This window comes from Lepisma saccharinum, chromosome 29 (assembly GCF_977018435.1).
Source record: "Lepisma saccharinum chromosome 29, izLepSacc3.1, whole genome shotgun sequence".
Classification (NCBI taxonomy): Eukaryota; Metazoa; Arthropoda; class Insecta; order Zygentoma; family Lepismatidae; genus Lepisma; species Lepisma saccharinum.
This window is the reverse complement of record NC_139257.1, coordinates 33,340,145-33,454,767: the sequence shown is the minus strand read 5'-3', so window position 1 is coordinate 33,454,767 and position 114,623 is coordinate 33,340,145. Positions and strand designations below refer to the sequence as shown.

The following is a 114,623-nucleotide window of genomic DNA, read 5'->3' as shown; positions in this document are numbered from 1 at the left end:
TGTTGAGTAGCAAGAACCCTGGAGGCGCTTGCTACCTGGTTGTTGAGAAGGAGCGACCGCGGCTTCACTCAACATAAAATTCTCTCGCTGCCTGCGGTCAACTGTCGTCTGCAAGTCTGTGGTAGTCTGCTTTGCAACATGGCGCGGCGGAACTCAGATGCGTGGAGTGAAAAGTATATACTTGCAAGTTTGATTATGTAGCTCAAGTGCACCTCTAGGTCGCGCATCCGATAGATTTAAATAGTAATAACTATTTCGCCACTATATTCTCGGAGAATGAGTCATCTGTCAACGGATAATTATGCACCTGGCTTCACCTGAGGTACATTTAAAAATTCCAACCGAATAACGCAGTTAAAAAAAGTAATGAACCCAAGTAATGAACATTAAGTTTTTTTGGCAAAACGGGTGAGCATGCTCTTGCAAACAAATGTCCATCTTGAAGTCGAGAGCACCTTTTATATCGCTACCTAAGTTCAGGATTGGAGTTCCGGTATAAACATGGATGTTATTTGATTGATTTAATTCATTTTACTTTGCATTTTTGCCACTTTTGGCTAATCGCGAAGATGAGGATGAGTGATGATATGGTGAAGGAACACTCACAAGGAACAGCATGCCCAGGTCGGGATTCGAATTGGACCCCTGGCGTCGTAGCGCGATGTGTTAATCACTCCGGGATGTTATTTGTGAATGTCGAGTACGTGTCCAGCTTCTTTTTGCAAGAAAAATTGGCAACAAGTATCGAGGCTATTTCCTATGTGAAATATATACTTTTTAAGGAAGCGTGATATCAAGAAATGCATCGTTTAGGAAGTGTGATATTTGAAAATTCATTGGAAGGAGGGTGGTATTAAAAGTGAAAAAAAAGTAAAGTGCTCCCCTGTGCTTAGCACCACGCCATGTATTTTTAAAATATTGATTTCTTTTAACGGACAACCAACTGAAATTGAAGTCTAATAATATTAGCATTGGTACTTTCTTTCATATCCAGAACACTCAACATGAACATCAACACATGGTAACTAGACATTTCTATAATCTGCCAAGCTAAGAATAAAAAAACTCAAAAAATGAGCAAAATAGGTTTGGCTTGGATTTTATTGAAACTAAATTTAGGAAATCATAAAACGATCACAGTTCCATGCCTTCCTAAATTTTATTTAAAGACAAATTGTATTCAGCTCATTTTTTGAAATGAAATTTAGGCTTCTTGGCTTAGGAAGACAGTACTGATATTTGTATCTTCACCAGGAATAATTCATTGGTTATTCTTGATGAAGCGGTTTTCTTAAGACATTGGCAAAATAAGTTAGATTAAATATTCCAAGGTTTGGAAGTGGATTCCTTGAACTTGTCAGTGTCACCAGCTCGTAAAGCTTGAAAATGTATATTGAATTCAAAATGTTGATATCTGATTAAATTCTCTGCATCATATGTCACCAGGAAAGACTAAAAAAACTTATTTGTCATTCTTCTCCATACAGTATGTGTGTGCAATTAATTTGCATGTCAAGTTTTTACTAATTGTCTATGTAACACAAGCCGTTGGATATGAAAGGGGATTTTTCTGTACTTGTCCTATTTGGGTGGGATGATGTTTCTGCTCATGTGTCATTGAAACAAAACGGCGCACCACATTAAGTACATAAACATTTCTTTCATACAGTAAATCAGTAAATGGTTCTACCAACCATTTTCATTTTTCCTGGAGATGTAAGTGATCGATTGATTGCATTTATTTATTTTGCTTTTCTGCCACATTTAACTAATCACGAAAGTGAGGATGAGAAATGATATGATGAAATCGATGAAGGTACATTCACAAAGAACACCCAAGCAGGGATTCAAACCTGGAACCCTTGGGAATGTAGCACACTGTACTAACCACTCTACCATGGAGGTTGGCTGGAGATGTAAATTTAGAAATTATAAGTATCAGTATTTTACTTGAGCAGTGATTTGGTTTCTCTCATCAGTCTCACAGGTAAGACGTAATATGTGTTTGCCAATATACTGAAAATCTGTTAAAAATTACCTATGATCGAAGTACGATGCACTGCAAAACCACGAGTCCCAGGTAAGTCCAGGCTATTATTTCTGTTTATCTTCAATATTTTGTTTGTAAATATTATGACACACAGGTCATGGAAAAAGATACCTCAGGTGCAACAAATCATTGAATTTTACTGCAAATATTTATTTGGTCAGGTGAAATTAGTAATTGATAGATAGAGATTATATTTACACACTTTCTCATGAATTTGCCAAGTTTTGTTTTTCCAAATCTCAATTTGGAATAACTCTGTTCTTTTGCCAAAAACCAGCGTTAACTTATATTTACATCAAACTAATGTAATTGCTCATAGACAGTGGCGGCGATTGGGTTCCAAAACTGGGAGGGCAGACAGTATATTTCCCTTTGTAGATAAGGTTTAGCATAGTGCGGGGGCAAACGTGGCAAAAAGGTGGGTTGTAACAGCCCCCCTCCAATCGCCGCCACTGTCACAGAGCAAAGAAAAGCTTATACAATTGTGGTAGTACACCTGTTTTTTGTACTTCCTACTTTTCTTACTTTGTGTAGTGCTCGGATATTTTACACAACTGAAAGAAAGGGGACAAGAGTTCCAGCATGCATATTGCTGTATGGACTTTTTTTTATCGGAAAATTCTTAGAATTATATTTGTGCAAATCTTGTTCCAGTAGCGGTTGTATGGCTACACTTGACGCTGAAAAAAATTTAGGCTCTTTGCGGGAGCGATAAATTAAAATATTCGATGGGCATCTTTATTTTTAATTGACATATTTCCATGTTTTACGTAATATAATAGTGGTTACAGCATTAAGAAAGCACAAATAACAGATTCCCCCCTCGAATTATCGCCCGAAGTAAAACAAACTCCTAAACTGGACTAATTTTAATCCCTTCTCCCGTAAAAATTCCCAAACAGCAGCAAAATTCCTTTTACTCAAAATTTGATAGTTATCATAATTACGTTTTTCTTTTAAATGCGCTGCATTGACAATTTTTCTTTTATTATTGAGCAACATATTTAAGTCCGTATGTTATTTGCATTGCCGAACAGACTTAAACTTTGCGAATTTCAATCTCTCAAGTACCAACGTTTTGGTAAGTACTTTCTCGTTATGGACGTCTGTGCGTAGCTACCCGCGTTGCTATGGCAACCGATGTAGTTCGGTACCTAGTCGGCGGCGGCAGCACACGTCTCTTTTCCTGTTCCTGATTGGTCGGTTCGTTTTAAAATTTCTGACGTCATCTTAAGCCGTCTGCTAAAATGTTTCCATTGTAGGGATAGGGAGTTATTTCTCTCCCCTAATCTTATTCTCTTTGGTAGTACGGTTATCACTTTTCCCGCCAGGTGTCAGGTCGAACTTCACCCACCGCGCTCTGGGGCGCAGGCGCATCGCACGGAAGCAGAAGGCAGACGCCAAACAAACATGACATTGGGCGCCTCCAGGATCACTCAGCAACCCAACATTGTTGAGTAGCAAGAACCCTGGAGGCGCTTGCTACCTGGTTGTTGAGAAGGAGCGACCGCGGCTTCACTCAACATAAAATTCTCTCGCTGCCTGCGGTCAACTGTCGTCTGCAAGTCTGTGGTAGTCTGCTTTGCAACATGGCGCGGCGGAACTCAGATGCGTGGAGTGAAAAGTATATACTTGCAAGTTTGATTATGTAGCTCAAGTGCACCTCTAGGTCGCGCATCCGATAGATTTAAATAGTAATAACTATTTCGCCACTATATTCTCGGAGAATGAGTCATCTGTCAACGGATAATTATGCACCTGGCTTCACCTGAGGTACATTTAAAAATTCCAACCGAATAACGCAGTTAAAAAAAGTAATGAACCCAAGTAATGAACATTAAGTTTTTTTGGCAAAACGGGTGAGCATGCTCTTGCAAACAAATGTCCATCTTGAAGTCGAGAGCACCTTTTATATCGCTACCTAAGTTCAGGATTGGAGTTCCGGTATAAACATGGATGTTATTTGATTGATTTAATTCATTTTACTTTGCATTTTTGCCACTTTTGGCTAATCGCGAAGATGAGGATGAGTGATGATATGGTGAAGGAACACTCACAAGGAACAGCATGCCCAGGTCGGGATTCGAATTGGACCCCTGGCGTCGTAGCGCGATGTGTTAATCACTCCGGGATGTTATTTGTGAATGTCGAGTACGTGTCCAGCTTCTTTTTGCAAGAAAAATTGGCAACAAGTATCGAGGCTATTTCCTATGTGAAATATATACTTTTTAAGGAAGCGTGATATCAAGAAATGCATCGTTTAGGAAGTGTGATATTTGAAAATTCATTGGAAGGAGGGTGGTATTAAAAGTGAAAAAAAAGTAAAGTGCTCCCCTGTGCTTAGCACCACGCCATGAAGGCGTATAGGGGGTATGGGGGGCAACGCCCCACACTTTATTGATCCGGTCGTGGTTGGGGTGATGTGATCAGCATCACGTACCTGATCGCCTTTACCCCCCAGGGTTTCCCCCAGGTACCCATATTATTCGACGCTGGGTGAGCGCCGGGGCCGCTTCCAACGTTAGAAAAGTTCCCGGATTTGAACCGGCCGGGGATCGAACCCGGGACCTTTAGCATGGTAGTCAGACGCGTTACCGACTTTTTTTTTATTTTTTTATTTTTTAAAGGAAATACCCCCTACACGGAGGTATCCCCCACCATTCACACTTTTTCTCACTTTTACACTTTTCAATTCTTACATTTTTCTTTGTTTCTTATCAACTGGACGAACACAAATACCCATGCCTTACCCGGGACTCGAACCCAGAACCCCTGGCGTTGTAGCGCGCTCTGCTAACCACTTCGCCACGGAGGTCGACAACTGAGCCACCGCGGTGGTATTACAATAACTTAAACGATGATCATGCAAAGTTAATCACCAATACAACTAAACATATTGTGGCATATTCATGTATAAACGCCAGTTCGTACCTGTTTATTTATATTGCTTTGATTTACATTTTCTTTTGCAGCTACGAAAGCATAATCAGTAATTCATAATTTAAACTATATCAAACATTATTGCGTGAAAACAACGTGATTTCTTATGGACACAACATCGTTATACAATTTTGCACACATTTTGCAACTTATACTCACTTTTTAACATTTCTGTTCGTAAGCCGACCTCCGTGGCTACCACGCCAGGGTCACAGGTTTGAATCCCAGCCTGGGCGTTCTTTGTGAGTGTCCTTTCATCAATTTCATCATATCATCACTCGTCCTCATCTTCGCGATTAGCCAAAAGTGGCAGAAAAGCGACGATAAAAAACAAAATTACTGTTCTTAAATCATATTTATTATTGTCCTATTAACAATGGCAGATTGATTGATTTGTTTTATTTTACTTCGCTTTCGTGATAGTTTTGGTTAATTTGCAAAGATGGGAATGAGTGATGATGATATGATGAAATTGATGAAAGGACACTCACAAACATTCATGCCCACCACGGGGGCCTATTAACAATGGTAGGAAACTATTTAAGGAATAATGATCTCATTTAAAAGCACATTCTAGAAATTAATCTTTCTTTCACTTATAGTGTAGCGTATGTTATAAGTGTTTTAACAAAGGTTTACAACCAATAAGGTCACACGCACACAAAAAAAGCAGAGTATTTTGTCGAACTTGCGCTCCTATACGAAAATAATCTTTAATTTAAACATACTTATATATCGTTAAATAAAATTAGCCACAACCTTTCTACACTCAATGTCACTCCCCCATGGCCATTACGTATTATTTTGGTCGGAGAAAGAAAATTGTAACCACAGAGAATCTGTTGTAGCTAACCAAAGTTCTCAAATCAGGAATATCAAATTTCCCCCCAATTGTATCTCTAGTCACAGATCTAGATCTACTCATGCTTTACTTCGAGATTAACCACATTTGGAAAATAGCATCCGATATGTATGTCATCATTCATTCATAATCCATGAATAGTGGCACTGTATTCAACAGCCCAATACGTCCTGCCATTTTCGCTGCAGACGCCACAAGGCAACGCAATGCGATTTTCGATTGTTATCGGCTGGAACGTCGCTACTTCTCAACTCTGCATCCAGGAAAGGCCATAAAACTGTGTGACGTAGCAGGTCAACATTTGCTACCATGTTGAGCGATCCTGGAGGCGCCCAATGATTTCCAGCTATTTACTACTCATATTAAAAATGTAACACGCTATTTCATCATTTACAATTTTTCTGCATTCAGTATTATCGATAAAATGTTAAATTATAACTGAGTTTTACATCCTCTAATCAGTAAATGTTGTCTGTACAAAGTGAAAGTTAGAATATGGCTGCCAAGCGCAGCGTCACAGCGAGTTCAAGCGTGCATCTGTCGCTCCTCTCTGCTCTCCCCTCCGACTCCACGTCTGCCGCGAATTCGGACAACGGAGGTTGGCTGAGTCCCCGGATGGAACGGTGCTCTAGGTGACATCTGCTGCCGATTCGGACGCGGCCATGGAAGACCCCAAATTTCTGTTTTTTTCTCTCTTTGGAAATACTTTGGATTGTGTACAGCGTTAATGGGTGCTCGTTCGGCGGCGCAGATCGTATGCGCAGTTGTCCGTGGATGCATTACGTCATCATCGAGAAGCTCGGCGCGGAAAAGGCTGGTTCCTTATGCAAATATTGAGATATTTGACAACGAATATCTTCTAAAATATAGTAGCAGGGGAAAAGTTACAATTTTTACTGTTAAGATTCATCCTTTCTAATCAATTTATCACAAAGTTGATTTAAATATGTAAAATGGTTTTCAAGAAATCGTGTTACGAAAGAACCCCTGTTTTGTTCTCTCCAGGCTTCCAATGTAAGGGAGTTTTAACTTAAGCGCCTTGGATTTCTTCTTGCTGTATGTCTTGAAATAAGATTATTTTGTTCTTGTCAACTGAAATCATGCCTAAATGCTATGGAAAGCTGTAAAAACTATTATCAGAAAACTAACGGAAGAAATCTAAAATATCACAGCTTGATTGATATAAAAATGCGGGATTGCCCTTTTTTGTGAAAAAGGCATTGTGCGGCAGAACTTTTTAATATTGTATGTAAATGTAAGGGTTTAATAAACGTGACTGCTCCCTAGGCACGTATCCAAGGGGGGCTTAGGGGGCTCGAGCCCCCGAAAGTTTTCAGTTTACACTAGATAAAATGAGATTTTTTGTTTCTTGTGGTGTCAAATAAAATAATGAGACGTTAATTTAAGGAGAGAAATAATTATCAAGGCAAGACGGATAATATTCTATAACCCTGTTATTGGTAACAGCTCGTATCCAAGGTGGGAATCAGGGGGCTCAAGCCCCCCTTCAGAAAATGTTCAGTTTACGCTAGATAAAATTAGGTTTTTGGCTTCTTGGATAATATGGTGATAATTTGAGAGAGATAATTATCTAGGCAAGACGGAGAATGTTCTATAAGCCTGTTATTGTTAATAGCGCGCGTATCCAGGTGGCTCGAGGCCCTACCCGCTCCCCAAGGAAATTTTTCAGTTTACACTGATAAAATTAGGTTTTTGAATAATGTGACGATAATTTAAGGAAAGAAATAATTATCGAGACAAGACGGAGAATGTTCTATAACCCTATTATTGTTAATGGCACGTATCCAAGGTGGGGATCAGGGGTTTGAGCCCTCCCCCTCCTTTAGGAAATTGTTTTGTGTACACTAGATAGGAAAGGAATTCCTGGATACGTGCCTGCTGCTTCCCGTAAAATATCACTGCACTCTCCATTTTTCTCTTCTGTCTTTTCTTTGGCGCCGTCAATAGCTTCAACACGTTGTTTTATATATATATATATTTGTCACATATTTGTTTTAATTAGTATTCTGCTCGTTCCGCCACCTGAACGCAGCAGCTAGGGTTCAAAGGGGAATGCAGTTACACCGGAAGAAGGCTCGGAAATGGCAGGCTTCAGAAGTTAACTCATCCAAATTAAACTAAACAGGTATGTGTTCTCTCTAAATTTAAATCATAGTTCACAAATAATTTGATTAAAAGTTTTAAAAGTATCTGTTTTATTTAATAGCGTATTAATTGGTGCATTCTTCTCCAGCATAGCTATAGGCAGTGACCACACTACAGGGGGGGGCAGGAACGCCCCCTATTCTCGTTCGACAATTTCTCTCTCTCTCTCTCTCTCTCTCTCTCTCTCTCTCTCTCTCTCTCTGCCCCCAGTAAAACGACAAAAATAAATAAATGAATGAATGCTCTCTTAGCCAAAATATGCATTTTTGTGTCGTATGTAACGGAATAATAAACATGATTGCCCCGGGAAAATATGATTTACCCCTCCATCTTTACTATTGCGCCGTCACTAGCTGCAACATATTTTGATTTATTTTGTTCCCACATATTTATTTTAATTTTAGTATTGTGAATCATATTCCACTGTGTTACCTCACGCAGCCAGCCCCCCCTCCCCCTCGCCACACACACACGTACGATTTCAGTTGTAAGTTTTAGACTAAGCTTGTCAAATGTCCACTTATATCTTTGTATTCTTGAGCCATTTAAAATCATTTCGCCCCATCTTCTGGACGATGTTTTCCCACTTGAAGCCCTTTGCAGATCTAGATCCGGGGCTATAGCCTTCCCAAGCCACCGTCACCTCCAAATACTCTCTTGGCCTCATGAAAGAAAAATATATGTATTTATACGAAATATTAATTTGACTTGGAAGTTTCTTTTTTCGAACAGGAATAAGTTTTAAATTTTAATAGCTTATAAATTTACACTAGCAATTTTTAGAAAAGGTTTTGCGTAACCCTAAAAGTACATTTAGAGACTGCAAGGTCAACTCCCGATATTTCAGATAGGTATATTAATAATTTTCATCACAACGTCTAGTAATAATTATTTGTTACTTCAATAACCTCCTCGCAAATGTTTCTCGTATATTAAAACATAGATGCCATATGATTGCCATTTTCTGTTTATTTCCTGGTAATGCTGACCTCCGTGGCGAAGTGGTTAGCACAACGCTTTACGATGCCAAGGGCCCCCAGGTTCGAATCCCCGCCCGGGCCCGGGTCTACTTGCCTTTCACCAATTTCATCATATCATCACGCATCCTCATCTTTGCGATTAGCCATATGTAACAGATAAGCGAAGTAAAATAAACTAAGTCTATTAATCAATTATTTTTTAAAACTCTTTAATTCTTCTATAGCATGCCACGTTTTTGTTAAAATTATATTACTATTTGTAAAATTACGAAATTCTAAAGGCAACTTTCTTTGTAGCGCATCGTTCAGAAAGTTTCAGGAATATGGATTTTCGAAATACATTTTTTCACATGTACTTTGCCCCCTTTTAAAAGTAGCGCATTTTCAATTATGTTACTAATCATTAAAAGCATGCCTCAATACCATCTTGGAGGATGACAATTAATATTTTCCCCATCCTAAAAGTAATAATATACTTTCGCTCTCTGAATCTCCCATATAAATGCTAGGGGCCGTCTGCTTGAGCCGAGCTCACTCCCTCTCTGGTGACGTCACGCGTTCGTGCAAGATCGGCAATCTTCGGATGGCTTTACCTAATCTCTATCTACCTTGAATGTTCCTGAAGTGACAGCATTTATGTTAGCCCGTTCTTTTACAGAGAATGTTTTTTTTTAATACATATATTATATACTCTAAAAGTGATAGAAACTATAAAGTGCCCAGTAATGCTTAGCCAGAAGACATTTTTAATGTACATACCATGTAGACAAAGATTGAAATTAACATTAATAATATTTTTCGGGGGGGATGATAGTAGTGGCAACAGTGGGTGGAAAGAAGGCGGGGCGTCGTCTTGTGATCAGCAGACACTCAGATAGAAGTGCAAGATAAATTTATGTAACATATAAGTGTTAAGTGGTTATAAGTTGAAGTGTTTGTTGACCTTCAACCTTGTTAAGTCACCATGAAGCGGAAGTAATTTTCGTACTGATAAAAAGTGACGTGTTCTCTAACACACAGTTCCCATTATTTATGGTAAAGGAAGGTTGTTAATTTAACGTAAAAGGATCTACGATCTGTATAGGTGTTCATTTCTTGAAGAAATTCTTAGCATTGCATTAGCATCCAGTCATGTTGGACAAAATCGCCAGAAATATTCTCCACAGCGTAGCTACAGGAGAAGTAAGTATTAATTTACATACAGTGTGTTGTATAACTAGGGTGACCAGACACATGCGTTCAAAAAAGAGGACAGAGCATGGGGGGAAAAGGAGGACAAGGTCATAAAAAAGAGGACACCACAACAAATGGCAACTCCCCCCCCCCGCATTTTCCGTTACTCATAATTTAATCAATTAATAAATCTCACAGATACTTCTCAGATGATTATTTTCAATAACTTCCTCTTACTTTTAAGCAAAGAATATTCAAATCTCAAATCTAATCTATTATTTAACACATGACAATCATAACTAACAATATCTATAATATTCAGCAGAGAATTTTGCTCCTTTTCCAATTCTTGGATATTAGAATGAAATATCCCCATAAGTGAAAACAAATAGGTACTATTATCGTATGGGTGAAACACCTACGAATCATATATTTCGGACTTCTTTACATTGCTAACGTGTTGCGGAACATTTCTTAAGGCGAAATAATGCATTTCTAACTAAGATAATGTTTATTTTCTCTATTTACGAGTACTTACTGTTACTTGTTGTTTCGAATCTGTAACACATTATGGCCGTGATAGCATACTGGTTTTGGGGGCGTTCTGAGTGTGTTTTGTCGATTTATGCAGTGGTGCAACCTCGTTCACCGGAAAATATCTACTTTCGTGCCCCTATTTGAAATTATGCTAATACGTCGCATTTACGTGTAGAACTTGTAAAATAACCTTGCGATTTACCACTTTCATTGTCCATACACAGCAATTCGGAACCATCTTTCTTTCACAGTTCGGAACCATCTTTCTTTCGCAATTCGTTAATGCTCTTCCTTTACGCACAACACTCTTGCAACCTTGAATATTGACGTCAGACGAGGAATGCCTACGTGGTTAGGTTAGGTTCCATTAGCATAGATACAAAGAAAAATTATTATTTTCGCTAAGAGACGCGTTAGCTTGTATTGCTTAACATGAAAAAGATCTTTCCTGTGACGTCAGAACACAATGTTGCTACAGTGTTGTGCGATAAGTGACACCCATCCAGCATAGCTATAGGCAGTGACCACACTACAGGGGGCAGCAGGAACGCCCCCTATTCTCGTTCGACAATTTCTCTCTCTCTCTCTCTCTCTCTCTCTCTCTCTCTCTCTGCCCCCAGTAAAACGACAAAAATAAATAAATGAATGAATGCTCTTTTAGCCAAAATATGCATTTTTGTGTCGTATGTAACGGAATAATAAACATGATTGCCCCGGGAAAATATGATTTACCCCTCCATCTTTACTATTGCGCCGTCACTAGCTGCAACATATTTTGATTTATTTTGTTCCCACATATTTATTTTAATTTTAGTATTGTGAATCATATTCCACTGTGTTACCTCACGCAGCCAGCCCCCCTCCCCCTCGCCACACACACACGTACGATTTCAGTTGTAAGTTTTAGACTAAGCTTGTCAAATGTCCACTTATATCTTTGTATTCTTGAGCCATTTAAAATCATTTCGCCCCATCTTCTGGACGATGTTTTCCCACTTGAAGCCCTTTGCAGATCTAGATCCGGGGCTATAGCCTTCCCAAGCCACCGTCACCTCCAAATACTCTCTTGGCCTCATGAAAGAAAAATATATGTATTTATACGAAATATTAATTTGACTTGGAAGTTTCTTTTTTCGAACAGGAATAAGTTTTAAATTTTAATAGCTTATAAATTTACACTAGCAATTTTTAGTAAAGGTTTTGCGTAACCCTAAAAGTACATTTAGAGACTGCAAGGTCAACTCCCGATATTTCAGATAGGTATATTAATAATTTTCATCACAACGTCTAGTAATAATTATTTGTTACTTCAATAACCTCCTCGCAAATGTTTCTCGTATATTAAAACATAGATGCCATATGATTGCCATTTTCTGTTTATTTCCTGGTAATGCTGACCTCCGTGGCGAAGTGGTTAGCACAACGCTTTACGATGCCAAGGGCCCCCAGGTTCGAATCCCCGCCCGGGCCCGGGTCTACTTGCCTTTCACCAATTTCATCATATCATCACGCATCCTCATCTTTGCGATTAGCCATATGTAACAGATAAGCGAAGTAAAATAAACTAAGTCTATTAATCAATTATTTTTTAAAACTCTTTAATTCTTCTATAGCATGCCACGTTTTTGTTAAAATTATATTACTATTTGTAAAATTACGAAATTCTAAAGGCAACTTTCTTTGTAGCGCATCGTTCAGAAAGTTTCAGGAATATGGATTTTCGAAATACATTTTTTCACATGTACTTTGCCCCCTTTTAAAAGTAGCGCATTTTCAATTATGTTACTAATCATTAAAAGCATGCCTCAATACCATCTTGGAGGATGACAATTAATATTTTCCCCATCCTAAAAGTAATAATATACTTTCGCTCTCTGAATCTCCCATATAAATGCTAGGGGCCGTCTGCTTGAGCCGAGCTCACTCCCTCTCTGGTGACGTCACGCGTTCGTGCAAGATCGGCAATCTTCGGATGGCTTTACCTAATCTCTATCTACCTTGAATGTTCCTGAAGTGACAGCATTTATGTTAGCCCGTTCTTTTACAGAGAATGTTTTTTTTTAATACATATATTATATACTCTAAAAGTGATAGAAACTATAAAGTGCCCAGTAATGCTTAGCCAGAAGACATTTTTAATGTACATACCATGTAGACAAAGATTGAAATTAACATTAATAATATTTTTCGGGGGGGATGATAGTAGTGGCAACAGTGGGTGGAAAGAAGGCGGGGCGTCGTCTTGTGATCAGCAGACACTCAGATAGAAGTGCAAGATAAATTTATGTAACATATAAGTGTTAAGTGGTTATAAGTTGAAGTGTTTGTTGACCTTCAACCTTGTTAAGTCACCATGAAGCGGAAGTAATTTTCGTACTGATAAAAAGTGACGTGTTCTCTAACACACAGTTCCCATTATTTATGGTAAAGGAAGGTTGTTAATTTAACGTAAAAGGATCTACGATCTGTATAGGTGTTCATTTCTTGAAGAAATTCTTAGCATTGCATTAGCATCCAGTCATGTTGGACAAAATCGCCAGAAATATTCTCCACAGCGTAGCTACAGGAGAAGTAAGTATTAATTTACATACAGTGTGTTGTATAACTAGGGTGACCAGACACATGCGTTCAAAAAAGAGGACAGAGCATGGGGGGAAAAGGAGGACAAGGTCATAAAAAAGAGGACACCACAACAAATGGCAACTCCCCCCCCCCCCGCATTTTCCGTTACTCATAATTTAATCAATTAATAAATCTCACAGATACTTCTCAGATGATTATTTTCAATAACTTCCTCTTACTTTTAAGCAAAGAATATTCAAATCTCAAATCTAATCTATTATTTAACACATGACAATCATAACTAACAATATCTATAATATTCAGCAGAGAATTTTGCTCCTTTTCCAATTCTTGGATATTAGAATGAAATATCCCCATAAGTGAAAACAAATAGGTACTATTATCGTATGGGTGAAACACCTACGAATCATATATTTCGGACTTCTTTACATTGCTAACGTGTTGCGGAACATTTCTTAAGGCGAAATAATGCATTTCTAACTAAGATAATGTTTATTTTCTCTATTTACGAGTACTTACTGTTACTTGTTGTTTCGAATCTGTAACACATTATGGCCGTGATAGCATACTGGTTTTGGGGGCGTTCTGAGTGTGTTTTGTCGATTTATGCAGTGGTGCAACCTCGTTCACCGGAAAATATCTACTTTCGTGCCCCTATTTGAAATTATGCTAATACGTCGCATTTACGTGTAGAACTTGTAAAATAACCTTGCGATTTACCACTTTCATTGTCCATACACAGCAATTCGGAACCATCTTTCTTTCACAGTTCGGAACCATCTTTCTTTCGCAATTCGTTAATGCTCTTCCTTTACGCACAACACTCTTGCAACCTTGAATATTGACGTCAGACGAGGAATGCCTACGTGGTTAGGTTAGGTTCCATTAGCATAGATACAAAGAAAAATTATTATTTTCGCTAAGAGACGCGTTAGCTTGTATTGCTTAACATGAAAAAGATCTTTCCTGTGACGTCAGAACACAATGTTGCTACAGTGTTGTGCGATAAGTGACACCCATCCAGCATAGCTATAGGCAGTGACCACACTACAGGGGGCAGCAGGAACGCCCCCTATTCTCGTTCGACAATTTCTCTCTCTCTCTCTCTCTCTCTCTCTCTCTCTCTGCCCCCAGTAAAACGACAAAAATAAATAAATGAATGAATGCTCTTTTAGCCAAAATATGCATTTTTGTGTCGTATGTAACGGAATAATAAACATGATTGCCCCGGGAAAATATGATTTACCCCTCCATCTTTACTATTGCGCCGTCACTAGCTGCAACATATTTTGATTTATTTTGTTCCCACATATTTATTTTAATTTTAGTATTGTGAATCATATTCCACTGTGTTACCTCACGCAGCCAGCCCCCCCTCCCCCTCGCCACACACACACGTACGATTTCAGTTGTAAGTTTTAGACTAAGCTTGTCAAATGTCCACTTATATCTTTGTATTCTTGAGCCATTTAAAATCATTTCGCCCCATCTTCTGGACGATGTTTTCCCACTTGAAGCCCTTTGCAGATCTAGATCCGGGGCTATAGCCTTCCCAAGCCACCGTCACCTCCAAATACTCTCTTGGCCTCATGAAAGAAAAATATATGTATTTATACGAAATATTAATTTGACTTGGAAGTTTCTTTTTTCGAACAGGAATAAGTTTTAAATTTTAATAGCTTATAAATTTACACTAGCAATTTTTAGTAAAGGTTTTGCGTAACCCTAAAAGTACATTTAGAGACTGCAAGGTCAACTCCCGATATTTCAGATAGGTATATTAATAATTTTCATCACAACGTCTAGTAATAATTATTTGTTACTTCAATAACCTCCTCGCAAATGTTTCTCGTATATTAAAACATAGATGCCATATGATTGCCATTTTCTGTTTATTTCCTGGTAATGCTGACCTCCGTGGCGAAGTGGTTAGCACAACGCTTTACGATGCCAAGGGCCCCCAGGTTCGAATCCCCGCCCGGGCCCGGGTCTACTTGCCTTTCACCAATTTCATCATATCATCACGCATCCTCATCTTTGCGATTAGCCATATGTAACAGATAAGCGAAGTAAAATAAACTAAGTCTATTAATCAATTATTTTTTAAAACTCTTTAATTCTTCTATAGCATGCCACGTTTTTGTTAAAATTATATTACTATTTGTAAAATTACGAAATTCTAAAGGCAACTTTCTTTGTAGCGCATCGTTCAGAAAGTTTCAGGAATATGGATTTTCGAAATACATTTTTTCACATGTACTTTGCCCCCTTTTAAAAGTAGCGCATTTTCAATTATGTTACTAATCATTAAAAGCATGCCTCAATACCATCTTGGAGGATGACAATTAATATTTTCCCCATCCTAAAAGTAATAATATACTTTCGCTCTCTGAATCTCCCATATAAATGCTAGGGGCCGTCTGCTTGAGCCGAGCTCACTCCCTCTCTGGTGACGTCACGCGTTCGTGCAAGATCGGCAATCTTCGGATGGCTTTACCTAATCTCTATCTACCTTGAATGTTCCTGAAGTGACAGCATTTATGTTAGCCCGTTCTTTTACAGAGAATGTTTTTATTAATACATATATTATATACTCTAAAAGTGATAGAAACTATAAAGTGCCCAGTAATGCTTAGCCAGAAGACATTTTTAATGTACATACCATGTAGACAAAGATTGAAATTAACATTAATAATATTTTTCGGGGGGGATGATAGTAGTGGCAACAGTGGGTGGAAAGAAGGCGGGGCGTCGTCTTGTGATCAGCAGACACTCAGATAGAAGTGCAAGATAAATTTATGTAACATATAAGTGTTAAGTGGTTATAAGTTGAAGTGTTTGTTGACCTTCAACCTTGTTAAGTCACCATGAAGCGGAAGTAATTTTCGTACTGATAAAAAGTGACGTGTTCTCTAACACACAGTTCCCATTATTTATGGTAAAGGAAGGTTGTTAATTTAACGTAAAAGGATCTACGATCTGTATAGGTGTTCATTTCTTGAAGAAATTCTTAGCATTGCATTAGCATCCAGTCATGTTGGACAAAATCGCCAGAAATATTCTCCACAGCGTAGCTACAGGAGAAGTAAGTATTAATTTACATACAGTGTGTTGTATAACTAGGGTGACCAGACACATGCGTTCAAAAAAGAGGACAGAGCATGGGGGGAAAAGGAGGACAAGGTCATAAAAAAGAGGACACCACAACAAATGGCAACTCCCCCCCCCCCGCATTTTCCGTTACTCATAATTTAATCAATTAATAAATCTCACAGATACTTCTCAGATGATTATTTTCAATAACTTCCTCTTACTTTTAAGCAAAGAATATTCAAATCTCAAATCTAATCTATTATTTAACACATGACAATCATAACTAACAATATCTATAATATTCAGCAGAGAATTTTGCTCCTTTTCCAATTCTTGGATATTAGAATGAAATATCCCCATAAGTGAAAACAAATAGGTACTATTATCGTATGGGTGAAACACCTACGAATCATATATTTCGGACTTCTTTACATTGCTAACGTGTTGCGGAACATTTCTTAAGGCGAAATAATGCATTTCTAACTAAGATAATGTTTATTTTCTCTATTTACGAGTACTTACTGTTACTTGTTGTTTCGAATCTGTAACACATTATGGCCGTGATAGCATACTGGTTTTGGGGGCGTTCTGAGTGTGTTTTGTCGATTTATGCAGTGGTGCAACCTCGTTCACCGGAAAATATCTACTTTCGTGCCCCTATTTGAAATTATGCTAATACGTCGCATTTACGTGTAGAACTTGTAAAATAACCTTGCGATTTACCACTTTCATTGTCCATACACAGCAATTCGGAACCATCTTTCTTTCACAGTTCGGAACCATCTTTCTTTCGCAATTCGTTAATGCTCTTCCTTTACGCACAACACTCTTGCAACCTTGAATATTGACGTCAGACGAGGAATGCCTACGTGGTTAGGTTAGGTTCCATTAGCATAGATACAAAGAAAAATTATTATTTTCGCTAAGAGACGCGTTAGCTTGTATTGCTTAACATGAAAAAGATCTTTCCTGTGACGTCAGAACACAATGTTGCTACAGTGTTGTGCGATAAGTGACACCCATTCGGGTCGGAGCCATCTTTCTTTCGTAATTCGTTAATTCTCTTCCTTTACGCACAACAATCTTGCAACCTTGAATATTGATGTCAGACGAGGAATGCCTACGTGGTTAGGTTAGGCCTGTTAGGTTAGGTTCCATTAGCATAAATGCAAACAAAAATTGTAAAAACAGCTCTCTCCTGTGACGTCCGAACACAATGTTGCTACAATGTTGTGCGATAAGTGACACCCATTCGGGAAAAATGGCTTGTTCCGAACTCGACAGGTGGTTCTAGTGAAAAAACAGCGAGGCTGAAACACTGGCTACGGGGTTGCATCGTCTTAACACACGGAACATTGCACTCTCATGCAAAAAGCAAATGGCGGGAGCAGAAACAGCGTGTCGGACAGAGATTTTCGCAGAAAACAAAACGCATTCACATTAAAATGGATCAAATCTACATTCAGGAACTTCCAAAACGCTCAAGAAAATGATTTCCGTAAGTACTTTCTCCTGTAAATTTGAAGGAATCCGTTTTACCCATACGATAATGTTACCAGGACAAGAAATTCGACTTGAATGCCGCTAACATTAGTAGCACTCTTTCAACAGCAGGGGAAAGTAACAGTCACCTTACACTTTACCTCATATTCGTTTCTTCATCCTTTAAAAGCTGGTCGTCCTCTTCTTGTAATCAAGGTGGAGGTACATAGTGGTTCAAATTCCAATTCAGTGGTTCAGTCCCAATTAGCCTTACTGTGCATAAAGTGGACTTAAAACACAAAATTTATCTATCAATCAATTTAAAAGCTGGATATTTTCTTGAAATTACACATAGTAAATATTACTTAATAATCAAAATTATCAATATGCGTTTCTATATTGCGTATGTATGACTCAAAAAGGAACTGGTTGCTGGCCTCCGTGGCGAAGTGGTTAGCACAGCACGCTACGACGCCAGGGGTTCCGGATTAAAATCCCAGCCTGGGCATGGGTGTTCTTTGTGAGTGTCCCTTCATCAGCATCATCCTCATCTTCGCGATTAGCCAAAAGTGGCAGAAAAAGCGAAGTACAATAAACCAAATCAATCAATGAATCAATCGAAAAGGAACTGCACAGAACACATGCGTTCCAGCAGTCTGGGACGCACTCAGAGGGCGAAGCTATGAGTTAGAATAATACTAATGATTCAGTCGGACAATATGATCGTGTTCAGCTCCCAGATGCTAGGTGAGCATTGTTCAAATACTTAACGTGCCCCAAGTGATATGTCTTAAATGATGATCGCTATGTGTTCTCTATACAGCACATTTGCTATGGTCGATTCTATACTTTTTGCAAAAAAGGAGGACATTTACCGATTTCTAGAAAATCTGCCCGGATGCCGGACAGGCGCCTAAAAAGGAGGACATGTCCATATAAAAGAGGACGTCGGGTCACCCTATGTATAACATACAGGAATAAACAAGGTCCTTATTTTTATGTAGCCAAAATAAGTAGTGCCAGTATATTAGATTATGTAATTTTAAGTATGCTTCATTCCTGTTTTATTTGGTAAATGTCTGTTATATCGGAGACACATTTCTTCATTTTTACAGAAGAAACTACTTACGGAAATTAGTTTCTGTTCGTGGGAGGTAGTTTCTGTTCGTGGGAGGTATTTTCTCACCGTAGAATGCTGCACAACAATAAATAAGCACTTTTGATATAATAAACTTGCATTTTGTGCAAAGCGACAACATTATGCCGTTGTTTCCATTATGTACCTGCAGATGGCGTGAGCGTCGAAAGTCATGCAGTCTCGCCAGTGTTTCCAAACGTGCCTTTTTTTACGAGAATTTTTTTTTAACTATGCTTACCTAACCTTGCCGGAAATGGTCCGTTGGGCTATCATGAATGGTTTTTGGGGCTATCCGTCAATGGTTTGTGATGACATAATGAACACGAAATTAGGTATTTTTCGGTTAGGAAGGTTGAAACACTACATACCCACTCCAAATTGACAAAACACAAGCACGACGCGCGATGATCCACAGTTGTGTGCGCCATATTGTATGTTCCGCAATGGAAGAAAGGACCCAAAAGAACTACTTGTAATTTAAAAAATCGAAGTTATTTTCGTGTAAAAAGCATAATGGCACCTTCAACTATGTTCCAAATACACAATTGGTAAGTACGAACCATTTAAAACTGAAAATATCCGATAGAAATATGTCTCCGATATAACAGACATTTACCTATTATTTTTTATAGTCAAGTTAATTTCTCGGACATTCCGTCCGGCAAGTACCTGATATGCTGACCAACGGTACTAAGGAGTACAAAGTACATGGAGCCTTGATTTCTACCATGTGCATTTCATAGGTTAAAGGCAGATTGAGTGAAAATAAGGTGACTGGTGTATCACAATAATTTATTATTTATTTAACATGAAATTCCAAATACAGCGTTAGCCATTTTACATGAAGATGTATAACAGTAGAGAAATAACGGTGAAAATCTGATATTCCCCGGACACCTATAACTTCTTCGTTTTGTCAATTTTTGACATTTGTACTTACCTATCTGCTTCGCGGAACATTCCTTAAGGTGTATTCACGTTTTTCATCCCAGAATCAGTGGGAAATTTAAACTAAAAAAATATTTTTGTTTGAAGTTTTCCCACCGATTCCGGGCTACGTCCCTGGGGTCCCTACCACCACCAACCGCTAACGTGGCTCCGGCTCCCCGGCTTTATCTATAGAGTCCCTGTTAAAGGCATGTTAAAAATTGGCCGGAGTCACCTACCCCCAAATGATCCCCAAACTTTTAAATTTGAAGAAATTTGTTACATCACACAAAACACCTTCCTGGTGTTAGACAATGGTACAGGTACTTATTACTATAATTAGTTTCTTCTGTAAAAATGAAGTAATCTGTCCGGGGAATATGAGATTAGTACCGAAATAACAACAGGTACTACATACAGAGCATTCCCTGACATTTGCTACGAGACTCAGCGGCAAGCGACCTAGCATCGGGAAAGGCAATCGCTGATGCCGGGCCGCTTGCCACAAAGTCTCGTAGCGAATGTCAGGGAATGCTCTGTAGTTCCGTATAGTGGAGACACCTAGAAATAATTTATTTCACACTTTTTTATATTGCTAACGTACAATTCTGCATTGCTGAACATTTCTTAAGTGTAATAATGAATTTCTAACGGAAATAATGTCTATGTCTTACATTTACAAGTAGTTACTGTTCTTCTTTTTCTCGGTTCTCTAACACTAAATATGGCGATAGCGTACTGGTTCATCGCGCGATGTGACAGTGTTTTGTCGATTTGGAGTGTGAATGCAGTGTTTCAAACTTATTCACCAAAAAATACATAATTTCGTGGCTGGATTGGAAATTATTATTCTAATACCTCATTAGCCCCACAAACCATTTCCGGTTAGGTTATGCAAACATAGTTGAAAAACTTCATGACACATCCTAGACACGTCATCTTCTTGCGAAAACACGGCATGGTTTGCAACACTTATTGGGGGTTACGCCATCTAAAACACAGAACATCGTGTTCACGTGCAGAAAGCAAATGGCAGCAACAGCAATTCCGTGTCGGAGAGATATTTCCCCAGAAGAAAACATGAATTGGCGTTGAAAAGGATAAAAACTACATTCCTGAACCTCAACAACGCTACAGAAAATGATTTCCGTAAGTACTTTCTTCTGTAAAAAGTAAGAAATCTGTCTCCACTATATGGAACTTTTACCATAACAACATAAACAAAAATTACATCCGATAAAGAACCTTACACATTTTTGTACAATAGCCTTTTAAAGCGTGCCTGATTTTCAAAAATGTCTATTTGGCATGTTAACTTATTGAATTGACTGGATAGTCTGAAGAGCAGGGAACGCTGTATGATGCATAAACTTGGCTTCTGAGAAGCTAAAAATTTAGTGCTTCTTGTGAAAGACTGCACTCGAAAGGGAATTTCCCAAAGAAGGTGGTCACTTCTGATAGTACCATTAACTATCGTATGGAGAAATACATGGTCTGCCAGTTTATGTCTCTCGTGAGACTGTTGGATATTTAAAATTTTCAAAAGAATGGGCTTTTGTAAGAACAGGATTCAATTTTAGGTGAAATGAAAGATTTGTAAAAAGTGCCGAGAGCAGACAGGTTGATAGATACTCAACATACACATGGGATCCTTAGTGACTGCTGAGATGTGTTCAGAAAAGAGAAGTTTCTCGTCAAATATGACTCCCAGATCCTTGTGTGTTCCAACACTTTGAACACATCATATAATCAACATTACCAAATTGGAGCCAGTGACCTGTACCCCTCGAGAAGTACGTCGTTTTTTTTAATCGACAGATTTCAATATTTCACATACTATAAAAGTAATTACAGCATTAAGCAAACACAAATAATGGATATATTAGATCCCAAAGTGTTGCCCATGTAAGTATAATTTGAATTCCTTTATTTTACTTCACCTTTTTTGCCACTTTTGGTTAATTTGTGAAGATTGTGATGATATGATGAAATTGATGAATGGACACTCAAAAACATCCATGCCTGGGACTCCTGGCATCGTAGTGCGATCTGCTACCACTCCGCCACAGGACCAAGTGCCTGTGTAAGTAAAACTAACTCCTATTCTGAACTATTTTTACTCCTTTTTTCCGTAAAAATTCCCAAACAGCAGCAAAAGTAACACATCTGATGTAACAACGTCAAATTACTATTGTCACTAAACCTTACCCTCCTAATCAAACAACTATTTCCAATATGAACAAAAATACAGAATTTTTTAAAGTACTTACAGGCACAGAAGGAACGAAGGAAAACTGCGCAAGACCACAGATAACAAGGAGTTCCACGAATCCGCTCTCTGCTTGCTGCCATGTTTTCAACTTCATCCCTACATTCCTGCGGTACTTCTGCTACACTTCACACATTTCTTGTTCCCAGTCACTAAACCATCCTCCTGCAACTCACGCTCCGGCTCCTGGCTGAGAAATGCAATATTGTTGAATATATTGGAACACTGCCCAATTTTTGTTTCACAAGCACTTGCCATACTGCACACACACACACCTTCGAAACAAAAGCCAAGTACTGTGTGACTTCAGGTCTCACTCATTGCACCAATCTCAAACATCTTCGTGATCAAGTGCCGTATTTCGTCAACGTCAAAACGGTTGAAATTATGTATGTAGAAATCTAGGGTCTAGTTACAACTGGCTCTGCAACATAGATTACACAGTGATATTTGTTGTTGCGTTTTGCAATTGGAATGTATACCCTACAGCCTTAGAGTATATATTTCAATAGTTCAGCATCATCTAAGTTTTCTTTGGAACGACTTGAGATGACCGGACCCCTCTCTGATTTTCTTCATATTTGGCATACTCACTAATTGAGGCCTCCTAATCATGAATATGAAGTTAAAAAGTTGTCAGAAACATCTAGAAATTGCAAAATAAGCTAAAATAAGGTGTTAGTTTTCGGAATGGAAACAGTCTATTTTCGCGAATTTTTTTGTTCCTGATACTACCACGACACCAAATTTTAACTATGTTTGCCTAACCTAACCACACGTCAATGGTTCGTTGGGCTAGGGCCAATGGTTCACAATTATTTGCAATTTCTAGATCCTGATACCACAACACGAAATTTTAACTATGTTTGCCTAACCTAACGGAAAGTAACCTAACCACACGTCAATGGTTCGTGGGGCTAGCGTCAATGTTTCACAATTATTTCGCAATTTCTAGACGTTTCAGACAAATTTTAACTTCAGATTCGTGATTACCAGGCCTCAATTAGTAACTATGTCAAATATGAAGAAAATCGGAGAGGGGTCCGGTCATCTCAAGTTATACCTTTCCTTTTTGTGCACTATTTCATACATTTATTACTTTACAGCAAACTGAACTCACATCTGATTGTTTTGTAATCACACTTTTCGTTTCTTTGTTAGCTAATTGAGATCTTTCTTTCATTCCAGAAGGTGGTTATGGAAAGTTTATGGAAGGAGCACACGTGTGTGATTATTTTCTTCAGACGCTGGGGATGAATATTCTGTAGGCTGTGGGCAAAGGACGTAAGTGCCATTGCCCCACAGCTTAAAGCCAACAATGTTAGGCTCATTGGAGTTGGGGTGGAGAACCTTGGAATTGAAGATTTTGTCAGTGGACAGTTTTTCGCAGGAGGTAATAAAAAAATCTTAGTTTATCTTTCATCAGGATTTCTTCCATCACATTTAATGTATGCTATGATAAGTTTAAAAATGTCCATGTTTCATTTGTCATAATTATTTAATATTAACTTCTAAATGCATGGCCATGAAATTAGGTGGGTGGCAGAAGTTCGCACTGTAGCCACGTTGGAGCACAACCCCGTGTGTTGGGAGGTTTAAGAGAAGGAAAGAACTCGTTGTAGAGTTGGTTTTGTAATCCATATGATACCAAATTCACAGTATTTGCTTGAAAGGTCAGGGATGACACAAAAGTGTACTGGAGAGAGATCAGTCTGACAGTTGAACTAGATAATGCAGCCTGATTAATGTTGCCGCACAGTGCACTGGAACCAGCGACTTTTGTCCTGCTCTTGCTTTGCTTTTCACATATGTGGCACTAGCGAAATTCTGCCCAGCTGCCTATTTTCATGGCCATGTATTTAGTTACTTTTTTCTTTTCAAAATCTACGTTAAAATTTTTTAGGATATCGTAATAAAAATAATGTAATTTATCTGGCAATAATTCCAAGTCTTCCCCTCAGAAAATTTTGCAGAATATTTAATTCTGTCCATCTCCATTTAGAACTGGTTATATTCACATTAGAGAGACATAAATATTAATTGTTGGAACTTGACTTTCTGCTTATAACTCTTCTTGATGCATAACTTAAAATTATTTATTTATTAATTTATTAATTCCTTGTTTTAAATGGCTGAGTTAAGGCCGTACAAAGCCTTTTCTTCTACTCAACCATTCACATAAAATTATAGACTACATTATTATATTAAACACAAAGTACATGAAATAATTTCAGATATATCCACACACACATTATATTCATACACCTCATACACACAAGTCTTAACGCCCTGAATATAACACACAAAATTACATCATCCTAAAAATAATCATTAAAATAAATTAGTGTTACCAATTATCAAATAATAATAATAATTCATTGTTATTATTATTATTTAGATCCTAGCACAATTCATCAGCATTTAGCATAATTTCACAGATTAAACATCTTTCTCTTATCAGGAGGTTGGCAACGCAGGGCAGGAGCCATCAGGCTTTCGTGCGTTCCCTTCAAGGTCATGGTGAGAACCCCGATTGTGACAGTGCATTTGAAAAACATGCTGTCGGTATTGGCACTGCCGCGAAAAACTACCCCTTCCATAAGAACGGTGTGTGTGGAAGCTCGCTAAAGGTTTACAGTGTTATCATCGAGCTTCTCTCGGGCATAGTGGTAATGCAGTCACCTTGTAATCGAGGGGTGCCAGGTTCGATATCAGTAGAGCAAGTGAACAAACACAAGTCTCTGCGCAAGGAGTGAAACGATACTGCTTCACTAATGAACACGCGAGAGGGAAGGGGATTGCATGGTAGGGGAGGGGGAGTGACTGCAGGTTCCAGCCTTCGCAGCAGCGTGTACTGCTTTGCTCTGCCCAGTTGATTTCCCCCCTTATCTGCCACTGTGCACGGCTTGCTCCAGAGATCGATGGGACAGAGGTAAGTAGTTCTGATCCGTCTTTAGACTGTAGGTCCAGGACCGATTATCCTATATGTGTACAAAATGCTCTTAAAGCAAGACAACATGATAATTAGTAGTGTCACATAATACTTTAGTGGTATTAGATTGTAATATGTAAATTGCATTATTTTTTAATATACGTATATATATATATGTATGCAGTGAAGTGTTACCAAACATTCACATTTGCAAGAAATGCTTGTAATATTACAAAACAAATGTTATCTGTACAAAAATGATAGTTGTAACAAGTTGCAATTTAGATTAAATGTTTTTGCTTTCAGAACTGTTTATAGATACCGATAAAAGGTCATACAGTGCTCTGGGATTCAAAAGATATAGTATAATGGGGATCCTGAGGGCCATCTTTTCCAGCCAATCACGAGCAGCCATTGCAAGAGTAAGTGTGCTCATATGTATTTTTTTTATCTTTTGATGTTATGAATAATATTTTTTTCATTAAGAAATAATGATATTGAAAGAGCAATTTAAATGCAGACTTAATTCAAATAATGCATGTTAGTTGTCTAAAATTAAAGTTTAAAATATACAAAATAATACTTTGACGTCATTTTTGAACATATAAGCATAAAATAAGTAACAAAATTCCTTCTAACACCATGTGCTGAGTAGAACATGTTCGTGTTATTGGAGAGCTGAAGAGGAAACACTGTACAAAGAAAACTTTAAAAATTCCAATGTTTCACCATCATTGTCAAGGTTAAAATGGAGTTAAAAACAGGTGTGAGCAGGAGGACAATGTCGGTGAAACATCAGAATTTATAAATTTATGTTTATTTGTGTTGTGGCTAATTCCACAGAAATGTACATCAAAGTGAATTTTAAAAATATTTCTTACCAACTCACTGAAATGCAAATGATGTTGGTAAATGTTCCAAAAACAAGAATCAGAAACTGACATCAACATATGAACAAGAATCTGGCAACACTGTTGCATGGAGTGTGAGATTGTTAACCTGCTTTTTGGTTATTGAAAAAGGAAGAGTAGTTTACTTAAGTGTTTAATTTATCATCTTCTTAGCTCTTGGGGTTTCTCCTCTATTACATGTAAAGTCAGATGGTAGTATCAAATTGTATTTTTTTGTGTGAAATTTGGAGAAGGCAAAATATTAAACACCATTAAAAAAACGTTCCATTCATGTAGTTAGTCACGTTTCATTACAGTGTGTCTGAGAAAAAATATACCAATAAAGAATTTAAATAACTCAACAATCGTTAACGATAGAAATATCAAATAACGTTTATTTGGAAGAGGGAAGAAAGGATTTTTTTTTTACCACCAGAAGGGAAAAAATCGTAACATAATTAAGCGCATGCGCGGCTTTGTTCGTGAGTAGTCTGTACAATGGCACCGTTTACTGTTCGTCAGAAAGTTGAGTGCTGCTTTTGGTTTGCGGAATTGAAGTCTCCTGTAACGGTACAAAAAAGATTCTGGCAACAATATGGACAGGAAGCATCAGAACGTCATTACATTGTTAAATGGCATAGACAATTGCTGGAAACAGGGTCTTTGTTGAGAAAGAAAGGTAGTGGTCGGAAGCGTGTGAGCGAGGATAAAGTGGTTGCAGTTCAGGAAGCTTTCCAGAGAAGCCCGTGTAAATCTGTGAGACGTGCTAGTTCTCAACTTCAAATTCCACGTTCTACTGTGCATGATATCGTACATAAAAGGTTAAGGCTTAGAGCCTACAAGTTACAGCTTGTTCAGAAACTAAAATACAGTGATAAACCCGCTAGGTTTGATTATGCTAGTGAAGTGCTATCACACATTGATGATGACAATGAATTACTAACACGTGTAACATTTTCAGATGAGGCTACCTTCCACATTTCCGGAAAAGTGCATAGGCATAACTGTAGAATATGGGGTGAGCAGAATCCCCATGCAGTTGTTGAACATGAACGCGACAGCCCCAAGTTGAATTTGTGGTGTGGTTTGACACGAGATTCCGTAATTGGGCCCTATTTCTTTGAGGAAGCTACAGTTATAGGTGCAAGTTACCTGCAAATGTTGCAACAGTATGCTGTACCTCGTATGCTTCATGTGTACATGTTTCAGCATGATGCTCCCCCCCCCCCCACATTATGCCCGTTGTGTTACTAACTTCCTTAATAACAAGTTCGCTGGTAATTGGATTGGGAGGGGTGGAACCATTAAATGGCCACCATGGTCACCAGACTTAACTCCTTTAGGGTTATGTGAAGACTATGGTTTACCAAACACCTGTGCAAGACCTCAATGATCTCCGTGAAAGAATTATTGATGCATGTGGCTCCGTCACTCATCAAATGAAGAACACTTGGATGGAGATTGAGTACCACCTTGATGTTTGTCGCGCCACCAAAGCACACATTGAGATCTACTAAGGTGATTTTTTTTTTCTTGTTCTTTGGTTTAAAAAAAATCTATGATTTTCTCTTCCAAATAAACGTTATTTGACATTTCTGTCGTTAACGATTGTTGAGTTATTTAAAAACTTTATTGGTATATTTTTAATTATCAGTATGCATGCAGTGTCACTTTGTACCAAAGTATAGTTTAACAATTCTACTTGAAAATTCAATAAGAAAAACTTCTGTTGCCTGTGCAACATATGTGTAAGATATACAATGCCTAACAATAACAGAAAGGTGGCAAATGTAGTGCGAGTCACGCATGGAATTAACCTTGTGTTCCTCTTGAGCTTCTGCTCTGTGACCAGGGGACTGCGAAGGGGTGCGATAAAATGTTAAGTTATTGAAGTGATACTGCTGTTACTGTATTCAACAGGAAATCCATTGGTCCGGAAAGAGAAATAGCATTTTCTTTCGTAGTGGTGGCAATCTACACAAATATCAGTGGCCGTTGTCTTTCTTTCATCAAAACTGTTGTTAAGAATTGTTTGTACTTTTGTTTATTCCGGTGGCATTTTTTATAATTGCCTACAGGTCAGTGTGAGCTGTTTCCTATTTTCTTTTTTTTTTGGCATTTTTGATAAAAAAAAAAACAACTTTTATTTTCCACCTACTTGTTTTCCTCGATTCTCAAAATCACACTGCAACGACATTTTTAGTTGCTTTCAGTAGTTCATCGAGTTGTGCCTCGGAAATAATTGTACGCGAGTTGTAACGAGATGGTTGTTTTATTTTTCGTTGTTGTTGTTTATACATACTTCTATGTTAGGAAAGCAGATAATTGACTGCATGATTTTGTTATTTTATACATGCTATTTTGTTTACAAATAGCAGAACTTCAAGTTGCGTGGCGATTGCCTTTTTTACCCAAAGATTACAAATTGAACATTCATCAGTGGTCTCTGATATCTATGCATCGTGAAAAAGACAAGAACTGATTATATCAAGAAAATGTTAGATGTTTATGGAAAGGATATAAGGTGAATCTAGTTTCTATTTAAATAGGGGCTCACATGTGAACTTGGCACCAACGCCAAAGATTTGATTTGCTTTATTTTTCGTTGTTGTTGTTTATACATACTTCTATGTTAGGAAAGCAGATAATTGACTGCATGATTTTGTTATTTTATACATGCTATTTTGTTTACAAATAGCAGAACTTCAAGTTGCGTGGCGATTGCCTTTTTTACCCAAAGATTACAAATTGAACATTCATCAGTGGTCTCTGATATCTATGCATCGTGAAAAAGACAAGAACTGATTATATCAAGAAAATGTTAGATGTTTATGGAAAGGATATAAGGTGAATCTAGTTTCTATTTAAATAGGGGCTCACATGTGAACTTGGCACCAACGCCAAAGATTTGATTTGCTTTATTTTACTTTGCCTTTTGTGCCACTTTTGGCTAATTTGTGAAGATGGGGATGAGTAATGATATGATGAAATTGATGAATAGATATCACAAACGTCCATGCCCAAGTCAGGATTTGAACCCGGGACCCCTAGCATTGCAGCGCGATGTGCTAACCACTCCGCCACGGAGGCCGGCCAACGCCAAAGAATTTTCAATTCAATTTCAATTTTATGATGTACATAACAGCAACAATATTAAAGGTAAAATAAAAGTCCCTGGAAAGATATATAAAAAAAATCTTAGTCTGCCCTCCCCCAACCCCACGGGAGAGAAAATCCTGTGGGTGCCCTTGCATGCATGTTTGATGTTATCTATATTTTCAAAATCGCACCCCCTCAGCACCCCTAGATGATCCTGGCACCGTCACTGTCAGTGATAGGTAAAATGAACACAACTTTTTGAAAATAATCTTAAGAAAGATAAATGAACCTAAAAGAGATGTAATAACAGGAGAGTGAAGAAAATTACATAATATTGAACTGCAGAATCTACATTCATTCCCTGATATTATGAAAATACAGAAAACCATGTAGCCATGGCAAGGGAAAGGAAAGTTTCCAGGATCCTTGTTGGCAAACCTAATGGTAAGAGACCTGCAAGGAAGCCAAGACAAAGATGAAGGACTTGCATTGCTGCAGCAGTCATCTTCCATATTTAGGAATGCAAGAAACATTTGTGAATATTTTCCTTTGTACGAGGGCTGCTGGAAAAGTTTATGCAATCAATATGAAAAAAGACATGTGAAATTATGGGAATGGATTTATTGTTTTTCAAAGTATTCACCCTTAAGATCGATACACTTTTGCATACGCTCAAACAAATTTTGAAAGCATTATTTCCACTCTGAAGCTGATACCTCAGAAACTGCTGTTCGGAATGCGTTAACAGCTGCTTCAGGTGACAAATCGCTCACCACACATCTTATATTTCATGTGTGGGAACAAAAAGAAGTCATTAGGTGATAAATCAGGGTAGTGCGGAAAATGAATCATTAATTCGACATTTTTACTGGACAAAAAATCAACAGTTTAGTGTGCTTAGTGGGAACTGGCATTGTCGTGGTGAAGAATAATGTGACAATTTGGGTTTGTTTTACGCAATTCATTGATGACCTCTGGCAAACAAATTGTTGTATACCACTCAGCATTTACAGTCCTTCGATTTTCTAAAGCTATTGTTGCCACATGTCCGGTATAACCGAAGAAACAAGCAATCATTTGCTTGGCAGCACTCCTCGAACAAACAACGAACAAACAACTTTTGTTGGTTTCGTCTCACTTTGAAACACCCAAACAGTGGATTGCTGTTTAGTTTCGGGTCCGTATGAATAGATCCAAGTTTCGTCACCTGTAACGATGTAGTACACCAAATTTGACTTGCCTCGGTTGAATTTTTTAAGCATTTCTTTACGCCAATTTACACGAGCCAGTTTTTGAGTTTCGGTCAAGTTGTGTGGGATTCAAAGGCTTGAAAGTTTCCGTACATTCAGATGACCATGCAAAATTGTATGTATTGCTTTCATGTCAATGTTCAAGGATGCCTGAATCTCACGGTATGTCACATGCCAATCTCTCTCTCAATCATTTCACGCACAGCATCAACATTACTGACAACAACAGACATGGATGGACGACCTTCACGAAATTCATCACTGAGAAATTTGCAACCATGATGGAATTCGGAAAACCAATTGTGCACAGTCCTATTGGATGGTCGCTCGATGCATTGTTTCGGTGTTAAACTACATTTGAAATCATAAAAAATCATTGCCCGAAAGTGTTCACGAGAAATTTCCATTTCACACGAAACTACTTCTTCAAACTGCTGTGAAAAATAAACGAATAGGCTTAAAGAAACAATCAAAGATAATTTAAACATAAAAAAGGTTTATTCTTCAGATTTTTATAATAGCGGAGCAGTAGCACCACTGTTTGTGGTAGTTTGCAGAAACGTTTCCAGCAGCCCTCGTATGTATGTACATTGCTGTGCCATTATTGACACACAGTGGTTCGGATCCCACTTTAAACTGTAGGTCCAGTCCCGATTAGCCTTACTGTGCATAAAGTGGACTTAAAACACCAATTCAATCAATCAGTTAGTATTTTCCTGTAAGAGAATACATAGAAGTGCCGATACACATATGTTTATTGTCATATAGCCATATTAACTTGAATTATATACATTTGTTTGTTTCTTCTACAGCTCTTATAAAGTTGCTATGAACAACATCATCTGTCAAACTATCTGTTACTTGCAAACACATATTTTTTTGGTAATTGCATTGCCTAAATTTAATGTAGGTAATTTTAATGATAGCGTGTCACTTTTTTGCTTTCTGGCCATGACCTTGTACTTGCTTTGCAGACCAAAAGGGAGAACATATCCGGTGATCTTAAGGGTGATGGTCTACAGAATGGAGGGGCTCTGGTGGTTGAGGCAGGAGGGAAGCTTCTGTACAATTTCAAACAGGAAGATCCAGCTCAACACGTTCCCAATAAGAAATTTCTGGAGGTATGACTAACAAACTTGATATCAGTTTTATTTATAATTATACAGGTGATACCTACATTTTAATAATTTGAAATAATTTTAAATTTTAGAACTCTTTTTGTTGCATTGCATTTTACCACAGTTTTGCTCAAATATTCTTCAATTTACACAAGATATATTTGAACATATCAATTGTTTGTCATACAGTTACGGGTTTACTGAATGTAAGAATGCTATTGTTTGGCTTTATTATTGACTGTTCAATATCTCAAATTTTAATATTTTGAATTTAGTGTACGTAGCGTGTATAGGATTGAAAAAATATGCAATGACATAAATCACAGTTGTCTTGTAACTCACCCAATCCCATTTCCCTTAATGTATGTCCTATCCATCTCCACCATTTTATCTTTACAGTAAGAATCTGGACGTTTATGTCATTAGCAAATAAGGAACTCAACAAATGGATCATATTAGTCATGCTGTCAAGAGCAGGCAACTGATCAAGATTTGAGTCCAAACAAATACAATACTCGGTGTTTCCCTATGTGATGCAGCATAGGATTTTCCATCGCAAGCGGGAACTTGAAAAATTTTGATGTGTATTGTACGTATATCAATGTAGAGGTGAGATTTCAGAGAATACTATGTAGCTATATCACACATAGCTTACAGATGGTAAGGTAAAGAATAACTGGAGTGAGGAAATTTTAGTTCCGAAGCTCAACTTTCACAACACTGCTGGGGAGCCCATCAACCTCACTTTACGGTGTGTCGCCACTGTCGAATCTGATCCTGTTTCCATTTATAGAGCAGGAGCTCAACATCTGCACGTTTATAAATTATCTGTGATTCGCACGAGATTCGAATGTTCAGGAATTAATCTGCATTTCTTAAAAATGACAAAATTACTTATTATGTAAACGTTTTAGGCAGTGGAAAAATATTTTAGAAAGCTATGTTATTTACAACTTTGATTATTTTATGTAAATATTGTAAAAATCTAAATTGCATGATGTAATTATGGAAATCCATGGATACGTGTAAATATCGGCTAAGTTTCCTTGGTATTTTGTAAACAACCTTTTAGTAAAAAGAGAACCAGAATTCTGTATATTTCGGCTTTCTTACCCGATTGCTGGTATCACAAGTCTACCTCGTAGGGAGAACTGCATGGTTCCTTGTCGGACGCTGCAATTTGCTTGGGTTAGTTTCTCATAAACCTGCTGCTCACGCTCTGGGTTCTTGCGATACTATGCACCCGTGAATAATCTTGGAAGGGTTACCCGTTACAGATTTGTACTCAGATCTGAATCAGTTAACTTGAATCCAAGATTGCCAGTGGATAAGTGTTACTGTATACTGTGCATAAACGATAATAAAACAGACTTTATAGGAAGAAAGTTCCATAACTTTTCATTTCTAATTTAAGAAAGGTATTTATCCGACACCAGTGACCAGTCAGGACCTGCAATTTTGTTTACCCTAATAGCTAACTGAGAAGTCTAATCAGGGTAACTTAGTAACCAGTCCAAGGCTGTAAAGGACTAGTATAGGTGTGTGTCAAAGGCAATTCCTGGATTGGCTAGGTGCATCTGCTTTATTTGATTTTTTACTCCAGTTATTCATTACCTTATCCTCGGTAAAGTATGTGTACGTTACACATCACAATTTTGTTTCATAGCTGCTGTCACAATTTTAAAAGTTGCCTCTTGTGATGGAAAAACACCATCCGCGCTTTTCAGATTTCACCAGCATGCATAAGACTGATGCACCAAAAATGACGTCAATTTCGGTAAGATGGACACATGTTTTGATGCATCGGCATTCTTTATTTTACTTTGCGTGGAAGTGAAGGAGTAGTAGTATTTAAAATGTCGACAGTTTATGTCTGCATCCAATTGTCATGGTTTAACCTGGTGAAAGCTTTGGTGCAGCCCGGTGATCGGTTTGTTTGCACTCAATATATAACGTCACACTAATATGGTCCATAGTAAGTTTTCAAGATACTATATCTCTGTGGTGGGGGGGACTGATACTGGTGCTGATGTATCGGTATCAACAGATACTTTTCAAGCATTTTCGTATTTCACGGGGTCCGCAAACATGCTGTGCGACATCTTCGAGAAGTCGAATTATCCTGGGAGTTATGCAAAATTCAAACTTTCCTTTTAGTTTGCATGAAAAACTGGATGTTGTGGTTACATAACATCTATTTTAATATTCTGACAAGCAAATTTCTTGGTAAATTAATGCATATAATTGGAGAATATTTATACACTAATATTAACCAATATTTTGACTAACTTTTATTTAATACAATTTTCAAAGTATCATTAGAGTGCGAGGGGCGATCAGGTTGCTCTGACCCTAACATAGAAAGAGCGGCAATAGAGTTTCAATTTTATTTTTATTTTTCAACATACTCCCCTGCAACTCCAATGCACTTCTCCCGTCGGTGCTCCAACGCGTGGATACCTTGCAAAAAAAAATCTTCCGACTGGTCCTCCAACCATGAGTCCACAGCCCTTATCACCTCAGAATCATCAGAAAATTTTTGCCCACGAATGTCATTCTTCAAATGTTTGATCAAATGGAAATCACTGGGGGCCAAATCTGGGGAATAGGGTGGGTGGGGCAGCAATTCGAACGATGCATCTGCGATAGCGGCCTTCACAATGCGTGAGGTGTGGACAGGTGCATTGTCCTGGTGAAGGAACACACCACGGGTCAACATCCCACGCCTCTTTTTCTTGATGGAATCACGTAATTTCTTGATTAGGTCACTGTAGTATGTGCCAGTGATGGTTTGGCCTCTTTGTAGATAGTCCACAAGAAGGACACCCTTGCAGTCCCAGAAAATTGAGGCCATCACCTTCTTGGCTGACGTTTGCACCTTGAACTTCTTCGTTGGTGGAGAATGTGGGTGTTTCCACTCCATGCTTTGTGATTTTGTTTCTGGGTCGAAGTGATGGACCCATGTTTCATCCATAGTTACAAATCGGGCAAGAAAATCGTCTATATCAGCACGAAACTTGTCAAGAAGTTCTTGACTGATGAGCACTCGGGTGCGCTTCTGATCTGGAGTGAGGTTTCGAGGGACCCATCTTGCAGCAATTTTTTTCATTTGCAATTCCTGGGTAATTATGTTTTGCACAGTGCCATATGACAGGCCACACATATCAGCAACATGACAGATAGTGACTCGACGATCCTTCAGCACGATATCGTGGACTTTGTTAATGTTTTCGGTCGTCATGACAGTTTTTGGTGCTCCACCTGCTACCTCACACGACTCTCTCCCACAATTAAATTCACGACACCATCTCTTCACCATATTGTATGAAGGAGCACTGTCCCCTAATGTATCCACCAAGTCCTCATGAATTTTGGATACCGTCCACTTCTTCTTCACAAAATATTTAATCACAGCTCTCACCTCAGTTTTCTCCATTCTGGCACATTGACACAACTTCACTCAGTTAAACCTCTGTAAAAAGAAAACTGTACGTTACTTAGACTTGCAATTCAGATTGAAAGCATATAAAGGATCACTAAACAATAACAAAATAAAAAATCAATCGTGACGTCATTCCTTCTATGTTAGGGTCGGAGCAACCTGATCGCCCCTCGTATCTGTGTCGTCATCGGTATTGGTTCAGCACTACTTGTGATATTTCTAGAGATATAGTTTTCACAAAGTTAATCTTAAGAAATGTCCAAATCTCCATTGTCATTACAGGTTCTTGGTTTACCTGTTGAAGAAGTAAACGGAGAGGCTGGAGAAAGTTCAGGGGCCAAAGCAGAACCACAGGCTGAATGCAGTGAAGTTTGTTCCATGCCACCAAAGAAGTAATTGCATATGCATACCAGGAAACCCCACTTTCAAACTCAAAACACTTAATAATTAACGTATCATACAATTTGTTCCTAAAATGTTTTTTTTTTTTTTTTTTTTGCGTGGGTTTTTGTTTTTGATAATTTCACTGAATCACTTCCATTCCTTTCTCTTAAACAACAATAATCAGATTTGAAAGTCTTTTATTTTAATTTTTTTTTGTGGATATTAATATGGATTATAGAAGTGTTAGTATAATTAAAATTTGGGTTTCACACAATCTTCCCATTACTTAGTACCAATCTTTGGTATTCACTAGAGAACACTGTATATAATTATTTAGTGGCTTTCCTTGTTTAATTTGTAAAGAATTACTCTGGTTGATCATGCGGAACGTTAAGGAACTGTAACTTTTTTTTTTTTTTTTTTTTTTTTTTTTGTAAACTCAGTTACTTGTGATCCAGTAATCCCTAACAGTTTTTGTTTTTTATCATTTTATCTAGTTAAATGTGCCAAGCTTGAAATATTGAACAAAAATAAGACTGAAGCTCGTATATATATTGCACCATTTTTCACTAGTTTCAAACCTCAATGCATTCAAATTGAAATTTTACATGTGGTTTAGATCACACATCAAGGCACTTGTATGTATCCCTAACCATGCTGTTCTGTTATGCATTTTGTTAACGTTTGTGCTCAAAATAATTGTACCTGAATGCCTTCCCAGTGGTTATTGTTGTCTGGGGGGTGGGGGGCTTTGCTTCAAATTAACATTTTTCATGTCTAGTAGTGAGCATTAGTGTTGGTGATTTTTATATTTGAACGTCTACTGATGCCTTCTTGGTTAAGCTGTGATATATTATCACATTTTTGCGTAAAATTCACAATGTCTGATGTATGAAGCTAAGTGGTAAAAAGTCTATAAGACAGTCCATTTGGTAGATGTTAAGACAGACTGATGCAGTTTACGCAGAAAAGTGTTTATTGCAGATTCTGTATATATGGTGATAATTATTGAATAAACCGTTTATACACATGGCATAGCAGTACTTATTCATCTTATACTTAATTTTAATGATTTGTGTTTCTTCAGTGGCTGAAATTTTTTAAAATACTTTTTTTTAAAGCAGCCAGGTAATTAATTTTAGTGATTGTTGTTCTTTATTTTATGTTTTCAGACAAAACACAATGTCTTTTACTTTAACTGTTGTAATATTTTAAACTCTATCTTTTGTAACTTACATTCCATCTCTTTGTATTATTGGCCCTAGGTAGGGATGTGAAGTTTTCATTTTAATGATAGCACCAAAAAGTAAAGGAAAGCAAAATAAAGTATTTAAAATGTATTTGGGTAGGTTAAGGAGGCAAGTTTTCAGTGTTTCGGGATCGGAATTTTCCACTTGAACGCGAAATATACCAATATAAACTCAGAATAACATTTCTTCTATTCAAAAAGAACTACCTAAAGTGCTATTACGTAGATCTGTCATTTCTAGTCTACCTAGTAAAAGTTTGATTCAAAAGAGATTGTCACACTTCATTTCTTGCAGTTTGTCGCAGATTGACTGACGGTGTTTATCCTCATCCAACTAACTAACTCCCTAGCCTTCTTAAACCCGAAGGTTCATGGCTGCAGCAACACAGGCCTTCCATCTGTCCCTATCTTGAGCAAGATCTATATACTCTTATTTCCCTTAGGTCCATCTCAACGTTGTCCCTCCATCTTCGTCTTGGCCTTCCTACAGGTCTCTTACCATCAGGTTTCCCAACAAGAATCCTGTAAACTCCCCTTTCCTCTCCCATTCGTGCCACATGGCCTGCCCACCTAAGTCTTCTTGATTTAATTATTCTAATAATATCTGGACATGAATACAAATTATGTAGTTCTAAATTATGTAACCTTCTCCACTCACCTGTCTTCTCATCCCTTTTAGGTCCAAAGATTTTCCTAAGGATCTTATTTTCAAATACTCTCAATTTATGTTCCTCTTTCAATGTAAGGGACCAAGTTTCACATCCATATAATACAAGGCACGTCCAGAAAGTAAGTTCCGTTTGGTAATAAAATTAAATTGTGTACAGATATAGAAAAGTTATTTATTGCACAAAATTCTACAACTCTTAAACTACTTTTCCACATAACTGCCGAAATTTTGCAGGCATTTGTCATAGCGTGGCACAAGTTTTTGTATACCTTCTTCATAGAAATTTGCCGCCTGTGTCTTCAACCAGTTGGAAACAGTTTCTTTCAGCTCGTCGTCATTGTTGAAGTGTTGACCGCCAAGGAAAGACTTGAGATGTAGCGACTTTCATCTGTTCTTACATCTCAAGTCTTTCCTTGGCGGTCAACACTTCAACAATGACGACGAGCTGAAAGAAACTGTTTCCAACTGGTTGAAGACACAGGCGGCAAATTTCTATGAAGAAGGTATACAAAAACTTGTGCCACGCTATGACAAATGCCTGCAAAATTTCGGCAGTTATGTGGAAAAGTAGTTTAAGAGTTGTAGAATTTTGTGCAATAAATAACTTTTCTGTATCTGTACACAATTTAATTTTATTACCAAACGGAACTTACTTTCTGGACGTGCCTTGTACTACAGGCAAAATTACTGTTTTGTATATTTTAACTTTTAGTTTCTTAGATATTAAACGAGAAGACAAAAGTTTATGAAGAGAGAAGTAACATGCATTTCCTGAATTAAGCCTACTTTTTATTTCCTCTTTAATATAATTTTCATTTGTTAATATTACTCCTAAGTATTTGAATTTGGGAACTGGTTCAAACGAGTTGTTACCAGTAATTAGATTTTGATTATTCCCTAACACTTGGTTTCGGCCTGTAAGCATATATTTAGTTTTCTCTTTGTTAACTTTAGCAGTTTTGAAAAATATTTTAGCATTATTCTTAATTGTATTCACATCATCCCCCAGTAAGTCTACATCATCTGCATATGCTAACAACTGAGTCACACCATTTAATTTTAGTCCTTCTTTAGTTTCTTTTACCTTCCTAACAGCATATTCTAAGGCAAAATTAAAGAGCAATGGAGATAATGCATCTCCTTGTTTAACCCATCATGAATCATGTTTATCCTCATCCTGAAAAGGAATTTGCTCGGTGATTTTCCCAAAAGGGAAGTTTTGTAGGAAGGGGAAAATTTTCAGGGAGAAGCATCTGTTGTTGCACGGGAGGGGGTTTGATGGTGTATATGTGTGTGTACACAAAACGGTATTTTAAGGTCCCAGAGGGATTTTTTGGCGTTAGGGAAATGTGATATTTAGAGACCGGATGTTAGGCAAAATGCCTATTCGTTCCTGTTAGAGATATGATGAAAACGAATGTTTCGAAGGCCAAAGGGGAGGGATTAGCTTCATTTAAAGGCAATTTAATTTTGCCTATTTCATACGATATTGCCTATATTATTTCATAAATGCCAGATATTGCCTATTTTAGGCATTTTCTTTAAAATTGGGACATGACTGAACTCTGTGCATACAATTTCCTGTTCCCAGGATTAGTTTCTGATGCTTCCAAGAAATTTAAAAATAACAGTTAGCGAGTTATTGCAGCTAATAAGGACTTGGACAAATTAAGGGCAATTCAACAAGTTCTGAAAGCTGAAAATATACAAACTGAGTTAGATCTACATGTTCTCGCGTGCTTTAAGTATGCTCCGGTAACATCTGTGGAGGTTGAAAGATCTTTTTCAATTCTAAAACATGTGTTGTCCGATCGCAGACATAACTTGTCCGTTGATCACCTGAAGAAATACCTTGTACAATTAGTGCTTCTTATTCAGAGACTGCCAAACCGTACAGTACAAACTTGAAATGCATTTAAACAGTTTCTTAGTTCGAACTGCTGTGTGGAATATATAGTGTAAATTTTTTAACTGGAATAACCCTGTGTGCAGTGATAAAGTGTATATTTAAATAATTTGCGTACTGGTTGGAAGTAGCCAACAATTTCTTTTGTCAGACTATTGTGTGTAGCCATTATACAATGGAAAATCTTGGGCTGACGTGACTCCTGTTTGCAGTGATTTATTAAGTACAACATTGGACTGCTGTCTCTAATGATGAGCTCCTGGTTTATTTTAAGCAAGTATAAAGAATGTACAGGTAAGTCTTTATATTATTTAAACACCTATTACTTTTTGTGTCTATCTTCATTATTTTGAGTTAAATTTCATTGCCTTTTTTATTGCCTATTTGTATTTTAATGCCTATTTTACTGCCTATTTTGAAAATTATAAGTGCTTATTTGCCTGCCTATTTTATATGTTTTTAATGCCTAAACATCCGGTCTCTAGTGATATGTATGACTGTTCAAAAATTTGGATGATATCATTCAATAAACATTTCATATTTATTGGCTGATGAGTTGAAATAGTCTTCCATTTTGAAAAAATTTGGCCATTTCCCATGAAGAGGTAAGTCTTAAATTAATTATTTTTTGTCAAACTAAAATTTGTCTCAATTTTGCAGAACTAAAATAATGTGAAAATTTTAAGCATAGAAGAAACAGTAAAATTGCATGTAAAAATAACTCAGATTTTAAATTAATAATACCAAATTGCAGTAAAAAATAACTAAATTTAAGCAAAAATAAAACTAAAACTTAATGTCCCTAGCACTCGGTAAAGATGCATGTACAGTACATCAAAACGTTAATCATTTTCAGTGATTCAAAAATTATTAAAATTAATTATAAGCATAGCAGTATGTTTCTCAAATTAAAGGTAAAGTTCTGCCATGCATATAGCACAGTGCCATTAAGGCACATTTAGCAGAAACTATGATTTGTTAGTTTAGGCATTGTTAGATTGACCAGGTCAACATTTCTTGACTGAAAAACCCATTTTTGTAATTTGTTTAAATTTACCTGCTTAGACCATCTTGTAAGCTACACAGGAGAATATTTTCATCTGCAATGAATTATCTCTTGTCTACACCTGCCCATTCAGTCTTCCCCGCAGTAGAAATGGTGTGGTTACACCATGCTCCACTCCGGTGTGGTTATCACAGCATGCTACAATGCCAGGGCATGAGGTTCTAATTCCAGCCTCGGCATGGGTGTTCTTTGCACGTGTTCCTTCATCAATTTCATATCAATCATCATCACGATTAGTGTCAGAAAATGATGTAAAATAACAAAAATCAACACCATGCTCCATGTGCCTCTACATCCAAATATCTAGTGGTGAGAGGCTGAGTGAAACCCAGATTTTGCTAATGTAGAGACATTAAAAATAATTCTGCATGGATTCACATGGGGAATTCAGCTCCCTCCTTCCCCTCTCATGGTAGGGGAGGAGCGACGTAGCAAGGGGTGGGCAAAGTGGGCATCTGCCTGGGGCGAAGGATGTGAAATATTTTCACCCATTCTTTACCCTCCTCCCCTTTTTCCCTAGGGGTTGGGGGTGACAGGAGCTTTCTCTTTTTGGGCCTCTACCGGGTATCGAATTTTTCCCACCTTGTCCCCGCATGAACCCGAGACCTTCACCCTTCCTCTGAACCCCTATCGTTATTGGGTCTCGAACTTGGGAGGGGATGTGATACAGGGAAGGAGAAGAAATCCAAACTCTCTCACTCTCTTAAGTCATTTCTCGTCCCGACCCAAACAAACAAAAAAAAAAAAAAAAAAAACACTCCGGGAATCGAACCCTCTTCCCTCCCTCCCTCCTCTCACAGCCGACCTTCTCTTCCTCGCGATGCCCCGGTTTGGCACCCTGGATACTCGCCGGTGAAATATGAAGAGCCCTCCATCTAATCTTGTCCCCCCCCCCCAAATTGTGCATAGAATAGGGAAGTGCTATATTTCGGGGTGGTAACTTTTTTTTCGAAAAAGGAAAGGGGAGGCACATAGCGGTTCGTACCTTCATTCTTTTTTGGGAGCCTTATTGATAGGAATACCACTATTCAGTTTTCTATGTATTTGCAACAGAAAAAAAATGTGAACAGCATGAAACACAATCCTTAAGAACATTTCTCCTACATTATTGGGAGAGGGGGAAGTATATTTTGCAGCACTATTATTACAAACATACTTGTGACTGATTCAAAATCCAATGTTGAGTATTGTTCAATGTTGTAGTTCAAATATGAATGACCATTTGTGGCCTGTGCTTTTATGAAAACCATTTCTCTGGTAGATTGTGGGTTAAAATATCCGGTATCCGTAATGGAAAGGATTTCTGAAAATATTGGATGCTCTAGTTATGAGCTTTTGTCACTGAATGATAAAGAGCTATCACCAGTGATTTAATTACTCTGTATCAGTGGTTCTCAACCTTTTTCAGTCCGGGACCCACCTTGAAGGGTATGACACGTCATGGAACCCATAAGCATGGGTGCCTGCAGAAGTACTTGTAAGATTTTGCACCCAGTTTATAATCATATTTTTGCTTTCAAGTACTTTTAAGAAGCCCATGTTTACGCTTGTTTAAATAAATCTCACACTTCATTCTAGAAAAGTAAATACGTAATTCAAGACTAATTTATTCTAGTCTAACTGTCCTCCTCCGTGCCCTTTGAGCTCCTACTGCGAGACAGCATGGGTTCGAGTCCACCTGGGTTCAGCCTGTGTATAGGACCAGTGACAACCTGCCATTGTGAGGAAATTGGGGAGCTACGAGTGAGTATCGTAATCCAGTATCGGAAATCTCCTATAACAGATGAGGATTCGACGTGCTGACCCCAAGTCGCCCTATTACTGGTTGAAGATCTTCACACCTCTAGGTAGGATTGTGGGAGGGAGATGGGCCAAGTCCTTCCAGGGCTGTCGAGCCACGGATTATTATAACATCTAACTGAACACACATGCTGAAAATGAAAACATTATTTTTACTCACCGAACTAACATAAATGTAGAGTGTAGACTACGTACAACACAGGTTGAATTTAAATGTAATAGTTGTTAAAAGACAGTAAACACATTTTGAAGCCCGACTTTGCAACCCACCAAAGGCCCTCTCAGGGACCCAGCAGTGGGTCACACCCCATAGGTTGAGAAACGATGCTCTATATATTAGGAAATTGCTACATATAAAGAGTGAGCAAATTTTTATATGAACAGGGTCAATAAATTTAGTAACAGTGTGTTTTATACCGTGTATATTGATGCTACAAGCTGTTTCAACTGTATTAGTGAGAATGTATTATTAATTGCAGGAAGGTATAGAAATTATGGCTTTACCGGAATCCAATAATGTAGGTTAAATTGTATCTTTTGCAAATACACGTTCTACACATCACTGCCGGAGCAGTTACATTATTTAAGCTGTAAATGAGAAATTTCAGTATTCTACATAGGCCAATACTTTTATAGACTCCACTGATGATAAAAATGTTTATCTAAATATTCCACTGCGACCATATCGTACATATATTAAATCTTCTACAGTTTTATTTATTTTAAACATATGAAATAATCAGAATATTAAAATATCTGCTATTTTCCCCAATTATGTATTTTCTACTCTGCGATAGTAGTACAGTATGTGGCGATTTTTTGCACACCCTATGAAATATCGAACTCCAGGAGACTATCAAACTGTATTTTTGAACTGATATTTTCCGAAACCAACAAGTACTACCTATCTAGTTTTTTGTTATTTTACATCACATTTCTAGCTCTTGGGTTAATCACAATGATCGAACCTCCAGATTTGTATTGCATTATTCTGACCACGCTGCCGCAGAGGCTAATACTAACAAATACCAGTTTTACTTTATGAATATTTTGAAAAAATATTGTACTGAATAGTAATGGATGTTGTGCAATAATTTAGTTTCACTTTATTTATATTGAACAGACACTTATAAGGGTAAGTCTTGAAAAAATAAGAATATCAACTTTCTGTTTAAATAAAATATATACTTTATACTTAAAGATTTAAAAACCCACAATACTTATTATGGCCATTCGATCTAAAACATTCTAACTTGAACATGTCATGTACATTTAGAGGAAAAAAAAATTAACAGCATTTGTTGGAAGTTCATTCTTGATCTCAAGTGATATATATATTTGTGTCACTGTTCACAGTTTAACAGCTTATGCGCTGGATTTTTTGAAACATCATTACACATTACTCACTTTAAAAACACTACCAAGATACGTTCTTTTTATCATTACAAATAAACATTCAGAAAAATAAAATTTAAAAAAAGTAATTGGAATACAGGTCTTGAGAACAAACATCCACACTTTCTTATATATTCGCACACATACTCTTCAGAAGAGTTTAACAGTTCACTAAACACAATGGACTATTATTTCCTTAGAATGTAGTACTTCATTAGCTAATTATGCAGTCTTAATGACTATGACCTGTTTCATTTTTTGTTAAAAGTTTGAAAAGCTGTCTTTATGGAGGCAAGAAACATGGAAATGTTTCACTTTCAGTGTTACGGCTTTGTTAGAAGAACCTGGAATTCATAAATTGTAGTCCTTTTCCAAAGAAATGGCATATTTCATCTTGATTCACAACACTGGCTGTCTCTCAATATGAGAGAAACACTTTTCTTTGTTTCATGTAAATACAGTACTTTCACTAAGACACTTCAATTCATTTTTTAACAACCATATTGTAACGTAACAACACACACGCACTGCACATGATCATGATCTTCATTACACACTGATTGGTTTTGTAAATTCTCTCTTACACTTTTCATCTATTTTCCCAACAGCCTTCGATTGGAACCATCCACACATGCTACAATCTTCAACGCTTTTATTTGTCCTATTCTTCCGTCTTGCTGTCATTTCTTTTTGAGCTGACTACAAATCCATTCTAAGCCTTGATACAATCTGAAAGGCAATGAAAAGAAAATTATATAGAAGTCTTAATTTGCACCATATAAATGTTGGTTAATTATGAAATTCCATGAAGCATATTTCACATTCATGTCTTACACGTGATAAACATTTTAAATGAAAACAGAATGTAAAGCATAACTCACACCACCAGTGGCGTATATAGGAGTCACATCACTGAGAAGCAATTCTAACCTACACTTGCTCGGGTTTCTTTAAGTCTGCTTTATGCACAGATAGGGGCTAATCGGAATTGGAGCTACAGTTTAAAGTGGGATCCAAACCACCATGTGGCTGCACCAGCTATCGAACCCGAGACAACAAGGCGATGACGTTACCACTGATCTATGGGAGAGGCTAACCTATGCTTGCACGTTTTTTGTAAACAATATTAGCACTGTGAACAGGAAGCAAGCTGACTTACATTGTAGAGATTGGAGTATTGTTTTCCAAAAATATGGGTCCAGGTCTGGAATAGATATTATTGTATGTTGTATTCTCCCATTGCCATGGTAACTGAAGGATAAAATATGAGAAGTAAAGTGAATAAACAAAGAAAGGAAAACCTATTCTTTAAAAGGGTCCTGGATTCGATCCCCTTTGAAGCATATTGCATAGTGGATCAGGTCTAAATTTAAATTGCAAGTTCAGTTCCGATTAGTCTATCACGAGCTTAAAGTGGGTTTAAATCAAACTTTCTCGAGCCCATTAAACTTTGTGATAAAAGACGAGAACATCTGAGTCTTCAGAAACGTTAGGCATAATAATATATCCAAAAACCTGGCAGTTGGGAAGGGATCCACACCTGCACACCACATGCCAACATTTTCACAGAGGTAATTTTACGATTTTTTTTTGGCACGCAAGCTTTCACCACATTCTTTGGCTTCTTCAAGAGGTTCGACGTAAAGGTTAAAAAAGGTGGTCAGACACAGAAGGGTCTATACTAGGGATGGGCCGATATGAAATTTTGGCCGATACCTATAAAGAACCGATATAAAATTTACCGATAACCGATATTCTACCGATCCGATATAAAGTTAGAAATGGTCCTTGAAGAACCTGAAATGTTCATTGATCTGCTTAATAAAAGTGTGTTTCGAGGTGACAACAGTGCAAAAGAAGTTAAATATTTAGACAATGACTTTTTTTAGAAAGTAGGGCATCAAGATTGTCCATAAAAATTACAACCAAATGGCAGAATTTTGCACTAAATTATAAGATATTTATCGATATATCGGATCGGTAAAATAATCGGTAATTTTACCGATAAACCGATATACCTACATCGGCCGATACCGATAGAGTACCGATTAATCGGTCCCATCGCTAGTCTATACTGACAGGTTTAACATTTTAACCAAGTCGTCAGACATGAAAGGATAAAAAGTGTGACGGGGTAATTGCAATCTTGCCAAATGGTTAAAAAGACAGTAGTTGGTCTGTTACAGTGTCAACCTTTCTGTGTGACTACCTATTTTTAATTCTTCTTTGCAGTCCCTGAACAGAGGGTGCGCTTGGCAGTTTACGTCCAAAAACAGGTCTCACCCAGATCACAAGACTAAGTGGAGCCTTTACCATCAAGAAATAAACTTCCCAGCCATGGGCATCGCCAGAAATTTTTGCAGGAGGGGTCGGGCAAATGATAAAAGTTGAATAGTAGAAAAATAATATTATTACCACAGTTATAAAATGATGTTATACAATAATAAATATTATATTAAACTAACAATTGTTCAAGAAAAGGCTTTTAATGTTAGGATTTTTTTTTCATAAAGTTTGTTTTGTGACCTCTCACCTACAACTGTAATTTTTAGAGTTTTGAAAACTGTAGAACCATTTGTTCTTTGGAAGAAATGGTAGAATATAACCTTGTTTGTGTATTTTCAACTCGATGTTTTCCGACCAATGCATTTTTACTTTGATTATTCTCTTCGAATACTACCTAAATGAACTTTTTGTCTGTTCTTAACAATAAGAGTAACACACTTTCGACTATCTTGTATCTTTAAATGAACAGTGTCAAATTCCAGGAGGGGTCCATCGACACCCCCCCCCTTTCCCGATGCCCTTTCACCATAGCCTGATAGTCTAATCACCTAATAAAAAGGGCCCGAGTAAGAAGGAAGCTGGAAAGAGCAAATGACACCTGCGATCTTCAGCGGATGTAAAAATCTGCTGATACGAATTCTTCCGGAATTGCAGGAAAGATAATGCAAACACAGCTTTATGCTCAAACCACAGCCGAAAGTTCGAATTTCATTTAAATAGCTAGAGAATACTTTCTTCCCCCAGTTGGTATCTGAAATCTACCGCGTGCATGGTCGTAGCCTCGGAAATACACAAGCAGTTGAACTAAGAAAGTTATGGCGTGAATAGTTGTTGCCTCAGAGTTGGATTATCGACCCGCACTAAAGGAGTTACAGCGAGGATAAGTGCGCTATCGAATTTTATTTCAGGAGAGTTTCATCAATGGATCGGCAAGTCGATCTTCACATCGAGATATACAGGTAATGAATGTTCCTAAATCCTTGTCTATCATTCTCCCACACCCCTGCCAGACCAGTCAATTGAAGTGTTTAAATTTAATCGTTGAGTGTAGTTCTTATTTCACAGGGCAAGCCCCTTGCTTGGTCGAGTGTTGACGTAGCTCCTCCAAGCTATACCCCCCCCCCCCTCCTCTTACAATACACCTCTCGCAGCCAATTAACTTCGAATATCAGGATTCCACATAGCCTATCAACGATCCCTAAATCTAAACAAATTGGTGTTTATATGGTACAAAGAAACCAACACACTGGTTAAAAGTCCAACAATTCAACATAACTTTTTTGACCTTTAAGAATTCACCTTTTATCATGTCCAATCTCCTGAAGAAGCCACAGAATGTAGTGAAATCCAACAGTTATCCCTTCTGCTCAAATATGTACGACACTACCACCAGTTTCACAATGTCGAGAAAGAGGTGGGAACATTAGGTACTTGTGCCACTGTAACACTTGAAATTCATAAAACATCAGAAACAAATTTTCGATGCCAGCTGTTCAGCACAATTATGCTATTTTGTTATTGGAGAGGATTTTCACTGCCATTTACATGTGTTCTTGTGTTTCCATATAACTTATCTCAACAAGTACAGTCATGGATACTTTTGGATTATAATAATATCACTGAAAGTCAATGCGTTTGTTACAATCCAGAAGTGTCCGTGACTATACAACAACTATAAAGGGAAAACATATACCACATTATACATTCAATCTTCATGATCCCAACATACCAAAATATTACAAAATTTTCCTCAATTTTAAATGTTACCGCATTTTAAGTTTTTCAGTTTGGTCCCCCGAAAAACATAAAATCGAGGTTGCATTGTACATGTTCTGTATGCAAAGTTTTCCAGAAAAAAATTAGGAGATTTTTCTTTCTTTTCATTTTAAAGTAAAATTTCTTCCAAGCTATGGGAAATTGGAGGAGCACAAGGAAGTTTCAAGGAGCCAGTAACCCAACCTGTCCTAATTAGGTCCCTGTGTATTACGTGTTCTGAGAGTATTACAGTACACCTGTTTCACACAATCCAAAATAGTTCCTTACACACTCCCAGATATCATAAAACAACACAAACATTGATTGTGGAACAGGTTTGCTACACTTGAAAACATGTTTACTCTGTCAGTATCTCTATGCGGTTTCAAGGACAAACGTTGACATTCAACAATGATACATACCCTTCACCGGTAAGTGCACAACAAGATTGTATCTGCCATTTGTGTTTTTTTATGGAAGTGAGGTCCAACTGCTTGCTAATTTCTGCTGCTGACATCGAGCCTTTCAAATCTTGCTTGTTGGCAAATATAAGCACTGCTGCCTTGGCCAGTTCTTCATGTGCCAGCATTCTATACAGTTCTTCTCTTGTAACTGCCAGTCGCTCTCTATCTGTTGAATCTATAACCACTATAACAAACTGAAATAAAAATACTATAGTTAATTATCTTTATCTTAGTCGCACGTACAAAATTTATAGAACTATTAATACACTGTAGTCTTTCAACTTGAGTAAAAATTGAATGGCAGACTTAATGCAGCAATCCAAAATGTTGGTTTCTTCTGAAGCTTGAGTGTAATGAAACTACTGTAGTTCTTAGAATCTAAGGTGCAGGTTTTTGTCAGATTTTAAACGTCCAAAAATCAGGTGCACCTTAAATTCGATGGCATCTTCGATTCGATGTATATACTACAATATACGTATTTCATGCACATACAACATAGAATCTACTGCAGTCTCTAATACCGGTAGTTACAAAGAGTAAATATTTTTTTTTCTTAACTCTCCTTAAAATTGCCGGTAGCTGCAATACAACAATCAACATTTCATTTTCCTGATAAGAAAATGCTCAACGAAATTTTTCCCCTTTAAATTTGCTGTGTTAGCACAACAATGAACATTTTACAACAAATAGTCATTCAATTGTTATCAGTTTCGTAATCGGGAAAGCGCAGGAGATAGAATATTGACTACATACCGGTAGTCAGGTTTCGTTGACGGGATGCACTTGTAGTAAGGTACCGGTAACAGGATAAATATGGAGAAGGAAAAGCAAAATAAACAAAAAATTGTAAAAACAGAAGTTACCAATGTTGCAAGGTTAAGTACAGTATAGATATTTGTAAACAAATAAACATGTACCCTATAAATGTTTAAATAAACACTGCGAAGGTTAAAATATGAACGTCTTTGTGCATATTCCTGCACCTTAAATTTAAAGATTTTTTTTCTGAAAAAATTAGGCGAAAATTCAGGTGCGCCTTAGATTCAATGGAGTCTTCGATTCGAAGAACTACGGTATTAGCAATTTATAGATATTTACTAAAGGAAATTGTGAAACTGAATAGGAAGAATGGAGCATTAATTCGTCATATGAGAACCAGAGGAACGTAACTCCAAAAATGCTGTTTTCAGTTTTGTTTAAATAAACTCTGAAGAACTCTATTAGGAGTCAGAACGATATATATCCTCTTCTAATCCTTAGCAGTAAGGTGGAGTCACGTATATCCAGTTTACTGGCTCTTTTTAGGAGTCAGACATATTCCCTAGAATACATTGCTTCCTCTCCTGTAAATTTGATAAATTGGAGTTACAGTCCAGCCAGGGATACTAGCCAATTTACCCTATGCCTATATCTTGGGATACCCTACCACCAGGGTGGATAAAATCATGATTTTTATTTAAAAAAAAAAAAACGTTTTTGATGATTTTTTTTTAAAATTTAAATCACAGTTTGTGACTTAACATGTATAAATTTACTTGTATGTTTTTGAGCACAGTACATATAGATATATGCTTTTTTATGTGAAAGGTCTTTTCTGGTAAACACTCCTGTAAAAAGTTTGATTAAAAGAAAGAAAAAAATATATGTAAATAACTTTTCTGCTTCTGATACTGCATGTACGAACCTACTTTGGAAAAATTTGTTAAGTGTTAATAAAACTAAATAATAATTTCAGTAACTTTTCTTCCAGTAAAAATAAAAACTGTTTTCTTATGCTCATCTTTTATCACAAACTTAGAAAAAATTGTACATAAGTAATGCATTGTGAAAGTAATCTGTTTACCTTGGTACTGTCTTGGCTTGTTTATGTTTATATTTTGTTTATTTTATTTTATCTTGATTCGTGTGTTGTTTTTAACACCAGGGCACTGTTTTACTGTTGTGTCTATCTGGTTTAAAATGGCTTCTGCTGTACTGGAAATTGCAATAAATAAAAAAATAACCGTAAACTATAGGAAAATAATTCTACAATGCAAGCAATGCGTACATACAAGAAAAACTATAAAACATTTTGTATGTATTACATAATTGTAACTTTCCAGTCTTTGTAACTGAATTTTAGTATTTTTTTAATGATAGCTTGCAAAATAATATCTTGTTTATTTAGTGCTTATGATAATTCCACTATTTATAATTTGACATGATTAGTATTTTTTGTACATTATTTTACATTCAATATTTGCTACTTTTGCCTATGAAAATTATCGAGTTTTAAAGCAACAGAAATTGAGTGTCCTTACTGTTTACATATCACATTTTGTTTTCATATGAGCTTCACCACATCAGTACATGTATTTTTCCCCCATGCTTTTCCTCTGAAAATATTAGAATAAGAGCCTAATAAACACCAATGAATGATTCTGAGATTAATGTACTTTTACTGAAAGTGATTCTGATATCTACAAATTACTTATGTGCATTACTTGAAAAATTATTTCTTTAAAGTGATTTAAATCACAGATTAAAAAAAAAAATTAAATCTTGATTTAAATCGACCAGATTTAAATAAAAGAACCTTGCCTACACTATAAGAAGTTCCATCCTAAACTGAATTTCCCGAGACACTACCTCTTCCTGTGTGTGTAGTAGTTGGTTAGCACCATAGGCGCGACCACAAATGTTTCTCTGGAGGAGGCAAGTACCAGGATAAACGTACCAATAATAATAATAATAAAACATGAATAATGGCATTATTATTATTATTTCTACTACTACTAGTGGTAGTAGTAGTATCAAAGACATTACTATCCTTTTAAATTACAGAAAAAGGGGGTAGAAGTCTGTGCCAAAGCATTTGTTTGGAACAAACGATTTGAAATATTTTTTTCAGCACCGTCAATTTCACATTAGCTAATAATGGAAAACAAGCACACAAACTGTATTTTTGAATGGCAGTGATATGCTTTCCGAAGATAATTCTTTTTGTACATATAACAAGTATAACTTTCATGTACAACATGTTTTACACATATGGAACATGGAGCGACATAAAATAAGACAACACATATGCAACATGCTAACACTAAACTGTATACATATTCTAAGTTAATTCAATACATATATACAACACACATTATTTAAAAACATTACAGAAAACAATTATATTGCAAGCGAAGCGAACAAGAACATTCTTAGATCCAACTTTTGCAAATGAAAGCAATATTGATTTAATAGGATGCCAATAATTTCACTGGACGCCATGGCATTCTCTCTCACACGACTTCTTTTCATTTAGATCATTCAGCGACCATGGCCGACTCCCGCCGCCCCCTAGCTACGGCTCTGACTGACGAAAATGAGAAAAATTGCAAGCGAAGCAAGAAAATTTCACGAAATGTATTTTTATTTGCATAACATTTTAAATCGAAAGGGGTAATTGCTCCTCTGTGCCCCCCCCTTTTACAGTTGCCCTTGGCCATCAATGTTTGTCCCCCCTACAATTGGTTAGCACACAGAATTTGTAGTAAAATCACAGGTCTGTCATAGGCTCAATACCCACCATCGGCAAAAATAAATTTGTTCACCTGAAGATGACAATAGACAATGTCCAATTATTCTTTGTAGCTAATCGGTGGTGATTTATTCATTCTAGTTTTTGGACTTTTAACCACTGTTATTTTTAACAATGTCCAATTAACATTGCATGCTAATAAGCATTCAATACTTCTAAAATTAGTGGCACGTAACACCATCAAAAGAAAACTAAGAAAATATATGTTGTTATAATTACATACCTCTGTATTGCTGTAATATGTACTCCATGCTGCCCGTAGGGATTGCTGACCTCCTAGATCCCACATAATAAAATGGATATTCTTCCATACTACTTCCTCCACATTAGATCCAATAGTAGGGGATGTGTGTACAACTTCATTCATAAGGAACTGATACAGAATTGTAGTCTTCCCGGCATTGTCTAGTCCTACCATCACTATTTTATGTTCTGAAACAGAAGAAAAAAAATATAAACTTACATCGCCACATGTTACCTACTTGCTAAATAAATAAGGAATACACATAAACCACAATACCAGAATTAAAAGCAAATTTAATTACTGAATGTGGTATTCTAGTTATTACAATGAAACAAAAGAGCTGATCTAATGGAACCGTCTGCAATGCACTGTCCAGTAAGAAAAAGGTCTTGTGCTGCCAACATTATAGAAACAGACTCGACAATGGTACAAAATTTTGCACGTTTGCTACTAATCAAAAGACAATATTAAAAAAAAAAAAAGAGCAAAAAAAAAAACTGTTTTCTTTGTTGCCGAAACTCAATAATCTCTGATAGGATGTATGAATACTTACTTCAATACACATGTTTTCAAATAAGCCACGCACTTGAAGTTGAAGGAAGGATCTTGAGGAAAAGGTTTATTTTACTCAATACCATTACTACAGCCCCTGGCCAAATTATTAGATGCACCTCCAAATTTTATCCAAATTTTAAAGACGTTATTATCTCGTCTAATTTTTTTGTTATTCTCTATTTCTTTTAATTATATTTTATTACATGAAATATTACACTGATTACATGTGAACCTTAACAAAAAACAACAATTACTTGATACATTAATAGTTACAAATATAATTTCTTACTGTGTTTCTTGAATATTAGATATACGTATAATATGTACATATGACTGGAAGTTAATTTTAATATTTGGTTGTGCCGCCTTTGGTCTTTATCAGTGCTTGGATTCGTCTTGGCATACTATCAATGCATGCTTGAACTGTCTCCTTCATATGAGGATGGTGATTCCACACTTGAATTATATTTTGAATTGCGCCAATTCTCGTCGTAATTGTTTGCTTTGCCACTTCTTCTTCCCTAGGTACCAAACATTTTCAATTGGGTTCATATCTGGAGAGTTTCCCGGCTAGAGCAAGATAGGGTCATTTTCACTCCGTAGAAACTGTTTTCTTGATTTTGCGGTATGTGGAAATTTTTCAGATAACTAATGGTGAATTTTGTATAATTTTCCCCTTCAAAACTATTATATAAAAAAAATTGTGGTGCGTCTAATAATATGGCCAGGGGCTGTAGTCATTCAATTTCGCCGCAGAAGCTTTGCTACTGCATTCCATAACCACCAATTTGTACACTAACCCTTCTTTGAATCATATTGTTTTGTCTTTTATTGGTAGGTTTAGGCATATTAGGGGGGAGGGAGGGAGAATCCTTCTCCCCTTTAATCCACGTAAGCTGGAACCAACAAAAACTAACATAGCACTACATTTGGAAAAGTAATTTTGTGTTGGTACTGGGTTATTTTGTGAAACATTTTGAAATAATAAAAATGCATTCATGAAACTTTCTAATTGACTTTTGGGCAGCATCTGAAGGTTTCACACAGTGCTGATTTTTCGTATTCCATATGTAATTAGAACAGCTCCAGAAGAGCTTTTCCTCCTTATCCCCGCATAAAGCGGCTCTGGGGTTCACCTAACCTCAAATCAATGGGTACCTGGGGGCAACGCTGGTTGGTAAAGGCAATCGGAGCGTGGTGATGATCACATCACCTCCAAAATGGCTGTGATCGAGAATGTGTGGGGCCCTACCCCCACATCCCCTAAATGTGTCTTCATGACACCTTGCTATCAGCAAGGGAAACTAACAGTAGAAATGCTAAAACTATTCTCCATCCACTGCAAGAATGAAGTTAATGTTAACATAACCACGTGTTCGAGACATAGTTACTTTCCTACGATTAAGTTCTAGTGTTTTGTTGCCCATGCAATATACTGACCATAGCTGTAGCATACAGCTCACAATATAAGGTACCAGAGCTTCAATATATCGGCTAAGTTGAATGGCATGGCTCTCTTACCTGCACTGTATTCCTACGTGCAGGCAGTGCCGGATCTACAAACTGCAAAACCCAGCAGTGTGGTGGAGCCCCCGATTCAAGTAAGCCTTTAGGGGGCCCTCAGCAAGATTTGTACATCAGGCACTGCGTGCAAGATTCCTGCACAGTTCAAATTGGAACAACAAATAGAATTTCAGAAGCCACGCATATTTGTTTAAATTGACTTCATTCTTACAGCGAACAGAAGTGTCAAGTAAACTTCAAGAATGCTGAAGTGAAATTATACAACCACGACAGTAATGAACATTGCTATACGCGAAAATTGTACGATGCTTCATGCATGCACAACTTCATTCAAGAGGCATGGTTATTGGTACATTAACTGTTATGGCCTATTGTCAACTTTCCTTAACATCGAGATTGCAATGATCTGAGGTGGCGACGTACATACTCAAGGGCACCAAGTTGCGAGTGTATAATGTCATGAAGATAGGAGTGTGACCAAGTAAACTAGAAGTACCCAAGCAATTTTTAGATATCTCTAATACCCGAGAGAATGGGCGTCGGCAAAGGGGGAGAGGGTCGAACAGGTTTGTCGACTCCCTGGAAATTGTCATCTTCCTTTCAACAGTAAAATTTCGGTATGGTCCCAACACCTGTCACTCGTTTCTTTCGTCATTTTTAACATTCGTACTTACGTTATCTGCATTACGAAAGATTCTTCAAGGTAGTATTTTGTTTTTTTCACGAAAATAATTTCAATTTGTGACATGAGGAGTAATTATTGATGTTCCTTATTTCGCTTCCGTAAGACACAATATGGCGAGACAGCTTGACTAGCGTGGTACATCATCATCGGGTATGCAGTGTTTCCAAACTTGTCAACCAAAAAATCCCCACGAACCATGCACGCTTAGCCCCCCACAAACAATTCACGGATAGCCCCACGAACCATGCACGGCAAGGTTAGGTTAGGTTTGGTTACATTAGGCAAACATAGTTAAAATTGTCATCTTCTTGCAAAAAACGGCGTGGTTGGAAACAGGGTGGTATTTTGTTTTTTCACGAAAATAATTTCAATTTGTGACATGAGGAGTAATTATTGTTGTTCCTCATTTCGCTTCCGTAAGACACAATATGGCGAGACAGCTTGACTAGCGTGGTACATCATTGGGTATGCAGTGTTTCCAACCTTGTAAACCAAAAAATCCCCACGAACCATGCACGCTTAGCCCCACAAACCATTCACGGATAGCGCCAATTCATGAATAGCCCCACAAACCATGCACGGCAAGGTTAGGTTAGGTTAGGTTCCGTTAGGTAAACAGTTAAAATTGCAATCTTCTTGCAACAAAAAAACGGCGTGGTTGGAAACACTGACAGGGAGTTAAGCCATCAAACATTCGCAACATTTGGTTCACGTAGTACAAGGAAATGAAAGGAACGACAATTGTGCGTCAGAGAGATATTTCTGTTCAAAAATAACATGATTTCCCGGTGAAACAGATTCCACGATGAAATTAAATACTTCCACGAACTTCCAAATGCTACAGAAACTCATTTCCGTAAGTAGTTTCTTGTGTAAAAATGAAGAAATCCGTTGGGACCGTATCGAAGTTTTACCATTCCACCTTACAGCTGCTACTATTATAGTTTATAAGAGAAATAAAGTTCAGTTAGTTATTATTCGAACAGACTAACGAAGTAAACAAAATACGTTACATCGAGAAAATTGAGTGTAAAATACAGGGACCAGCTTCTTGTTTTTTTTCATCTTCTGCCATTTAAATCTAAAATTTAATTTTCAAAGTAAAAATATTACACAAACCCTACGGATAAATTTCGTAAAGCTTTTTTATATTGGACGACGTGTGTATAAGTTAATAACGAAATAGAATAACTATACATTGATCTACATTAATTACTTAAATGTACGAGGGTTATTTTTTAAGTAAGGTCAGTTTTGCAATAAAAACGAAGTAAGTAGATGTTTTTTTTTTTAAAAAAAAACATTTATTTTCTGAATTTACATACACTTCTTTATTTTTCTACATAATTTCCTTGACGGTTTAAACATTTATTGTAACGAACTAAGAGCTTTTGGATACCCTCCTCATAGAACTCTGCCGCCTGTGATGATAGTCAGTTACTCACGGTCGTTTTCTCTTCTTCATCAGCGTCTAAACGCTTGCCGCCCAGGAAGGTCTTCAGTCGCTACAGCAAGGTCTGTTTGTGAATACTGTTTGAAATTGACGGTGAGCGTGCGAATGAGTGCGTATGTTTTTTTTAATAAAAACAAACGGCAGTGCTGGATATTCCCTCATTTGGTGGATACAGCAGAAAAGTATCCCAAAGGATACAATAATAAATTTAAATAAAGTTTATTTTGTTAGTTTATAATAGCTATTTTATAATAATAATTAATTAGTTATTATTTCTACTATTCAATTTATCAATTGTCTGACCCCCTGCAAAAATATCTGGTGACCCTCACGCACAAGAGATACCTTCGGGACACTTAATTGCACCCACCACCGTATTTGAAACCCTGGCATTGGAGAAGTGACGCTAGTGTCGCTAATTTAAGGGCAAGAGTGACAATTTCGCACCGGTTGTGCATTTATTTCAATATCGTTGGAATGGGCACTGCTACTAAAAAAAACACTTGACTATATAACCTTGACTCCATGTTGCAAGGTGATTATTAAGCTACACAACATGTTTGAAAAATATGATCAATAAGTATTTACAGAATCCCATGTATTCCTTATGTATCAAGTTACGGCTAATGAAATGGAAATTTCAACTTTTCCTTGCGGCAGATGCACCCAAGTATTTGAGACCGATTCTGGAAAGATTGTAACTGAAGGAACTGCAAAAAGTACTTGAGTTAGGTGCAGCATGAGTCCAATATATTTCATATGCATTTTGTAACTTACCCATAGCAGGGTGGATAATGCTGTAGTTTTGCGATCAATGGGATGTGGGTTCGACAGAACTGTAGATTCAGTTCCGATTAACCTACCTGTGCATGAAATTGAATAAAAACAAACTTTTTTTGGCTAGAGTATTTAAATTTCAATGCAACTTGTGATGATTCAGGACCTAGCTGTCGAAACTCCGCTAAACAAATACTAAATGCAATTATAAAGCTCTTACTGATTACCTGTGTAACCACTAAAATGAAATAAGTAAAATACTTGAATGACGTTTGTTATATAATATGAAGTTAATTTATTTCCGCTGAACTTACAAGAAGACAAATATTCCACTGGAATGTACCAGTTTTGTATAAACCGTGTACGCGATCATTATTATTATATTAATCAGAGACTTCCATTTCCATCAGCTGGATAACTACCTTTTTGTTTGCTTATAATTTAATTATTTTTGCATGATTTTCCTACGTAGAATAGATTTTTACAAAATACAAATTGTCATGGTCTTAATTAGAAATAAGCTAGATAATGAATGTATACCGTTGCGTCACATTAATATTTTTACGTCATCTCTCGGCTTTTTCATGTAATAACAACAATAACAAATGTCATTATGTTATTGTGATTTTTATTATTATATGCGGGACACTTCGTTAGCCTGCAATGACGCTTTCCAAAATATATTTCTAGACACGTGTTGACTCGTCGATAGTACGGAAATGTCAGCGGAACACAGGAAACCACAAAAGATAAGTTGAAACTTAGTTCCATATAGGCCTACAGGGTTGCATAAATGATGTTCCCAATTTGGCACGTGTAGGACTAAAGTTTAATGGAATCCAGGTGGGCCAAATTGGTACGAATGGTCCTCAAAAAGCTTTGTGGGTCTACGTTGTTCTCACGTCGTATTCCTGTGTAGCATTGGAGAAAACTGCTTTCATCGAAGATAGGCTTTACCCACGTTCACAAATTTGTCGCGTGCAACGACATTTCTGTATCAAGTTGCTGAATATCCATTGGGTACGCACGGAATTCGCAAGTGATATTCAAAATTTAAGGAAAGTGTGAAAAAAATCAACAGACCGACGCGAGATGAGGAAACAGTGAAGCTGCTCTGTGCAAGCTTCAGCTTGAGTCGATCTGGGGTTTACACAACCCGTGAAAATCACCCTTCTCACAGACAGGGTTGGCAAGGTAATATATTCGTTACGTTATATACGTAAATTACGTGTAATTTACTTCGCGTAGAAAACCTGTTTTTTTTTTTACGCAGATGTAAAAAACTAATTTTCTTTCGTAAATTAGTGATATGAAAACTAATTATATTACATTTTAAACTAAGTTTTTTTTAGATATTTCAGCACAAAATCGTTATTTTCTGAAGATTGTTTGCACAACCACCTCACGCTTACTAAGAGATTTTAAAAAATAGAACTGTTCTTTCACATATTTTTAAAAGTTGAGAAACCTGTTGATAATACGTCTTGCATTAGTAAGTACTTGTATTTATACTCGTAACATAAAACTATTAACGACAATTTATTTGGATTGGATTTAAAAACTTTAGGAACAGCTTTAAATTCCTTTTTCATACGTTATTATACACTTGCATAGGCTAATTATGATGTGACTGTCAATATGACAGTTTGTAAAATTACAATATACGAGCACATACACATTCGGAAGGAAAGATTCTTAAAGCCTTTTCTTTTCTGCCACTGCCAACTGCCATACACAACAATAACCATCGCAAAAAATATATTTCTTTTCAATTTTATATTTGATTGTAGTTTCTTACGTACTTTACGGTTGATGCGTTTTTTACGCATAATTTACGTGGCATGGAGAACCCCCTTTTTTAACGCGTTATTACACAACCCTGGCCACAGGCCATATGAGTCAGAGCAACGTGGCAGGAATTCGACTACAGGCTGAATGTACGCGAAGTTACAAAGTCCTCCTGTTTTCTCTAAAATCGCTCATGGCGGCGAACAGTGAATACATACTACGTGGCTGCAAAATACAGTGGCGTGCCCAAGGAGTGCTTCCCCCCCTGTCTCGAAAATCCTTACCACGCCAAAACCGGTGACATAACACCCCGTGAGGGCCAGTGTCTACCTATCGACTGCTGGCCTCACTCCCACCAGAAGTGGGCGATCATTCGTGGTGACTTGTGGTCAGCACGACGAACTCCAAGTAATTTTTCTAAGTTTTCTATCACCGGGATACGCTACTCATTCGTAACTCGCCGATTTACTCGCGGTGGTGGGTGACCACCGGTCCCATACACAGGACGAAATCTGAGGAAAGGTTGTTACGCTTCCCACGGGGGACTCGAACCTGCACGTGGGCCTCTCCGACGGTGCAGTGGTAGCGTCGTCGCATTGTAATCAAGGGATCCCGGGTTCGATACCCGGCGGAGGCACCTAGTGGTTCTGATCCCACTTTAAACTGTAGGTCCAGTCCCGATTAGCCTTACTGTGTATAAAGTGGACTTTAAAAACACAAAAACAATCAAATCGAACCTGCACGCGTTCTGTACCCGGAGTCCAAGCTTGCGCCGCGGTGCGGAACTCGGAGCACGCCACTGAACCAATAAAATAAATGAGTTTAACTTAATTCCCCACCCGTACCAATTTTGTGCAACTGGATTCCATTAAACGTAATATACCGGGTGATCCGTTTGAGATGTCAGAAAAGTAAACCTTTATACACAAGAGGTTAATGTACGTATCTCCCAGCAGCTTGTTGTAATATAAGCAGAAAGGATGTAAGTTTCGAATTCAGCCACATGGCGGCGCTAATGTGCATGGTAACAAAGGTGGTGATCACGTCACAACAGCGCACACAGTATGTCGTATGGTATGTGAAATTTTCGAGTATTAAATGCATGCTACTGCCGCCACGCAGTACCCCCACTCATTCGAAACTTACATCCTTTCTGCTTATATTAGAACAAACTGCTCAAACGGATCACCCGGTATGTTCCAAATCTGAACATCATTTATGCTAACCCTTTATTCAATGCAATGAATATGGTTTTACGATCACACAGCACATGATACGAAGGTCACACATTTTCCACGTGTTTGGAAAATACATTATTTTTTAAACTCTCCTTGCTTCAACCGCAGAAGAAACAACAGACAATCGCCGAATTGGGAAGTAATGAATTTTACGATCAGGAAGAATCTTCTTCCGTTGATTGTTCCGAACACTCCAAAAATACCTTCATTGTGATGGTCTTCGTTGAGTTCATGCCTTCATTTAATGTCGAACGCAATGTGTGAAGTATGAACATTACCGACAATCGAAAGTTGCCTGGCCTTCAATCTGTATAATTGAGGAAACCCCTATATGGTGATGTTCTTGCGCATGTCGATAATGTAAAGGTTAAATTGATTTGTTCGCACGGAAAAAGAGTTTTGCTTTGTCTAGCGACTGTTTTCCATGCATTAAAAAACTAAAACTTGTAGTGAGACAGGCACGGCACGGAAATGAATTATTGAAGGGGACAGGCACTTCTTTTAAACTAATAATAAATCACAGCACGGAAAACGTAACACGAAGCCCCGATTTCACACACACACATACATACAGGGTGTCCCAAAAGTCCGGTCTCAGAATATTGATAATATAGCGTTTGTTTCAGGTAGGAAAAGCATTACGGCAACAAATGTTCAAATTGATGCCCCCTTGAGTCCTGCAGGTATGGATACGAGAATGGAAAGCTCTTTGTAGATTTCGTAAAATTGTTGGTGTGATAGCGTGCCATGCAGCCAGGCACGTATCCAGAGGGGGGGCTCAGGGGGCTCGAGCCCCCTTCGAAATTTTTCAATTTACACTAGATAAAATGAGGTTTTTGGTTTGTGTGTGTGAAATAAAATATTGTGATTATAATTTAAAGAGAGATATAATTATCGAGGAAAAGTGGAGAATTTTCTAGAACCCTGAGGGATAACCCTGTTATTGATAATATTGTATGTAAACTTTTCTTACTCTTTCGGTGTTGTTGCAACGAACTTGAGCATTATTTCAAGATCTGTCAGCATTTGGGACAACAAAGCACTGTTGAAGGCAGCGCCATGAGTTGGGCGATTCGTTGGATTACTAATTCTCTGAAAAGTGAATAGGAGGTGGAGTCGAACTAGAAAACATTTTATGTGCGGAACATTCCAGAATATAATATGGATATAAATACGCGGATTCAATTTCACGGTTGGCCTGTACAACAGAATCATTCAATAAGACTTCAGGAGTAAGTGTGACAGTCGATTAGTGATCAGTCAGTGTCCATTGACAGTTTTATAAGATGTAGAGATTTGGGGGGGTGGGGGGAGAACTAGTAACACATTTTGCTGGAAAGTGCTGAAGTCTACTACTATTACAAGTTCGGGTCCAAAGCTGAAGACATTGCCGACAGTGTAGTGCTAGTTTCGGGTCATGAGCTGAAGAGATCGAAGGTCTCTAAAGTAAATATTTCAGCATTTATGGGCATTGGAGCATAATTTTTTTTTTTTAAAAAAAAAAAAGGAAATAAGCTGCACAGATCGACTGAAAAATCTAAGTTTTGAGTGACGATTTATTAGTGACCGGACCAAGTTTCGTGTATGCAGTCCGAGAGTTTCATGGGTTAAAAAAGGACTTTGAAGTCAACTGTTTTGGAAAAACACTCAAACACTAACTACCACAAAGGGGCAGCCATGAAGGCCGAAAATTTTATGAATGTCGAGAAGAGAAAGCAAGAAGATGTTGCATATGTGGAAATTTTAGCGGAAAAAGCAAACTCGACCATGACCCCCAAACCAGGGTCTCTGGCATATACCGTGCCATTCTTTGTTCTACCAAGTGAGCTACCGAGTCACCCTTGGCTTCGCTTGATCTTTTGCTGTCGCTGTAGACTCAATGGCACAGTATGCCTGGTGGAGACTGCATTTTCTGCTAAAATTTCTGCATGGCACATCTCTTCATCTCTTGTGTATGCCCAACTGTAAGATGTTGCCTGTTTAATTAACAAGCACGGAAAAAAGAGATAGAATAAAACTAAGGGACATTCCCACAGGTTGACAAGATATTTTTCTTCTGGTCAACACGAGCTGTCGTTTCAAGGTGACAATGAGATTGACCCATCAGGTTTCACACCGAAGCTACAAGCTATACGTGTCGCTTGAGGATTTCACAAATCGAACACAGGATTGTGCAGCCTGTCGTGCAGCTACGGTGTGAAAAGTTTCTGTTGATTGGGTCTCTCATTGCAAACGACGTGTGTGTGCCTTCGGTCTGAATTCTTCCTAAATCTTGAAGATCCAAGTCACAATGATGGAAAATTAGGATTTTTGTTAAGGTTACGTTTCGAAGACAGGCAACAACACCATAAAGGATTATATCCAAACCTGAAAGAACACATTCGAATGGGCTGGACCCTGTGGCTGAGTGGTTAGCACATCGCGCTGCAACGCCAAGGGTCCCAGGTTCGAATCCCGCTCGGGCATGGTTGTTTGTGAATGTCCATTCATCAATTTCATCATTTCAGTACTCATCCCCATCTTCGCAAATTAGCTAAGAGGCACAAATCGCGAATTAAAATAAAATAAATCAAATCAAAACATTCGAATGGATTGTCCATTGCATAACAGCTTCGTGAAACGGACACATACACATACTGAGATCGTTTCGGCACAAACACAACGTTCGTACATGCAACAGAGGAGTCGAGTCATAAAAAATGTCCCAATATCACGTTCTGAAAGAAAAAAAGCAGCTTAAACAGTGGCAGATTTAGGAGACAGTTGCTCTCCAATTTTTGGCCCCGCACCATGGCTTTTTAATGCTAACCTTTGTCTACCAAGAGAAAGTAAACGTTTCTTGCCCCCCCCCCCCTCCGTATTGGAACTGAATCGCCACCATCGCATCGACCTCAAACCTTGCTTTGCGAGGTTCTATCTATACCCCTGTAAAAAAAATTATGTTTAGCCCCCCCCCCCCGAAAAGAATTTCTGGATACGTGCCTGCATGCAGCACCAATGATTTCTTTCAGATCATCAATTGAATGTGGGCGTGTGTTGTACACAACAAATTTAAGGTGCCCCCATAAAAAAATCTGTTCGTTGTTTGGTTGACGACGGTAAAATTCATGTTTGCCGTTGGGAGAGACCTCAGGCATGCAGAATCACAATGTCGGCTTTCTCTTGTATAGCCTAGTGTACGTTCTATTCCTGGCATCTATTTCATTCATTACATTCGTTCACCTGCAAGAAATTATCATTAATTCAATCTTCCGACTTTCCCGACCGGACTTTTGGGACACCCGGTGTATATACGAGGGTTAAGTCATAAGTCTATTTTCTTACGAACAGGGGACAACACGAAAAATCTAGGACATACGTTTGAAAGTGTATGGAATGATCCTTCGAATGAAGCAACCAGATGAAGTCTGGATGCAGGAGGGAAGATGCAGAACACAGGACATTAGACAACAGTGTTTTATTATGGCATGGACAACAAGTACACAAGATTACACTGTTTAACAACCTTCAAAATATTCACCCAGGTTATCCATTGTTCGATAGGGCATGGCATACACACCCAGTTCTTCCCGTAGCTCTGTAAGGCATTCCCGTGCATTTTTGCCACGGATAACTGCTATTTTAACGTACGAACTTCATGACCACCATTCTCGAAAGTGGTCACTCACCGACTGAATTTGGGTGCATGCTTATTACCCCACCTTTGTTCACATACACCATCTGGTGGCTTCATTCAACAGTACATTCCATACACTTTCAAATGTATATCTTAGATTTTTAGTGTTGTCCCCAGTTCGCAAGAAAAAAAAATAGTTGCCATGACTTATGACTAGGGAGCGGAACTTGATGACCTAAAAAATATAGGTATATGACCTATAGAATGTCCTAAAAAATGGGGAAAATGACGTAAAAAATGCAAAAAATGACCATTAAATGTGTTAGTTTCAGGTTAAAAATTGAAATGAAAAGGAAATTAAACAAAATGCAATCTTGCTTTCAAAAAGAAAAAAAGGCACCAAATGATACCACATGCACATTCAATTAAAATATGCAACGAGGATTTCCAATGGAAACAACCGAATAACTTTAAAACAGTTTAATGAAAAAGTCGTATACACTGAATCAAGAATATTACCAAAATGAAAGAAGTGACAAAATATGACGAAACAACACACCGAATATTGCGAAAAATGACTGAAAAATGCCGAAAATCGGGGAAAATTACCTAAAACCTGAAAATTGGCCAAAACTTCAAAGAAATGCACTTTCAAATTACCTTTTCTGGGTTTTAGACGAAATGTAATATTGTGTGTATCTAATGGGTATCGTATCCGAGATGTCAGAAAAAAGATGACATTTCATTAACTTCCGCTCCCTACTTATCACTTAACCCACGTATATATATAGTTTGTAGTAATTAAGAAGTCAACCCATGAGTGGCAATTGTAAATTGTTACTGCGTTGTTGCATATATTCAGTATCGAATTCTATTTTCGAGGGTTCGTAGCGTCTAAATGATTGTTTTTTTTTTTGTTTTTTTTACTTCGCTTTTCTGATACTTCTGGCCAAGCGCGAGGACTAGGATGAACAGGGATAAGATGTAATTAATAAGACAATCACAAACACATACGTATACATCACACAACACAAATCCAGCTCCAGACGCGTGTCTCGTCTGTCTGCAAAATGCAGTCCATGGTTTACAACGTGGAAGTGAGGTTGACAACTGGATGTCTTCGTAAGGGGCCAACAAAAAACAAAGGAAAGTTACTTGTGTTAATAACCTCTATACGATATGAAAATGTTTTTATACCATACATGTTTCGAGGCAAGGGAGACGCAAAGACAGATTAGTATTTAGAACTTTAGACGAGACCGAGAAGTCTATTTCGTCCCGATCCATACTAAATACTAGGGCAGATCAAAAAGTAAGTTACACCCCCCTGTATAAAACAAACAAAACACATTAGAAAGAAAATAATTATTGGACAAAAATGTATGAACATTTAACTTTTTTCGACAGTCACCAAGGTATTCCAAACACTTTTTGAATCGTGTGACCAGTTTTTTTTATTTCTTGTGTAAAAATTCCGTCCAATTTGAATTGAGTTGACTTTGGTGCTCATCGGTTAACAATCGTGGTACCCAGTGAGAGCACAGTTTACTATAGTGCTACACCCAACTGGTCATGAATCAGCATTGACACACTATCGTATGATATGTTCAGTTCACTTGCAATCTCTTTTAATTTTCACGTAGTGGTTGGCAAGGATGATTGCATTCACAAGCTCCGTTTTGTCGATAGTGTTCCAGTTGCAGGCTGCCCGACACACTGTTCGTGGCTCGTTCTTTCCTCTTCGAACATCTGGCACCATTTACTGATCATGACATTGCATTCTCACCATACACCTCGACAAGTTGGCGATGGATTTCACTCTGATTATGTCTTCGTGTCCACAAAAATCGGACGACTGAGCGCAACTCAATGTTGGACGCCACCTCAGTACGACACGCCATACTGACACTGTGACTACTCTCATATTAAAGCAGCTGCAGCATGGGCATGACTGCTTCGGGTATGGACAGTGTTGCCACCAAGCATGATTATTTTCTCTCTTTTAGTACAGGAACACGACTCGGGTGTAACTTACTTTTTGATTCGCCCACGTATATACCACTTTCTTGACCTGTGTGATAGTGTGATCAATATCTATTACAAAATTTCCATAACGACATTAGCAGCCTGTGGCGAGCGTCGGGTAGCAGGAATCAACACCTTCGGTAATCGAACTGGAGTTGTTAAATATCCAGGAATTTTAAAAATTCAATTCCGGTCCAGTAGGGAAAATCAGCAAGCCCAAACGACTTCTGGACCGTAAAGAATCTTTTTATCTGTAAAGTATTTCAATTCGGTCCAGGAACCTTTTTCCCGTATCGAAATGAAACATCATGCAAATTGGACCGAATTTAAATTGTACGAGAAAAAAAGGTTCTGATCCTCTTGCGCAACCCAAAAGAACCCTTTAGAATATATGGATTCCTGGACCTTTAACAACCGTGAATCGGAACCGAACCGACCGCACAACGAAAGTTCCACACATTTTCCTCCACAGTGACATTCTGCAAAATCTCTCCTTATCGCTACCTGATCATCATCTACGAATTCCAGGTCTTTTTATCAAGTTCATAAAGATATTATAGAAATTTCGTGATAACGCTCAAAAACTCTATTACCACTCGGCCTTATCTTCTTGTGACTAATGATTACAAGTACGTATTGTCTAAACATAGACAGATTACCTTCCAGAATTTACAAAGGCTGTCGCAGAGAAGGTGAGACAGATTTTTTCCTGGCTTGGCAACATTGCCTATGGTTTGCGTCGTGTAGGATGATGCATTCTGTTTCGGTAGCAAGTTGTCGCATGTTGCGAAACCACGTTAGTGAGCAGCTGTGTTGATTTACGTGGAACGTGTTTCGTTTACCCCTCCAGGTTTTAGTGTATAACATTGCTTTTCGCGATGAGTATTCAAGATGAACAGCGACATGCCATAAAATCTTGTTGGCGTTTAGGGACAAGTGCTGCAGGCATATGCCGATCAAGACAGACTGAGTAGAGCCACAGTATTACCAAGGAGTCCTTGAGACTCTGCGCCAGCACGTAGAAAAAAAGAGGCCACATTTGAAGAACTCCTTCATATTGCACCACGATAACGCACGCCCGCATAACGCGCAGGCTTTTCAGGATTACGCTACGAAGAGAAAAATAGAAATATTCCAGCACACAGCCCGGACCTTGCACTCTGCAACTTTTGGATATTTCAACTTTTAAAGGCCGTTTACGTGGTTGTCATTTCATGACGAACAAAGAAATGATCACCGCAGCGCAAGTTTCTTCAGTTCGCTGCCTGACGACGAATTTTCAAAGACATTCACAAAGTGGCAGGAGCGTATGGACGCTTGCTTAGCTGTCAATGGTGCCTATTTTGAAAAAGATGTATGTCTACTCGATATGGCTCATTCTGAATAAAAATTTCGTGGTTTGTAATTTTTTTGTTTCATTTTAATGATTCTTGGAGGGGTCCATGTATATGCTTGTCTTTTAACTGCTACGCAGTCAAGACTTTTTGACCTATTGCACTCGTTTTGGTCTCAATCGGCAGCTACTGAACCAAATTTTCACCCTAGTACATTTGCTAGCCAATGGAGGTCGTTGTTTTCCTATACAGGAATTAGTCTCACCTTCTCTGCGACAGCCTTTGTAACTACAAGCCAAGAGAACTTTAAGGTCATAGAACGATTCAACTCCGCTATCATTTTTGCGTGGAAATTTTCATTTATATACACACGAACATAAAAAATGCAAAAATGATAGGTTCCCGTTTCCGTTGAAATTGTGTCGAGACGTTTACCGTGCAGGCGAACCCACGACAAGGAGGAATTTCAATATTGCAAGGTGCTGTCACGCAAGACGAACGCAGTAAAGGCCCTTAGCTATATAAAATCGATATGAGACCAATGCCCAATTATTTCTTACATGTTAAACAGGGTGACTTCGCAAAATTGAGTTTCCCTATTTACAGTCAAGCATCAATACCGTACATATTAACATATTCACTTTGGCAAAAATGAAACCACTTCCCGGGTTCGAGTCTAGGTCATGGGTGTTCTTTGTGCGTCCCTCTTCAACATCAATTTCTTAACATCCATTTCAACTCAGCGATTAGTCAAAATATTGACAATAAATAAAATACAAATTAAATCAGATGACGCGGCCAGGTGGTATGCATGCTAGAGAGAATAAGATTCCGGGCTTCTTGTTGGGAACCTGATGGTAAGAGACTTTTTGCAGAGAGAGAGAAAGCTTAGAAGGGGCAAAAAAGATCAAATAGCAATATTAAGATGGAATCTTAAGGAAATTTACATGTTTGCGATCGTTATTGCTTTGCGCTTTATAGTCGAAATATTACACTCAAGAAAACTTACTACAGTATTGCGACACACTACTTACAAGAATGTAATATTTAGGACTGAGCCGATACAACTTTGAACCGATACTTGAAAACAGTAATAATTAACAGTTATTCAAAATATTCATTAACAATAGTGTGTAAGTATTCCACTATAATTATATGTAGGGCATTAAGTTTTCGTTTTAACAATAACACCGAAAAGTTGAGGAAAGCAAAATAAAGTGTTTAAAATGTATTTGGGTAGGTGAAGGAGGCAAGTTTTTGATGTTTCGGAATCGCGAAATAACGCGAATTACGCCATTTATCAGAATAACACGTATTTTGCACTTTGGCGCGAAAAATGCACTATAAATTGGGCATAAAACTTATGTTCAAAAAGAACTACCAGAAGCGCTATGAGATTTGTCCATTTCTAGTCTAGCTAGTGAAAGTTCGATTCAAAAGAGTTTGTCATGCTTCTTGTATTGCGGTTTGGCGCAGAAATGACTGACAGTGCTTTGTTCTCATCCTGAAATAGAATTCGCCACGGGGATCTTCTCGGAAGGGAAGTTTTGTAGGAACGGAAAAATTTTCAGGGAGTACCTAACACCTGTTGTGTGGGGAGGGGCATAGGGGTGTGGGTGCATGTTTGTACACCAAACGATAGTTTGAGGCAGTGATGCCAAAAGCAGGGAAATTTACCTCGGCGCAGGGAAATTTGAGGGAGAAAAGGGAAATTTCATGAAAAATAGCTAAAAAAACAGGGAAATGTAAACTCACATTTTCGTTTCATTCTTTTAGAAAGTTCGAAAATATTTTTTTCAGCGTGTACTTTTTCCAAATGAATAGTTAGCAACAGTGACACATTTCAGTAAGCTTTCTTTCGGCCTGTTATAGATTACCTTCACCGGTCAGTCTTATATTTGTCACGTTTCCTAGAAAGGCCTCAAGGCACGAGCCGCGCTGCACCTGGAAATAATTTCGGACGCGACTTTCAATTTTTTTTCTCGTTCCATCCATCATTTCAGAACCAGTGTTGCCAAGTTGGCCCTTTTGGGGCCAGAACTGGCCCTTTTGAGTACGTACTCAGCCCCAAAATTTATCAAAAGCCCCAAAGGGCTTTTTAGCCCTACAGAGAGAAATCTTGCTACAAATCTAGCCCTTTCAGTAATGAAATGTTTTTTTGGTATTTCAGTAAACTGCAAAGAAGAATTCACTTAACCGACCCTCCTCTGCACCTGCAAGCTCGTCCTGCGACCCATCCTGGGGAGCAGGTAGCAAGTGAACATTGTCACTTTATCCCCTTGTTTCTGGTTTTGGTATGCTGTGTAGCCCGAGGCGAATTACGGATAACGTCGATTCCAGAAAATGCGAATCTTTGTTCAGTTGCATTGCATCTGGTCCTTGAAAGTTCACAGAAGTGCGGTGCGGAATCGTCGAATCGTTCGTAACAGTAGGCTCGCCCAGAGACTAGTTCGTGCGTACGGCCGTGTGTGTGTGTGAGTGTACGTGTGCATACATATGAAGGAGGAATATGCCGAAAATGTGTAATGCTCTTGTGTAATCTACTGCACCACAATTTAAGGGGGAAATAAATTATTTAAGTTAAGAAAATTTAATTTAGTTGAGCGTATGCCCCTCATCTTGACAGTTGATTAGTTGTGGTTCTTGAGTTTCAGAAATTTTGCACCAAAACACCCAAGAATTAAGAACCAGATTTTTTTCAGTGCGCAGCCGCACCTTTGTAAATCTAGCCCCTTGGATGTGAATTTTAGCTCCATTTTGGGTGCGATTTAGCCCGTTTTTCTCTCGTGCTGTTGGCAACACTGTTCAGAACGTGTCTTAGTGTCTTGTACGTCCTGTGTCGCTGCAAGGAGAATGGAAGAGGTGACTGATAGGAAGCTACCTGCAACTCCCAAAACGGTTAGAAAACGTCGTGGGGATTTATCTGCGGATGAAAAGATATCTGGGAAACATGTGAAAAAAAAATCATATTGAGTGGCTGCCCATTACTTCACACTTTTATGATTTTCATAAATATTTAATAATAATAATAAAGTTTGTTCCTAAGGCAAAACAGGCGTGAAAAGAAAAATATTAACAGCAGTCCCCTAGCTAAGCTTTGACAATGGGTGGGTTTCAAAGTCCGACAATCACTGCGCCCCAGACGAAAATATTTTTGGTTTGGGGATTTTTTCAATACAGTAGTGTTTTATTTTAAAATTCAAATGTTTATTTTAGGATAATTATATTATGAAACTATGATCAGTTTCTAGTATTTTATTCAATGGGGGGGGGGAGTTGAACCCACTAAACCACCTTAATACGGTCCCGATTAACAGTTATAGTAATACAAAGATACAGCTTCAGATGTGTTTTGAAAATCGAGGGAAATTAAGGTCGAAAAAGGGAAATTTTACATTGGTTTGAGGTCTGAGAGGGATGTTTTGGCATTGTTAGGGAAATTTTAGTCAGTCCCGAGAGACTTTATGCTTCAGATAGAACTACATTATTTTGTAATCCCTGAATTTCAAAATAACATTGGAGCGGAAGGTTTCCTTGATTAAGCGCAATGGAAGTGAGAGGCTGTTTCACGACCACTTTACGCACATAAAGGCTAATCAGGACTGGACCTATAGTTTGCTGAATCTGAACCTGTTGTGCCTCCACCGGGTATCGATCCCGGGACCACTTGATTACAAAGCGGCGACATTACCACTACACTGTCGGCGAGGCCCGAGAATAAAATTAAAGCGAGTGGAACAAACCGGCAACTTTCTGTCGTCGAAAGCTTCGAGAAGCTTAAAAGAAGAAAAGACGACAAGAAGTACATCGCACTGTGGAAGCCTTTGTTAAAGCAATCATTCAATTAGGGTGAATGAAAAAAACTGCTATGTTTCTAACACCATTAAGCCTTGCTTCCATGAAATGAAAAACTCAATATGCTGACCAAGGCAGGAATTTATTTTATTATAAAACATAAACTACACAACCTTCTAGCAAGGTCTTCTTCAGACTCTGCACCAAGTACAAATGTAAGCAGGTACACAACAGGACGATATATATACACAAACATTACTCCCCTCCAGACTATTAGAAAGTTGTTCTGGAACATTCTAGCAGGTGGCTTTCCCTTGTCAACTGTACTTTCACTTAAAAGGCTAAACATATTTACTTCCATCACGCTCTTTTTCCTTCATTTTTCTTCCTTCTTCTCTCTTGTCCTTTCCACTCTTTCTAATACCTTCTTCCATTCTTTGTTTATTTTCAGTTCATTGTGTCTTCTTACCTTTCTTCTCTATTTCCTTGGACCCCTTCCATTTTCTCACTAGTATTCTCTTCTCACTTCTTATCTGCTAAGCCTCATCCCACTTTATGTCATGTCCTGTTTCTCTCGTGTGTTTAAATATCGCATTTCTCTCTCTTTTAAGTCGTACATCATCCCTATGTTGTTTCAATCTGTCTTTCAGCCTCTTTTTTGTTTCTCGTATGTACACACACTGACATTCTTTACATTTCACTTCGTAGATAATCCCTTCCACATAAGCCATTCTTTTCCAGCTGTTTCCATAGGCTATTTATTTTGCCTTCTTTTTCACATTCTTTCGTGAATATTTTCTTGATTCTGTCCTCCATATTCTTTATAAAATTTATTTTTGTCACCTCACTTACATTACTTCTTTTGTGGCAGAATACCCCTGCTGCACACTTCAGATGCCAAGCGGTTTCAATTTCTTGTCCTCTTCCTTTTCATCAATATATCTAGGTAGCTTATCTTGTCTTCTTCTATTTCGAGTTCCAATAATAGTCTTGAGGGGAGTAATATCTGTGTATATATATCGTCCTGTTGTGTATCTTGTTACACTTGTACTTGGTGCAGAGTCTGAAGAAGACCTTGCTAGAAGGTTGAAACGTTACGTCTAGTTTAGGTTTTATAATAAAATAAATTTCTGCCTTGGTCAGCATATTGGGTTTTGCTATTTTTCTATTTAGAAGTTGTTGTTTTTTATATAGGAAGTGTAGTGAATGAATACTGTGAATATTTACTACGCACCATCTGTGCCTGGAAAATCATCAATGTTATTGTAAACTGAAAAGTGAATATATGAAAAAAAAAAATTGAAAATTTTATTCCGTGAGAGTGAAAGGTTTGAAATATGATTGTGTTCAAAGATTTGGGTGATATCCTTCAATAAATATTTCATATTTAGTGACCGATGAGATGAAATGTGGTCATTTCTCACACAGGTAAGAGGTAAGAGTTAACCAAAGCAATGTAAAAATCTTATGCATAGAAGAAACCGTAAAAAACACATGTAAAAATAACACCGATTTTCAATTAATAACACCAAATTTTGCTTCAAACCGCGAAAAATAACACCGAATTGCAGTAAAAAATAACACCGAAATTTAGCGAAAGATAAAACTAAAACTTCACGTCTCTAATTATATGTATCAATTCACAAAGATATTTGCCGTAAAATATACAAAAATTACATTAGAATATTGAATTACATGAAAAAATTAGTTTTTCACCCAAAACCGGTGCAATTATAGAGAAACTAATTTTGTATACAGCAAAAGTATCAAGAGGTATTCTTCCGGAGCCTGTGAAAGACCGAAGTATCGGTCAGTATCGGTAAACAAAATCCAACCGATACTTTCCGATACCGATACATCGGCATCCGTCCAGTCCCAAGATTCTCTGCCGCTATCATTATCTGACGCGCCGATTATGTAGCGAGATACATTTTTGTCGCCCGTACTCCTCTTATCCAATTTATTTTCTCGTCCTTTGTTATGTGCTTCCCTTTCCACTTCCTCGCTTCCTACTCTTGTTTTTTCCTTTCTGTATCTTTCATATCTTAATCTTCCTTTCACACTCATTACATATTTAATGAATATGCGCGGCACCTCCTTATCTGACTTGAGATCTTTTCAGGCGCATGCTGTCTTGTCGTATACACCATGCTGAAAGCTTCAAAACAAGAGAAAGTTGCCACTTACAGCGCGACCTTCCACACAAGTTACGGTTAAAGGACCTTGTACCGTACCTGTTTCAGTCGTCCAAAAATGTTTTTCTCTCGTTTCAGGGATGGTTCAAATATATTTCTTTACTACAGAAAGGATGTTTAAAAGGTGATGAACTGATGATGATTCGAATTGAGAATGGTCAGTAAAAACCTAGTCGAAAGAAGGTGATGTTGCAAAAAAAAAGCCGTTAAGACCTAAAAATATGCTACAAAAGGACCAATAAGTCAAAAACCGCCGAAAAAGGCAAAAAAGGCCAAATAAAAAAAACCTTTTACTGGTCTACAATGACTCAAAATGAACATATATTAAGTCGGGCCTCGTCTTTGGACACAGGAAAAAAAAAGATTTTTCCTCAACTTCCGATCCCTAGCTATTAAGTAATTAAACCCATACATAACACGTGATGACTCACAAACTGTATCACTGGAATATAACAATGAAACCTTGATTTGCAAACATTTTTAGAAACATTTCTGACAGGGGAAGGGGCGTGTTGGGAACTTAACTTTTCGGACGACCCCCGTACTTTTGGGAATCAACCTTGGAATAAAACAGCCACAATACAATCTTCCAAGTTTTTGGTATAATGTTAGACCTTGGCGCTACAACCAAAACGAACAGCTGCCTTGCATGTAGTCATCGATCATGATAACATACGAGTTATCTATCAAGATAATGATGCTTTGAGTTGATCCCTGCCGGTTTAAGGCAACAATTCATAACTTTGATTATCGGTACACTGAATCAATCAGTATGTGCAACATTTGTATCCGTTTGCATCTCTAACCAATGTCATGGCAATGGAACCACGAGATATCCGGTACTTGCTTTGCTGTCCCCCGTGGTGGAGTGGTTAGCACAGCGCGCTCCGACGCCAGGGATGATCAAATCCCAATCTGCGCATGGGTGTTCATCAAATTCATCTCATCGTCACGATTAGCTAAAAGTGGCAGGAAAGCGAAGTAAAGTAAACCAAATCAATAATTGAAGGGCTCAGGTGTAAAACATGGTAAGTTGAGTTACTTTGGAGTTATAAAGTAAAATGTGCCATTCTTCAATTTTTGAGTGAAATTGCCATGTCATACAATTTGCATTGGACTCAGTGAAGCCTTCTGAAATTGGTAAACACAACACGAAAACAATTTATCTACAGTATAGCTTCTAATAATCTTTTTTTCTTAATGAACTCAGAAATGACCACTTACTATGTTTTACACCCGACCCTTTGAATTAATAAAATAGTGCTTCACATGAGCACGTTACAAACCGGGTTATACGTCTTGATTGATTGAATTTTGTTTTAAGTCCACTTTTATACACAGATAGGCTAATTGGGACTGGACCTACAGTTTAAATCCGAATCACTGTGCACCGGGGATCTAACTCGGGGCCCCTTCATGACAAGGCTTCGATAGTTTAATATATTATTATGTACAGAGAATGAAATTTTCCAACAGATTGTTGATTATGTGGACAGGTTATCGGTATTGTTTAATAATATATATACGAGGGGAGAGTGAAAAGTTTTGAGCCTCACATGGAAGGAGTGATGCTAGGTAGTTAAAATTTTGGAGGATGTAAGGTTTGAGTTTTAGGACACTCTGTGCGAACTTATATGAAATTCACATGTTTTCTTCTATTTTTTTGTCAGGTTGAAAATGAATGACGTGTCAGAGAAGAGGGTGGCCAACAGGGCCGTGATTCGGTACCTGTCGGCAAGGCCTCACTGCACAGGCTATTTTGGTCGAGTGTGGCTTTACCGCACTTCTCCATCCACCTTATTCCTCGACCTGCCCCGTCAGATTTTCATCTGTTCCCTGATATGAAGAATTCACTTCGAGGACGACACTTCCACACGGACGAAGGCGGTCATTCAGTTTTGTGAGATTCAGGACAAATCATTCTACCAGATGACTGTAAACACATTGCAGCACAGAATGCATAAGTGCATTGTTTTGGGGGATGGGGGGTTATTATAGTGATTAAGTAGAGAAATCATAATGAGAAATTGTAGCTTAAACACCCCTTCCCTGTGAGGCTCAAAACTTTTCACTCTCCCCTCGTATATATATAAAATTATTTTATATATAATTTGGACACTCAATAGAAGTCTTAGCTTGTCTCGTCTCGTTACCATCTCTACTTAGATCTTTGCTTACCCGAAATTTAGACATCCAGACCGCCTCTGGGCTAATACTACGAGATCAAAACAACAATAACTTTTTAACTTAATTGTTTTGGGGTTTCTGTTTGAGTGAACAAAGTCCAGAAACTATTTCCATGGTCGTACAGTCAACAGCAAAGTGTCTACCGATATTTTCATTTTTAAAAAATTCTACATCCTATGTTGTTTTAAGGAATGGAACTATGTTGGTTCGAAGCAGTTATTGCCCTACGCTTATTATCATGCTCATTATTAGGGAACGGAACTTTATGTGCTAAAAAACTCAGAAATATTTATTTTTTATGTGTCATAAATGTTGAAAATATGTGATAAAAACAGGAAAATATGTGACAAAAATAAAAACATTTGGTAACAAAAACAAACTATAACATGCATTTTAAACACCTGAAATTAGTTTCTAAATGATTACCTCTTAGCGAGCTATTTTTTGGAAGAGTTGCAGTGGATCACCATAGTTCTTTCCAAATTCTCCATTGTAAATCTGTGACGATTATCTCTAAAAAGCGTCTTATATTGTGAGAAAGATCGCTCCACGTCACAAGAAACAATTCTTGCATATTTGAAGCACGAAATGTCACTAACGCCGAAGTTTTACAAAGCTTCCTCTTCCTCTACTTCACCTCCTTCCAAAACACATGCAATTTGGCACAATGTTTGAAAACCTTGGTTTTTCCCCAAAAATTCTGTACATTTAGACATTTAGATCCAGTGAGTTCTTTCTGTTTCGTTTCTACTATACGGACTTCACCAATGGAAGCTTCCAAAGTGTTCGCGGACGATTCAAGCTTTCATATGGAATTAGAGAGAAAGGACAGGTTTGTTGAGATGTATGCCAATTCGACTTTTAAGGAGGGCTCCATCAACAGTTCTTGCAGAATTCTTCTTTGTCGAGATCATTTACAACAGATACAATTTTTTTCAAAGTTCTGGGCATAACATCTGCATCGCGTAACTACAGGTGTAGGGGGAAGGGGAACCTCAGGACATTTTTGTTTAAAAATGTCTATTCTTCTAGGCGACTTGATAAAAACTTTCTTCCCATTTGAAACCAGTTTATCAACATCGGGATAAAGAGCTCTTATCTTTTCACATATTCTATGCAATGCATGCGCCACACATGTAATGTGCACCATTTTGGGGTAGCTAACGGCAAGACCACTGCATGTAAGCTGCAGCATCTGTCAAGAGAAGAACATTGTCAAATTTTATGCTTTCTAGCCACAATAGCTGCATTGCTTCATTAAAAAGCCTTGCTATCGTTACGTGTAGCCAGCCCCAGCTACTTACAGCTATTTTCTCCCAATAGAATCATAGGCGAGGTGCCAGAAGTCTGCCAGCGAGGGTGTTCAAAGACAAAACAAACCTAGCACTCTCGATATGAAAGAGGTGTGGAGAATAAACATTTTTCCTTCGAGGATTTCGAGGTAGATGAAGTCAATGAGCGATTTTATGTATTTAAAATGAAAATTCGCAAAATATGTATTTACATACGGAAAACTGGAAAATATGTGTTTATATGTAAAATAAAATTTGCTGTGTTGACATATAAGGCTATGATCAGAATTTTGGCAAAAATGAGGGCCTCTATCTTATCGCAGAAAAAAACATTTATTTACCTAAAGTTCCTTTCCCTACTCATTATCATCATCACAATGTGTAATACAGACCGAATGAAAATGGTGACGGACAATCCAATCCGCCTGTTTCTTTGCCGCTGCGTGTACAGCACTCTACACAGAACCTGCACAAGTGCATGGTCCACATGTCGATCGAGATTACGAGCACCTACAGCGGAATCCTGTTAGGATCGTGATCTTGTTGGATGAGTCATAATTCCAGTTTCCACCACCCATCACGACCCAACAAGCAGGTATTTTGAGGTTGGTGTCAGCGGAGGTTGACACAGTGGAAGCTGTAAAATCAAACGGTTTCTCAGTCAGGTTTCTCACAAAGCCTCTGATTAACTGCACGGGGCTGGCTAGCAAACCTTTGGAGGTCAAAGGACTGGTGCTGGGTCGAGATGACAGCATTAAATGTGTTGTGACTGGAGGCTCAGAACGGATCCTCGTTCTCGAGCTAGCAAAATGGAACCACAAGATAGCTAGAGACTTTACGGAAATAATCACGCCACACAAGGCAATGTACACTCACCTCAATTAGTACTCCGGCAGTTTGTTTCATTATACAGCATATTTGCAAAAGAATACAATTCAACTTACACGTGTATCAATACACGCTGTATAAATCACACCTTACTACTAACTTCGTTGACCCTGTACAATTACTGATTGATTGATTTTGACAGAATATTGACCGGCCCTGCCCCTGCGGATCTGGGGTTCACCCAGCCTTAAATGGGTACGGGGGGAGGTAAAGGCAGCTGAAGGGTGATGCTGATCACATCACCTCCACAGAGATCGATGATGTGTAAGGCCCTACTTCTATATACCTTAAATGTGCCTTCGTGGCACGGGAACTTTACATTTTATGATACCATGGTTTGGACATTTTTTGAAAGAAAAACGCTGTAGGTGGCGTGTGGACAAATCAGTTTCGTGTACACCCAACAGCAAAATAAACAGTAGACGAATTGTCCACCATTTTCATTCTGTCTGTTTTACACAACGTGATGATGATAAATTGAAATAAAAGCGTCAATAAGCAGAGGACACAACACCTGCTTCGAATCAACATAATCTCCTTTCATAAAACAGCACAGGGTGTAGAATGAAAAAGTAATGAAAACAGCTATGGACAATCTGCATAGTATCATCTTTGCCATTGACCGTACTAAATACTGATCCACCACCATATCTGTGCCTCCGCCGCGTGTGTTCAAATCACAGAGAAGCTTGAAGTACGCATATTTTCTTGGGTCACAGATATGTTGGCGGTACCACAGACGTGCGCAGACACTGATTAGCGGGGGGGGGGGGTGTAGCTGCACAGGCTTTACGTGTGGTTTGTTTTAAGCGAAGAACATACAAAAAGGTACAGGCAGCTAGCTTCTGCGTGTTACGCTGAAGCAGCTGGGTGTTCGTCAAGGTAAACAGATATTATCCCCCGTGGTATTACGTAAGCAGAGTGAACTGCACTTGATAATCTCACGTGAACGGGCTTTCAGGCGGTGTCGCTTCTCGTAAAAAACAGCCGCGCCAAGGTCTCCTGGCAACCTTCGAACGAGCCCTTCACTCGTCCACGCCCGCAGCCATATGGTACGGTACAGAAGCGATTGACAAAGGACATTACTTGAAGTGTGTGAGTACGCACACACGGTTGACTGTAGTACTTCAATGCTATTTCCGTCTCTTGGCCACCTCGGTGGTCGAGGGAAGGTCCCAGGTTCAAGTCCCAGACAGGCCACGGGTGTTTCTTTTATCTCGTCGCGATCGAAAGTGGCATACAAACGACATAAAAAAAGCAAATACGAATTTTCCGCTAATTATGTGAGATTTTATTTACTAGACAAAAAGTTACTACATGGAAATTTGGAGGATGCATTAAAATTAATGAAATCGAAGTTACAGCCTTTTACTGTTTAGACCAAACAAAATTTTGACAAAATTTATGTCCATGTTCAGATAGGACATTTTGAACTGGACCTACAGCTTAAAGTTATTTTACTAGCTACCTTACTTTTAGACATCCAACAGTTGCGTTCAACATGAAATGGGACAGGAAAAAATTCAATATTTTAATAAATCGTCCACTATAAAATTATTTTAAGCTGTACTAACAAAACAACCAAAAATGCCTTATTGGATCGAAAATGCCACAACAAATGCATTTCACATGCGTGTCACAAAACACGTAAGTAGTAAAGAAGGCACGTTTCTGGATTATCACAAAGTCATTACATTCCCAACCCTAGTGATGTATCGTGCTGTGAAATTCAGGGAGGTCCATTAGTGTGGTAACATCAGTTTAAAAACAAATGCGGATGGGGAAACATAAATGCAACGTCCGGTTACACGGTATAGGAAAGGTGTAATACAACAATGTTGGTAATAAATCGTAACAGGATCTCCCCCTTTCCTGTACCATGGATCGAGAAGTTTTGATTCCCCATCTGTATTTGTTTCAAACCCGTGTTACATACTTACGGGTCACCCTGTAGCTTAATTTCGCCCACATAGCTCTTATCGCGGAGAAAATGAGTCGATGCCTCGAATTGCGTCTCCACTTTTTTCTTTACGCATAATAAACTACACCAAGCAGAATAACTTCGTAACGCGTTTTCCCACCAGTCACAGAATTTATAAATTCACGGCTTGAATTTATGCGCTAGTTTCTAATTACACATTCCAAACGTTAAGTGTAACAATGCAGAACATAATTCCGCTGGATGTAACAAAAATGAGTGATTGCGTGGTGGCGAGTCATTATATTCACTCTCACGTAACAGTGTTGGATAGGAGATGGTGACGGTGAAGGTGGTTGATGCAACTCCGTGCCGGTAAATCTTCATAGTTTCTGATAATTTACAAAGCTGCCTCCTCGTTCCATTCAACCAAACCCCTTTCATAAAGTATGTTTCAAGTCCATATTGTCATTTTGGAATCTTAATTGCAAATTTGGAAAATTATATCAACATTATATAATATGCATATAATTCTTTAAATAAGACACCTTTATTGGTTTGAATTGGTGTTATAAGGCTAATTGGGACAGGACCTACGGTTTAAAGTGGGATCCGAACCACCGTGCCATGTGCCTCCACCGGGTATCGAACCCGGGACCCCTTGATTACAAGACACCTTTATTAAATTTGATCACAACCAGGTAATATTTTTATGACCAGTAATGAAGAATAAACTTAAACTTCAAAAGATTGATTGACTGGTTGATTTTATTTTAGTTCGCCTTTCTGTCACTTTTGGCTAATCGCGAAGATGAGGATGAGGGATGATATGATGAAATTGATAAAGGGACACTCACAAACAGCCATGCCCAGGCCGGGATTAGAACACGAGATCTCTGGCGACGTAGCGCGATGTGCTAACCACTCAACTTCCAAAGATTTAACGATAAAGTTCTCTATGTAAATTAACGCCCCTCTAATATGTTTACGCCCCCAAACGAAAAAACGCACGATAAGCAATGTGGTGAACAGATAGAAATATATATAAAGCCAAGATACAACCATATAATATGTTCAGTTCCAATACCTACTTACACATTGTGAAAATTTTATAAAGTATAAATCCTATTAAAAAGAAGAGCTTAAGCTACCAACTATCTCGAAAAAACGGTAAAATTAATCCGAAACACGTACGTGCCAATTATTTTCTTAACTTAGTCTTGGAATGTATCCTAAATATTAATCCAATTATTCATATTTCTGAAATTCGTGTGGACATATGATTTCCGGGGAAAATACCTGAACTGTATGACTAGAAAATATCAATTCTGTTAATTAAGTTTTTGAAAGAAATATCATAGAACAATAATCCTTTGGAGGTAACTAAAAAAAAAAAATACGGTTGACAACAAAAAACCTACATTCAATTTCTCTTCTCCAGTTTCGTTGTGATATTCCATGCACTGCCCTCATTTCAAGCGACCATTCTTCTGCCAAATAAGGAAGCGTTGTATTTCCTGTTTTCCTTTGTGCTGCGTAAAAGATAACAATGTATGAAAGTTTTTGACCCTCGGTGGCAGGTTCGGCAACGAGAAAAAATCCACTTTCGATGAATCAACGCCATCCACAATGTAACAAGAAACGTTTTTTTAAAAATATTAATTCCTTTCATTTAATTCCTGTCAACCAACTCCCATAAAACAAAAGGACATGGTTGTTTTTAAAATATTAACGGCCATCACACAGTTACCCTAATTAATATGATTTTCATAATTTGTTTTTAAAAAATGTATTTATGGTGCACACAACTGGGGACTCGTGTTTGGGAATGGCTGACTGATTTAGTTTATTTTACTTCGCGTTTTGTGCCTCTTGGTTAATTTGCGAAGATGGGGATGAGTGATGAAATTATGAAATTGATGAATGGACATTCACAAACAACCAAGCCCGACCGGGATTCGAACCCGGGACCCTTGGCGTCGCAGCGCGATGTGCTAACTGTTTGGGAAAGGCTGAGCCCCTTTCGCTCCTGCCTAGACATTGCTTTCTTGATAGAAATTAAAATTGTGGATGCGTCAGCACTTAGGCTATATGCACTCGTCACATTGTACGGGGCCAAGTTCCTATCCACGGCTAAAATCAACGCCTCTCTGAGAATCAGAAATCTCCTTACCCAGGTTTTAAAAAAAAGGTATATTTTTGCACTCAATTGAACACCTGTGACGTCACGAAAATTTCAGTGAGTTAATGCTGAGATATCTTAACCTAACAAAGCATATATTTACCGTGACGTCAGAGGACGCAAGGGTGGGGCTTTTGTTGGTTTCAGTGTGCAACCAGATATATCCGGTTAAAAAACTGATTCTGTAAACGGGAGCTCAGCACATGTAAGGAGAAAACACTGGGTAACACCCAATCCTATAGAGCAGTGATTCCCAAAGTGTGCGCCGCGACGCTCTGCTGGCTGACTTACAGGAACGCCGCGAAATGTTCCAATATTTTTACTGAAATTCAATGATATGATTGTTCCAAATACATGCATGTAAAATGTTCCTGAATTTAAAATACGTTTATGTTTATTAACGGAGAGTTGCAAGTGTTATATAGGCCGACATTCTGACTTGGACGTCGCGGAAAAATTTGTACAGTCAACGGCAAAGACAATGGTACACTATTTGTATTCTCTTTTATTCTATGTTCTGTGTTGTTTTGAAGATGCAGATATGTCGTCTGCATATTGACGTTTTTATTTCTTTTCACGTTCATCACATTGTGGACTGAATGAAAATGGTGACCAGACAAATTACCTACTATTTATTTTGCAGTTGGGCGTACTACATGGAAGTGAGTCCACATTTGGGTGCAACCTGTTATCGGTGAAATGTTCGATACGCAGGATTCAATTATCGTATTCCCAATTATTACAAAATTTGGCTTTCCAAATGCTTGTGTGTCGTTCATTTTCACATATTTGCCTCAACACACCTCTCTGCCTACCACTACGGGCTTGGAAGTTCCTGTGCGAAAACAACACGGTACAAATCTTTCCACACTGCTGAACAATGCATCCCACAGTTACCTTCCAGAAACCGTACCTGCACTGTCCATTAACAGATTTTTATGTAACAGGCATGCGAATTGAAACTAGCCTGATGGTTCTCACAGCTACTTTTCTGAGACCTCGTGCGGATTAAACAAAGAACGTGATGGTTCATGGCATACTTCGTCTCGCATCGCTTCCCACAAGAACTGCGTATGCAAGATATCTAGGCCATTTCAAGTGAACTCACTGGAACACGGAAATGCTGTACAAACACAAATGGAGATCCTGAAGCACAGGGGAAAGGCTATCACGTAGCACTAAATCTCAAGATTTAAATCGAAACTTGATTATTTATTGAGTTGGTGTTTTAAGTTCACTTTATGCACAGTAAGGCTAATCGGGACTGGACCTAGAGTTTAAAGTGGAATCCGAGCCACTATGTACCTCCACCGGGTATCGAACCCGGGAACCCTTGATTACAAGGTGGCGACGTTACTACACGCCATCGGGGAGGCATTGGAACGGATTTATATGTAGTAAAAATGTGCTAAAATATGGACTTAAAATTGTAAATATTTACCTCTTTAATAATAGAAGACAATACAAGAGCTGCATAAAATACCTTACCTTGACTCATTTTATGTTTCTGAAACAATGAATAACGAAATTTTGTTGTAAGTATTCGCACGTAAATTTCCTTCTGTTGTCTCTTAAAATGGATTTACGGTATATGAACTAAAACTACGTCCAATATCGCAAGAAGGAATGGAATTGTATTTCAAATTTGCCAGTTATTCGCCAGAAATTAATTGAAACTCATTCAGTCACACGGGAGGATGTAGATGTATTGCGCGAATATGGAGTAGATGTTGAGAAATTTTCTGAAATGTGGAAATAATATGTAAAAACATATAAAATATGAGCCAAATCTTAACATATGTAAATATATGGAAAATAAAAACTGAATTTTTCGACTACATGCCATGATAAAGATAATACAAAATATAACTGATTTCAGCTTCATACATAAATATGTATTTACATATAAATCCGTTCCCTGTTTATTAATATGTAAATACAGTTAAAAGAAATCTGTACCGTTTCTAGAATTATTGCCGTCTCGGTGGTCTAACGGGTAATCAACGATACATCTGGGCTAGTCGTTGAGAATGAGGATTATGCAATACGTATGTGTACACAAGTGTTATCTATGTAAACAACAGCGATGAGCGTGGTCTAAAAACATGGTTTATAGAAATGCTACAGATTCACGAATCGGAGTATTTAGGGAGAACTAAATGAATTGATTTATTTTACATCGCTTTCCTGCTACTTTCGTCCAATCGCGAATATAAGGAAGAGTGGTGATGAAATGGGCGAAGAGAGAGTCACAAACATGCATGGAAAGGACACAAGAGCGCCACAGAAGATTATACTGGTTGCGAGTCCACACGCCAGAGCCTCGTTAGTCTGCAAAAGACAGTCCATACGTGGAAGACAAGTTGACATTAGGGTGTTTGCAGAGAGGATCAACCCCTTAATACCCAGAGTATTCAGGGAGAGTATCTTTAAAAACGACAGGAGTATGTGCAAATCACACCATCTCACTGAACGATTGATTTAATTTATTTTACTTCGCTTTTCTGCCAATTTTGGCTAATCGTGAAGATGAAAATGAAATCGATGAAGGGACAAATACATATGGACAACACACAAGGAAGATTATACTGGCCATGGGTTCAGACGGCAGAGCCTCGTTAGTCTATAACATGCACTCCAGGATGTACTATATGGAAGTGAGGTTGACAGTTGGATGTCTTTGCAGAGGCTCACCCCTTAACACCCTTCCACTGTGGAAGAGATTATGAATGTGTGAAGACCTTCCCCCCACATTTCTAATGTGCCTTTACATTATGGAACATCAATACTTTTATAACCCCTTTTCAAAGAATGAAATAAGCTATATTTGTCATACTAAAAGGAGTAACCGAAGTTGTACAATTCTCATGTAATAATAGGCTGAGCCTGAGGTTTTGCTCTGAATTCAGGCTTTTCGTTTAAAGCAGTTTTCAGGCCGTTCCTAAGAGAAATGCATGGATTTTATAAGGAAAATTCACATCGAAGCGACAGGCAACACGTGTCCCTTGGGAACGAGCCAATCAGCAGCAATGTTTCGCACCTTAGCGGCACGACAGACCGTGCAAGCCTGCGTTCGATTGGTGAAATCCTCAAGCGACACGTGTCGCCTATCGTTTCCTACTTCGGTGTGAACTCTCCCATCGTGGTTGTTGTTGCCTATTTCGAAGATAACTGGTCTTTGAGTGCCTCATCTGGGAAAATTATGAAAAATCTGTCGATGTTTCTCAATGTCAGTGTCTATTATGTATCTTACGGTGCTTTTAGAATCTACCGATCCTTATTCTGATTATAAAAGTCCTTATCTTTCCCTTAGTTTCCTAATAACGATGTGATCACGGGTGGAGATAATATAGAGCACTAAAAAGTATCATACTGGAAATGTAACAATTTTTTGTAATATTTTGATAGCACTCAGTCAGTAAGTGGTGGCAATTATTAAGTTTTTAAGGATGATTTTTTTTTTCATAAGCGCAGTGACTTTATTTCTAAAATAAAATAGCAGGCAAATTATTATTGGGTGCGATAAAGCCCCACAGGCTCATATAAGTTGACAGCCCAGATTTCGCACACCAACGCTGTGAACGCAGGTTTAAAATACGGAATTAGGAAGCGAGCAGCTCGAAAACTTTCTTGTTAGCGCAACCGCGTGAAATCATTCCCAGCATGAAGAGAGATTTCTTCTTTACCGGAGCGAAACCACTAGAATCTAAGAAGCGTGCGAAAACATTTGCGTCAGGCATTTCTGTACATGCGTGCGCGAGCCGTGAGGCACAATTGTGAAGCTGTCTGGGACATCTATATAGAAGCAGGCGCTACAATAAGAGATAAGGGGTGTACAGACATTAAGAACGAAATGAATTATGCAGGAACATAATAAACGCGATAAGTATCCGGGGTCTGAAGCCCTCCTCCCCGGAAATCCTACAAATAACTAACTCCCTAGTCTCCTTAAACCCGAAGGTTCATGGCTGCAGCAACACAGGCCTTCCATCTTTCCCTATCTTGAGCAAGATCTATATACTCTTTTCCATCCCTACCGATTTCCTTTAGGTCCATCTCAACGTTGTCCCTCCATCTTCGTCTTGGCCTTCCTACAGGTCTCTTACCATCAGGTTTCCCAACCAGAATCCTGTAAACTCCTCTTTCCTCTCCCATTCGTGCCACATGGCCTGCCCACCTAAGTCTTCTCGATTTAATTATTCTAATAATATCTGGACATGAATACAAATTATGTACTTCTAAATTATGTAACCTTCTCCACTCACCTGTCTCCTCATCCCTTTTAGGTCCAAATATTTTCCTAAGGATCTTATTTTCAAATACTCTCAATTTATGTTCCTCTTTCAATGTAAGGGACCAAGTTTCACATCCATATAATACTACAGGCAAAATTACTGTTTTGTATATTTTAACTTTTGGTTTCTTAGATATTAAACGAGAAGACAAAAGTTTATGAAGAGAGAAGTAACATGCATTTCCTGAATTAAGCCTACTTTCTATTTCCTCTTTAATATAATTTTCATTTGTTAATATTACTCCCAAGTATTTGAATTTGGAAACTGGTTCAAACGAGTTGTTATCAATAATTAGATTTTGATTATTACCTAACACTTGGTTTCGGCCTGTAAGCATATATTTAGTTTTCTCTTTTTTAACTTCCAAACCTATCTCTTTAGCAGTTTTGAAAAATATTTTAGCATTATTCTTAATTGTATTCACATCATCCCCCAGTAAGTCTACATCATCTGCATATGCTAACAACTGAGTCACACCATTTAATTTTAGTCCTTCTTTAGTTTCTTTTACCATCCTTACAGCATATTCTGAGGCAAAATTAAAGAGCAATGGAGATAATGCATCTCCTTGTTTTAACCCATCATGAATTGTAAATTTGTCAGACATATTAATACCCACACGAATTTTACTTTCTGTTTCACTGGTGCATATTTTTATCATACTAACAAGCTTCTTAGGTATTCCAAACTCTACAAATATCAAATTTAAATAGTGTAACAGTGGCGAAGGGAACAATAGCGAACACTAACAGTGGCGAAGGGAACAATAGCAAACACTAGCAGTGGCGGAGGGAACAACAGCAAACGCTGTAACAGTGGTGAAGGGAACAATCCTAAACACATTAAGAGTGGCGAAGGGAACAATAGCAAACACTGTAGCAGTGGTGAAGGGAACAATAGCAAACACTGTAACAGTGGTGAAGGGAACAATACCGAACACTGTAAGGGTGGCGAAGGGAACAATAGCAAACACTGTAAGAATGGAGAAGGGAACAATAGCAAACACTGCAACAGTGGTGCAGTGAACAATACCAAACACTGTAGCATTGGCGAAAGGAACAAACAGGAAACACTGTAACAGTGGAGAAGGGAACAATAGCAAACACTGTAGCAGTGGCGAAAGGAACAGCAAACACTGTAGCAGTGGCGAAACGAAAAACAGCGAACACTGTAACATTGGTGAATGGAACAACAGCAAACACTGTAACAGTGGTGAAGGGAACAATACCAAACACTGTAGCAGTGGCGAAAGGAACAATAGCAAACCAAACACTATAACAGTCGCGAAAGGAATAACAGTAAACACAGTAGCAGGTAGCAGTGGCGAAAGGAACAACATGGAACACTGGGCAATAGATAAGTGAGAAGGGGAAAAGAAAGAAACAAGCGCTAAAGGCACCACGGGTATTACAACAGACGTATGAACCTTGTTATTGAAATTATGCACTTATCAGATGAAAAACATATTACAGGTAAATATTCTGCTGTTTTTTTTAAGAAGAGCCTGATAAAATGAAAGCATGAATTCTAACAAAAATGAAAGGTAGAGGAAGAAATAACAGATTTTGAGTAAAAATATATCACTGAAAACCTTAGTTGCAACCAATCAAAGTTAGCAGTGCATGACTTTTGAAACATCAATGAGGCGGCCGATAATCCGTCGGTATGGTAAGTTACATCAAATGGAATAATACCGATATTATCGTGATCGATCATCACATAGTCAGCAAAATAGATCTTCAATGTAGGACTTACAACTTCCATATGGTTCAAGTTCAGCATGTAACATATACCCACGAGAAAGCAGGAGAAAGTGAAAGAAAGTTGAAGTTCCGGCCTAGAAACCTCACAGGAAATGCGTGCCACTATTTTAAAAAAAGATCACTTCAAATTGTTTCATTATCAATCGCTGTTCTCTTTTCTCTGTAATAACAAGAAGCAACGGCAATATAGATGACGAAACCTGCACCACAGTTTACGTTGTTGGCGTTTACGTAATGTGACAGTCTTTGACGTCATACTGTATCACAAAAACGTACTGCCTCGATCCTGTTTTGACGCAAAGCACCGAAGTTCTTATCCGACATTAACATGCATGAGAATTAAAATTACGTAGAAACAGTGGAGTGGGCTGAAGATCACCATTCATCAACACACTTGGCCAATCAGTGGCAGATTGTCTCCAATGCTTTTCTTGATTATTTATTTTACTTCGCTGCCACTTTTAGCTAATCGCGAAGATGAAGATGAATAGTGATAAGACGAAATGGATAAGGGGACACTCAAAAACATATATGGACAACACATGAGCCCCACCGTGGATTATGCTGGCCGTGATACCAGACGGCAGAACCTCGGTAGTCTGGAAAATGCAGTCCACAGTGTACTACGTGGAAGTGAGGTTGACAGGTCACCCCTTAACCCCCTTTTGCTTTCATCTGCAACGCCGTTCCCGAGAAAGGGAGGGAGCAGGCATATATGTAGAAATATATTTCGGTGGAGGGGGGGTTCGAACCAAGCGTCTTAGAAATATTAATAACAATGATAATATGAATTCTTAAATTAATACGCTAATATAATTATTGGTCTATCGATAACACGTAAATTATTATTGTATTGTTATTATTAGGTAAAAAGAAGGCATAATAATGAAGATACAACACCACGTATTACTTATCGAGCTTACGTGTAGTTAAAATTGCCAAATTTGTACAAAAACGACATCCTGGCAAGGAAATTACTCTCAAAAAGATAAAAGAATTGAATAACAAGAAAGGATTCAAGATCTAGTTGATGAAAAGTAAAGCTCCTGATCAATATTTTATGCATATTATCAAAGCAGTGTGCATAAATCATCTTTGGTACTGTCGGCCTACCGGATGGCGTAGTGGTAACGTGTAATCAAGGGGTCCCGGGCTCGATACTCGGTGGAGGCACAGTGGTTTGGATCCCACTTTAAACAAACTGTAGGTCCAGTCCCGATTAGCCTTCCTGTGCATAAAGTGGACTTAAAACAACAAATTAATCAATCAATCTTTGGTACTGTCATTCAAAGGCATATGATCCGAATTTAATCCTTGCCTTCAAGCAAGTTCGCGGAAATAAATAAACCCCGCTTACAAATTATAATATATATCGATTATAAATTTTATTCCAAATGTATCATTACCATTACTATAATATCCGTGAGGAAACTTTTGGATCCAACAGATACTGCGCTGAAATGCATAGTTATTCTACTGTATTAACTGTACACATCTCGTTAAAAAAAGCATTAATAGTGAGAACATTTTTGGTCATAGTGTTTATGTTGTGTGCACTTTCATATAAAACTAAGTTTTGGAATTTTGAAAACTCTGAAATGACTTATTCTTGGGCAAACAAACTGGCTCCTGTATTTTACACTCATTTCTTTTCGATTGAACGCAATTTTTTACCTCGTTATTTATTATGTTCGAATAATAACTAAATGAACTTTTTGTCATTAACAATAAAAGTAACAAGCTTTGTTTTTTTGTAACTTGAACAATGCCAATTACGATACCCTCCCGACGCCCATCGACATGGCTGGCCACTCACCTTTTGCATGCATTTCTTTGGCATGCCGGAAGTAGTAACAACATTGGTGCTAATCAACCATGGCAGACTCTGCAGATTCAAGAACTTTCTCCGACTTGACCAACAAAGTCAGCACCGCAGGCTACTGATCGCTTCAGTTGGCAAGAATTTCACCCTCTGGGCATTCGCTACACTTTCACGCCATTTCCCAAGAAACCACGAACAGTGGTTTGATAGATCGGTTTTTCCACAGAAGAATACAGATTTTTCTCAACTTACTGAATGAACCATCAAATTTCTATAATACAGTAAGATGAGGTTATATAATGTAGCTGGGAATGGTATACGTACGAGTATATCTTTTCTATTTGAATATCGGCAAACTGCAAAGTATTCTAAACTCCGTACCAGCTAACTGTAGACCAGGCGAACGATAACAAGTATCTGCGCAGGTAGTGACGCGAGACGGCTCCACCAATGAACAGTGAGAGAAACGGGATTGTGTGCAGCGTTGCAAATTTTTGAAAAGGATAATACCGAACGCACATGGCAAACGGACCGTACGATTGGTTTAAGACTTTCTTAGAGAAATATTAGGGATAAAACTGCAAGAGCAAATTTTGACAAGGTCTGGACCGTACGTCCGTACATGCCATGAAATTTCCGTACATGTACGGTCAGGACCGTACGGTTGGCAACGCTGCGCTTTCCCCACTCTGAAATTCTGTTTTCCATAGAAATGCCGGGAGGGTCACATGAACGCTTGAACCAATCAGCTTGCCATGGTAAGCCAACTCTTGCTTCAGCAAAGGTTTTCGAAACAGGTGGAAAAGGCAACTCCAACAAGGCCGAGTCGCGGCTAAGCCTAACGGTGAGAAAGCAGAGGGTTCGTAGCGTCGGAATGTGGCATCGAACAAACTTTATGGTGATATGCTATATATAAATTGCTCACACTATATATACACATCGAGACGTGTGTTTACAAATCGTGATGGTACAGGTCTCCTCAGACTGCAAAGTCACGTCTCGTGTGGAACATAAAAGCATGTAATGTTTCTCTGTAACATTCAAGGTCATCACGGATAAACGGGAAAATATTTACGTTCCGCTTCCGATAAAAATACGCGTTACAATCTGTACTGGATACTTTTAACGATCACACTACATTTGAAAGCCGCTAAAGGGCTACGACGCGGAGAGAGGAAGTAAACAGAAGATAGCCTGGTGATATCAGGTTAACAGCAATTGCTTTGAAATATTGCGGCTAAAAATATCAAGAGTAAAGTGGGAAACCCTACATGGATTTTGGAATCGTGTCCACAAAGAGCATATGGCATAGGGTCTTCCTTGTCACACAACAGTGTTGCTACCTTGTGTTCTGACGTCAGACGAGGAATGCCTACGAGGTTAGGTTAAGGCGAAGAGGGACAATTACACACCAGGCATGCATTTATTCCAATATCGTCGGAATGAGCAATGCTACTAAAAAGATCTCCTGCAGAAATGAAGAGTATGAATTTCTCCCCATGTGGCAAGTGGAAGCGGTTTCCTAAGTTGATGATTAAGCCTTATACGATTTTTGAAAAATATGATGAATTAGTATTTACCGAATCCCATGTATTCCTTATGGGACATCAACTTCAACTTCAAGTTACGGCTCATCAAATGGGAGTTTCGACTTTTCCTACTGCAATGACATAGTTCTACGTGTCCTTTTCCCGTCCATGTACTTTTCTACGTCATCGGATGTTTGATATTCCCGAGAGAACGAATAAAATAATGGTCCCATAAGCCTAGTGCATTTCTCCTTGCCTCCTACGGCCATCCTGGCAGTGTTGCCAAACCTGATGTGCATAATAGAGCTAAATTTCACCATTAATATAGCTAAAGAGGGCTTTCAAGGAGCTAGATTAACGAAGGCTGCATAAAGTGCCTACTAGGGTAATTTTAGTTGTCATAGGGGTAGGGGTGCTGCTATTACCGTTAGCTTTAAAGTGATGGCAATTTATTCTTTCTTAGTTTTCACCGCCTAGATTTGGCGGCATCACCCATCTCAATAATCCAATGATGTTAATATAAAATCGAAAATAAAGGGTTCCCGGATAACAAAATTGTCATCTTTATCTTAGCCACAGCGCTATATATAAAAATACATGGGGAGGAAACAAAAGGTGGGCGACGCAGCCTATAGCTATACGAATATCACGTCACGTGCAAAATGTACACTCATGGCAAAAGTTGGTATTTTTGGGCCGGAGCCAGTGGTGGCATCATAGTGGGGCAGAGGGCGGGTGCCACAGTTCACAGTCAAACGAGTGCACGAAAGAGCCAGATTTGGCTCCAAAAGAGCGAAGTTGGCAACAGTGATCAGCAACTGCCCCAGCGAGAAAGGCCAAGGGGAAATTGTCCCTCCTCGCCTTAAGTTCCATTAGCATAAATGCAATGAAAAATTATTATTTAGGCTAAGAGAACTAAACATAGCTAGCCTCACCTAACAACGTAGGCATTTAGCCTAAAATTAAAAAAAGCTTTCTCCCGTGACGTCAGAACACAAGGTAGCTCAAGTGTTGTGCGGTAAGTGAGACCCATATGGCATAGGACCAGATTTTTGTGGGAGGGGCAGAGGGTCTTTTCGCCCTCTACGAATAACGAATAGGTGTCAACCTGTTCAACTTCGATCAACTTAATTTCAGAAAAAGAATCTCTCTCTCCCTCTCTGTGTGTGTAGAGAGAGAGGGGAGAGAGGTGGCAAAGAGAGAATGTTAATCTTGCATCTGACCAAATTATGTGTAACGTGCGCCACTGTAGATGAGCAGGTTATCAATACCAGCTGCAACAGATCGTTCATACTAGTGTACGAACAATGGCGCCTCTGTGTTTCAAGCTTCTAACAAAGGATGAAACAAGACAGAAAGGAGGGAGGGGAGTCGTCCGTGGCCTTCGTTCGAGGTACTTCACCAGCATTTGCCAAGCGTGCCTGAGGAAAACTACATGAAAGCCTTCAGCTGATTGGGATACTGCTCACTATACTGATCGCGGGTCCAACTGGCGGCTGACTTACTTTTTGCTACATAGCTCCCTCTCTCTGTCCACCAAACGTTTTTAGAGATGCGTGCCTCGATGTTTCGTCTCGCCAGCAACATTCGGTGCCTTGTGACACGAAAATGCCCGATGTCAGTCGAAGAGAATGAACTGATCGCGGATTCGTTGCTTGCCAGTTCGAAATGAGAGAAGTATACCAACTCACAGATTTGTGCAGGAAGAAATTATATTTCGCGACACACATACATTAGCCCTTTAAAATTATTACTGATCTTCAAAAGTATCGGTTACATGAACTCATTAAAAGCAGTGGCGGCCGGCGGCAACTATGATGGGTAGTGTGCCAACGTGATCAAGAAATCGAAAAAAAACAACTCCGCAATGCACACCCCCGCCCCCTCCTGAGGTTGCGCCACTGGCCAAGATGTTTATCCTTGTTTGGTGGAAAACAGTGTGTGTTTAAGTAATAACGCACTAATCTGATTCATCTTCACTCACTAACCTATCTTTATACACTCCAGGACACTTCACTAAAAACACAATTACAAGAGGAAGGGAAAACCAATCATCTCACCTTCTCCTCCCCCATGCACACGTTTTCCAACTGGATGTCGAAAATTAACCTAGACATTTGTTGTAACAAGAAATTGTCGAAATGCCAAAGGAAACTTATCACCATAGGATTTTTTTACCTTTATATTTTTTTAAAAAATCTGGATGGCCCTCTAGGCGCATCTACCTATTATCAAAATGTTCATTTAACTTTAAAAAATACTAGGTCCGATTCTCCAAAATTAGGCAGTACCTTTTTTCACGAATTACTTTCCCAACGAGTCTTACAAATCCTTCGTATTTAGCGACTTATCTCTGAATGTGGCAACTGTGTCAACACTGCGAAAGTTCCCTCGCCCTGCCAGGCAAAAACGGGCACGGCTGGTGTCTTATTGGCTAACTCCACCTCCTGCCACCTTGTTCTCAGGTCATGGTGAAAATGTGCCTCCCTGAGACTTCTTCAACCCTCTGCACGTGTCAACTTGGTTAGGTCAGCTCTTGGGCGACGCGGACCGCTGCTTCGCGAGGGTATGAAACAGCTGGCGATGCAGTGACGAGGTTGCAGCAGTCATCACGTCAGCTTGACTGATTGCAAGATAAGAAACTCCTTGCCTGTAAACTATCAATGTATTACTTTAACAATACTTGAGCGAGGTATGCGTTTCTTCTGAGGGTAGTGCCATGGCACGGCGGTTCTCCCCTTGAGCCGCCGCTGATTAAAAGTATGCCTTACATGTAAAGTTCATTAACTTAAAAATCTTGACATGATTGCAAAATAGCTTTCTTCTGAAAAGCGTTTCAGTAGGATAATACTGGACAAGAATGATGCACATTCCCTTACTGGAATTCCTACGAAAAACTGTTTGTAAACACATGTAAGCATTGCGAGTCAATCACACCTGTGCACAAAATGCATTTAAATTCCTTACAGGTCAGTCGGCAAGCTGCCAAATGCGTATTGGCCAGCTGATACAAACAATGCATACTTCATTTATATGCCGCACCTGTAACGGAAGTTTTAATCACAGCTTACCTTGTAGTTTGCACAGCCAACAACCAAACGACATACCATCATTCCCTGGTAACATGAATAAGTGTAATTTTTTTTATGTCCTTTATTATGTCAGTTTTGGCTCATCACGCCGATGAGGATTAAATTAGGATTACTTGGAACTACAGAAGGGGCGTTAGGTCGGGAAAAACAGTTTACCCCATAAATTGGGGGAAAGCAGAAATTTGACTGAAATTTAGATTCCACCCCCACCCCTTTGCCTCCAGAAAGATGAAAATCGCATGTTTTCAGAAATTTGCTTCTCAACGAATAGGAGATTCAGAGCAAATCTTCTATTTTATTTCTCACACTTCAATAAACACAACCTGTATATATTACATAATACTTAAGATATTTACTTTCAAAGTCGGGAAAAAGCAAATCTTTGGAACGGGCTTTGAATTCGAAGCTGAACAGAAAATTTGGGTGACCATATAATCGTAGATTAAACTTAAATGATTAATTCTTCAACTTTAAAATGGTATATAATTTTCCATATAACGCCAGGTAACACAACAGTGCCATGTCATTCAAAGTGCTAATTTGTTTACACGTGGCTTGTTCAAGGAAGTGGACTTGGTTTGATGTTGAAGTAATTTTAAAAAAAATTTCCAAGGCGAAGTGAATTCAAAATACCACACGTGGTACCCCACAGAAATATATTTGCTCCTGGGGCCATCTAATTCACCCATCTCCCCAGAAGGGAATCTTAGGTCACTTAATTTTTCAAGTAAAGCGACATTTTTACAACATACTCATACTTGCATATCATTCTAAAGCTTAAGAAATAATACCAAACTTTTATTTGGACCATTTTGCCCAATATCTCCTCTCAAATCTTCTATTCATTCTCGAACTCAAAACAAGTTGCAAAAATCTGTATTTTTTCGGACTTCGAAAGTGTTTTGTACTATGTAATGTGTAGAGCAATGTTTCTCAACTGCATGCGCGTGACCATCGATTATACCAGGCCGCGAGAGGTTCTCCTAAAATTTGAGACTTGCAGCCTGAGCTGACAACCACCTGGCCTTTTGTTTGGGGTTCACCTGCGATAAAGAGGAAACATTTTCTCGCCAGTGCTGGTGAGAAATCAAAGCCACTGAGGGGGGACTGTCCTCTGTGCAGCCTCCGAAATATGAACTGCAACTGCAAGGTCTTTCTTGATTATGATACTTGTACAAGTTTTTACTTTTACAGTGTTTACTGTCAGCTTTGATTATCTCCTCAAAGAGGAGCAGCAGGAACACATAATGCAAGCAATAATGGTATCCGAGATTGGAAACGCATTTCAGAATGAATTAAAACGCATACAAAATGGTACAACCATTTTCTTTTTTGCCAAGTTCTACACATGATGAAATATTTGGGGGAAATATGAAACTATGTATCATCTTTATTTCAATCACATATGTTATCAGAAATTCTTTCAAATACAAGGTAAAGGACATGAACGATGTGAAGAAACTTGCTGATCTCGTGTTACGACATAGTTCATTGACTTTCAGTGCACACAGCTTGTTTGATGTACTTTGTCACAGTAACAATGGCAGTGAGATTTTTTTAAAAAAAATGCATGTGGCAAGGCACCCTGAAGGTGGGTCCTTATCATAAAGGAAATAATAACATTCTCTCGAACTACACAGAAATATAACAAAAGGATTTCAATTTTAGTACTGCAGCAACACATTTTTTTTTATTATTCAGCTAATAGTTTACAAACTATTGTAAATAGTCTACTACTAACACATACTATGTGCCAATAATTACGTATGGAGCAGACACTTGGACAATGACAGAGACAGACAAAAGAAAGATGCAGGCAGTGGAGATGAAATTTGGAGTACATTGGGAAGACTAGAAGGGATAGAATAAGTAATAAGGAGATCCACAGACAGTGAGGGTGGGGATGTTTCAGGACAGAATAGATCAGGCACAGATGAGATGGTTCGGACACATGAAGAGGACACAAATATTTCTGGCACTTTATTTCTGCCCATATCGCTTCTGACAGCAATGACTCATCCAACATAAAGGATTCAATTTTTCATTCTTGTCTTGCCTTCGAATAAACAAAACCGTGACTCTTATTTTGCAGATAACACAAGATTAATCCTTTTGAACACTAGAGTCAGTGGCGTGCCCAAGATTTTCGAGGGGGGAGGTTACGTATACATTATTATGCAAAACGAAAGCGCAGATAAACGAATTATTTAACAGTGTCACTTAATTTTAACGTGTGAATATTTTTGAAGTAAAGTAGCGATCATACACTGTGTGCGTTTTTCTTTCTGAGAGCGCCATTTGAAATAAGCACTTTTCCCCTTTTGCTGCTATGGGATAAACTGAATATAAAAGGCTATAACTGCTCAACAACTGCATCTTTTTAAGAAATTTAAATTCTAAATGTAAGAATGAACAAAAAGCAACATTTTATGTAAATTCCGACAATTGTGAGTCCAGGGGGAAACGGGGGCCAAATCCCAAAGTTCTATTTTCCCCGTAATTACGCAAAATTTCTGAACGTCGTAATTTCCATATTTTTTTTTTCAAAGTTGCGGCAGGAGCATTACATATCCTCATAGAGTAGTCTTTTGTTGTGCTTCCCTCAAAATTTGGTCCATCCAGTGTCTATAGAGCCGACGCTAGAAGCGAAATTCCTCAGATGTCGCAAGAGCGTCAGCGGCTTATCGGAGTAGTGGTAAGCCGCGAGAAGCCTCTCGATACTACGCGAATGCGACAGATGTCGGCTACCAGTTGTTTAGACGTGCTCACTTCGGTTTGCGTTTATCAGTACTCGTGTTGTTTATACTGTGTTATTGAGTTGGTGTGCTAAAGTGCTAGTGCTTTATCGTGTTATTTGTTATTCATTCATTAGTTATGCCGCCAAACAAATATAGTCTTGAACAAAGAGTTTTTATGTACGATACTTACGTGAAAACGAACTCTTGCAGAAAAGTAGTCAGGCGATTCGCAAGAAAATTTCCTGGCAATCCTGTTCCGGACAGACATACTGTTTACAACCTCGTTAAAAGATTACGAGAGACAGGATCTCTTGAACCTAAGAAACGTGTTTCCAGACGACGTGTTCTTACGGAAGAAAAGCTAGACGAAATTAGTGAACGACTTGAACATACTCCAAAAAAATCCCTCCGTCGGCTTGCTCAGGAAACAGGCATTTCAAAATCCTCAGCACGAAATGCCACTAAATTACTTAGATTAAAACCCTACAAAATTACAGTGGTTCATGAATTGCAACCGCGCGATCACGCGACTAGAGTTCGATTCTGTAACTGGATGCTGGATAATATTGTTGCTGGCAGAGTAAATCCAGAATTAATCATATTTTCAGACGAAGCTTGGTTCGAATTGAATGGCCGAGTTATTTCACAAAACAATCGCTATTGGAGCGCAGAAAAACCTGACCTTGTGCATGAAGTTCCGCTCCATCCTGCAAAAATTGGTGTGTGGTGTGGTTTGAATGCGCACAGAATAATAGGGCCTATTTTTTATGAAGGTACTATCAATGGTGAAAGGTATCGAAGAGACATACTACAACCTTTTTTTGAACAATTAACGGACATTGAATGCCAGCAGTCATTTTTTCAGCAGGACTCTGCTACTGCTCACACTGCTTATGAATCACTTAATTTTATTGCCGAGATTTTTGAGGACAGAATTATCAGTACTGAGTTGTGGCCCTCTCGTAGCCCCGATCTTACTCCTTGTGATTATTATTTATGGGGAACATTAAAAAACAAAGTGTATCAGAATAACCCGCGTACAATAGAGGATTTAAAAGAAAATATAAGAAGAGAACTTGCCAGAATCACACCTGAGGAGCTTATGGATGTTCAGTGGAATTTCATACGCAGATGCCGGAAATGTATTGGTGTTGAAGGAGGTCATTTTCAACATCATTTATAACACAGAAGGTTAGTGATCATCATTATTATTAGTTTTAAATATAATTTTACACTTTCGGTTTGCTTTATGCGCCGCGATGCTGTCTTCCCTTTCTGTCAACCGAGGATAAAGTAGAGATGTCTAAGAAAGATTAGATGTCTGAAATAAGGTTGTAATTGTAACTGTAATTGTGAAAAGTGGAAACATTACAAAACAAGCGGTTTCTGTTACGGACTATCTGTTACGCAATTTGGCGGCACCTGATGCATGACAAGGCCGGTAAGCGGCCGACGCTCTCGCGGTGTCTAAGAAAGATTACATGTCAAAAATAAAGTGCCAGAAATATTTGTATTTTAGAGGACACCTTTTCCAGCATCCTTACGACAAGGTACGTGCTTATTTAAGTTGTAATTGTAACTATAATTGTGAAAAGTGGAAACATTACAAAACAAGCGGTTTGTGTAACGGGCTATCTGTTACGCAATTTGCCGGCACCTGTTGCATGACTGGGCCGGCAAGCGGCCGAAGCTCTTGCGGTGGCATGCTGCAATAACCTCCCTGTATGTGCCAATAATTACGTATGGAGCAGAGACTTGGACAATGACAGAGACAGACAAAAGAAAGATGCAGGCAGTGGAGATGAAATTTGGAGTACATTGGGAAGACTATGTATGAATGAATGAAACACCCTCCCTTGCCCGGGAAAACAAATGCTACCACTACCTAAATAGAGGCGGCAAAATCTCCCTCGGACAAGCGAAATAGCGTTACGGTCCAGGTTAAGTTCGTGTGTAGGAACCGGTGACCGACAGTGCATAGTGATAAGCCATATCGAATAAAAACAAAGACATATGTACTTTCAAATTACCACCTCTTTACCTGTAGCCGGGAAGCGGCTAGCTGCATACCTGAAAATCACGGGTAGCGACATGCATACGAAAATGATATAGCCCAAAATTAACATGAAAATAAAAAGTATATTCTATTCATAACCAACAAAAAATGGAATCATTACAGGTCCCCTCACTTGCACTCTCACATTCTCTCTCAGATTCAATCCTCATGGGGTCATCGACACAAGAAATTATACATGACATGTACAGGTTTTATGACGACAAGCCCTAATTATTGCATTCTCAATTAATTTTATCTTACTTTTTGTCTAATCAGGTCATTTGTGATTTTGCTCCAGTGCTACTTAAATCCTAGCCAGCCCTTACTTAAGTTCACCTTTTGTTTTTTAAAAAAGAAACTAGTCGGCGCGGTGACAATACATTACTTGACCAGTAAAACAAAGACGTCTCAACGGCAATTACATTCACGTGGGCGGACGTTTTCCTTTTACAAGACCTCACGTGGTTCCAAACATAACAAATAACCTCCGTTGAGTGACGCAAACAATATACTCTCTAGCAGGCGGGACTTAAACACTTCGCCGCGACGAGCAATTCACATTACCAGGCAAATACTTTAACAAATAATCACATATGCGACCGGACATAGCTAGCAGCGACACAGCGCTGACACATAAAAATGAACAGACCTCAAGTAGAATATGCAATTAAGCGGGCGGCGCTTTACTCTAATAGTACGCACTTTAAACAAATACAAAGGAGCACAAACAACAATGAATTTAAGATCATAAAAAAAATATCACAAGGAATACGAAAAATTGACCTGAGACGAATAGATTACAAATGACAAGCGCGACGGGAGTTCGGTATAAAATTTCGAGTTGAGTGGGCGTTTTCAAAATGTCGACGAATTTCAAGGGCGTTCTCTAAATCAATCGGGCCGTCACGTGTTAAGGTTCACACAGATGAATACTTTACCATCTCTCAGCTTCCGGGTGCATCCAGGCGTCTTTATGGGCGATTGAAACACATAGTATCCACGCGAAAGGTTCCTTTGGTCGCGACGATGAAGATGCGAGAAGGATTCAAACACCTAGTTTCCCGGCTCCTCTTCCTCTCGGGATCGGTGGATCTCCGTAGTATGGCGCGGTTCGGACGTCGCATCTGAGCGGTCGTTGTAGGCGTCGTCGGGGCGTCAACATCTCTCTCTGCGTCTCTCTGTCGCGGCTGGTAGGCGTCGTCGGGGCGTCAACGTGGCGGATGGTAGGCGTCGTCGGTGTCGTCGGGGCGTCAACATCTCTCTCTACGTCTCTCTGTCGCGGCTGGTAGGCGTCGTCGGGGCGTCAACGTGGCGGATGGTAGGCATCGTCGGCGTATCAATAGGGCGGCGTTCGGCGTTCTCTCTCTCTCCATGGCGGCGGATAGGCATCGTCGGCGTAGCTTCTTCTGACATCAGGCGAATCGACGTAACGCCCTCATCTCTCTTCTCCCTCTAGCCCGCCATAGTTTCCGGTGTTCCTCGTTTCCCAAAAATTATAAATGGCGTAAGGTAATCACGGAAACAGTTTCGCTTCAACTTCCCCCAGCGGTTGAGGTAGGCGCACTCGTGTAGACTTACTGCCTATCACACACACTGGTGTTCGCACAACACGACAAAGTCCACTGTACACGAAAGGTAGCACGAAGGTGCTCTCGTTCCAAGAATCGCGGCAAGACTGTATATGGAGAGGTAGCACGGAGCTGCTCTCCCTACAAGGATCGCGGTAAGACTGTGTATCGAAAAACCATGTCCTTCGTTTTATTTAGATTTTGAAAAACGACGCTATGCGCACGTTGGAGTGACGCTTCCGAAGGGGTCAGTCCACTTTGCTCTATTGTCTCCAAACTAGGACGTACCGTGTCCGAAGTTGACTTGCGCGGATTAAGCTTCCGCCTGGCTGTCGCCCATAGCTCAATAGCAATCGCTGTCCACAAACTGATCAATTAGAACCGATTTGATCTGGCGTCCGTAATTGTCGCTTGATCGTGACGAAACTCCACACATCCGTCCTTGCACACATGCCGCTGCGCTGGTATAAGTTTCACATGAATCTGATCGTTGGAAACCGAGATATTTAAATGTTTGTCATTACGGTCGAATTTCCTAAGCTTTAGACGCATAGCGTGACCCTTCAGGTGCTTACCCTTAACACAAGCGAATCTCTCGTTCCTCCCGTCGGCTTGGCAAAAATCAGATATGTAATCTTACAAATTAAAACACTTAACACTTTGAATCAACACGTCTTTTTACCGCTACATACATGAATAATAATGATAATAATAATGACGGTAAATCTGACTGTCACAACCAGAAGGGATAGAATAAGTAATAAGGAGATCCACAGACAGTGAGGGTGGGGATGTTTCAGGACAGAATAGATCAGGCACAGATGAGATGGTTCGGACACATGAAGAGGATGGTTGCAGAAAGACTACCAGTAAGAGTTTACAATGCACAAGGAGTGGGTATAAAGCCAAGGGAAAGATCAATATGTCGGTGGAAAGAGCGGAGAGTGTTAGGAGAAGAGGACTAGATTGGAACACTGTGGAAAGAGAGGAGTGGTGGATGACCACAAGAAAATGGAGAGGCTTGACTTCAATACTGGCCCATCCTGAGGCAGGAAACGGCAAATGATGATGATGTCCTTTCCAAACAATTTGCACCTAACATTTCCATGAACATCAATTATCCATATGATATTGTTTTTACATTTAATCATATGTTTTAATTTGGATTTTACTTGTAAATTTTGCAAATTATCTATTCAAATGTCATTTTAAAAAACATAGGTTTAGTGGTGTCCTAATTAACAGTTCATACTTTTACCACAATTTATGAAAAACTTACTGGAATTATGAATATCACACCGTGGACCTTTACTCAAAATAAAATTCCAAACCAAATAATGAGAGAAATTTTGAGATCTTGTTAATTTTGCCATGCAATTAATGCAAAATCCTTAATATGGGTAGAACCGTTATATGAAAATCATCTCATGAGTATTGTTAAAATTTGTGAAAATGAACAAAAATTGCGATGAAAATTGTATCATAGTAGAAATTCGTTATATAATTACAAATATTACCTAAAGGAAATCGATAAGGTTGGAAAAGATTCGATTGATCTTGCCCAGTATACGGACAGATGGAAGGCTTGTCTTGCTGCAGTAATAAACCTTCAAGTTTATAAAAGCTAAGTATAAAAAATAGATCATCCATGTAATCAGAAAAACCAAAATCTTAAAAGGAATGTACACGACTTCTGGATGCACAGTTAGGTCTTCCAAAGCAAGACTCACCTTCTAAATTGACCAAACCATATGTTTGCATGTTCAGAAATGCCTTTTCATCAATAGTATCTCAACTTCACTATTGCAAAACTTTCACCGATAGTAATGAGACACCATAAATACTTATTTTATTCTCGAGGAAATTTTTTAACCTTGCGTTAGGCATGTTATTTTCTGTAACTTGCATGGGCGTGTGGTGTACACCTGGCTCCCAACAATTTAACTACCTTTAAGGTACGAAATACATCGTGAATTATACTGCTTGTGTATGCTGAACTTTCTTTGTCTTTCTTCTAAGAGCAGCTGCAATTTATCTGCTGCACTTTCTAAATGACGTAATATTAAAAGTTAACGTCAGTCGCATACTTGGGATATGGTTGTCCCGTACGTAACAACCTAAGAAGTGCCATATTCACTTTCGGTCACATGATCACTATCATGCTCCCGTTAGTCACTAACGCATACCAATGTGTCCTCCCCTTTCTCACTAACCCACTTTCGTATAACATCTGAATCGGATGTGTGCTCTGTTTCTCATATTTTGATATTATTCTTGTCGCATACTTAGTCCCCTAAGCATGCGACTGACGTTAACTTTAAAATATCACATAGCTTAGAAGTGCAACAGAACAACACAGCTGAGCTTAGAACAAAGATAAAGAAAGAATGTTCAGTTACACATTGCAATCTCACAATGAATATCAATGGAGACCTGTACCTCAAATGCCTACTAATGGTAGGTTAAGGGGCATGTGGGGCCTCTTCCCAGGATCTTCCCCTGTGTCAGTGTTGCCAACTTAGCTCTCTTGGAGCCAAATCTGACTCTTTTGTTCACTCATTTGGCTGTGAACTGGGGCACCTGCCCCAGTGCCCCACTATGATTCCATCACTGGTTCCAGCTGACATAGATAAACTTTTGCCATGATTATACATTTTGCACGTGACATGATATTGTTATATTGCATGCGCCACCCCACCCCCTCTTATATCCCCAGCTACTTTCTTTATAGCACCATGTTGACGTGAAATTGGCATAATATTGTTATCCGGGAATCCTTTATTTTCGATTTCATATAACCATGAGATTGGTAATGCCACCAGATCTAGATGGTGAAAACTAAGAATAAATTGTCATCAATTTAGAGTGCCCCACCTCTTTGACAACTAACATTACTCTAGAAAGCACTTCGTAAATCTAGCTCCTTGAAACTCCATTTAAGGATAAATTTAGCTCTTTTATGCACATCAGGTTTAGCAACACTGCCAGGATGGCCCTAAAGGACAAGGAAAAATGCATTGAGCTTATGGGAGTATTATTTGGTTTGTTCTCTTCGGAATATGAAACTTCCGATGGAATAGAAAATGATATCAATGGAAAGAGGGCAGTTTGAAGATGTATTGACAAGTAAAAAGTTGGAACTTCCATTTGATTAGCCATAACTTGATTCCCCATAAGGAATCCATGGGATTCCGAAAATTCTTATTCATCATATTTTTCAAATACTGTGTCCAACTTAATAATCAACATAAAAAAATGCTTCCACTTGCAACATGGAGAGGAATTCATACTCCTGAGACACCTAGGGTTGTTTTTTAGTAGCAGTGCCCTTTCTGGCAATATTGAAATAAATGCACAATTGGTGTATGACTGTACCTCCTCCCCATAAAAATATTTTTAATAAGATTTGAGACAAGACAAGCCTCACACATGACATGAGACAATAGACTGCTAAGTCTTATCTCTATGCCATCCCTACTCCAAAGCAAGAAACATCACTACACATTGTTACACGACAACCAGGTCAGTATGTGATGGCCAACATACTGTAACATAATAAGTACTAGGAAGATATTCTCCAGACCTTGCACTAGGTGGAAAATATGATGTTCTCCCTCAGCAATACTTATAAAAAGATCACTTGTTCCCAAGAACTCAGCTGATATTTCAATACATGTAAAAAAAAAAAATATGCGTGGTTGGCAACGCTGATGAAGTTGAGCATGCCCTAGTAGTCTGTGCTTGCAAAAGAGGTAGAATCGTCAGAGTGGGGTTGCGTACGTGCGAGCAGCACGTAAAATGGCTGCCGTAATACAAAATCCCGCCAAATGTGAAGTGAGATCTGTCATACGATTTCTGAATGCCAAAGGACAGAATGCAGCTGACATCCATCGGGAATTGTGTGCTATTTTGGACAGACAGTGATGTGTAAAGGGAACGTCAGGCAATGGTGCAGAGAGTTTCAGGAAGGGCGTTCAAATGTCCATGACGATTACCATAGCGGAAGGCTTAGTGTTCAGACGGACGATCTGGTGGAACGCGTTAACAAGAAAGTGCGTTCCAATCGCCAGTTCACAATATCTGAACTCACCAAATTGTTTCCAGAAGTGCTTGCGAAAACAGTGCATCGAATTGTGACTGACAACCTGAGGTATCGCGAATCACTGAATAATATGCGACTTGCCATCCAAAATTTGCGGAGAGGAATGCTACGCTCTGGAATTTTCTGATCCATGACAATGCCCGGCCACACACAGCTGGTCGTACTGTTGAGACAATTCAAAGATTTCGACGGGAACTATTCAATCACTCCCCTTACAGTCCCGACCTTGCCCCCAGCAATTTCTTTTTCTTCACCTGAAAAAGTGGCTTGCATCTAAGCGTTTCAACGACAGTGACATGCTCAAGACATCAGTTCTGGACTGACTGCACTTTCAGGTGGCAGATTTTTACGCAGAGGGTATATGGAAGCTTGTGCCAAGCTATCAGAAATGTCTGGAGGTTAATGGTGACTACGTCGAAAAATAGCCAAGGTATGTACTTGTATATCAATCACAATAAATATCTTCTCCTATAATTTTCTTGTTTTTTAAAAAATATCGGCCCATTTTTTTATATCTTCCAAATATCAACTACATTTACTGAAATTTATAAAGTTTGGTTGTGGTATCTGCCATATTAAACATTTTTGAACACTTTCACTCAAATGCAAACCTGTATCAGTATTCCAAGGTATCTAGCTGTCAAGGAAATTACACTTAAATACCTCCGAATTTACACAATTTGAGGGGCAACACAGGTAAAATCTGTTATTAATCTGCCGTCTTGAATTATCGTGATTGATTTCACAGCAATGCAACATCTACCGAGTTGTGTGCGATATCAGTTTCAAGTTTCTTTCAATTTACAAAACAAAACAAGTAAAAACTTATCTCAAACATATAAAAGCTTCCCCTCTCACTTCACATGATGTGTAATCAAGGTTGATATCACAACCAATCCCTGTACATTATCTGATATGTTAATCACTTTTATTTTTTGTCGTCTTTAGCCAGATAATAAGCAGATGATAGTGACAAAACAAGTATAAAAAAGCAGATATCTTGATAAAAATCAACAAAATGGTGTGTTATTGATGTGATTAGGATATATTCTTCAACTCTCCTATCTTGGTTTTGTCCACAAATAGACCAATTTTAAGGTTATTTGCATGTACATTATGGGTACAATTTCTATTGCTCATTAACTTCCAAAAACTTTGTAATTTCCAGCTTTGCAGATCCTCAGTGGAACAACAGGCATTTTATATTCGACATCAATGTCCAAATGTAACTAAAAAATTGAAAACTATGAAAATTGTTAACGATGAATGTATAATTTTGATTTGTTTTCAGTGCCATTTTGTTGTTATTGTTATTCTCCTCCTTTTATCGTTTCAGTGTAAAATGGTCATTCAATACTGTATCTGAAACTTTAGGTAAAATAAATAAATAAATAAAATTTAATTTAATAACACCTTTCGTTTGTTGTAGAAACAGGAAATGCAATTAAACTATTTCAAATGAATTGCAACATCTTTTAAATATGCTGTGTTATACCTTACCCAGGAAAATGTTCATCTCCAAAGTCCAAAAAAACATGCAAAACAAGAAAAAACTTTTGCCCTTACCTTCATTTCCAAACAAACTCCAGATTTTGGTGAATAATAATCCCATTTTGCATTTGTGGAGAGCAGATGACAAAAAAAAAACTCTCTAAGACACTCCTGTAACAAAAGAGAAACCTGTATGATACCACTGTAAAAATAATAACAAAATGAAATTTACAATACAGCCTTAGCACAAACGAGAACAATTGTATTACTAGTACTAAACCTAGATTGATTCTGATTATAGTAACCGTAGTAACAATACTTTAAACGTGGCAGTAAGCTTCAACAGTTTGCTGTTGGTTTGTAAGGACAAAAAAACAAGATAAGTTCACAACATTTGGAGGGGAGGTAAAAATTAAATGTTAAAATGGGAGAATTATTGAAGAATAATGAAACAAGGGTTCATTTTGATACAGCATATGGGTGCTTCGATTGAATGATGTTATTTTACTTCACTATTCTTCCACTTTTGGCTAATTGCGATGGGTATGAGTGATGAAGGGACAATCACAAAGAATGACAAGGCTGGGATAAGAATCCAGGACCAATGGTATCCTAATCACTCCACCATGGATGTTAGTAGCATGTGGGTGCATAACTGCTCTCTCACGAGAAGCCGAATGTTGCGAAGGCCAAGGGGGAGGGATTAGCTTCATTTAAAGGCAATTTAATTTTGCCTATTTCATATGATATTGCCTATATTATTATTTCATAAATGCCAGATATTGCCTATTTTAGGCATTTTCTTTAAAATTGGGACATGACTGAACTCGGTGCATACAATTTCCTGTTTCCAGGATTAGTTTCCGATGCTTCCAAAGAAATTTAAAAATAACAGTTAGCATGTTATTGCAGCTAATAAGGACTTGGACAAATTAAGGGCAATTCAACAAGTTCTGAAAGGTGAAAATATACAAACTGAGTTAGATCCACATGTTCTCGGGTGCTTTAAGTATGCTCCGGTAACATCTGTGGAGGTTGAAAGATCTTTTTCAATTCTAAAAAAATGTGTTGTCCGATCGCAGACATAACTTGTCGGTTGATCACCTGAAGAAATACCTTGTGATGTGCAACCACAATTAGTGCTTCTTATTCAGAGACTGCCAAGCCGTACAGTACAAACTTGAAATGCATTTAAACAGTTTCTTAGTTCGAACTGCTGTGGAATATATAGTGTAATTTTTTTAACTGAAATAACCCTGTGTGCAGTGATCAAGTGTATATTTAAATAATTTTCATACTGGTTGGAAGTAGCCAACAATTTCTTTTGTCAGACTATGTGTAGCCATTATACAGAGGCTGTTCAACGTATATTTGGCCAAACGCGATTCCTCCCCCCTGCACTCAGAATGAACTCACCCAACCTTGGTCGGGCATGTTTGTCAGTGTAGTGTGTGAGCTGTAAAAGAGGGGTTGTGTTTTCTCACTGGGCCAAAAATCCCGCCCAAACTAAGCCGCTTTTTGGGAGGAGTGCGCTGTATAACTTTCCAAGTGTTTGAGTTTTCTCGCTTGGCCGAAAATGCTGCCAAAACAGTTGCTTTTGGGAAGGTTATGTTGTAGCCTTTTATGACGCAAAGTTCAGTGTGTCAATGATCAGGAAGTAGTGTAAGAGCAAGAATTGTGACGTTAGTTTGACTTTATTCAAGAATGTGATCGGCAAGTATAAGGATTGCATAGCCCCAGCGTTCGGTTCTCCAACAAAGGGGACGAGAACACGTCCGTGCACACAAGCCACCACCAGTATGCAGGTGCAAGGTGCGGTTAACAGTTTCCAAAGACATATTTAGATGATTTTCCATCTGTCTTTGGGTCGGTGGATTCTCTTGCATGCCCATTCTGCGAAGTTTCGCCTGCATGCTGGTGGTGGCTTGTGTGCACGGCCGTGTTCTCGTTCCATTTGTTGGAGAACCGAACGCTGGGGCCATGCAATCCTTATACTTGCCGATCACATTCTTGAATAAAGTCAAACTAACGTCACAATTCTTGCTCTTACACTACTTTCTGATCATTGACACACTGAACCTTGCGTCATAAAACGCTACAACATAACCTTCCCAAAAGCAACTGTTTTGGCAGCATTTTCGGCCAAGCGAGAAAACTCAAACACTTAGAAAGTTATACAACGCACTCCTCCCAAAAAGCGGTTTAGTTGGGGCGGGATTTTTGGCCCAGTGAGAAAACACAACCACTCTTTTACAGCTCACACACTACACTGACAAACATGCCCGACCAAGGTTGGGTGAGTTCATTCTGAGTGCAGGGGGGAGGAATCGCGTTTGGCCAAATATACGCTGAACAGCCTCTGTACAATGGAAAATTTTGGGCTGACGTGACTCCTGTTTGCAGTTATTTATTAAGTACAATATTGGACTACTGTCTCTAATGATGAGCTCCTGGTTTATTTTAAGCAACTATAAAGAATGTACATGTATGTTCCTATATTTTTTAAACACCTATTTCTTTTTGTATGTCTATCTTCATTATTTTGAGTTAAATTTCATTGCCTTTTTATTGCCTATTTTATATGTTTTTAGTGCCTAAACATCCGGTCTCTACTCGTGATGTATTCAAAGAGGACTTTGTTTTGTCATTTGATTGCCACAGGCTTTATATTGGAGTGTGATATCCAGTACTTTTCAAATGCTTCTTTCACCAAAGTGAACAGTTTCTCACCTCAATCTACAATAAAAAAAATTTGGTTTCTAAATGTCTTAGATAATATAGTGCATCTTCAATTACTCAAAAATGCCATTCCGATGAAGCTACAGAACAATATTTTAAAGTGCAGCGGCAGGATAACTTGAATGGAGTAAGTAGCACAAACAAAGAGCACAAATGTTGGTGTCAGTTGGGTTGTCCCATCTACCATGAACTGACAACACACAAATTTAAATTTCACACTCAGGGCCTTATCCAGAATTTTCCATCTGGGAGAGTATGAAGTTGATTGTAAAGGGGGGGAAGTACACCTAATGCCAAAATGACCATAAACTGAACTTTGTCAAGTTTGGGGAGAAGGGGGGGGTTAGGATTTGTGGATAAATATTTGATGAGTAGGTATGACTAGACATTACAGGACATGAAGCAGAAAATATTTTTCTAAATAACTATTCTCAAAAATTTGAATACAAAACAATGGACCATTATTTCTATTAATGTAAATATGTCGAGAAATGGGCCATCTTGTTTGTTTCTTTGAATTTTTGTTGTAGGTCTATTTTATGCATAGATAGGCTAACTGGGAAACAAACCACTACGTGCCTCCATCGGTGTGCTATCTTGTAAAAAGGGCCAATTATTAACAACAATTATGAAAATAAAAGCATAGTTGTGCTGTACTACTATTTAACATGCTAACTCTTGACAGTTATTTCCTTCATGCATAAACAAGAAAAGAAACCATAATTTTCAAAAGTCAATTTGTTTTGAAACATTTAACTATTAAAATTATTACGTCGTTCGGAAAATAAGTTCCATCATGCAATAAAATGAAAAATATAAATAGTAATATCATGATCTTTATAGGGGTGAGAAGATATACATGGTACAACATTCACACATAATCGCTATAAGAATTCAAGCACGCATCACAGCGAGATACCAAGTTCATTATACCCCTATCATAGAACGTTTCCGCCTGAATGGAGAACCATTGGGAAACTGCAAGTTTCAGTTCTTCGTCAGTACCATAATGTTTCCCAGCAAGGAATGCCTTAAGGTGGAGGAACAAATGAAAATCAGATGGGGCAAGATCAGGACTGTAAGGGGGGTGTGGTAGTTTTTCCCAAGGAAGGTCGTCAGGAGTTCCTGAGTTGCGTTTGCCACATGCGGACGAGCATTGTCGTGGAGGAGAATGACACCCCGACTGAGCATGCCACGTCGTTTGTTTTGTATTGCACGACGCAGGTTTTGAAGTGTCACACAATAGGTTTCGGCATTGATGTGCTGTCCACGCTCCATAAATTCAACAAGCAATACCCCATGCCTATCCCAAAACACAGTGCACAATGCACATGATTTTTTTGTTCGTAAGCTTTGGTTTTGGTTGCGTTTTCCGCGGTGACGCGGAGTGCCTCCACTCCATGGTCCTTCATTTCTGTTCTGGGGTTTCATGCAAAACCCATGTCTAGTCTCCAGTCACAATCCGATCCAACAACTCTTCCCCGTCCTCACTATACCGTTTCAAAAACTCTAATGCACTTCCCATTGTTTCCTTTTTGGCATTTTCGGAGAGCTGGTGAGGGACCCAACGGTTACACAATTTTCGAAATTTCAAATTCACTGTTACAATTTCTTACAGCACAGTTCTGGAGATTAGTGTCGCTCAGACAAAGCGAATCGTCTGTTCTCCCTAATCTGCTCTTCCACTAAATGAACCAAATTGGGATTCACAACAGACGGTCGACCACTTCGTTCTTCATCATGAACACTAACCCGTCCACCTCGAAACCGTCTCACCCATCTTCTTACTATTGAAGCACTCATTATTCTTTCTCCATACACCTCACAAATCTGACGGTGGATATCCGTAGCTGGAACATTACGTGCATCCAGAAAACGGATCACAGACCGCACCTCACACGTGGCGGGAGTTTGGATTGTCCGAAACATAACAACAACAACGCACTACTCTCCTGACCAACTTGCCTCAGACTGACGTCTGGACTTCATCAAGGTTGTGGCTACACAAGGCGCATGCGCATTCACACTGCCCCGCTTGCAGCGCCACGGTATTCATCAGTGGAACTTACTTTCCGAACGACGTAATACTACACCACAGCTAGTTAAAATTTGTCTGAATTATTATCGTGCAAATGTATCTGAATCATTCAGGTGAACAATTTCTTAACAAGTATAATGTTTCTTTAACATTCACGTAGGTTTCCTATATTGTATTCCTGTGTTTGATTGATGTTTCCATGTTTATGAACATCAGCAAAAGAAATAGTAATAATAATTATTATTATGTGATTGCTGAAGTACCAATTTACTACAATTTCTATTAGTTCAATTGCAAATACCTTCAAACAAAACATGAAGGCTAAGATATTATTTCTGTGGGTTTAAGTATTAGAAATAAAGGAATGCCAGATGCAGTTCTCTCTGGGCTCTATTAGATTTCTCATCTAGAATGATATTTTACATGGCTGTTTATTTTAGTCACCATACCAAAAGCAAAATTTCAAATATTATATCATTCATACAGCAATCAGCGAAAATGAATAACATAATACATAATCAAGGCTGTATAAAAGTAATTATTACACAATTTTCATCTTTCAGGAAGTTAATTGTCTATCATAATTTAATATATTTAATACACATATAATTATGTTGTAGGGATCATAGGAGGGGCACAATTAATTTCAATTTTTCAAGTGGAGACACAATGACACTTCACTTCCCAAATCCCAAAATATGAATAAGGAAAAGTGACGGCAAGCCCTCAGTCAGCAGATTTTTCATTTTTTTTTTAAATCGAATACTATAGTAGAACCACAAGCAAAAAAACCTGCGCAGAAGCACATCGCGCCGGCGGGTGCGGGAAAGGGCAGAGGGAAGCAACATTCGCGCTGGCTCATGTCAGCATTGCCAGGCCTATTGATTTCTCGGGAGAATTCCTTAATAAACTATTGCTATGGAAACTCCAACGGCCAGCTCAAAAACACGTTTCCTGCTTACTTGAACATGGAGGGGAGAGGTAGAGTGGAACTCCCCTCAGCCGTGAAAAGTTGCTGTTTGAACTGTGAAATTATGTCAAACGCTACTCAATTGTGCTAGGACATTACTTTATTACTTTTACTACATTACTATTTTTAGATGGCTGTATTTTATCCCACCCTAAACTCTATTTCTATTTTAGTTATTTTACGTCGCTTTTGTGCCTCTACGGGTAAGTACGACAATATGGATGAACGAAAAACTGATGAAATGGATGATGTGCCTTACGAGGAAGAAACACTGACTTCGTAGCGTGGGCAAATTATGTTATACATGTATGTGTTTGTGGGTGTGTGTGTGTATTTCTAGCAGATGGGGAGGATGGGTGACACCCTAGCATAAGCATTGCTATCTTGAATTATTGAGGAAGACATGCTGTCTAATTCACCAAATATATATCACATACGTAATGCATTTTCTCATTATGTTGCAGGACGCGTGCCCACCCCTATCGATAGCTGTACACCGAACACCAGCAGAAGGCAAATTGATTTGTTATTGTTAGCATTCGACTTGAAAGATTGTGGAAAATCACCGACAACGGAAGGCGGCATGTTAGCTTCATCTGTGAACACAACTTTCTACCATTTCCGATAATAGAGGCATTGCAAAATCCCTTGTGTCGGTGCTGAGAAAGGGCAATTTTGAGGGTGCTTTCCACGCACCCTCTAACCGGAAAATGCGGAAGAGATGAAAGATGTTGGTCGGTTCCCTCGGGCGGTTTACTTTCTTTTGTTTGAAACCTGTCCACTCCTGAAATGGAGATCTTCGGTATATTTTCCCAAACACAGGATGCTGGGTTTAGCACCATTGTTACAAAAGTATCTGTGATGTTTACACCGTAAACAATGCGTGCCACTCCCCCCCCCCCCAAGTTAAAATGCAAGTTGAAAGCAATGTGTTTCTTAAAAAGACAGCTCCTCGGCATGATTGGAAATAGGGATAAACATTAACAGGGTGGCCACTCTAGGACCATGATAAAATTTAAGTATAATTCCTGGTTTTCAAGACGAACTTTCCAAAAATTCAAGGGTAGAAGCACGTTTTCTCTGTTTCTACCTCCCCCCCACACACAAATATATGAACAATATAAAGGGTCTCTGCGAATCCAATGTATCCAAAAATTCTAATTCAATTCAATTGAAGTGTGTGTGTGTATATCTATATATATATATAGTACTACTTTACTATACCGGAGACACCTATCAATGATTTATTTCACAATTTTTTACACTGATAACGTACTTGAAATAATGGATTTCTAACAAAAATAATGTGTATTTCTTACATACGATAGCCCCACGAACCATCACGGGGATGAGGTATGCCTACTAGGTTAGGTTAGGTTCCATTAGCACTCCTTTCGTTCAATTTAGCATATACGGACACATCGGAATTACAAATTCCACGGCATCTTCCACACCCGGCAACAACTTCACGACGCATCCTCGACACATCATGTTGTAGCAGCAGCAATAGCTCATATTGTGCTCTCGTGCAGAAAGCAAATGGCGGCAGCAGCAACAGCGCGTCGGAAATAGATTTTTGTACAAAACCACATGCATTCACATTAAAATAGATCAAAACTACATTCCCGAACATCAACAACGCTACAGAAAATGATTTGCGTAAGTACTTTCTCCTGTAAATTTGAAGAAATCCGTCTCAGGTATAGTAAAGTGTTACCATATATATATATAAGATCTGGAGTTTACATTTGCCATTTTACACACTCAGACTAGAAATACATCTACAAACTCGTCACAAATCTAACGGGATGTAGTAATCTACGAAAAATTGTTAATTTTATAAGAATTTCAAATTTACCTAAGCAACTTCAAGATATCTTATTTTGCAAAAATGTTTCGTATGTCAGATAGATTGTTCTGCAAAGGACACTAACAAAGCAAGCAGATTGAGACAATTAGGTTTCATTTTCCACGCAGCTTTTTATTTTCCTTCCTCGATAAAAATGAAAGCTAAACTGTGAAAAACTTGCCTCAGGGCATTAATAAATATGTAATAAATACGATGCGATTTAGATTAATAAAAGTTGCAATTTTTCACGTCTATGGGGAAAAATTCAAGCATAATTCCCGGAGCCAATAATTCCCGGAATTCCCGGTGAGTAGCCACCCTGATGAAGAATATACTACGAGGATTTGTTCGTAGTAAATTACTTTCACATAACCTTTGAATTTAAAAATCACATTTAACAACGAAATTAATTGGTTTTTACACTTTCTGGTCGATATCGTTTGTGCATGTACGCATTACATCAGACATTTTTTTTTAATACTATAAAAGTCGACATTTTCCAAACTGACTACATATGAATCTGTACCACTTACCTAGTCTCACAAATGCAGGGCAGAAGCACAAAGACACATTGACCACCAGTGTTCACTAGCCACAATTACATACATCACAACTTAATAATAAGATATGCTGTACATTTCATACATAATTTATATTTCCTCTACTGTATTGCAACACGACACTGTAATCAAATCACAAATACAAAGTACTAACACTTCTCATCTTTACATTACTCATATCTGAAGAGTTGCAGTGCAGAAGCAGCGAGCGACAGCAGGAAGTGTCGTAATTGCTTCCCTACGTCATAGCCGAAAAGAAAAGAGAGTCGACAAATCGATAAAATGCATATTGAACTCTACATAGACATAATATAAATAAAGATATAAAATTATGATGGTAATACCAGCAATTATGAAGAAAAACAATACCCAGTCATATTATTAATGTAAAGAAATGCAACTACATGCCATATGGCTGTATTTCATATATTCGATTAGCACAAAGAATCGATACTAAAGATGACCAAGCCAAAGACATTACCCACAAAATGGAACCACAATTATGCCGAGCGATAAGATGTAGACAATAGTTCTTGAATGTAAAGATCAAAACGAAACGTAATTCTTTAAACACAAGCAACAAGTTCTCTTTACTGTTAATTGGACACAACAATATGGTATTCTTCGTACAAAAAAAGTATTTATAATTCGACATGTTCGCTTGGAGTGTGTGGGACTGGGATCCCGAAAAGTCGGTACCGGGACGGGGGGGGGGGGGGTCCAGAGCGTCTGGAAATTTCGAACATTTCCCATATGGCAAAAATTTTCCGACGTAGTCAGGGAAGTTGGGAATTATTCTCGTCCCGAACGTCGGGATTTAAGAAATTTCCCGTCCCGA

At 38.4% G+C, this 114,623-nt stretch overlaps 2 protein-coding genes across 2 annotated transcripts; one reads left to right on the top strand and one right to left on the bottom strand.

The window, feature by feature from the left end:
* The first annotated feature begins 16,016 nt into the window (after window positions 1-16,016).
* On the top strand, window positions 16,017-36,348 carry LOC145981365 (prostamide/prostaglandin F synthase-like). Its single transcript, XM_083114602.1, is given in 5 exon segments — window positions 16,017-16,376; window positions 23,389-23,593; window positions 25,439-25,554; window positions 31,346-31,492; window positions 35,214-36,348. Coding segments are annotated over 5 exon segments (633 nt in total). The 5' UTR covers window positions 16,017-16,325; the 3' UTR covers window positions 35,328-36,348.
* A 6,828-nt stretch (window positions 36,349-43,176) lies between these two features.
* On the bottom strand, window positions 43,177-114,008 carry Arl5 (ADP-ribosylation factor-like 5). The gene is made up of 5 exons (XM_083114991.1): window positions 113,759-114,008; window positions 105,705-105,800; window positions 51,701-51,909; window positions 47,865-48,100; window positions 43,177-44,130 (listed from the first exon to the last, which is right to left on the bottom strand). The coding sequence occupies exons 2-5, from the start codon at window positions 105,748-105,750 to the stop codon at window positions 44,082-44,084; spliced, it is 540 nt and encodes a 179-aa protein (XP_082971117.1). The 5' UTR covers window positions 105,751-105,800; window positions 113,759-114,008; the 3' UTR covers window positions 43,177-44,081.
* Between the last annotated feature and the right edge of the window lie 615 nt (window positions 114,009-114,623).

Excerpts from the sequence above, each read along its gene's own strand:
- Arl5 (XM_083114991.1), bottom strand. The coding sequence starts at position 105,750 with ATGGGATTATTATTCACCAAAATCTGGAGTTTGTTTGGAAATGAAG. Across the intron at positions 48,101-51,700 it reads CATATTACAGCAATACAGAG|TTTGTTATAGTGGTTATAGA; the intron begins GTATGTAATTAT and ends TTTTTATTTCAG. Across the intron at positions 44,131-47,864 it reads TGTGCACTTACCGGTGAAGG|ATTGTATCAAGGCTTAGAAT; the intron begins GTATGTATCATT and ends ATTGCCTTTCAG.